A 108,216-nucleotide genomic window follows, 5' to 3' on the forward strand; every position below is an offset into this window, starting at 1 on the left:
ATCACTTCATACTTATCGGGACCAAATTCTAGTCGCCATACTATAATTCTGTCTCATTACCAATCATACCAATGTCAGTCTTTAGCCTAAAACACCCTCACTGCCAACCACCATCACCAATTTATGTGTCATCTGTAAACTGTCTACATTAAAACTCATAAGCCGCACTCTCAGACTTTGGCGGTGCTAACTGACAGATGTTTCAAAACTTGTGTAATTCCTATTAATATCAACAGCAACAAAAACAAAACTTGTTTAGATGCTACCAAGTTCAAGTTCATGTTTGCTTTAATTGTGCACCACACATTAAGGTACAGTGGAATTTGGGTCATACAGCCATACTAAGTGAAAAGAAACACAATACACACATAGAATAAATTTAACAAAACATCCACCACAGTGGAATCAAAAACATTCTTCACTGTGAGGAAGGTGATAAAGTTCAGCCACTCCCATGGTCGGGGCCTTTAAACCCTCCACAGTCGCCGCTACAGACAGTCCGATGTTCAGGCTCTCCTGCGGCCTGGAGTTCCCGAGTCGGCCGCTTCTTACCGGAGACCGCGGCTTCACTGAGTTAAAAGTCCACAGGCCCCGCAGTCAGAGCACTTCTTCTGGCGATCCTCGGCAAAGGATGTTAAAGTCTGATGTTAAAGTCTGTGCCTCGCCTGCGGTTTGAAGCTCCAGAGGGGTCTCCAGGAAAGGCCGCACCACTCCAGTTGTTAGGCCGTGGTGGGGCGGGGGGGGGGGGGGGGGGGCGGAGATGAGAACTGAGAAGGTCGCATCTCGTCGAGGTAAGTGACTGAAAAAAATTCCCCCCCCTCCCCAATAAAACTAACAAGTAGCATTGAAACACACATTTAAAATTACTTAAAATAATTAAAAAGAGAAGGGACATGACAGACTGCTGGGATTGTTTTATATACAACATGCTAAATAAAATTTCCAGCAAGCCATTTATGTGCCAAGAAAATGTGGGAATCAGGACACCAATGTGTTTAAAGGATTATAGGGAATGACGTCTCATAAGTTTAAGAAGAGTGCGGGAACTGAGGCTATGGTGAGTTTAATGAAAACACAAAAAATTGGCTCTGAAAATCTAAAGGAAGTGCCGGAACCAAGTCTTCGATGGGTTTAAAGGGAGCCTGTGAAACAAGGCCCAGCTGAGTTCAAACAGAGTTCAGTTATTTCTGAACAATTGATAATGAATTATCAGAAATTTATCTTATTTATGCCTCCTATATTTATATCCAAATTACCAAATAAAACAAAAAGTTAGGGTTGCACCACCGATCCACTGGTAAATCACTCGTAATCGGCTTCCAGTCAGAAAACAACCTCCACCCTCACCCTCTGCATCCTATTACAGCCAACTTAGATCCACAAGGGACCAATTGCAAGGTTTCGAAGGAAGAAAGGTAATGCTAACCTTGCTGATAATTTTGTTTTGCAACTGATTTATCTTTGTAAAGTTATGATGTTATGAACGGTGAAATAAAAATGATATATATAAATGTCGGGCTAGGGTTAGGATTAGGGTTAGGGTCAGGCATTTTCCTCTCAGTGGAAGATGCCTTAGCCTTCCTCTAGCCTGGCACTGGTCAGTCCCACTATGGCCGTGACCCCAACTCTACACATTGGCTGTCGGTGAGGTTCAATAAACTGGGGAATGCACAGGAACTGCCCTCACCCATTAATTAGGCAGGTTCAGGAGCCGGTGAAACCCAGGACCTCTGCGGCAGTCCCGTATTCAATGTCCCCATATACAGCCAAATATTATAGAGCACAAGGGGGCGCTGTTACTTTTTATAATTAGCTTAAATTATTAGTGTGCAACATTTTGCATGACGAGTTATGAATCCTTATCATTATGTTTTATCTAAATCTGTGCCAAATTTCAAGTAGATATCAGACAGGGGTCACAAAAAGTTAAAATCTGGAGCCCTTTTGGCACCTCGGCCCATGATGTTGGGCAGAGGGAAGGGGACATAGACTAAAAACTGAGTTGAAACAAGGAATGATGTTTGCAGATGGGCCTGTAGGTTGAAAGCAGGTGGGAAAATAGCATAGAAGAAGATATTGAGGGATCTAACAACAAAGTCAAGGATTTAAAAATGTGGCATGGTGAAGAGAAAAACCAATGTGTCAGGAAATTTAGAACACTGAAAATGGAAAAGAAATATGTGAAATTGAATAGATGACAAGAGATCCATTGGGGGCAGAGCTAGATTAGTGTGGCAGATACGTGATAGAACATGATGGAGTCCGTGACAGGGAAACAAGGGTATAGGCTTTTCAACCTTGTGAATCATTATGCTATTCAATTTGATTATGATGTATATGTGGTCTAATTTCAATAACGTTCCTTTTTTCATATTTTTCAGCACCCATCACATTAAACATAGAAAAAGTACTGGGCAGGAACGGACCCTTTGTCCCACAATTCTGGCTGAACATGATGCCAAGCTAAATTAATCTCCTCTGCCTTCAGATGATCCAATCCCTCCATTCCCTGCACGTCCATATGCCTGTCTAAAAGCCTATCAATGCCACTATCCTATTTGCCTCTACTACCACTCCTGGCAGCATGTCCAGGCACTCATCACCCTCTGTGTAAAACACTTGCCTTGCAGATCTCCTTTAACTTTGCCCATTTTTTATTGAAGCTAAGATAGACACAAAAAAGCTGGAGTAACTCAGCGGGACAGGCTGCATCGCTGGAGAGAAGGAGATGGGTGACGTTTCGGGCCGAGACCTTCTTCAGACTCGACCCAAAACGTCACCCATTCCTTCTCTCCAGCTTTTTGTGTCTATCTTCTCTTTAAACCAGCATCTGCAGTTCCTTCCTACACATCATGTTAAAGCCTAGGTCCTCTAGCCTTTGACATTTCCATCCTGGGAAAACAGAAGGATAAAGGTGCAGACTACTTTCTAAATGGGAGTGGATTCAGAGTCAGTCATGCATAGGGACGTGGGAGTGCGTGGTGCGGATCCCCAAAAGGTTAATCTGTAGGTTGAGTCCGCAGTGAGGAAGGCAAATGCAATGCTAACATTCATGTTGAGGGGACGAAAATATAATACCAGCGATGTAATGCTGGGGATTTATAAGGCGCTGGTGAGGCCACCTTGGAATATTGTGAGCAGTTTTGGGGCCACACATTTAGTTTACTTTAGTTTATTACTGTCACATGTAGCAAGGTACAATGAAAAACTTTTGTTTGTGTGCTATCCAGTCAAAGAAAGAGATACATGAATAGAATCAAGCGAGGGTATTGAGGAAGGATGTGCTGGCATTGGAGAGGTCCAATAGGTTTACCAGAATGGTCCGAGGATGATTGGATTAATGTATAAGGAGAGTTTCGAAGGTTCTGGGCCTACACTAGCTTCAAGTTTAGAAGGATGAGGGGGCGGATATCATTGAAACCCACCAGATAATGAAAGGCCGAGGTAGAGTGGACGTGAAAAGGATGCTTTCAGTAATGGGAGGAGTCCAGAACAGAGAGGCACCAGCCTCACAATAAAGGTCACACATACCTTTAGAATGGTGGTGAATCTGTGGAATTAATTGCCACAGACAGCTGAGGAGGCCAAGACATTGGGTATTTGTAACATTGCTTGGACACACTAGAGGCAGGAAACATGTTCCCGATGTTGGGGGAGTCCAGAACCAGGGGCCACAGTTTTAAGACTAAGGAGGGTAAGCCATTTAGAACGGAGACGAGGAAACACTTTTTCTCAAGAGAGTGGCGAGTCTGTGGAATTCTCTGCTCAGAGGGCGGTGGATGCAGGTTTCTGGATGCTTTCAAGAGAGAGCTAGATAGGGCTCCTAAAAATAGTGGAGGTCAGGGAATATGGGGAGAAGGCAGGAATGGGGTACTGATTGGGGATGATCAGCCATGATCACATTGAATGGCGGTGCTGGCTCGAAGGGCCAAATGGCATGCTCCTGCACCTATTGAGATTGATAGGTAAGGACGCACAGGTTATGGGGACGTAGGCAGGAGAATGAGGTTGAGAGGGGAAAATGGAAACATTTCGTGGTTGAATGGCAGAGTAGACCAAGTTGTGTTGAGACGACCTAATGGGGCTTTTTCACGGGGCGAGTTGACGCAAGATGTCACCAGAGTGAAGTGGTCGTGGTCCAGCACGAGTCTCGCACGATTATAACGGGGGGTAGATAAAGAGTTCCCACGGTACTCGGCATTTCTGTTATTTTGTGCGAGTGACTTGTCCGTCTCCCGAGCTTTCCCGTTAAATCTTGAATGAACATCGTGAACTACACGTGACACAAATGATGTAACTTTTTTTTCACACACTATAAATATCCTCCCTTGGTTGAATTGGCTCATTTGGATACATGTTTTACTGTGTATGTGGGAGACACAGATGGACTGAGCACAGTACCTCGGTCTTACTGTGTGTGGGAGAGGGGGGAAGAAAGAGACGTACACTCACAGAGGCAGAGCTCTCCAGCCTGTGTAAGAGGGAGGGAGAGAGAGAGAGAGGCACACACAAGGTGGATGTGAAATCTCACCTGCCTGTTTCAGTGACAGACACCCGCCGCCAGTAAATGAAGACACCCCCATCTGTCTCCCCCTCCTCTCCCTCGACTCCCCCCCCTTCCCCCCAACTCCAGTCCCGTCCCGACCCCCCTGGGAAACTGAATAGAGCAACAATATAGATATAGAAACTGAAACAATATAGAAACTGAATAGAGCAACATGGCAAAAACATCTCTGACACGCTTTACCCCCTTTCTTTGAGATTTTCTGGGAGCCATCTCTGCAAGTGTTCCTGTTAAAAAGATTATCCAACAATGACAATTAGGTGGGACGTCCTCGAAGGACACATGTTCCCTTGTCGATATTGAGACCACCTTTTTTTACTCACCTTCTGTCCCCTCTGTCCAGCTTCCGGGTATACCGTTCGCAGGAGTTCCCACACGCTATATCTCTAAAATCTGAAGTTAGGTAATGTCTAAAGGAACTGCAGACGCTGGTTAATGCTGGTTAATACGCACAGAAGGACACAAAATGTTGGTGTAACTCAGCAGGTAAGTCAGATCTGGGAAGAAAAACATAAAAAGCTGGAGTAAGTCAGCGGGTCAGGCAGCATCCTGGAGAAAAGAATAGGTGGCGATTCGAATCGCAACCCTTCTTCAGACAGCCTAATCGAATTGAGTCTGAAGATGTGTCTCGTCCCGAAACATCAGCTATTTTTCTCCAGAGATGCTGCTTGACTCGCTGAGTTACTCCAGCTTTTTGTGTCTGTCTTCGGTTTAAACCAGCATGTGCAGTTCACTCCTTACACGGGTCTCTGTACAACATTGATTGGTAGCGTTCCGGACCCTGCTTCGGAAAGGCATCGATCGCTAGTCGGCGAGGACTCCGACCTGTATCTCTCAAAGAAGTACATGTGAAAAATTTCTCACGGACCATAAAAATGCGTAACCTTTCAGTAAAGTCCCTTTTAAAGATTATAGTTATTTTCTTGAATCTCATTAACATAACTCATGAATAAGTTAATGTCCATATGCGGATGCAAATCTTTATTTTATTTATTTTTAAATTCAATCCCACAGAAGACAATTTTTACTCACCCTCTGTCCCCTCTGTCCAGCTTCCGGGTTCACCGTTCGCAGGAGTTCCCACGGTACCCGCAAAGAGTTATTACGGATTATCGCACTGGCCACTACGTGCATATAATGTTGCAATGCTCAACCACAAGTGTACAAGTCACTCTTGGAGAATTCAACTTCTTGAATTTTCTCCCGAGTGACCAAGATACACGATTACCTGCCGTTAGCGCTACGGTGGTCCACGGTGGTCCACGAATGCCGTACTGTTATCGCACGAGTTCCCACGATGTTAAACTCTGGTTAACTCTTGCGTCAAGTCGCCCCGTGAAAAGGCCGCTTCACTCTGCTCCTATATCTTGCTGTCTTATGGTTCTGCCTTTCTACCCTGCCTTTCATCATTTTATATTCTTTTATCAGATCTCCTCTCAATCTCCTGCATTCCAGAGTAAACAATCCCAAGGTTGTCTAGCTGTTCCTTGTAATTAATACCATCAACCCTGACATTCAACCTCCCAAAATGAAACACCACTTGTTTCAGATTAAACTCCATCTACCATTTCTCCGCCACCTATATTCTATTATGTACTTGGACTTGATCTCACCATCTCCATCACAGGAGATAGGATTATCGACTAACGTCTATTATTAACCTACTGACTCCCACAACTATCTACACTACAATTCATCCCATCCTGCCTCCTGCAAAGACTCAATCCTCTACTACCAATTCCTCCGTCTATGCCGCATCTGCGCCCAAGATGAGGTGTTCCACACCAGGTCATCCGAGATGTCCTCATTCTTTAGGGCACGGGGGTTTCCCTCTTCTATCATAGATGAGGCCCTCACATGTGTCTCCTCGGTATCCCGCAGCTCCATTTTTGTTTTTCCCTGTCGGGTCTCCATTGTCGTTGGGGCCTAGCACCGTGGAGCGGCCTCCAGCCGGAATGACCTGGGGGATCCAGTCGCGGAGCCTGCGGACTTACCATCATGGGGCTGGCCGGCCTCGGAGCGTGGGGAGCAGTGGTGGCTCGCTGCTGCTGCCCGACCCCGGCGCTCGGAGGCTCCAGCTGCAGCCGCAGGGCCGGTGGACTGGGACATCGAGCGCTCGCGGGACCGGGTGAGAGAGCGCTTTCCAGAGCTCCCGCAACGCAACTTCTCCAGCCCGTGTCGCGGGGTTGGAACGACCCGGAGCGGGGTGGTACATCGCCCGGCGCGGCCTAAAATGGTCGTGGGACTTACTATCGTCCGCCTGGGGCTTCAACATCGGGAGAAAAATGGAGAGCAGGGGAGAGAAGTGACTTTGCCTTCCATAATGCTACCATCCATTCTTTCAATGCAAAGGAAGGGTCTCGACCAAAAATGTTAACTGTCCATTTCCCTCCACAGAAGCTGCCTGCCCTGATGAGTTCCTCCCACCGATTGTTTCTTCCTCTGCTCTTGGCTCTGTGGGCCAGACCCTTGGATGACTGGGACACTGAAGGTCAGGTAGAAACAGAATTGTGATTCAATATTCAAGAGAGTTTATTGTCATGTGTCCCTGATAGGACAATGAAATTCTTGATTTGCTTCAGCACAACAGAACATAGTAGGCATTGACTACAAAACAAATCGGTGAGTCCATATACCATTATATAAATATATACACGCATGAATAAATAAACTGATTAAGTGCAAATAACAGATAATGAGATAATGGGCTAATAATGTTCAGAGTTTTGTCCGAGCCCTGGTCGTTGCAGTCTTCAGGCTCCTGTACCTTCTAGCTGAAGGTAGCAGGGAGATGAGTGTGTGGCCAGGATGATACTGTTAGCCTTTTTGAGGCAGCGACTGCGATAGATCCCCTCGATGGAAGGGAGGTCAGAGTCGATGATGGACTGGGCTGTGTTTACTATTTTTTGTAGTCTTTTCCACTCCAGGGCGCTCAAATTGCCGAACCAAGCCACGATGCAACCGGTCAGTATGCTCTCTACTGTGCACCTGTAGAAGTTAGAGAGAGTCCTCCTTGACAAACCGACTCTCCATAATCTTCTCAAGAAGTAGAGGCGCTGATGTGCTTTCTTAATAATTGCATCAGTGTTCTCGGACCAGGAAAGATCTTCAGAGATGTGCACGCCCAGGAATTTGAAGCTCTTGACCCTTTCAACCATCGACCCATTGATATAAACGGGGCTGTGGGTCCCCATCCTACTCCTTCCAAAGTCCACAATCAGTTCCTTGGTTTTGCTGGTGTTGAGGGCCAGGTTATTGTGCTGGCACCATAAGGACAGTTGCTCGATCTCTCTTCTATACTCTGACTCATCCCCATCAGTGATACGTCCCACAACAGAGGTGTCGTCAACGAACTTGATGATAGTGTTTGCACTATGACCAGCTACGCAGTCATGAGTATAGAGTGAGTACAGTATAGAATACCATCCCAGCTAATGGAGGCTCGGGTAGGCACATCGGTGTTCTCCCTATCAAAGCGTGCGTAAAACCCATTGAGCTCGTCAGGGAGTGATGCTACGCCGACATTGAAGCTGCCTCCTGGATTGCATTCAGGCCCCGCCACAGCTGCCACACATCTGTCTCATCCACCAGTTTGGAGCATAGGTCCCTTTTGGCCTTTTTGATGGCATTACCAAGGTCATATCTGGACTTCTTGTAGACCACTGTATCATCAGACATGAATGCCCGGTGTCTGGTCTTCAGAAGAGTGCGGATCTCAAAGTTCATCCAAGGTTTCTGATTGGGAAACACTCGGAAGGATTTTGTAGGGATGCAGTCCTCCACACTTTTCTTTATGAAGTCTGTAACGACTGTGGCATATTCGTTCAAGTCCGTTGCCGAGTCCTTAAACATTGCCCAGTCTACAGACTCCAAACAATCCTGGGGTTGTTCCTCAAATGTCTGGTGTTTGTTGACCATGGCCTGCAGCTCCTTCAGTGCTGGGGTGGGATGTAGACCGCGGTCAGGATGATGGAGGTAGAAGGGACAGCACTTCACCGCCAGATGTTCGAGGTGTGGAGAGCAGGAGTTGGACAGGACTGCCACGTCTGAGCACCACGCAGAGTTGACCATGAGGCAGACGCCCCCTCCTCTCCCTTTCCCAGATGCCAGGGTACGGTCCATACGGTGGATGGAGAACCCTTCAGGCTGGACCGCTGAGTCTGGGGAGCTGGGGGTGAGCCATGTCTCTGTGAAACAGAACACAGAGCATTCCCTCAGCTCCCTTTGATAAAGCAGCCTTGCCCTAGTCCTCCACTTTGTTTTCAAGGGACGGTACATTGGCCAGTAGGATAGAAGGGAGAGGGGGCCGAAGTCCCCTGCGCTTCAGTCTGACCTGAAGTCCTGCGTATGAGTATATCAGTAAATTCTTGAATCTCCAAACTCTTTCCCCCACAATCTATTCTTTAGGTTGCAGATTTTCTTTTGCACTTCAGTCTGTAAATATCTTACAGCGCCTCATTTTTCCATGAAGAGCGGTCGAACTTCCCTATGCGTGTGACCTATTAGCTATCGCAATTGCAGATCATTCTTGTTAAACCAGGCTTGGTTTTCAAGTGATAACATTGGTGTTTCAACATTTAGTTGAGACCCAGCGACAACAGGGTAGATCAGCCCATCTGCCATCATTACCTGTCATCACCTGGCTGATATGAACATCCTTATGTCTTCTCAATTGGATGCTTGCATTACGGCTGCTGCCCTGAGGTCTTGTGCACATCTCTCTGATGAAGTAGACATTGGTTATTAGCAGACCCTCTCATGGATGAACTGAGGCCCTGGTCAATTTCAATTTTAGAGGCCCTTAAAAATCAAGATCCCTTAGCAGCAGACAGGAATGAGGCTTCTGAATGGCACCTGATAGGGCCTGGCTATTAGGATCAATCATAGTCTTATTGAATTGCAAAGCACGCCTGAGGGGTCAACCAAACAACTCAGGAAACTCCTATTACCTATGTTCTTACATTCCATTCCCTTATTATCAATCAAGCCTATCCAGGAATTGTGTCATTTCTGAAATAGGCCAAGAGAATCAGTCACATCAGACCAAGAGAATCGGTTATACGGTTGGGATGGAGCAAAGTTCTTCTTGGTCTCATGTGGAGTTTCCTGAGTTGGGCAATATGTGCTGATGGCTGTCATGTGTGCTTGTACCATGTTAGTGATGTATTCATCAAACACGGGATTCCAGACTGGCTTGTTTTTGACAATAAAGCATATTCCATGAAGATGGCATTCTTTTTCCACATTGCCCTCCAAAGGAACCCAGCTCCGTGAAGAGATCTTTCTGCAAAAATAGGGACATCCTGTGGCCGTGATGTATAAAGCAGCCATGGGTTGCATGTGAAGAAGAAATAAAAAATGCCGGCGACAGTCAGCATGTCAAACAGTATCTGTGGAGAGAGAAAAATAGATAATGTTCTAATAAAGGTTACATCGAGAGGAATGAGTATCAACAGGATTTTAAATTCTTATTTTAGGTAATTGTAACCATCAGAATAGCCCCAGCGCTAACCTGCAACTTCATATTTGTCTTTTCAATTTCATACCATTGCGGGGCCTCACCCCACCTCATGTAACTCTCTCTGCCTCTGGTTCGTTTGAGTATTCCTGATTTACATTGTTTTGCCTTCGGCAACCAAGTATTCAGCTGTCTCGTCTCTGGCTCCTGAAATTCAATCAAGAGTTATTCACAATTGGGTCACACTTTTTGTGAGTGCAGTGGAAATAAAAAGCTAAAATATACAACTCTGACAATGAGGAAAATATTGCATGTGTTAAGCGTGCATGACTACATCAACTGGTTACCAAAGGTCTGTGTGTGTGTATATATATATAGAAACATAGAAACATAGAAATTAGGTGCAGGAGTAGGCCATTCGGCCCTTCGAGCCTGCACCGCCATTCAATATGATCATGGCTGATCATCCAACTCAGTATCCTGTACCTGCCTTCTCTCCATACCCTCTGATCCCCTTAGCCACAAGGGCCACATCTAACTCCCTCTTAAATATAGCCAATGAACTGGCCTCGACTACCCTCTGTGGCAGAGAGTTCCAGAGATTCACCACTCTCTGTGTGAATAAAGTTCTTCTCATCTCGGTTCTAAAGGATTTCCCCCTTATCCTTAAGCTGTAACCCCTTGTCCTGGACTTCCCCAACATCGGGAGCAATCTTCCTGCATCTAGCCTGTCCAACCCCTTAAGAATTTTATAAGTTTCTATAAGATCCCCTCTCAATCTCCTAAATTCTAGAGAGTATAAACCAAGTATATCCAGACTTTCTTCATAAGACAGTCCTGACATCCCAGGAATCAGTCTGGTGAACCTTCTCTGCACTCCCTCTATGGCAATAATGTCCTTCCTCAGATTTGGGGACCAAAACTGTATGCAATACTCCAGGTGTGGTCTCACCAAGACCCTGTACAACTGCAGTAGAACCTCCCTGCTCCTATACTCAAATCCTTTTGCTATGAAAGCTAACATACCATTCACTTTCTTCACTGCCTGCTGCACCTGCATGCCTACTTTCAATGACTGGTGTACCATGACACCCAGGTCTCGCTGCATCTCCCCTTTTCCTAGTCGGCCACCATTTAGATAATAGTCTGCTTTCCTGTTTTTGCCACCAAAATGGATAACCTCACATTTATCCACATTATACTGCATCTGCCAAACATTTGCCCACTCACCCAGCCTATCCAAGTCACCTTGCAGTCTCCTAGCATCCTCCGCACAGCTAGCACTGCCCCCCAGCTTAGCGTCATCCACAATATATATATATATATATATATATATATATATATATATAATATAACAAAGAATAGGGAATAACGGGTCCCTTTCAGAATGGCAGGTAGTGACTAGTGAGGTACTGCGAGGCTCGATGCTGGGACCACAGCTATTTACAATATATTATTAATGATTTGGATGAAGGGATTACAAGTAACATTAGCAAATTTGCAGATGGCACAAAGCTGGGTGGCAGTGTGAACTGTAGGAGGATGCTATGAGAATCCAGAGTGACTTGGACAGGTTGGGGGAGTGGGCAGATGCATGGCAGATGCAATTTAATGTGGATAAATGTGAGGTTATCGACTTTGCTAGCAAAAACAGGAAGGAAGATTATTATCTAAATGGTGTCAAGTTGGGAAATTGGGATGTACAACAGGATCTGCGAGGGTCCTTGTTCATCAGTCAATGAAAGTAAGCATGCAGGTAAGGCAGGCAGTGAAGAATGTGAAAGGCATGTTGGCCTTCATAACAAGAGGAGTTGAGTATAGGAGCAAAGGGGTCCTTCTGCAGGTGTACAGGGCCCTAGTGAGGCCACACCTGGAGTATTGTGTGCAGTTTTGGTCTCCAAATTTGAGGAAGGACATTCTTGCTATTGAGGGAGTGCAGCATAGGTTCACAAGGTTAATTCCCAGGATGGCAGGACTGTCATATGATGAGAGAATGGAGCAGCTGGGATGGTATACTCTGCAATTTAGGATGAGAGGGGATCTTATTGAAACATATAAGATTATTAAGGGTTTGGACACACTAGAGGCAGGAAACGTGTTCCTGATGTTGAGGGAGTCCAGAACCAGGGGCCACAGTTTAAGAATAAGGGGTAAGCCATTTAGAACGGAGATGAGGAAACACTTTTTCACACAGAGAATTGTGAGTATGTGGAATTCTCTGCCTCAGAGGGCGGTGGAGGCCAGTTCTCTGGTTACTTTCAAGAGAGAGCTAGATAGGGCTCTTAAAGATAGCGGATATGGAGAGAATATCACAGTCCTCATCCGCTGAGGCAGCCCCGAGGATTTTTCCGATCGATGAAAAATAAAAAAGTTATGAGTGTTTAAAAAATCTTGAGATCAGCTGATTGGTCCTCTCGCCTGTCAATCACCATGATGAATGTAACACCCCATTCCGGGGGAGGGGAAGGACTGTAAAACTCCAGATGCCTGGACGCGAGTCAGTCACTCTGGAAGATAGTGAGGGAGAGTCCACAACTGTGATTCTGTGAATCAACTGAACTGTGAGTCTGCAATGTACTTGCAATAAATAATTTGTTAGCCCTTAATGACAATGCAGTGAGCTGTTTGGCAATTTGGTGGCCTGCACTCTGCCCGAAATGCTATGAAATTGAGTTTGGTGGCCTGCACTCTGCCTGAAATACTATGAAACTGTGTTTGGTGGCCTGCACTCTGCCTGAAATGCTATGCAACTGAATTTGGTGGCCTGCACTCTGCCTGAAATACAGGTGCACAACCTTTTATCCGAAAACCGAAAGCTCCGAAAACCGGACATTTTTTCCAGGATGTCGTCTGCACACCAAAGCTCGCGTTTAGTGGCAAACTTGACCCGAAACGACCCACGGCAACCCAGGTCTGTACTACTGTAGCGGCTGCCTCCTCCCCGGAGACTGGGGAGACACTTAAACATTTGTAAATCATTGCTTAAATGTTAGTCAGTTAGTTTGGAGGGCTTTTATGTGAAGGAGAGGGGGGGGGGGGGTCGAAAGGGGAAACTTTAATTCTTAGTCTCCTACCTGGTCGGAGAGGGGGTAGCGGGCAATGCCTTACCGGGTCGCCGTGCAGTAAGCGCCGGAGCGCTGTGGCCGCCGACTCCCAACATCGCGGAGCTGGGGCTGCGGGGAGGTAGGAAGGGAGGGAGAGGGGGAGAGGGGAGAGGGGGACGAGGGGGAGAGGGGGAGAGGGGGAGAGGGGGAGAGGGGGAGAGGGGGAGAGGGGGAGAGGGGGAGAGGGGGAGAGGGAGAGGGGGAGAGGGGGAGAGAGGCACTGTAAGTCAGCAAATCTTAGTCTATCGCTGCGCCACCATGCTGATCAATTCACTTGATGCTAAGGAAGTTGTATGTCAGCCCTCTGCAGACTTTAAAACCCAATGAGATGTTCCTTCTCCGTTTGGCACATCAAGTCCTCTCCCTCATTCAATCATATCTGGATTGGCATGGCTTAGAACATCAGAACAACCCTCTGCCACTGCCATTGATTTCTCAGGGACTACAAAGGAAAAATGTACCCCAGTAATCCCTCTGTGTGCTTTATATCTGTCTGCTAAGGTGTTCAGATTTGTCAAATATTTAATTGCATTCCAACAATGGAGTCTTTAGGTTTATAGAGTTAAGCGTGAAATTGATAAAGCAGAAGTATTTTCGTGCCAGGAACAAACTACACACACTTTGACTATAGACAACTCTCATTTGGCAAATGTCAAAAATATTCTGCTGCTTTTTAAGTATTTTTCCCCAACATGGCAGTGTGGCTCAGTGATAGAGTTGCTGCCTCACAGCGCCGGTGACCCAGGTGCTGTCTGTACAGAGTTTGTATGTTCTCCTCGTGACCCGCGTGGGTTTTCTACGGGTGCTCCGGTTTCCTCCCACACTCGAAAGACGTGCAGGTTTGTAGGTTAATTGGCTTTGGTAAAAAGTCCCCAGTGTGTAGGATAGTGCGGGTGTAGAGGTGAATACTGGTCGGCGTGGACTCGGTGGGCCAAAGGGCCCGTTGCCACACTGTATCTCGAAATGAAAACACTTGAGATTTAAGCTCAGTCTGAAGAAGGGTTTCGGCCCGAAACGTCGCCTATTTCCTTCGCTCCATAGATGCTGCTGCACCCGCTGAGTTTCCCCAGCAATTTTGTGTGCCACTTGAGATTTAATATTGTTTGTGCTGGAGTAACTCAGCGGGTTGAGCAGCATCTCTGGAGAACATGAGTGGGTGACGTTTTGGTTCAGGACCCGTCTTCAGGACCAGACGTCAACGAGTGCTGGACTCACCATGACGTGGAAACATAGAAAATAGGTGCAGGAGTAGGCCATTTGGCCCTTTGAGACAGCACCGCCTTTCAATATGATTTTGGCTAATCATCCAAAATCAATACCCCAATCCTGCTCTCTCCCCATATCCCTTGATTCTGTTAGCCCAAAGAGCCACATCCAACACTCACTTGAAAATATCCAGTGAATTGGCCACCACTGCCTTCTGTGGCAGAGAATTCTACAGATTTTCTGCGTGAAAATGTTTTCCCTCTTCTGAGTCCTAAATGGCCTAACCCGTTATTATTAAACTGTGACCCCTGGTTCTGGACTCCCCCAACATCGTTCCTGCATCTAGCCTTAACTCCTTTCAGAATGTTATATGTTTTCATAAGATGCCCTCTCATCCTTCTCATTTCCAGCTAATTCAATCCCAGTCGACCCATTCTTTCATCATACGTAAGTCCCGTCACCCTGGATATTGACCTGGTGAACTTACGCTGCACTCCCTCAATAGTAAGAATGTCCTTCTGCAAATTAGGAAAGGTACAGGAGTGTGAAAACGCACACCTCCAGATTCAGGGACAGTTTCTTCCCAGCTGTTATCAGGCAACTAAATCATCCTACCACAACCAGAGAGCAGTTCTGAACTACTATCTACCTCATTGGTGACCCTCGGACTATCCTTGCTGGCTTTACCTTGCACTAAACGTTATTCCCTTACCATGTATCTATACATTGTAAATGGCTCGATTGTAATCATGCATTGTCTTTCTGCTAACTGTTTTTAACACGCGACAAAAAGCATTTCTCTGTACACGTGACAATAAACTCAATTGAACTGAGTTCCTTGTATCTAACACTTGAGTCCAGTTGGTTATAACCACTGTGACCTGTGGTCATATGGTGAAGTGGTTTATTCCCTTCTGGGCCGGCCTTCCATTCATAAGATCGCAAGTTTGTAAACCATCATAATCAGAGGTGACCTCATAATGTGCCTGGCCGGTGACATCACATTGAACTGCATCCGTAACCATGAGAGACTGCATCCGTAACCATGGGCTCCATTCCATCCATCAACTTGAAGTGGGTTCACAGTTTGCGAGATATTGAACAGATCAGAGCTTTAAAATTCACTCTACGTATTTAGAAACAATGGAACCTGTATCAAAAATGCCGGTGGAAATTGCCAAGCAGGATGATAAAAGGAGATCTAAGGTAGATTTGAATCCGTTAATAGACCAAGATAAAAGCTGGAGTGACTCAGCGGGTCTTATTCTTAAACTGCGACCACCTGGTTCTGGACCCCCTACATTGAGAACATAGGGCTCTACTGCCACCTCTGAGCTTTTCTTTATGGGAGAGAATCCTATCCATCCAGTGACAATCCTGTCTCCAGTCTTCAACATCACCCACCTTCCCCCCCACCCCCCCGCCTCTCCCCCTACCCAGCCTTCTACCTTCTCTGGACCTTTTTATATCCACTGTTGGTGCAACAACTGTCTTGGCTTCTCTACTCCACTGGCCCACTCAAACCGGAACGGTCCTGACCTGAAACGACAAATGTTAGGGAGCATCTCTGGAGAACATCTCTGGAGAAGGATATTGAATTATGTGATGTAAGGGAAACAAGTAGAATAACTATGGAAACTATGAGATTCAAAGGAAGTACTGACACTTTAAAAAAATATTAAAGTGAATAAGTCTTGAGGGAAGTTAGTGTAGAAATAGCAGGGGCTATGACAGAAATATTTCAAATGTCATTAGAAACGGGAATAATGCTGGAGGATTGGCGTACTGCGCATGTTGTTCCATTGTTTAAAAAGGGTTCTGAGAGTAAACCTAGCAATTATAGACCTGTTAGTTTGACGTCAGTGGTGGGCAAATTAATGAAAAGTATACTTAGAGATAATATATATATAAGCATCTGGATCAACAGGATCTGATTAGGAACAGTCAACATGGATTTGTGCCTGGAAGGTCATGTTTGACTAATCTTGAATGTTTTGAAAAGGTTACTCGGAAAAATGATGAGGGTAAAGCAGTGGATGTTGTCTATATGGACTTCAGTAAGGCCTTTAACAAGGTTCCTCATGGAAGGTTGGTTAAGAAGGTTCAATTGTTGGGTATTAATGGTGGAGTAGCAAAATGGATTCAACAGTGGCTGAATGGGAGATGCCAGAGAGTAATGGTGGATGGCTGTTTGTCAGGTTGGAGGCCAGTGACTAGTGGGGTGCCTCAGGGATCTGTGTTGGGTCCACTGTTGTTTATCATGTACATTAATGATCTGGATGATGGTGTGGTAAATTGGTTTAGTAAGTTTGCAGATGATACTAAGATAGGTGGTGTTGTGGATAATGAAGTAGATTTTCAAAGTCTACAGAGAGATTTAGGCCGGCTGTGTGGGCTAAAAGACGACAGATGGAGTTTAATGCTGATAAGTGTGAGGTGCTACATCTTGGCAGGATAAATCAAAATAGGATGTACATAGTAAATGGTAGCGAATTGAGGAATGCAGTTGAACAGAGGGATCTAGGGATAACTGTGCATAGTTCCCTGAAGGTGGAATCTCATGTAGACAGGGTGGTAAAGAAAGCTTTTGGTGTGCTGGCCTTCATAAATCAGAGCATTGAGTATAGAAGCTGGAATGTAATGTTAAAATTGTACAAGGCATTGGTGAGGCCAATTCTGGAGTATGGTGTACAATTTTGGTTGGCTAATTATAGGGAGGATGTCAACAAAATAGAGAGAGTAAAGAGGAGGTTTACTGGAATGTTGCCTGGGTTTCAGCAACTAAGTTACAGAGAAAGGTCGAACAAAGGTCTTTATTTTTTGGTGCGCAGAAGGTTAAGGGGGGACTTGATAGAGGTCTTTAAAATGATGAGAGGGATAAGACAGAGTTGACGTGGACAAGCTTTTCCCATTGAGAGTAGGGAAGATTCAAACAAGAGGACATGACTTGAGAATTAAGGAACAGAAGTTTAGAGGTAACATGAGGGGGAACTTCTTTACTCAGAGAGTGGTAGCTGTGTGGTATGAGCTTCCAGTGGAAGTGGTGGAGGCAGGTTCAATTTTATCATTTAAAAATAAATTGGATAGGCATGTGGATGGGAAAGGAATGGAGGGTTATGGTCTGAGTGCAGGTAGATGGGACTAGGGGAAAATAAGTGTTCGTCACGGACTAGAAGGGCCAAGATGGCCTGTTTCCGTGCTGTAATTGTTATATGGTTATAACATGGATAGATGACATTTCACGGAGTGCTGGAGAAACTTAGCGGGTCAGGCAGCATCTGTGGAGAACATGGGTAGGTGACGTTTCACAGAGTACTGGAGTAACTCAGCGTGTCAGGCAGCATCTGTGAAGAATATGGATAGATGACGTTTCACAGATTGCTGGAGTAGCTCAGTGGGTCAGGCAGCATCTGTGTAGAACATGGATAGGTGACGTTTCACAGGACAATGAAGCTAGTTAGAGAATGGTGGCCGATTAGGAAAAGGGGAGATGCAATGAGACCTGGGTGTCATGGTGTCATTGAAAGTAGGAATGCAGGTGCAGCAGGTAGTGAAGAAAGCAAATGGTATGTTAGCATTCATAGCAAAAGGATTTGAGTATAAGAGCTGGGAGGTTCTATTGCAGTTGTACAGGGTCTTGGTGAGACCACACATGGAGTATTATGTACAGTTTTGGTCTCCTAATCTGAGGAAAGACATTCTTGCCATAGAGGGAGTACAGAGAAGGTTCACCAGACTGATTCCTGGGATGGCAGGACTTTCATATGAAGAAAGACTGGATAGACTCGGCTTGTACACACTAGAATTCAGAAGTTTAAGGTGGGATCTTATAGAAACTTACAAAATTCTTAAGAGGTTGGACAGGCTAGATGCAGGAATATTATTCCTGATATTGGGGAAGTGCAGAACTAGGGGTCACAGTTTAAGGATAAGAGGGAAGTTTTTTAGGACCGAGATGAGAAAATCATTTTTTACACAGAGAGTGGTGAATCTGTGGAATTCTCTGCCACAGAAGGTAGTTGAGGCCTGTTCATTGGCTATGTTTAAGAGGGAGTTAGATGTGGCCCTTGTGGCTAAAGGGATCAGGGGGTATGGTGAGAAGGCAGGGATGGGATACTGAGTTGGATGATCAACCATGATCATATCGAATTGCAGTGCAGGCTCGATGGGCCGAATGGCCTACTACTGCACCTATTTTCTATGTTTCTAACTAGGGTTGGGGATGGTGGAGAGAGAGGGAAGGCAAGGGTTACTTGTAGTTGGAGAAATCAATATTCATATCGCTGTTGTAATCTGCCTGTCCCGCTGAGTTCCTCCAGCATTTGTGTCTATCTTCAGTGTCATACTGCATCTGCTGTTCCTGCACATTTTGTCTTGCCCACGTTGACCAAGATGCTCCATCTACACTAGGTCCTCCTGCCTGCATTTGCTCCACATCTCTCCATACCTATCCTATCTATGTACCTGTCAAGAGTCAAGTGTATTTTATTGTCATATGTCACAAACTGAACTATTAAATGCTGACTTACGATACGATAGAACTTTATCTAAATGCTGGAGTAACTTAGCGGGACAGGTGGCATCTCTGGATAGGAGGAATGGGTGATGTTTCATGCCTATCTTCAGTGTAAACCAGCATCTGCAGTCCTTATATCACCCTCTCTATCTCTCGTTTGCCTCACCCCTGACTCTCAGTCTGAAGATGGGCCTTAACCCGTAACATCACCTACTCCAGCATTTTGTGACTATCTTAAATGTAGAGCAAGATGGGGGCAAATGGCTGGAAGAGAGACAAGAATAAGATGCAATGTCAAATTCCCATCTACAGGGGATCAGTTCTTCTCATTATGGTGGTGTTTAGTTTGTGCCCAGTCTGTATTGGAGAATTTTATGCTTATTATTGTCATGTGTACTGAGATAAAGTGAAAAGCTTTGTTTTCAAAGGTTTGAAAGGTCTTTTATTGTCACCTGTACCAATTAAGGTACAGTGATATTCGAATTACCAATTCGCCGTACAAAAAAAGTAACAAGACACAAAACTACATAAAAGTTAACATAAACATCCACCACAGCGGATTCCTCACTGTGATGGAAGGCAATAAAGTCTAACCTTCCCTCATTTTTCTCCTGCAGTCGGGACAGTTGGTCGATGTGTCGGGGCGATCCAAGCCCCCGTGCCGAGGCAGTAGTATGGTGAAGCGTCTGAGGCTGTGAGTAGAATAAAATAACACTGCATCTGGTTAACCCAGAGAACACGGTCCCTCATTGATGTGTGGGAAGGACCAGAATTGCAGATGCTGGTTTGAACCAAAGATAGACACAAAATCTGGAATATCTCAGTGGGTCAGGCAGCATCTGTGAAGAAAAGGAATGGGTGACGTTTAGGGTCGAGACCCTTCTTCAGACTGAGAGTCAGGGGTGAGGGAAATGAGAGATATGGAAGACATTTGAAAGCAGATGATGATCAAGGAATAGTAGATTGGTTCATTCGAAGGTAGATACAAAATGCTGGAGTAACTCAGCGGGACAGACAGCATCTCTGGAGACAAGGTATGGGTGACATTTCGGGTCGGGACCCTTCTGCAGACTAGAATGGTTCATTGTTGGCAGGGGAGAAGATGACAACAAGGCATACAATCAGTAAAATTAATCAGGACAGTGTAATCAAACCCGAAACGTCACCTGCCCCTTTTCTCCAGGGATGCTGTCAGTCATACTGAGTTCCTCCAGCCTTTTGTGTTTATCTTCGGTTTTTCATTGATCTTTGACATTGCCCTCCATGGTGAATAGAGCCTTTTGTTATACAGGCCTTGTTTTCTCAGGACCGTATAATGCTGGGGAGGTCAGTATCCGCAATGGACCGGGCAGTGTCCACTACCTTTTATAATCTCCTTCTTACCTGGGCTTTCGAGTTGCCAAACCTGGCCGTGATGAAACCAGTCAAAGATGCTGCCATGTGCAGGTCCACCACCGATTTTCCGGCACCCTTGGTTCCAGAGCCTTTCTGGATTATCCTTTTTGCCGGTCAAAAAGAGGTCATGGTCTCGAGGGGAGTTCAATGGTACTGGAGCCATCCACCTAGGCCACTGGTAGGCTGAGATATCGGCTCACAAAGTTGGCCGTGTAATTGGGCAATTGGAACAGATCTGCCGGCTCTGGCCGCAGGGGGCAAATTCATCCCACCTATCGGCACAGAAGTCCCGGTGAGGTTAAGATAAGCCGCCTCACCCGGCCTGGGTACCACATTTTCAGGGGGAGTTCTGGGGGCATTTCAAGAGTGCACTTGTAATTTTGTCTGGACCACCAGTTGCCGCAGAATCTGTGGTGGACCTGTACATTGTGTGTGTTTGCGTATGCGCACTGCTTGATGTTAGTGTTTGAGGTATTTTTCCCGGGGTTGGGATGATTAGCCACTCATGGATTCAGTCAACACTGGATAACTATCTCTCCTGCCTAGAGTCACACAACATGCAAGCAGGTAATTCGGCTCAACTTACTCAAACTGACCAACATGTCCCATCTACACTAGTCCCACCTGCCTGTGTTTGGCCCATAACCTTCCTAAACCGTTCCTATCCATGTACCCGTCCATTATGCTTCACATATGATCCCTGATAGAGGAAAGATCTTGTCAATCTGGAGGAGAGGGTGCAGAGAAGTTTTACGAAATGTTGCCAGGACTCGAAGGCCTGAGCTATAGGGAGAGGTTGGGCAGGCTAGGACTTTATTCCTTGGAGTGCAGGAGGCTGATCTTATAGAAGTGTATCAGATCATGAAAGGAATAGATTGGGTAAATGCACAGTCTTTTACCCAGAATTGAGGAAATCGAGAACCAGAGAACATAGGCTTAAGGTGTGGGGGGAGAGATTTAATAGGAAACTGAGGGGCCACTTTTTTACACAGAGGATAGAAGGTGTATGGAGCGAGCTGTCAGAGGGGGTAGTGGACTATAACAATATTTAAAACACATTTGGATGGATAGGGCAGGTTTAGAGGGATATGTACCAAATACAGGCAGGTGGGACACGTGTAGCAGGGACATGTTGGTCGGTGTGGGCAAGTTGAGTTGAGAAGCCTGTTTCCACACTGTATCTCTCTTTGAGCAGGTACTTTGAGTTATAAATTCACCGCTACTATCGAACTATCCATGTGAAACCACTGCCTTACTATTTTATGCTATTTCCGTACATCACACAGAGGGGAAATAATGCAGAGCTCAGGCAAGCGATGAAGTAATCAATTATTCCTACTCCTCAGCACGCCCAGTGTAATAATTAATTAATAGATGCTCTGTTCCATTATGTGGCCATTTAGAATGCGCAAGGCATTTTTGGCTGCAATCTTTCGAGATTTACTTTGGTAGTCTGAAGAAGGGTCACCCGAAACATCACCCATTCCTTCTCTCCAGAGATGCTGCCTGAGTTACTCCAGCATTTTGTATCTATTTACGATGGATGTTGCCAGGACTTGAGGGCCTGAGCCATAGGGAGAGGTTGCGCAGGTTTGGTGTGCAGGAGGGTGAGGGCTGACCTTAGAGAGGTGTACAAGACCATGAGGGGAATAGATAAAGTGAACGCAGTTATGCTGGGTTTGGGAATCAAGAACCAGAGGACATAGGTTGAAGGTGAGATGGGAAAGATTTAATTTCAGTCCCGAAACATCACCTGCCCCTTTTCTCCAGAGATGCTGTCTGTCCCGCTGAGTTCCTCCAGCCTTTTGTGTTTATCTTTGGTTTTTCATTGATCTTTGACATTTCCCTCCATGGTGAGCAGAGCCTTTTGGTTCCAGAGCCTTTCTGGATTATCATCCAAGACTTTACTGGAGAACCTACCTGATCTCCCGGTTGCTCAACATTTAATTCTCCTCCCATTCCCACACTGACCTTTCTGTCCTTGGCCTCCTCCATTGTCAGAGTGGGGCCCAGCGCAACCTGGAGGTACGGTTTGGATGATCAAACTGAAATTAGCTTCCTTGATGTTGTTGCCAGGAGATCTGTTTGAAGAAGATTAAATAATTTAGTGGGTTTAGCGTGAGCTTTGGCTGCAGCTCACTGCATTGGTCATAATTAGCAATGTTGGATACACGTAAACATGTATGATTCCTGAGGCCTGACATTAGGGTGGTTGGAGGTATCCAGTTGTCTGTTTCGCAATTACTGCTAGTCAGAGGGTGGTGATTGTGTGGAATTCTTTGCCACAGAAGGCTGTGGAGGACGTCAATGGATATTTCAAAGGCAGAGATAGATAGATTTTTGTTTAAGAAAGAAACTGCAGATGCTGGAAAAATCGAAGGTGGACAAAAATGCTGGATGAACTGAGCGTGTGAGGCAGCATTTATGGAGAGAAGGAATAGGCAACGTTTCGGGTCGAGACCCTTCTTCAGATTGACAGAGATAGATAGATTTTTGATTAGCGTGGATGTCAGGGGTTATGTGGAGAATGCAGGAGAACGGGGATAGGAGGGAGAGATAGATCAGCCATGATTGAATGGCGGAGTAGACTTGATGGGCCGAATGGCCTAATTCGGCTCCTATCACGTATGAACTTATGAACAGCACCTCTAATTTTGCCTGGGCAGCTTACAGTGGTATGAACATTGACTTCTCTAACTTTAAGTAGCCCTTGCTTTCTCTCTCTCTCCATCCCTCCCCCTTTCCAGTTCCCTCATTAGTCTTACTGTCTCTGACTACATTTTATCTCTGTGCCCACTCTCATCATCACTCTGAAGAAGGGTCTCAACATGAAACGTCACCCATTCCTTCTCTCAGAGATGCTGCCCGTCCCGCTGAGTTACTCCAGCATTTTGTGTCTTATCTTCAATTTAAAAGACATTTTGACAGGTCTGGAAATAGGAAAGGTTGAGAGGAATATGGGCCAAATGCAAGCAGGTGGGACTAGAGTTTGTACGTTCTCTCTGTGACTGTGTGTGTTTTCCCCGGGTGCTCCGATTTCCCCCCTCATTCCAAAGACATGCAGGTGTGTAGATTAATTCTAAAAATTGCCCCCAGTGAGTAGGGTAGACATAGTGTATGGGTGATCGCTGGTTGGCGCGTACTTGGTCAGCCTAATGGCCCGTTTCCATGCTATATCTCTAAAGTAAGCTTAGAAGGGATGACAGTACATCATTTCACCATGTTGAGCAATACTCTCTGTATCATGGACATCACCACAATCTCATTTACTTATCCATCATATGTTAACACCTCAGGTAACATTGACCCCTCGCTCATAAGTCACAGGAGCAGAATTAGGCCATTCGGCCCTTCAAGTCTACTCCACCATTCAATTATGGCTGATCTATCTTTCCCTCTCAACCCCATTCTCCTGACTTCTACCCATAACCCCTGACACTCGTTCTAATCAAGAATCTATCCTTAAAAATATCCAATGACTTGGCCTCCACAGCTGCATGTGGCAATACATTCCATAGATTCACCACCCTCTGACTAAGGACATTCCTCATCTCCTTCTTAAAGGAATGTCCTTTAGTACTGAGGCTCTGGTCTTAGACCAGGGGTTGCCAACCTTTTTCATCCCATTTACCCTGGCAACTTTAATGGCACATTACAATATTATTTCACTTATTTATGAACAACTAATGATGAACAGATACCAGTATACCAGAACCAAGCATAATCAGTCAATGAGAAAAAATATGTACAAATCCAGAATCAATAAATGTGCCCCCTGGGTAGGTGAAATGTACCCTCTGGGGGGTAAGTTTACCCCAGGCTGGGAACCCTTGTCTGAGACTCTCCCATGAGTGGAAACATCCTATCCACATCCATACTGTCCAAACCTTTCACTATTTGGTGCATTTCAATGAACTCCAGCGAGTATAGGCCCACTGCCTTCATAAATGATCATCATAGATTAACCCGCCCATTCCTAGGATCATTCTCATAAACCTCCTCTGGACCCTCTCCATAGCCAGCACATCCTTCCTCAGATATGGTGCACAAAATTGCTCACAATACTCCAAATGTGGCCTGACCAGCGCCTCAGCATTGCATCCCTGTTTTTGTATTCTATCCCTCTTTAAATAAATGCTACTATTGCGTTTGCCTTCTTTATCACTGATTTGTCTTGCTGATTATTTTTTGGGGAATCCTGCACCAGAATCCCAAGTCCTTTTGCACCCCCGATTTCTGGATTCTCACCCCACTTAGAAATTAGTCTACGCCTTTTTTCCCCATTCATCTTTCTCTCAAACTATGTTTTATACCATCCATTGAACTCCAGTTTTTAAACATCTGTTCATTATTCATTCTGCCATAATTTGTTTCTGGCATCCTTATCCATCTCAATTAGCTCCCATCCCCCACATATGCTGAATCCTCCTTAGTTTAGTTTTAGAGCTACAGCATGGAAACTGGCCCTTTGGCCCACCGAGTCCACGCTGACCAACGATCACCCACACGCTAGTTCTATGTTATTCTACACGCTCTTGGACAATTCAAGGAATTCAATTTACATTAGAGCAGCTGCCTCACAGCGCCAGAGACCCGGGTCAGTTTAGTTTATTGTCACGTTTACCGAGGTACAGAGAAAAGTTTTTTGTTGGATTGTGCTTCCTACTCGCAGGCTCTTTGCAGACATGGCCACTGACATGACCAACGACACCTCCGCAGCCACAGCCGCAGACACCGCTGCCGACACCGCCGCCGACACCGCCGCCGACTCCGCCGCCAACACCTACACCGCCGCTCCAGGTACTGACACTACCGCCGCCACCGGCACTGATAACACCTCCGCAAACACCGGCGTCGACACCACCTCCGCAAACACCGGCGTCGACATCACCTCCGCAATCACCGGCGCCGACACCACCTCCGCAAACACCGGCGTCGACACCACCTCCGCAAACACCGGCGCCGACACTGTCGCCGACACATCCGGCGCCGACACTGTCGCCGACACCACCGGAGCCGACACCACCATCGACATGGCCGCCGACATGGCCGTCAACACCGCCGCAGACACGGCCGACGCCACCAGCGCAGATACCGCCACAGACACCACCACAGACACCGCCGCCGATATGACCACCATTAGGGGCACAGACACCGCCGCCGATGAAACCGCCAATGACACCGCAGACACCGCCGCCGATGAAACCGCCAATGACACCGCTGCAGACATGCCTGATGACATGACTGACGATATGCCTGTGGAGCTGCAAAGAAAGGTAATGGAGACCCTCTGCCTCATGCACAGCATGGTGGCGCAGCGGTAGCATCGGTGCTACCAATATCCTGGCGGGGAGATTTGCAAAGGTTACTGGGGAGACATTAAACTAGAACGGTTGGGGGGAGGGACTCAAATAGAGAAAGCTGTAAGGGGAAAGAAGAAAAAGTTAATAATCAGAAAATAAGAGGTGGTGGGTTTCTTAAATGTGTGAGCAGAGAGACAGAGGGGTGCTAAATGATGGCAGAAGCAATAGGTAGCAAGGTGAAAAATAAAAGTGTCAGACAGACAAATCCAGGGCAAAAATCAAAATTGTATAAGGAGTAAGAGTGTTGTAAAAAACAAGCCTGAAGGCTTTGTGTCTCAATGCAAGGAGCATTTTTAATAAGGTGGATGAGTTGAATGTGCAGATGGCTATTAATGACTATGATATAGTTGGGATCACGGAGACATGGCTCCAGGGTGACCAAGGCTGGGAGCTGAACATCCAGGGATATTCAATATTCAGGAGGGATAGACAGAAAGGAAAAGGAGGTGGGGTAGCGTTGCTGGTTAGAGAGCAGATTAACGCAATAAAAAGGAAGGACATTAGCTTGGAGGATGTGGAATCAATATGGGTAGAGCTGCGAAACACTAAGGGGCAGTATACGCTAGTGGGGAGTTGTGTACAGGCCACCTAACAGTAGTAGTGGAGTTGGGGATGGTATCAAACAGGAAATTAGAAATGCGTGCGACATAGGTAAAACAGTTATAATGGGTGACTTCAATTTACATATAGATTGGGTGAATCAAATTGGCAGGGGTGCTGAGGAAGAGGATTTCTTGGAATATATGTGGGATAGCTTTCTAAACCAACATGTAGAGAAACCAACAAGAGAGCAGGCTATTTTAGACTGGGTATTGAGTAATGATGAAGCGTTAGTTAGCAGTCTTGTTGTGCGTGGCCCCTTAGGCAAGAGTGACCATAATATGTGTTGAGTTCTTCATTAGGATGGAGAGTGACATTGTTAATCCAGAAACAAGGGTTCTGAACTTAAATGGTAATTTTGACGGTATGAGACGTGAATTGGCCAAGATTGACTGGCAATTAATTATTAAAAGGTTGACGGCGGATATGCAATGGAAGACATTTAAAGACTGCATGGATAAACTACAATTGTTCATCCCAGTTTGGCAAAAGAATAAATCAGGGAAGGTAGTGCATCCATGGATAACAAAGGAAATCTGGGATAGTATCAAAACAAAAGATGAAGCATACAAATTAGCCATAAAAAGCAGCCTACCAGAGGATTGGGAGAAATTCAGAGTCCAGCAGAGGAGGACAAAGGGCTTAATTGGGAAAGGGGAAATAGATTATTTACCAAAACTGGCAGGGAACATAAAAACTGCAAATGTTTTTATAGATATGTGAAGAGAAAAAGATTAGGTAAATCAAATGTAGGTCCCTTGCACTCAGAAACAGGTGAATTGATCATGGGGAACAAGGACATGGCAGACCAATTGAATAACTACTTTGGTTCTGTTTTCACCAGGGAAGACTTAAATAATCTGCCGGAAATAGCAGGGGACCGGGGGTCAAATGAGATAGAGGAACTGAGTGAAATCCAGGTTTTTCTGGGAAGTGGTGTTAGATAAATTGAATGGATTAAAGGCCGAGAAAACCCCAGGACCAGACAGGCTGCATCCCAGATTACTTAAGGAGGTAGCCCCAGAAATAGTGGATGCATTAGTGATAATTTTTCAAAGCTCTTTAGATTCTGGAGCAGTTCCTGAGGATTGGAGGGTAGATAATGTAACCCCACTTTTAAAAGGGGAGGGAGAGAGAAAACGGGGAATTACAGACCAGTTAGTCTAACATCGGTAGTAGGGAAACTGCTAGAGTCAGTTATTAAAGATGGGATAGCAGCACATTTGAAAAGTGGTGAAATCATTGGACAAAGTCAGGAAAGGTAAATCATGTCTGACGAATCTTTTACAATTTTTTGAGGATGTAACTAGTAGAGTGGATAAGGGAGAACCAGTGGATGTGTTATATCCGGACTTTCAGAAGGCTTTCGACAAGGTCCCACATAAGAGATTAGTATACAAAATTAAAGCACACGGTATTGGGGGTTCAGTATTGATGTGGATAGAGAACTGGCTGGCAGGAAAGCAGACTATTATCTAAATGGTGGCAGATTAGGAAAAGGGGAGATGCAGCGAGACCTGGGTGTCATGGTACACCAGTCATTGAAAGTAGGCATGCAGGTGCAGCAGGCAGTGAAGAAAGCAAATGGTATGTTAGCTTTCATAGCAAAAGGATTTGAGTATAGGAGCAGGGAGGTTCTACTGCAGTTGTACAGGGTCTTGGTGAGACCACACCTGGAGTATTGTGTACAGTTTTGGTCTCCTAATCTGAGGAAATACATTATTGCCATAGAGGGAGTACATAGAAGGTTCACCAGACTGATTCCTGGGATGGCAGGACTTTCATATGAAGAAAGACTGGATAGACTCGGCTTGTACTCGCTAGAATTTAAAAGGTTGAGGGGATCTTATAAAAACGTACAAAATTCTTAAGGGGTTGGACAGGCTAGATGCAGGAAGATTGTTCCCGATGTTGGGAAAGTCCAGAACAAGGGTTCACAGTTTAAGGATAAGGGGGGAAATCCTTTAGGACCGAGATGAGGAAAACATTTTTCACACAGAGAGTGGTGAATCTGTGGAATTCTCTGCCACAGAAGGTAGTTGAGGCCACAGTTCATTGGCTATATTTAAGAGGGAGTTAGATGGAAGGGGTATGGAGCTAAAGGGCTCAAGGGGTATGGAGAGAAGGCAGGTACATGATACTGAGTTGGATGGTCAGCCATGATCACAATGAATGGCGGTGCAGGCTCGAAGGGCCGAATGACCTCTACTCCTGCACCTAATGTCTATGTTTCTATGTTGAAAAATACACCGTGACCTTGCTGAAGCCTCGAGTACGCGGGGACTACTCTCGAGCATGAAGGAGACTTACAAAGACCTCCTAGGACCTCGTGTCGACCATGCTGCGAGTATGAGTTGAGGGCAAATTCTTCTAAACTAGCCAATTAGGTCCTCGCAGTGGGACAGCCCCTTAAGTCGGATTTTATTCCAGCCAAGATTCCGCTGGACTCATTCCCAGAAAATATACTAATAGGGGCGGAGCCCTCTTGTGATGACTGTAAGGACAGTCTTACACAGACACAACAGGTTGGAGGGAGAGGTGTGGAGAGGAGAGAAGAGGGGGGAGAGAAGATGGGAGGGGGAGAGGAGAGGAGGGGAGAGGAGAGGAGAGAAGAGGGGGGCGAGAAGATGGGAGGGAGGAGGGGAGGGGGAGGAGAGTAAAGGAGAGGAGAGGCAGGGAGAGGAGTGGAGAGGTGTGAAGAGCGGGGAGGAGGGGAGAGGAGGGGTGGAGAGGAGAGGAGGGGAGAGGACTGAAAGAGAGAGGGGAGAGAAGAGCGGGAGGGGAAGGGCGGGACGAGAGGGGAGGGGAGGAGAATGGAGAGGAGGGGAGGAGATGAGAGGGGAAGAAATGAGAGGAGTGAGGAGTAGGTGAGGGGACGAAGGGAGAGGCAAGCGGATGAGGGTGGGAGAGGTGATGAGAGTAGAGGAGAGGCGATTAAAGGAGAGTAGAGGAGAGGAGAGGACAATATCTCACCTCCACTATATTACAATTATCTTTGGTGCTGGATTTGAGGGGTGGGGAGAGAGAGGGAGCGGGAGGGGGAGAGGGGAGAGTGGAGGGGATTGGACAGCGCAGGAGAGGAGAGGCGAGGATTAAAGTGGGGGTAGTCCTAGCCAAAGATCATAGAGCGGAGATATTTGCTCCCGGCTTTCTCCTCCCCTTCCCAGCTCTCCCACTGCCCACTGTCTTCACTTCTTCCTTTCTTCAGTCTGAAGAAAGGTCTCGACCGGAAACGTCACCCATTCCTTCGCTCCATAGATGCTGCATCACGCACCGAGTTTCTCCTGCATTTTTGTCTCCCTTCGATTTGTCCAGCATCTGCAGTTCTTTCTTAAACAATCAGCCATGATTGAATGGCGTAGTGGAAGCGATGGGCCGAATGGCCTAATGCTGCTCCTGTGACTTATGAACAGCTTTTTGCAGCGGAGAGACTATACACGATTACAATCGAGCCATTCACGGTGTACAGATACATACATGTACATATATGGAATTGATTGTAGACTTTAGGAGAGCTCCCCCTCCCCTCACACCACTCACCATCAACAACACCACATCTGTGGAGTCTTTTAAGTTCCTGGGAACCATCATCTCCAAGGACCTTAAGTGGGGGGCTACCATCGACTCCACAGCCAAACAGGCACAATAGAGGATGTACTTCCAGCGGCAGCTGAGGAAGCACAATCTGCCACAGGTAATGATGGTCCAATTCTACACGACCATCGTAGAGTCTGTTCTCATCTTCTCCATCATGGTCTGGTTTGACTCAGCCACCAAGCACGACACCTGGAGGCTGCAGCGAATCATCTGATCAGCAGAGAAGGTTATTGGCTGCAACCTTCCCTCCATTGATGAACTGTACACTGCAAGGGCCAGGAAGCGAGCGGGTAAGACCATCTCTGACCCCTCTCACCCTGGCCGCAAACTCTTTGAATCACTTCCCTCTGGAAGGCGACTCTAGACTGTCAAAGCAGTTTTTATCCACGAGTAGTTGCTCCACTCAACAGCCAAAAATCTGTAGCCTCCCATTGATCTGGTATTTTGTTGGTTCACATGCTTGCTCAATGGTGTTTAACATTAACGTTTTATTATTATTAATGTTTAGTGTTTTCTGAGTCATTCGTAACTGTCACAGTATGTCATGTTGTTACTTCTGGGTGGAGCACCAAGGCATATTCCTTGTATGTGAATATTTGGCCAATAAACTTACTTACTTACTTCGTAAGAAATGTGTCCCAGGCCTCCTCCTTTGCCAGATTGAGGCTGTACACAACATGGAGGAACAACTCATTACCCAATGATGAAAACATTGCATTCTCTGAGTTAAGGAAACTTCTACATATGCTCTCCCCCCCCCCCCCCCCCCCCCAGTTCACAATATGTGCCCCAGATTCTCACCATCCCTAGCAATTAATCAGCCTTTCAGTTAGATATAGCTCCAAGCTAACAGAATCAAGGGATATGGGGAGAAGGCAGGAACGGGGTACTGATTGGGGATGATCAGCCACGATCATATTGAATGGCGGTGCTGGCTTGAAGAGCCAAATAGCCTTCTCCTGCACCTATTTTCGATGTTTCTGTATGAGGGGTCCTCCTTGCCTGAGGTAATCTGATTTGTTCTGGTCCTTTCTTGTTTCCAATCCACCTCCTCCCACCCACAATCAGTCCGAAGAAGGGTCCTGATCTGAAACGTTCCCTATCCACGTTCTCCAGAGATGCTGCCTGACCCGCTGAGTTACTCCAGCACTCTGTGAAACGTCACCTATCCATGTTCTCCAGCGATGCTGGCTCACCTGCTGAGTTACTCCAGCACTTTGTGTCTATCATTAAGTACGTTTGGTACGGCAGACCCTGGTTCGATCCTGACTACGGGTGCTGTCTGTACGGAGTTCCTATGTTCTCCCCATGATCACGTGGGTTTTCTCCGGGTGCTCCGGTTTCCTCCCACATCCCAAAGACATGCAGGTTTGTAGGTTAATTGGCTTCTGTACATTGTCCCTAGTGTGTAGGATGATCATTGGTCGGCGTGGACTCGGTGAAACGAAGGACCTGTTTCCACGTTGTATCACCCAACTAAACTAATTATTTGGCTTTGCAAAGCTTGAAGATGTAAGAGGAAATAAGGTGGTGAAATCTTCAAAGTCTAAACGTTTTAATGCATCTGAGAACCAAGTGAGAATAGAATGTGAACACAGGGAATGTTGATGTTGGAATCTTGAGCAAAACACAAAGTGCTGGAGTAACTCAGCAGGTCAGGCAGCATCTGTGGAAGGAATGGGCAGGCAAAGTTATTAGAATGGGTATCCAAAGATGTACAGATTATTAGCTTCTGTAAATTGGCCCTAGTGTGTAGGATAGTACTAGTGTACAGGTGATCGCTGGTCGGCATGGACTCGGTGGGCCGAAGGGCCCGTTTCCACGCTGTATCTCTAGAAGCAAAACTCAAAGGTATGTAGCATGACTTTTGCAACGTTTTGCATCAGCCATTTTTGATCATTACAGTTCATCGGGATTAAACATTGTTTGGCTAGCAGTTTAGAAGCATAATTAGATGACAATATAGGAAGAGTTTAAAGACCATACATGAGAAGTTGCACATTCCACCACTAATCATGTTTAAAATAACATATTCGTCAAAATGCTCAACTGATTTCTGGACTGCATTGTGAGTTGTGAATCTCACTTCTCCAATTCATATGGGTCATTAGACTATTTTATGGGAAACATCTGTCTAACCAGAACCAGCAAGGAAAACAGCTGGATTCATAGCAATGGGCAGCCAGAAATCCTTGCACTCTAATGTAAATCCTACTGAGAATCCTGTAACAGAGAACGCCACTATGTGTAATTGGAAAGCTCATTCAGGTACAACACCAAGGATTTACAGTTGGATACATTCAGGGATGGCGCAGCGGTAGAGTTTCTACCTCACAGCGCTAGAGACCCAGGTTCGATTCTGACTACGGGTCCTGTTGGTACAGAGTTTGTACGTTCGGCCCGTGACTGAGTGAGCTTTCTCCGGGGCCTCTGGTTTCCTCCCACTGTCCAAAGATGTACAAGTTTGTAGCTTAATTGGCTTCGGTAAAATGGTAAATTGTCCCTAGTCTGTGGGCTAGTATTAGTGTGTGAGTAATCGCTGGTCGGCACGGACTCAGTGGGCTGAAGGGCCTGTTTCTTCACTGTACCTCTAAACTAAACTTTCTGGAATTGTGCCCAAATGTCCAATATATTTTGGAAGTCGACCTTTGAAACATGACAGATGTTTTACAGATGGCAACAGACTTGAGTCCGAAGAAGGGTCTGGACCCAAATGTCGCCTATAACCATATAACCATATAACACAGCACGGAAACAGGCCATCTCAGCCCTACATGTCCGTGCCAAACAATTATTTTCCCCTAGTCCTATCTGCCTGCACTCAGACCATAACCCTTCTCATCCATATACCTATCCAATTTATTTTAAATGATTACATCGAACCTGCCTCCACCATTTCCACTGGAAGCTCATTCCACACAGCTACCACTCTTCTGAGTAAAGAAGTTCCCCCTCATGTTACCCCTAAACTTCTGTCCCTTAATTCTGAAGTCATGTCCTCTTGTTTGAATCTTCCCTACTCTCAATGGGAAAAGCTTGTCCACATCAACTCTGTCTATCCCTCTCATCATTTTAAAGACCTCTATCAAGTCCCCCCTTAATCTTTGGCGCTCCAGAGAATAAAGACCTAACTTGTTCAACCTTTCTCTGTAACTTAGTTGTTGAAACCCAGGCAACATTCTAGTAAATCTCCTCTGTACTCTCTCTATTTTGTTGACATCCTTCCTATAATTGGGCGACGAAAATTGTACACCAGAATTGGTCTCACCAATGCCTTGTACAATTTTAACATTACATCCCAACTTCTATACGCAATGCTCTGATTTATAAAGGCTAGCATACCAAAAGCTTTCTTTACCACCCTATCTATATGAGATTCCACCTTCAGGGAACTATGCACAGTTATTCCTAGATCCCTCTGTTCAACTGCATTCCTCAATTCACTACCATTTACCATGTACGTCCTATTTTGATTTGTCCTGCCAAGATGTAGCACCTCACACTTATCAGCATTAAACTACATCTGCCATCTTTCAGCCCACTCTTCCAAATTGTCTAAATCTCTCTAGACTTTGAAAATCTACTTCATTATCCACAACACCACCTATCTTAGTATCATCTGTATACTTACTAATCCAATTTACCACACCTTCATCCAGATCATTGAAGTATATGACAAACAACAGTGGACCCAGCACAGATCCCTGAGGCACCCCACTAGTCACCTGCCTCCAACCTGACAAACAGCCATTCACCATTACTCTCTGGCATCTCCCATTCAGCCACTGTTGAATCCATGTCACCTGTTCTTTTTCTCCAGAGAAGTTGTCCGACCCGCTGTTTTTTGTGACTATCTTCAATGCAAACCAGCATCTGTAGTTCCTTCCTACGTCATTTAAATGTTACTGAATCAAATGTCGGTACAAAATGGGGAAAGGAGGTGAATGGGGGGGGCATATAGGGGCTGGTAGGGTGGAAGGTGAGGACAAGGGGGATTCTGTCCTTGTTACGAGTAGGGGATGGGGAGTGAGAGCAGGGCTGCCGGATGTAGAGGAGACCCTGGTGAGAGCCTCATCTATAATCGAAGAGGGGAACCCCCGTTCCCTAAAGAATGAGGACATCTCCGATGCCCTGGTCTGGATCACCTCAACCTGGGTGCAGATGTGGTGCAGACGGAGGAATTGGAAGTGGGGGCAGAATGGGTAGAAGGGAGAAAGTGAAAACAAAGAACTGCTGATGTTGGACAAAAAATGCGGGAGTAACTCAGCAGGTCAGACAGCATCTCTGGATAGAAGGAATGGGTGACGTTTTGGGTCGGGACCCTTCTTCAGACTACTCCACTGCAGATGCTGGTCTACACAAAATACTTGGGTGGACAGTATCTCTGTAGAACATGGATAGGCAATGTTTTGGGTCAGAAATAATGTTAATTGCATCCATATAACCATATAACCATATAACAATTACAACATGGAAACAGGCCATCTCAGCCGTTCTAGTCCGTGCCGAACACTTATTCTCCCCTAATCCCATCTACCTGCACTCAGACCATAACCCTCCGTTCCTTTCCAGTCCATATACCTATCTAATTTATTTTTAAATGATAAAATCGAACCTGCTCCACCACTTCCACTGGAAGCTCATTCCACACAGCTACCACTCTCTGAGTAAAGAGATTCCCTCTCATGTTACCCCAAAACTTTTGTCCCTTAATTCTCAAATCATGTCCTCTTGTTTGAATCTTCCCTACTCTCAATGGGAAAAGCGTATCCACGTCAACCCTGTCTATCCCTCTCATCATTTTAAAGTCCCCCCTTAACCTTCTGTGCTCCAGAGAATAAAGACCTATCTTATTCAACCCTTCTCTGTTACTTAGGTGCTGAAAGCCAGGCAACATTCTAGTAAATCTCCTCTGTACTCTCTCTATTTTGTTGACATCCTTCCTATAATTAGGCGACCAAAATTGTACACCATATTCCAGAATTGGCCTCACCAATGCCTTGTACAATTTTAACATTACATCTCAACTTCTATACTCAATGCTCTGATTTATAAAGGCCAGCACACCAAAACTTTTCTTTACTTCCCTATCTACATGAGACTCCACCTTAAGGGAACTATGCACAGTTATTCCTAGATCCCTCTGTTCAACTGCATTCCTCAATTTGCTACCATTTACCATGTACGTCCTATTTTGATTTGTCCTGCCAAAATGTAGCACCTCACACAATTTGAGCCGCCTTTCCTCGACACCCTTCGTCTCCCTCTGAGACGCAGGGAGGCGTGTCCTGTATGGGCTCCTCCTCCAAACCCTGCACTTCCTTGCCCTGGTCCACCGTCCAGACACCAAGTGGCGGTCGGTGTTGCCTTCCGGTCGCGAGGGGGTCCCTCTACGCAGGGATTCTCCTCCTCTACATTGGGGACCTGGGGTGGAGGGTATTGCACCGATTTCCCTGCAACCTGTTTCTCTCGCGGTTCCCAGACTCACCAGCCGCCTGCCACTTTTGCGGGCTGGAAGAGTCTGTGTACCACATGTACATGGAGTGTGTGAGGCTGCAGCCACTGTTTCAATACCTAAAGGGACTGCTCCTTGCCTTCTGGCTGCATTCTTCACCCACCATCCACACCTTTGGACACCCTGTGCGTAGGGGAGAGGGTAGGGCTGAAGATGTCCTGGTTGGGAAGCTCCTAGGCCTGGTCAAGCTGGCCATCCGCGAGTCACGGCGCCAGACAGCGGAGGGCTCTACCCGAGCCGGCTGCCTGCCCCTTTTCCAGGGATACGTCCGTGCCCGGGTGCGGATGGAAAGGGAATATGCCCTGTCTACGGGCACCCTGAGGGAGTACCAGGACCGCTGGGCTCCGCAGGGCATTGAATGTATCCTCAATAAGGATTGTAACATAGTTGTATAGTAGTTTATTATGGATACATGTTTGTATTGTATTATGGTGGTGGGTTCTGGCTTGTTTTATTGTAGTGTGTTACGACTCCCGAATGCAAGTACTTCAGAGCCGCGTAACACAAGTCAAAAACCAGGTTCAGGTTCAAAAACAGTTTTAATTATTCATTGGAACACAAAACCCAAACCTGATTTAAACAACCCAGTCAGGGATATGGATAAACCGACAAACAATTTAACAATGCTCCAACCAGCCACACAATGGGGCGTCGAACCGGAGATTCCAAAACCTGCCCAAAGAGATACAACCCTGAAACCAAAATACACGAAAACTCTAAGGTCAGCCCTTATCCGTCCCAATTCAATATCTGTTAACAAGGAATGGTGAAAATACACAAAGTTCTATGCCATGTGGTCAGGCTTCCTCGGCCCACACCAGCAGTCTGCTCATCAGTCAGGGTCTACGACGAAGAGAGAATCCTGGGAAGCTCTCGGTATTTATACTTCAGATGAGTCACCCGTCACCTGACGCAGCTGGGCCAATCGGGTACAGGAGCCTTTAACCCCTCGATTCCAGACTCACAGCCACGAGGCCTGTGCTTGGGAGAGAAACAGAGAGGTAAGTACATAGCATTCACCAGGGGGGGGGAGCGCCTAACACCCCCACCCAAAGATACTGAATAAGTTTCTGAAAATGAACAAAAAAAACACCACCAAATTTCAGCAACTATTCAGTAGCAGACATCACTGGCGCGACAATGCATCAGCCAATACATTATCTTTGCCACGGATATGTCTGATCTCCAAGTTGTAATCTTGCAGCTGCAAACTCCAGCTCATTAACCGCCGGTTCTTATTCCGCATATTACTTCCCCAGATTGATCGTCAGGTTTGCCTCCGCTAGACGATGAAATACCTCCTTCAGATGACCGATGTGTTCGAACCACGACCTGGAGCACACAACCAAATCATCAAGGTATGCCTCACAGAAGGACAAACCAGACAATACAATGTTCACCAACCGTTGGAAGGTCGCCGGCGCATTGCGCATCCCAAATGCCATTACCGTGTACTGAAGAAAGTCATCAGGCGTAACGAACGCAGAGATCTCCCTCGCCCGCCTAGTCAAAGGGACTTGCCAATAGCCTTTTAACAAGTCCAACTTAGACACAAAAGATGCACTTCCCACACGATCCACGCAATCCTCCATCCGTGGAAGAGGATAGCAATCCGGCTTAGTTACACTATTTAATTTCCGATAGTCCGTGCAAAACCTGTCCTCCCCATTAGCCTTCGTCGCCAGTAGACACGGAGAACTCCACGGGCTACAACTAGGTTCAGCAATGCCATGCCGCCGCATATAGTCAACCTGACTTCTTAGACGATTACGCTTGTCAGGGTTGACCCGATACGGATGCTGTTTAATTGGCGTAGCACCGGCCACGTCAATGTCATGCTGCAGCACAGACGTCTGAGAAGGCACATCCGAGAACAGTGACACATTTGACTTCACCAAAGCAAGCAGGTCACCCTGCTGACTTCCAGTCAAATGAGCCAACCGCAAGGGAAGCGTCTCCAAAGCCTCAGAGTTACACAGCTTTCCCTGCGTCACTGCCACAGACAACCGTGCCTCCCCCACATCACCACCCGTGTCAGGGGGCAGCACCACTGCAGCCAAAACAGGCTTAGAAGGACGTAGCTCCGACCCATCAACCTCCACAGGCTCCTGCTCATGGTACTGTTTCATCATGTTAACATGACAGAGCTGAGTCTTACGCCTCCGATCAGGGGTACCAATAACGTAATCCCTCTCACCAACCTTCTTAACCACCTGATAGGGACCGCTATACCGAGCCTGCAGACTGGAACCAGGAATAGGCAACAACACCAGGACCTTGTCACCTGGAGAAAAATTCCTACTAGAAGCCTTCCTGTCGAACCAGTCCTTCATCCTAGACTGAGCAGAGGCAAGATTACCCATTGCCAGTTCGCATGCCCTCCTCAGTCTAGAGCGAAATGTATAGACGTGGTCTAAAATACTACGTTTTGTATCCTCCTGCAACCATTTCTCCTTCAGGACCCTCAACGGACCACGTGCAGTATGCGCGAACACCAGGTCAGCAGGACTGAACCCTAAAGACTCCTGCACGACCTCACGCACCGCAAACATAACTAGATGAACCCCCTCATCCCAGTCTTTTTCAAACTCCAGGCAGTAAGTCCTCAACATAGATTTCAAAGTCTGGTGAAACCTCTCGAGAGCTCCCTGGCTCTCAGGATGATACGCAATGGAGTAACAATGCTTAATATCTAACAACTTCATTACCTGACCAAAAACCTTCGACATGAAGTTGGTACCTTGGTCACTCTGCACAACCTTGGGCAAACCGAACAACGAAAAAAACTTAGTGAGAGACTTCACAATGGTAGGGGCAGTAATTCTACGCAAAGGGACCACCTCCGGAAAGCGGGTAGTCGCACACATAATTGTTAATAAAAACTTGTTGCCCACCCTTGTCCGAGGTAGAGGGCCCACACAATCAACTAGAATCCGCTCAAACGGCTCACCGACCACAGGGATTGGATATAAAGGCGCAGGAACAATCGATTGGTTCGGCTTTCCTGCCACCTGGCAAATGTGACAACACCTGCAGTGCTGTTTCACGTCCTTTTTCAACCCTGGCCAAAAAAAATTCCGTAAGATGCGGTCATACGTCTTATTGACCCCCAAATGTCCACCCAGAGGACCATCATGAGCCAAACAGAGTATCTCGTCCCTATACCGACGAGGCATCACAATCTGATCAACCACGCTCCAATCATCATGCCCAGATATATCCAAGGGAGACCACTTTCGCATCAGTAAGCCATCCCTTAGAAAATACCCCTTTGCTGTGGAATCCATATCCCCCTCAGGCACTGCGCAGTCGCACAGATCAGATAAACCTGGATCACTCTTTTGCTCCTCAACCAGCCGGTCACGTGACAGTGACACCGGCACATTTCCAGACACTATCCCATCTTGAGATGGAGAAACACCCTTCACAACACAGGATCTATCATCCTGATCCCCAAAAATGCTCTCACTCAGGTCCACCACATCCTCAAACTTCGCCTGGCTCTTAGCCATAGCCCTCGTGACAGCACAAGCTGCGAAGACCTTTGGATGCTGCATAGCCAATCTATCAGGACTCTGCACCATCGGAACAGCCGTCACCTCAGGAGTGACTAAAACTCTACCTCCTGCCAAGTCATTCCCCAAAATCACAGAAACTCCCCCAACGGGAAAACACGGCCGTAACCCAACAGTTACCCGGCCTGAAACCAACTCGGACTCGAGACGCACGGTATGCAAAGGCACTACCATGTCATCCATCCCGAATCCTACCACTGGGACACTTGACCCAACCGATGATTCCCCAGAAAACGGCAGTACACCATCCAATATAAAGGACTGAGTAGCACCAGTATCACGCAAGATGGATACTGGAACTCTATCACCCCCATCCTCTAGAGAAACAAAACCATTCATGATGAACGCAGAATAATTCCTACACTCATCAGACTCAGGCACCTCAGGTACGACAGGTGCCTTCTGTGCACCCACCAAAGCCACAGGCTTTGCATTTTTCTGCTTCAGAACGGGACACGACTTTAACATGTGCCCTCTCCTTCTACAATAGTAGCACACAGGACCTTCATTAGTCCTCACATTTCCGTCAACCTTATCAGCTCGGACCTCCCCCTGTATCAACGTGCTGCCACTTGCAGGCACAGAAACAGCTTTGACACTGCCACCGGCGACACCACCACGATCAACCGGCCGTGCACCAAAACTATAGGATCGCCCAACAAAATCCGATTTATGAGTCAATACATACTCATCTGCCAACACCGCAGCCTTAGACACCTCATTCACCTTCTGCTCATTAAGGTAAGTAGTAACCCTCTCAGGGAGACAGTTCTTAAAGTCTTCCATAATCATCAAGGCCCGCAGTAGCTCAAAATCCTTCACTCCTTGAGAAGCGCACCACCTGTCAAAAAGTGCCTCCTTCTCCCTAGCAAACTCCACATAAGTCTGACTATCAAACTTCCTAAAGTGCCGGAATTTCTGCCGGTACGCCTCTGGAACTAATTCATAAGCCCTTAATACTGTAGACTTCACACACTCATAGTCCAGACTGCTTTCAACAGATAAAGACGAGTACACCTCCCGTGCTTTACCCACAAGGACACACTGCAATAGCAAGGTCCACACGTCCCTAGGCCACTTCAAGGACAAAGCCACCCGTTCAAACACTGTGAAATACTTGTCCACATCCTCCTCACGAAACGGGGGAACCAGGCGGATGTTCTTGCTCATATCAAACTCCCGTTCCCTAGAAGAAACCCGGGAATTATCTATTTCTTTTTTCCGCAGCTGAAATTCAGCCCTTTTGGTTTCCTCCTCAAGCTCAAGCCGTTTCATTTCAAGAACATGCATGAGCTCTTTCTCTTTTAACAAAGAGGCAATTCTCTGTGACTCAAGCTCCATCTCCTTCAGTTTAATGACGGCCTCCATGTTCTGAACTGGCTGAACAGAAGGTGGGGGACTGTCTGCACCACCAGGCAAAACTCCACCCTCCACCAACGCAGCCCACAACTCCGATTTAATGGAGTGTTTCTTTGAATGCTTGTCAATAGTCACGGCATAGTTCTCAGCCAGCAAAATCAAATGCTCTTTCGTACATCTATCAAACAACTCCCGACTAGGAGCCTCAACAAATTCTTTCACCTTAAATTCCATTTCTAATGTAGCCCCAAACCACCAGTTAAAACTTGGGCACTAATGCTACCACAAACAGGGAAGAAAAAATTCCCTCACAACACACAGACTTCCTCAGTCCAGAAGCCTACCAAAAAACCCCCCTAAAAAACGTCTAGGGTCCTCAAAACTCCGGACGAGCCCCCATTTTGTTACGACTCCCGAATGCAAGTACTTCAGAGCCGCGTAACACAAGTCAAAAACCAGGTTCAGGTTCAAAAACAGTTTTAATTATTCATTGGAACACAAAACCCAAACCTGATTTATACAACCCAGTCAGGGATATGGATAAACCGACAAACAATTTAACAATGCTCCAGCCAGCCACACAATGGGCCGTCGAACCGGTGATTCCAAAACCTGCCCAAAGAGATACAACCCTGAAACCAAAATACACGAAAACTCTAAGGTCAGCCCTTATCCGCCCAATTCAATATCTGTTAACAAGGAATGGTGAGAATACACAAAGTTCTATGCCATGTGGTCAGGCTTCCTCGGCCCACACCAGCAGTCTGCTCATCAGTCAGGGTCGACGAAGAAGAGAATCCTGGGAAGCTCTGGTATTTATACTTCAGATGAGTCACCCGTCACCTGACGCAGCTTGGCCAATCGGGTACAGGAGCCTTTAACCCCTCGATTCCAGACTCACAGCCACGAGGCCTGTGCTTGGGAGAGAAACAGAGAGGTAAGTACATAGCATTCACCAGGGGGGGAGCGCCTAACATAGTGTAAATATTATTTTTAATAATTGAATAAATTTTTTGAAGAAAAAAAAAAAGATGTAGCCTCACACTTATCAGCATTAAACTCCATCTGCCATCTTTCAGCCCACTCTTCCAAATAGCCTAAATCTCTCTGTAGACTTTGAAAATCTACTTAATTATCCACAACACCACCTATTTTAGTATCATCTGTATACTTAATAATCCAATTTACCACTCCATCATCCAGATCATTGATGTACATGATAAACAACAGTGGACCCAACACAGATCCCTGAGACACCCCACTAGTCACCGGCCTCCAACCTGACAAACAGCCATCCACCATTACTCTCTGGCATCTCCCATTCTGTCATTGTTGAATCCATCTTGCTACTCCATCATTAATACCCAACAATAGAACCTTCTTAACCAACCTTCCATGAGGAACCTTGTCAAAGCCCTTACTGAAGTCCATATAGCCAACATCTACGGCTTTACCCTCATCAATTTCCCGAGTAACCTCTTCAAAAAATTCAAGAAGATTAGTCAAACATGACCTTCCAGGCACAAATCCATGTTGACTGTTCCTAATCAGACCCTGTTTATCCAGATAATTATATATATTATCTCTAAATATCCTTTCCATTAATTTGCCTACCACTGACGTCAAACTAACATGTCTATAATTGTTAGGTTTACTCTTAGAACCCTTTTTAAACAATGGAACAACATGCGCAGTATGCCAATCCTCCAGCACCATTCAAGATGATTAGTCCAACATGACCTTCCAGGCACAAATCCACGTTGACTTTGTTATCACTTGTTCCCCAGCCAACAATGGGCCATTATGGGCTCCACCCTTCCTTGGTCATCTATTGCTGGCCCTGATTTGTTCTATACTGGTCCGTGTGTTTAAGAGAGTTAGATTTAGCACTTAGGGCTAATGGAATCAAGGGATATGGGGAGAAAGCAGGAACAGGGTACTGATTCTGGATGATCAGCCATGATCATATTAAATGGCGGTGCTGGTTCAAAGGGTCGAATGGCCTACTCCTGCACCTTTTTTCTATGTTTCTAGTCTATTCTTACCTCTAGTTCCCTCCCCTCTATTTTCAGTCTGAAGGAGAGTCCCGACCCGAAACGTCACCCACGTTAGAGCAGCTGCCTTACAGCGCCAGAGACCCAGGTTCGATCCACACTGTGGGTGCAGTCTGTACGGAGTTTTACGTTCTCCCCGTAACCTTCATGGGATTTCTCCAGGTGTTCCGGGTTCCTCCCACACGCCAAAGATGCTCGGGTTTAATTGGCTTCGGTAAAAATGATAAATTACCCCAAATTGGTAAAGCTGCATCAGTCTTCAGACGAATGAAGCCAATATGGTCTAGTGGTGGGATATCCAAGATGCTAAAAGTCAAACTCTTCCAGTCCGCAGTCCTCCCTACAGCCCTCTGTGTGAGCCAGTGAGACATGGAAAATCAATGTGAAAATGAAAAACAAATTAGATGCAACCCAACAACGCAGATGGGATGATCCTGAAGACTAGCTACAGAGATCACATCACAAACGAGGAAATCTACTGGGAAACTGCAACAAAGCCCCTCAGCCAGGACATGGAGGGACACAGGATGAAATCTGCAGGATGTACTCAGAATGTCACCAGAACGTGCATCTGAGATAGCAATGACATGGCAAGCTGACGGAAGAAGGAAAAGAGGCGACCAAAACTAACATGAGGTGAACATTCTGGTGTGATTTGGAAGCCCAGGACGCTAACCTATCGAGGGTGGAAGACGTCGCACATAACCGAACAGAATGGCCAAAGCTTGCTGCCTAATTCACTCAACAGTGTGGGAGGAACTAAGTCTAAGTAAGTAAGTGTGTGTAGGATAGCGTTAGTATGTGGGGGTCGCTGATCGGCATGGACTCAGTGGGCTGAAGGGGCCGGTTTCCGTGCTGTATCTCTAAACTAAACAAAATTACCCAGCTTTTTTCTCCAGATATGTTGCCTGGCCCATTGAGTTACTCCAGCACTTTGTGTCTATCTCCATAATGTTATTGAAGGGAGTTACCATAAATAGTGTATGAACAGCTTATTGGGAAATCGGGCTTGTGCTTGGATCAGTGATGTGTAAGAGATGGCAGTACTGCCAATACCTAATCCATACCATGGAAATAAACTCAGAACAACAAATAAACAACACGCAGAGAGCAGTGGTTAAGGTCAGAGCAGTAAAATAACAGCCACCAAAGCCTAGAGCATTAAATCTCTCAAAACTTTATTTCAAAAAACAAATTGTTGCACTGAAATTCATTAATAATTGCTATTTTCTTAAAAACTAATTAAAAACAAGGAATATTGAAAACTATTTACAAAAATATACATACAGAAGTTTTCACTGACACCGCAGGCAATTTGTGTTTAACATCTGTGTCCAATATGGTGGTTCGGGGCAGTCCGTGTCTGATGAACATATTAGTTACTGGTGTTTCAGCTAAAGTCGAACGGATGACGTAAGTGAGAGAAAAAAAGAGTAGGAACTCCAGATCTTTGTATGTGAGCTTCTTCAAACACTTGCTCACTGGAGATCATAGGCACATGGTTACGAGAGAGAAAGAGAGAGAGAGAGAGAGATAGACGGAGACGGAGACGGAGAAAGACAGAGACGGAGAGAGAGAGTGTGACAGTGAGAGAGTGAGTGTGAGTGAGTGTGTGAGTGAATGAGAGTGTGAGTGAGTGTGAGGGAGTGAGAGTGTGAGTGTGAGCGCGTGTGAGTGCGCGAGTAGAAGACTGAGTGAGAGAGTGTGAGTGAGAGAGAAGAGTGTGTGAGAGTGTGAGTGAGTGAGAGTGTCTGAGAGTGTGAGAGTGAGAGTAGATGAGTGAGTGAGGGAGTGAATGTAGTGGCAGTTTGGCTTAATTTTGTGTGTGATAAATTATGGAATTTGCCTTTAAATGTTGTCTGCCTGTAATTATGTGGGTGGGATATATTATGTAGTTGGAGGCGTGTTTGCTGCTGGGATTTTTGGAAGAAGCTTGTAGTTTATTTAGTTCGGAGGAAGCATGGTGGGACGGTACAGCTTTCGACCAATGGTCAGAGCTTTCCAACACCAAACACATTATCTAATGTTTCGGAGCCACATGCTGGAGTTTGACCAAGGGTAAAATGTACTTATCAAGAAGAAGTTTGGATGAATATCTGACTGTTTTACTTTGACAATATAGAAACTATTAATCAAGAGAGTGTGTGTTGATGATTTATCTTTCTACGACTTTGAATGTCTCGTGGAGAGCTCCCATTGATAAAACAACGTTATCTCCTCACCCCGTATCTTCTCCTGGTGAGCAGTTGCTTGAACAATATAATAATCTGCCATTATTATCGAGTTGAAAGCTAACTTACAGTCAGGAGGTGGGAGAAGAGGGACAAACAATTGGCCTCGCCAGTAGAAAATAGATCTCGCCAGCCAGGTTTACTCCTGCAGCCTTTTCCATTACAGGTTATCGCCACATGGCAGTGGAGCAGCGGCGGGCTGTGGGAGAGGAGAGGAGAGAGTCTCCTCTATCTGGCCGGGGAGACTCAGGGGCCGGGGAGCGGCGACAGCAGATTGCCATATAGCTACAGAGTTTGTGAATGCCTGTGGACATCATGGCTGAAGGTAGTGACTGGGGAGGTGATTCGGTGCCTCTACATCAAAGGAACAAAAAGAAACCACTGTTCCATCTACAAGTTCAGAGGCAACTACAACACTTCAAGCACCACATCAGTTCCCACATCAACGACAATAGAAACAACTACAGGCAGCACAAGTAACTATATAATAATCTGCCATTATTATCGAGTTGAAAGCTACCTTACAGTCAGGAGGTGGGAGAAGAGGGACAAAAGATTGGCCTGGATCTCTGGAGGGAGATTACGCACGAAAATTTGTACCAGATGAGGAACTGAAGACTGGTTCTTTGGAAGAGGAACTGAAGAAAATAGATCTCGCCAGCCAGGTTTACTCCTTCAGCCTTTTCCATTACAGGTTATCGCCACATGGCAGTGGAGCAGCGGCGGGCTGTGGGAGAGGAGAGGTGAGAGGGAGACTCAGGGCCCGGGGAGCGCCGACAGCAGATTGCCATCGAGCTACAGTGTTTGTGAACGCCTGTGGACATCATGGCTGAAGGTGGTGACTGGGGAGGTGATTCGGTGGCCTCTACATCAAAGGAACAAAAAGAAACCACTGTTCCATCTACAAGTTCAGAGGCAACTACAACACATCAAGCTCCACATCAGTTCCCACCTCAACGACAATAGAAACAACTACAGGCAGCACAAGTAACTATATAATAATCTGCCATTATTATCGAGTTGAAAGCTACCTTACAGTCAGGAGGTGGGAGAAGAGGGACAAAAGATTGGCCTGGATCTCTGGAGGGAGATTACGCACGAAAATTTGTACCAGATGAGGAACTGAAGACTGGTTCCTTGGAAGAGGAACTGAGGAAAATAGATCTCGCCAGCCAGGTTTACTCCTGCAGCCTTTTCCATTACAGGTTATCACCACATGGCAGTGGAGCAGCGGCAGGCTGTGGGAGAGGAGAGGAGAGAGTCTCCTCTATCTGGCCGGGGAGACTCAGGGTCCGGGGAGCGGCGACAGCAGATTGCCATCGAGCTACAGAGTTTGTGAATGCCTGTGGACATCATGGCTGAAGGTGGTGACTGGGGAGGTGATTCGGTGGCCTCTACATCAAAGGAACAAAAAGAAACCACTGTTCCATCTACAAGTTCAGAGGCAACTACAACACTTCAAGCACCACATCAGTTCCCACATCAAAGACAATAGAAACAACTACAGGCAGCACAAGTAACTATATAATAATCTGCCATTATTATCGAGTTGAAAGCTAACTTACAGTCAGGAGGTGGGAGAAGAGGGACAAACAATTGACCTGGATCTCTGGAGGGAGATGACGCACGAAAATTTGTACCAGATGAGGAACTGAAGATTGGTTCCTTGGAAGAGGAACTGAAGAAAATAGATCTCGCCAGCCAGGTTTACTCCTGCAGCCTTTTCCATTACAGGTTATCGCCACATGGCAGTGGAGCAGCGGCGGGCTGTGGGAGAGGAGAGGAGAGAGTCTCCTCTATCTGGCCGGGGAAACTCAGGGTCCGCGGAGCGGCGACAGCAGATTGCCATCGAGCTACAGAGTTTGTGAACGCCTGTGGACATCATGGCTGAAGGTGGTGACTGGGGAGGCTATTCGGTGGCCTCTACATCAAAGGAACAAAAATAAACCACTGTTCCATCTACAAGTTCAGAGGCAACTACAACACTTCAAGCACCACATCAGTTCCCACATCAACGACAATAGAAACAACTACAGGCAGCACAAGTAACTATATAATAATCTGCCATTATTATCGAGTTGAAAGCTACCTTACAGTCAGGAGGTGGGAGAAGAGGGACAAAAGATTGGCCTGGATCTCTGGAGGGAGATTACGCACGAAAATTTGTACCAGATGAGGAACTGAAGACTGGTTCCTTGGAAGAGGAACTGAAGAAAATAGATCTCGCCAGCCAGGTTTACTCCTGCAGCCTTTTCCATTACAGGTTATCGCCACATGGCAGTGGAGCAGCGGCGGGCTGTGGGAGAGGAGAGGAGAGAGTCTCCTCTATCCGGCCGGGGAGACTCAGGGCCCGGGGAGCGGCGACAGCAGATTGCCATCGAGCTACAGAGTTTGTGAACGCCTGTGGACATCATGGCTGAAGGTGGTGACTGGGGAGGTGATTCGGTGGCCTCTACATCAAAGGAACAAAAAGAAACCACTGTTCCATCTACAAGTTCAGAGGCAACTACAACACTTCAAGCACCACATCAGTTCCCACATCAACGACAATAGAAACAACTACAGGCAGCACAAGTAACTATATAATAATCTGCCATTATTATCGAGTTGAGAGCTACCTTACAGTCAGGAGGTGGGAGAAGAGGGACAAAAGATTGGCCTGGATCTGTGGAAGGAGATTACGCACGAAAATTTGTACCAGATGAGGAACTGAAGACTGGTTCCTTGGAAGAGGAACTGAAGAAAATAGATCTCGCCAGCCAGGTTTACTCCTGCAGCCTTTTCCATTACAGGTTATCGCCACATGGCAGTGGAGCAGCGGCGGGCTGTGGGAGAGGAGAGGAGAGAGTCTCCTCTATCTGGCCGGGGAGACTCAGGGCCCGGGGAGCGGCGACAGCAGATTGCCATCGATCTACAGAGTTTGTGAACGCCTGTGGACATCATGGCTGAAGGTGGTGACTGGGGAGGTGATTCGGTGGCCTCTACATCAAAGGAACAAAAAGAAACCACTGTTCCATCTACAAGTTCAGAGGCAACTACAACACTTCAAGCACCACATCAGTTCCCACATCAACGATAAGACCAATAACCAAGGGATGCTTGTTTCTAGAAGGCAAAGGTGAAGATGGAAGAATCGCTGAAGAAGTCTTAATGCGGATATATAATGGACCTGCCAATGGAGTGGAGACAATGGAGGGATGAGTTTGAGCTCGAGGTTGATTTGAGCATGGCAGGGAAGGATGATAAGATAAAGAGGAAATGCTCATGTAAATAGTTGGACCACAAGGGAGAGAGCTCTACCAAACGATAAAACCGCGAGGGACACGGACATCGGATGGCAACGTATAAGAAGTGACGCTAGTACAGGCTCTTGATGCTTTTGAACAGCATTGTTAACCCATGAGGAACGAGACCTTCGACAGGTATTGATTCTTTACAAGGAGCCAAGAAAGAGGGGAGACATTTGTTCTAAACAGAACTGAAGCTCTTGGCAGCTCATTGCAATTTCAGAGAGTTGAAGGATTCACTGATAAGTGATAGAATAATATGAGGCATAAGAGATGACATGCTGCATGAGAGATTTCTCCGAGAAACCTCACTAGTGACGGGCGAGTGAGTGACGGGCGAGTGAGTGACGGGCGAGTGAGTGACGGGCGAGTGAGTGACGGGCGAGTGAGTGAGGGGCGAGTGAGTGAGGGGCGAGTGAGTGAGGGGCGAGTGAGTGAGGGGCGAGTGAGTGAGGGGCGAGTGAGTGAGGGGCGAGTGAGGGGCGAGTGAGTGGGTGAGTGAGGGGCGAGTGAGTGGGTGAGTGAGAGTGAGTGAGTGGGTGTGGGTGAGTGAGAGAGTGGGTAAGATAGTGGGAGAGTGAGTGGCTGAGTGCTTTAGTGTGAGTGTGAGTGTGAGAATTATGCAGAACATACCAACATTATCCCAGAATAAAAGGACAGAAAAGTTATAAATGCCACCTTCCAGATAGTTGAGACTGCCCCTCCATGACACAGATCACAATGTAAACACAAAATAAACTTCTATACGAAGCTGACCAGAATATCGAGACCACAATTTAGATATCCCAGTTGGCCGATCCGTTTCCGACTTGACTGGGGTTCTCCTTTTTCTTCAGGATAACGTTGTGAACGTTGGCAGCGGGGCCCACTGCGTAGTATATATTGGTGTTGTCAGGAATGACCACCGCTGGGGACAGAAGAGAGAAAAAACAATCAGTACATTTCCAAACGTAGACTGGGCGACCGTTTTACTGAACATGAGGCCTACGAGGCCCACATGATCGCCCGCCTGACAAACATTTCAATGGTCCTTTGTTGTCACGTGTACCGAGGTACAGTGACATTTGGTTTATTATATAGTCACACCAAAAAAGCAACAAGATACAAAACTACTTAAAAATTAAACATAAACAGCCACACAGCGGCTTGTGAGAATCCCCAGGCCACACAGCATAAGTGGAGATCCACAGCCATCAGTTTAATGTTCGAGCCACACACACACACGCTCCTTCACCATTCACCAAACACCGAGATCACTGCACACACGGCATTCCCTCCGAGTCCTCACCAGTGCAGGCAGCACCACCATCTTGTTCTTATCAGCCGCCTCACATTCCCCACTGTGATAGAAGGCATATAACTTATACCTTCATCCCTGCTTTGAACACCCCTTCAGAATTAAAGGATGTTATGTTAGGAAGGAGATGAGGAGACATTTCTTTAGTCAGAGGGTGGTGAATCTGTGGAATTCTTTGCCACTGAAGGCTGTTGAGGTCAAGTCAATGAACAAGGCAGAGATAGACTCTTGATTAGTTCAGGCATCAGGGGTTATGGGGAAAAGGCAGAGGAATGGGTTTAGGAGGGAGAGGTAGATCAACCATGATTGAATGGCGGAGTACGATTTGATGGGCCGAATGGTCATCCTATTCCTGATCCACACTGAGCTTTCTGTCCTGGGTCTCCTACACTGCCAGAGTGAGGCCAAACACAAGATGGAGGAACAGCACCTCATATTTCACTTGGGCAACTTGTACATAGCTTCGTGTTAGTTACAGTTTAGTTCATTGCCACATGTACCGAGGCACAGCATCAAGCTTTTTGTTGCATGCTAACAAGACAGCAGAAATACAATACATGATGATCCATTTACCGTGTATAGATACACGATAAGGGAATAATGGCCGTGCAAGGTAAAGCAAGCAAAGTCCGATCAAGGATAGTCCGAGGGTCACCAATGAGGTAGATAGTTCAGGACTGCTCTATGAACATTGAATTGTCTAATTTTAACTAACTTCATCTTACACCCACTCCCCCTCCACCCTTGCCCCCCCCCCCCCCCCCCCTTGCTCCTCCCTAGTCATTTTACCACAGTTCTCCACATTGTTTCTCTTGAGATCACACCTTCAACTAGCCAACAATGGACCTACCAGGCACCGCCCCATCCGAGCTCATTTGTGGCCGACCCTGATGGCTCCTGATTTTCTCACCTCCAGCTCTTCACCTCTTCCTTCCCCCCACCCCACCTACATTCAGTCTGAAGAAGGGTCCCGGCCCGAAATGTTACCCATCCATTTTCTCCAGAGATGTTGCCTGACCCGCTGGATTACTCCAGAACTTTGTGTCTATCTTTGATATTAAACCAGCATCTGCAGTTCTTTGTTTTTACGTTTATTTACATTGCAGTCTTGCTTTGTGAATAGAAAGCGACATTTCCAGTGAATAAGTTTGTAAATTATAGGAGCAGAATTAGGCCATTCGGCCCATCAGGTTTACTCTGCCCTTCAATAATCACTAATCTATCTTACCATCTCAACCCCACTCTCCTGCCTTCTCCTCATAACCTCTGACACCTGCACTAATCAAGAATCTGGCAATCTCAGTTTAAAAAATATCCATTGACTTGGCCTTTTCAGTCATCTGTGGCAATGAATTCCACAGATTCACCACCCTCTGGCAAAAGAAAATCCTCCTCATTTCCTTTATAAAGGTATGTACTGTAGGAGTTATAGAATTCTAAATGATTCAGAGTGGGGCTTAGTTGCAATACCGTCTCAAATCTTGCAGCATACTACAAAAGGGTTTACATCACTTGGATTTACACTCAATAATATTATAATAGAAGCATAGAAAATAGGTGCAGGAGTAGGCCATTCGGCCCTTCGAGCCTGCACCGCCATTCAATATGATCATGGCTGATCATCCAACTCAGTATCCTGTACCTGCCTTCTCTCCATACGCCCTGATCCCTTTAGCCACAAGTGCCACATCTAACTCACTCTTAAATATAGCCAATGAAATGACCTCAACTACCTTCTGTGGCAGAGAGTTCCAGAGACTCACCACTCTCTGCATGAAAACTGTTTTTCTCATCTCGGTCCTAAAAGATTTCCCCTTTATCCTCAAACTGTGACCCCTTGTTCTGGACTTCCCCAACATTGGGAACAATCTTCCTACATCTAGCCTGTCCAACCCCCTAAGAATTTTGTAAGTTTCTATTAGATCCCCCCTCAATCTTCTAAATTCTAGCGAGTACAAGCCGAGTCTATCCAGTCTTTCTTCATATGAAAGTCCTGACATCCCAGGAATCAGTCTGGTGAACCTTCTATGTACTCCCTCTAAGGCAAGAATGTCCTTCCTCAGATTTGGAGACCAAAACTGTACACAATACTCCAGGTGTGGTCTCACCAATACCCTGTACAACTGCAGTAGAACCTTCCTGCTCCTATATTCAAATCCTTTTGCCATGAATGTTAACATACCATTGGCTTTTTTCACTGCCTGCTGCACCTGCATGCCTACTTTCAATTGTTTAATTGGTCTCTGTAAATTTTCACTAATTGTTTAATTGGTCTCTGTAAATTGCCCCTAGTGAGTAGGGAGTGGATGACAGCACAGCCATTCAGACAGTAGACCAGACATTTTGATTGAAATACAACAAACACTATTCAGAATTCAAATGATGGGGCTTACAGTCATATTTTTATGGGTACCAGCACACATTGGCATTAGAGGAAACAAAATGGCAGATAAGGTAGCAAAAGAGGTAACAAAAAGAAGTAAGATTGATTTAAGTATTAACATAGGTAAAACTGAAATCAAAGACATTATTAAGCAAAGACTGAAGGAAAGATGGCAAAAGCAATGGGAGGAAGAGCGGAAAGGACGGTGGTTCTACAGAGTCCAGAGGAAAGTGGGAGAAATGAGATGTGCAGGAAAAAATAGAAAAGAGGAGACAGTAATTTCAAGAATCAGATTTGGACACACTGGTCTGAACAGTACACTTTTTATAATAGGCAAGCATAATACAGGCAGATGTGAATACTGTGGGCAAGAAGAGACAATAGAGTATGTCATTATACATTGTGAGAGGTATGAGGAAGAAAGAAGACAAATGAGTGAACAATTCAGAAAAGAAAAAGTACAATTTGATTTAATAGATATTTTACAAAAAAATTCATACAAGTGCTATCAAATCCTAATGCTTTTTCTCAGGGTAACCAATTTGTTCAGAAAGATATAGGTTATTAGTATATGTAATAATGTTATTTGATCCACACTCCATACCAGTTGGTGGCGGCAATGCACTAAAAAGTTGTTTGCCAACCGCCAAAAAACACTACATAGAAGAAGAAGAAGAAGAAGAAGAAGAAGAAGAAGAAGAAGAAGAAGAAGAAGAAGAAGAAGAAGAAGAAGAAGAAGAAGCAGAAGAAGAAGAAGCAGAAGAAGAAGAAGAAGAAGGGAGTGGATGACAAAGTGGGATAACATGGAACTAGTGTGGACAGGTAGATCGATGGTCAGCGTGGACTTGGTGTGCTGAAAGGCCTGTTTCTGTGCACAGCACAGAGGCTCAGCAGGCAGAGCCACTGCCTCAGAGTGCCAGAGACCCGGGTTCCATCCTGACCACCTTTTCACCCCATGACCGCATGCGTTTCCTCCGGGTGCTCCGATTCCTTCATATCCCATCTACAATTGTAGGTTAATGGGCCTCTGTAAAAATGGTCACTATTGTGTATGGTGTGGGAGAGAAAGTGGGATCACATAGGATGGTCGGCGTGGACTCAATGGGCCAGTGGTTTCTATGCTGTATCTCTAAAGAAAACTATCACAATGTTTAAAAACAGCTAGGCGAATAGCATTGGTTTAGAGGGCCATGGGCCAAACGCAGGCAGGTGGGACTAGTGTAGATGTGGCATGTTGGTCGGCATGGGCGTGTAGGGCCAAAGTGCCTGCTTCCACGCATTGGAAGGCATGGACAGGCGACGTTTTGTGTTGGGGCCCTTCTTCAGACTCAACCCGAACTGGAAGTGGGTTCCATATCCAATATGAAAGGTTTCAACCTGAAATGTCACCTGCCCATTCCCTCCACAGATAATTTAGTTTCATTTTGTTCAGTATTTTAGTAGTCACACGCATGGAAAAACAGTCTCTTCGGCCCATCGAGTCCATGTGGACCTGCGATCACCTGTACACTAGCACTATCCTACACACCAGAGACAAATATTTTATGGAAGCCAATTAACCTACAAACCTTCATGTCTTTGGAGGGTGGGAGGAAACCGGAGCACCCGGAGAAAACTCCTGCGGTCATAGGAGAACGTACAAATTCCGTACAGACAGCACCTGGAGTCAGGATGGAAATGGGGTCTCTAATGCTGTAAGGCAGCAACTCTACCGCTGTGCCACCTTATAACCATATAATCAGATAACAATTACAGCACGGAAACAGGCCATCTCGGCCCTTCTAGTCCATGCCGAACGCTTATTCTCCCCTAGTCCCATCTACCTGCACTCACACCATAACCCTCCGTTCCTTTCCCGTCCATATAACTATCCAATTTATTTTTAAATGATAACATCGAACCTGCCTCCACCAATTCCACTGGAAGCTCATTCCACACAGCTACCACTCTCTGAGTAAAGAAGTTCCCCCTCATGTTACCCCTAAACTTCTGTCCCTTAATTCTCAAGTCATGTCCTCTTGTTTGAAACTTCCCTACTATCAATGGGAAAAGCTTATCCACGTCAACTCTGTCTATCCCTCTCATCATTTTAAAGACCTCTATCAAGTCCCCCCTTAACCTTCTGTGCTCCAAAGAATAAAGACCTAACTTGTTCAACCTTTCTCTGTAACTTAATATGTTGAACATAGTGCTTAATATAATAACCTTGATATGCTGAGCTCCTCCAACACATTGAGTTTAGGAAGAATATTGTACATATTCCAGCATCAAGGAACCTATGTTTTATTCCTCACCTCTGTCTTTGGAGACGATCAGGACAAGATGATAATCCTGCCAGTCGCCATCCAGATTGTGTTTAGCCATGGCTCGCTGTATGACGGCTGGGGATCTCTCTTCGTCGGTCACCTGGAGAGGAAGGGAAAAAGTATTTACTTCAGATGCTAGGTGTATTGAGTGGGGTGGCACTGAGGTTCTACTGAAAGGAATTTAACAACCTCTTACCAGAAAACAAACAAGTGTTAGAAAAATGCACCGCTTCAATCCGCATCGTCTTGGATCTGTCATTTTCACACCTCACCCTGTCATATCTGCACACTCCATCTCCCCTGCCTCTCAGTTTGAAGAAGGGTCTCGACACGAAACGTCACCCATTCCTTCTCTCCTCAGATGCTGTCTGACCCGCTGAGTTACTCCAGTATTTTGTGTGTATCTTAGAAAAATGCTACCCCATTATTTGACCAGTCGTTTGCAATCCTCAGGCCTGCGGTCAGTTAAGTTTAGAGATACAGAATGGAAACAGGCCCTTCAGACCATCGAGTTCACACCATACATTGAATACCCTTTCACACCAGTCCTCAACGACCTCCTCACCTCTGCTGACACTGGTTCCCTCAACATCCTCATCCTCCTCGACCTGAGTGCAGCCTTCGATACAGTGAACCATAAAATCCTGCTTACCAGACTTGGGGACCTTGGTATTGAAGGTTCTGCACTCAGCTGGCTCTGTTCCTACCTTTCCAACAGATCCCACTTCATCTCTCTCCATAAACCCACCTCTGCTACAGCCACAGTCACTCAAGGCGTTCCCCAAGGCTCCGTACTCGGCCCCCTCCTCTTCATCATCTACATCCTCCCCCTTGGTCACATACTCCGCCACTTCAACCTGGACTTCCACTGTTACGCCGATGACACCCAGATCTACCTCGGCACCAAATCCCCCCACAACGCCCCCCCCCCCCCCCCCTCTCCCATATCAACTCCTGTTTGTCAGCTATAAAAACCTGGATGCAACATAACTTCCTCAAACTCAACAGCAATAAAACAGAATTCCTCCTCATAGCCTCCAAATCCACACTCAGCAAAATCAATAACCCCACTCTCACCATCGACGTCACCACTGTCTCCCCAGGCCCGCAACCTTGGCGTGATCTTTGATTCCACCCTCTCTCTTGAACCTCACATCCGCCATGTCACTAAAACCTCCTTCTTTCATCTCCGCAACATCGCCAAAATCAGACCCTCTCTCACACCTCCCGCTGCTGAAAGACTGATCCATGCCTTCATCTCCTCCCGTCTGGACTACTGCAACTCACTGCAGTAGGCAAAGGTCTCGTTAATTTTAAATTATTGACATTTAGATTGATTTTTCTGATGCCTTCACACCATGTTTGGCAAAGGATCATCTTTTGAACAAATAATTAACCCTACTTGATATTAGGATCTATATTCTCTCCTCCCATTTCAAACTACAGGGAGTCCAAGGCAATGAAAGATAAGAGTGTCCCCAATCACATTCCAGGAGTCATATACAGAGCATCTTTCAAACCATTATACCCTTAGCACCATGCACCACAGAAACAGGCCTTTCAACCCAACTTACCCAAACCAGCCAAGATGCCCATTTTCTACGCCAGTCCTACCTGCCCACGTTTGCCCCATACCCCTTGAAACATTTTCTACCCATCTACCTGTTCAGTTGACTTTTAAATATTGTGTAGTTCCTGCCACAACTACCTCCTCTGGCAGCTCGCACCCAAAACCTAACACCCCTCAGATTCCTATTAAATCTTCCCCCTCTCACCTTAAACCCATGTCCTCTGGTCTTGATTCCCCTCCCGGGATAAAACACCCTCTGCATTCACTCTTTCTATTCCCCTCATGATTTTATACACCTCGATATGATCACCTCAGCCTTTTGTACCACTACACCCACCTGTATGAAAAAGCTGCCCCTCAGGTCCCTATTACAGGTCCCACACAGAGAGTGGTGAATCTGTGGAATTCTCTGCCACAGAAGGTAGTTGAGGCCAGTTCATTGGCTATATTTAAGAGGGAGTTAGATATGGCCCTTGTGGCTACAGGGATCAGGGGGTATGGAGAGAAGGCAGGTTTAGGATACTGAGTTGGATGATCAGCCATGATCATATTGAATGGCGGTGCAGGCTCAAAGGGCCGAATGGCCTACTCCTGCACCTATTTTCTATGTCTCTATGTTTCTAAATCTTTCCCCTCTCACATTGAGGTGGGTGTATGGAACGAGCTGCCAGAGGAGGAAGTTGAAGCATTGACTATCGCAATGTTTAAGAAGCAATTGGACAGGTACATGGATATGACAAGTTTGGAGGGATATGGGCCAAATGCAGGCAGGTGGGACACGTGGCCGGTGTGGGCAAGATGGGCCAAAGGGCCACACTGCATCACTCTATATCCTCTGACTCTTGCCCCTTATGAGAGAAACCAGAATCTCATTAAATTTTGCGTCTGTTGTAGACTTTGAACTGAACAGCACAGAAACAAGCTCCTGTGTTTTCAACTTTTCACATTTCCAAATGTTTTATTCAGAAGTCACAAATATATTGCAGCAATGGTAGATGTGCTGCCATACAGCGCCGGAGACCCGGGTTCCATCCTGACTGTGGCTGCTGTCTGTGGGGAATTTGTATGTTCTCCCCGTGACCGCATGGGATTTTCTTCAGGTGCTCATACGGTCATAGAAGCAGAGTTAGGCCATTCGGCCAATCGAGCTTAATCTGCCACTCAATCATGGCAGATCTTTATCTCCCTCCTAACCCCATATTCCTGCCTTCTCCCCATAACCCCTGACTAACACCAGTGCCCTGGTTTCCTCCCACACTTCAAAGATATATGGGATTGTAGATTAATTGGCTTCAGTTAATTGTCCCCAGCATGCAGGAACTAGTGCATCCTATCCAATCGTTGGTCGGCATGGAATCAGTGGGCCGAAGGGCCTGTTTCCATGCTGTGTTTCTGCTATAAAGTAGTATCTGAGCCATGGAAGAATGCCATGCACCTACCAATATTCTTTTGGACACCTTTCCACGGCCGTTTTTGAGGCGGACCCGAATGATGACATTTTCCATGGACCGAGGAAGTGATGGTGTGGAGCTGTGGGAACTCCCCGAGATGGTGCCTTTGTTGTCATTCAGGCAGAAAGGCCAGCAAAAAATGTTGCGGAGAAATGATCTTAGTCGGGAGGCCTTGCCCATCGATTGGAATGATTCGTTCCGCTGGAAAACAAAACAGTAAGGATGGGAATTTAGATATTTCTAATCCAACTTTTCAGTTCTATCCTCAAGCCAGGCTGCTCCCATTCTCTATATAGGATGTGGTGATCTTATAGACGTGTATAAAATCATGAGATTAGTTGCTGCCTCACAGACCCAGAGACCAGGGTTCGATCCTGACCTCAGGAGCTGTCCATGCGGAGTTTGCACATTCGCCCTGTGAACACGTGGGTTTCCTCCAGTTTCAAGAGTCATAATTGTTTTATGGTCATATCCCATTTCCTCTCACATCCCAAAGATGTGCACGGTTATTGGTTATTTAGCTTCTGTAAATTGTCGTTAGTGTGTAGCAAAGAACTAATGAATGGGGTGATCGCTGGTCGGCACAGACTCAGTGGGTCGAAGGGACTGTTTGTCTAACGTAAACTAAACTAAATATTGGTGTGATGCACTAGCAACATGCAAAGCTTCACTTGTAATGTATTGCTTCTGCATGACACAACAACTGCTTAAAAAGCAGCCAAGTCTTATTTGAGTGACTTTACAGATACAGTGCGGAAACAGGCTCTTCAGCCGACTGAGTCCACACCGACCAGCGATCCCCACACACTATCCTACACACCAGGGACAATTTATAACTTGCAGAAGCCAAGTAATCTACAAGCGTACACGTCTTTAGAGTGTGAAGGGAAGCTGGAGCACCCGGGGAAAACTCATGTGTCACAGGGTGAACGTAAATTCCGTACAGGCAGCACCCGTGGTCAGGTTCGAACATGGGTCTCTGGCGCTGTAAGGCAGCAACTCTACCACTGCGCCACAAAGTGCTGGAATAAGTCAGCTCACTCCATAGATCTCAGCTTCACTTTATCCTTCGCAGGATCCACACGCTCAATCAAAGCTCCTCCACTTACCTGACCTCCACTAAGGATCACAAACCTGCCTTTCTCCAGACCAGGCCCCCAGTGACTGCGAAGTTACTCCAGCACTTTGTCTTTTTATATAAATGAGCATCTGCAATTCCTTGCGTCCACCCCTCATTAGAACACATAAGACGGACGTGCGCAGCACAAAACGTTTTACGAGGAAAAGGTTCTAACTTTTTGTAAACAAAATGTTTTACCAGAAAGTTGCCTGGATTCGAGGGCTTCAGTTACAAAGTGAGGTTGGATAGACCTGCATTGTTTTTTCTGCAATGTCAGAGGTTGAGAGGAGACCAGTTATCTATCTATATTACTAAAAGTCTGTTCTTGATCGGTTTTGGCCATCTGTGTTGCGATTTCCGAGAGTACGCCGCCACCTACGGCCATCATTTATGGCCACCTTGCTCAGAGCCCCCCTCCGCCGCATGTGTGCCGAGGATTTTTCCCGTCGATGAAAAATGTCAGAGATATTAATGTTTTTACAAAATTCCCCATTCTCTCATCTGCCCCTGCTGGCGGCAGGGGGAGGGACTATAAAACCAGGAAGTGGTGTGCCTCACAGTCTCTTCAAGATGGAGGAAGGCAGAGGGTCACGTTTCTCTGAGCTGTGAATAACACTGAACACATGTCTACTCAAATGTAAGTACCCTTAGTGGTGCTAAAATGCTTGCAGAATGTGTCTATAGGTTCTTAAGCTTGCAAAAAAGTCTCTATTGGATCTAAAGCTTGCAGGAAAATGTCTATTGGTTCTGAAGCTTGCAAAAAGTATCTATTGGTTCTAAAGCTTGCAAAAAATGTCTATTCGTTCTAAAGCTTGCAAAAAGTGTCTCTATAGGTTCTAAAGCGTCCAAAAAATGCCTATTGGTTCTAAACCTCGTGTGAAAAATGTTTTTATTATCTCGGTCCTAAAAGATTTCCCCTTTATCCTTAAACTGTGACTCCTTGTTCTGGACTTCCCCAACATCGAGAACAATCTTCCTGCATCTAGCCTGTCCAACCCGTAATTTTGTACGTTTCTATAAGATCCCCCCCCCCCCCTCAATCTTCTAAATTCTCTGTACTCCCTCTATGGCAAGAATGTCCTTGCTCAGATTAGGAGACCAAAACTGTACACAATACTCCAGGTGTAGTCTCACCAAGTCCCTGCACAACTGCAGTAGAACCTCCCTGCTCCTATACTCAAATCCTTTTGCTATAAATGCTAACATACCATTCACTTTCTTCACGGCCTGCTGCACCTGCATGCCTACTTTCAATGACTGGTGTACCATGACACCCAGGTCTCATTGCATCTCCCCTTTTCCTAATCGGCCACCATTCAGATAATAGTCTACTTTCCTGTTTTTGCCACCAAAGTGGATAACTTCACATTTATCCACATTATACTGCATCTGCCATGCATTTGCCCACTCACCCAGCCTATCCAAGTCACCTTGCAGCCTCCTAGCATCCTCCTCACAGCTAACACTGCCCCCAGCTTCGTGTCATCTGCAAACTTGGAGATGTTGCATTCAATTCCCTCGTCCTAATCATTAATATATTTTGTAAATAGCTGGGGTCCCAGCACTGAGCCTTGCGGTACCCCACTAGTCACTGCCTGCCATTCAGAAAAGGACCCGTTTACTCCTACTCTTTGCTTCCTGTCTGCCAGCCAGTTCTCTATCCACATCAATACTGAACCCCCAATGCCGTGTGCTTTAAGTTTGTATACTAATCTCTTATGTGGGACCTTGTCGAAAGCCTTCTGGAAGTCCAGATACACCACATCCACTGTTTCACCCCTATCCACGCTACTAGTTACATCCTCGAAAAATTCTATAAGATTCGTCAGACATGATTTACCTTTCGTAAATCCATGCTGACTTTGTCCAATGATTTCACCACTTTCCAAATGTGCTGCTATCCCATCTTTAATAACTGACTCTAGCAGTTTCCCCACTACCGATGTTAGACTAACTGGTCTGTAATTCCCCGTTTTCTCTCTCCCTCCCTTCTTAAAAAGTGGGGTTATGTTTGCTACCCGCCAATCCTCAGGAACTGCTCCAGAATCTAAAGAGTTTTGAAAGATTATCACTAATGCATCCACTATTTCTGGAGCTACTTCCTTAAGTACTCTGGGATGCAGCCTATCTGGCCCTGGGGATTTATCGGCCTTTAATCCATTCAAATTACCTAACACCACTTCCCGACTAACCTGGATTTCACTCAATTCCTCCAACTCCTTTGACCCGCGGTCCCCTGCTATTTCCGGCAGATTATTTATGTCTTCCTTAGTGAAGACGGAACCAAAGTAGTTATAACCAATAGTTATTCAATTGGTCCGCCATATCCTTGTTCCCCATGATCAACTCACCTGTTTCTGACTGCAAGGGACCTACATTTGTTTTAACTAATCTCTTTCTCTTCACATATCTATAAAAACTTTTGCAGTCAGTTTTTATGTTCCCTGCCAGTTTTCTTTCATAATCTATTTTTCCTTTCCTAATTAAGCCCTTTGTCCTCCTCTGCTGGTCTCTGAATTTCTCCCAGTCCTCTGGTATGCTGCTTTTTCTGGCTAATTTGTACGCATCATCCTTTGCTTTGATACTATCCCTGATTTCCCTTGTTATCCACGGATGCACTACCTTCCCTGATATATTCTTTTGCCAAACTGGGATGAACAATTTTTGTAGTTCATCCATGCAGTCTTTAAATGTCTTCCATTGCATATCCACCGTCAACCCTTTTAAAATTAATTGCCATTGTGTGAATATGTGTGTGTGTGTGAATATGTGTGTGTGTGTGGATATATGTGTGTGTGAATATATATATGTGTGCATATATGAATGTGTGTGTGAATATATATGTAAGTGTGTGTGTGTGAATATATATGTGTCTGTGAATATATATAGGTATGTGTGCGTGAATGTGTATGTATATGTGTGTGTGTGTGAATATGGGGTTGCACGTAAGATCACAAGGTCATATGACTTGACACACGGAGCCGCTCTATCCATCTGAAGACATCCGTCACTTCCAGTACATGTAAATTTAAGTGCAAGAATGCAAGAATGCAAGAATCGCGTACTTTCCTATCTGTTAAAAACCGCCAAAATGTTGAATATGTGCTCTGAAAAAAATTGTGGAAGTTGGGGTAAGTGTGAGAGACATGTACCCAACATTAGAATTCCAAACGTGAAATGAAATGAAGGTATAGAGAAGCGAGAATTGAAGGGAGAACAGCAGCTAAAGTGCTTGGTTGGCTGTGCAGATATCGTAATTGAAAATATCGGAATTATCGTGTTTGCTCACTGCATTTCATTAACAGTAAGGCATTATTCGTGTTTTTTCTTGATTCCTTTGGTATCTAAAAATTCTCAGAAGTGATAAATCTGGCTGTAAATTTTTCTTCAGATGCGTTTTCATTTTGTACGTAAAAACCTACTTGAGAAACATGGGTGTTTTAAAAAAAAATAAATAAATAAAAATACAGCAAGATTTATCACTTCTGATACTTTTTAGATGCCAAAGGAATCAAGAAAGAACACAAATAATGCTTTAGTGTTGATGAAATGCAGTGAGCAAACGGCCAATGTTCGCTAAGCACTCTCCCTGGAAGATGGAGTTGGAAACAATGGTAAGTGCCTACCTGCAGTACATCGCGTGTAATCCATTTGGTGTAGCGTAGCAACAGTACGGGTCATGGGTCGTGACCCGACTGCCGTGAAACCTCCCTATGTGTGTGCGTGTGAATATATGTGTGTGTGTGAATATATATGTGTGTGTGAATATGTGTGCGTATGTGTGTGTGAATATGTGTGTGTGTACATGTGTGTCTGAATATGTGTGTGAGTAAATATGTGCGTGTGTATATGTGCGTGTGTGTATGTGTGGGTGTGTATGTGTGTGAGTAAATATGTGTGTGTGTGTGTGTGTGTGAATATGTGCGTGTGTATGTGTACATGTGTGTCTGAGTGAATATGTTAATGTGTGCATGATTATGTGTGTGTGTGTGTGAATATGAGTGTGAGTGTGTGTGCATATGTGTGTGAGTGCATGTGAATATATATTTGTGTGTGTGAAATAATATAGTATTTCGTAGTTCAGAGCTTATTTGTTATGTTTAATAGAGTGATGGTTGTCAGGAAGAAGCTGTTCCTCAATGTAGATGTTACAGTTTTCAGTTTACAAAAGTCGGATGTGACTCCAGAAGTCGGGCATCAGTCAGTCCAAAGGCCATGAGTTAACCCCAAGCAGTGGCGTAGGGTGGGTTTTGAGCGCCCGGGGCAGTTTAAAGTATTGCGCCTCCTCATTAGCGGGGGGGTCGGGGGGGGGGGGAAGGGAAGGGGAAAGAACACGTTTTTGGTCTCTTCCTTCGGGGGATGTGACTTCTTTTGTCGTATCCCCCGTCTCCGCCTGCGCCGAGGCCTAATGGCGGAGCTGGCGGCCTCGGAGCTGGGGCAGCGGCAGCGGTGACCAGAACTCGGAGCTGGGCAGCGGCAGCGGCGGCCTGGCCTCGGAGCTGGGACAGCTGTGGTTTGTACTCACAGCTCCAGGTAACTCCTCCTCGCTCCAACGGATCCCTGGGCCTCCTAATTTTATTTTATTTTTTTATCCAACAATTTTTTTTCGCCCCTAAAAATTTAGTGCCCGGGGCAACCGCCCCTCTGGCCCCCCCCCCCCCCCCCCCCCCCACGCTACGCCACTGTTCATTCGAAAATACTTTTTTGACCGAGTCAAGGTTCCCAATTTCAGCTGCTGTGCAAAAACAATGTTATAATTAGCTCTCAATAGACAATAGGTGCAGGAGAAGGCCATTTGGCCCCTCGAGCCAGCACCGCCATTCAATGTGATCATGGCTGATCATCCCCAATCAGTACCCCGTTCCTGCCTTCTCCCCATATCCCCTGACTCCGCTATTTTTAAGAGCCCTATCTAGCTCTCTCTTGAAAGCATCCAGAGAACCTGTCTCCACCGCCCTCTGACGCAGAGAATTCCAGACTCACCACTCTCTGTGAGAAAAAGTGTTTCCTCGTCTCCGTTCTAAATGGCTTACTTCTTATTCTTAAACTGTGGCCCCTGGTTCTGGACTCCCCCAACATCGGGAACATGTTTCCTGCCTCTAGCGTGTCCAAGCCCTTAACAATCTTATATGTTTCAAAGATATCCTCTCATCCTTCTAAACTCCAGAGTGTACAAGCCCAGCTGCTCCATTCTCTCAGCATATGATAGTCCCGCCATCCCGGGAATTAACCTTGTAAACCTATGCTGCACTCCCTCAATAGCAAGAATATCCTTCCTCAAATTAGGGGACCAAAACTGCACACAATATTCCAGGTGTGGTCTCACTAGGGCTCTGTACAACTCCAGAAGGACCTCTTTGCCACTGTATTCGATTCCTCTTGTTATACTGCAGAAGGACCTCTTTGCTCCTATATTCGATTCCTCTTGTAATATATTCCCTTAACATGCAGCCTTTTAACGAACGGAAAATTCCCTGCATATTCCATTCAATCAAATAAAAAGACAACACTTCACATGATGTGTAGGAAAAAACTGCAGATGCTGGTTTAAATCAAAGGTAGACACAAAATGCTGAAGTAACTCAGCGGGACAGGCAGCATCATTGGAGCGAAGAAATGGGTGACGTTTCGGGTCGGGTCGAGACCCTTCTTCAGACTTCACATGATGCTGTATATTGGAGTCATACAAAGATTTGTATACTTCATGGTCTTCCACTGTATACGTTTGAACTAAGTAATAATCTTGCAGTTAATTAAAAGAATCCATCTGACGTCTTCAATTGGTAATTTAATATTGAGGTAGAGGGATCATCCCAATATTTCAGTAAGTTCATCCCGTAGATATTTAAGCTATTCACACCAGTGAAGTTCCCATTCTGTTATGTCAACTGATGTTGATTTCTGACAGGTTCCCTATTCTGCAAGCAGACCCTGGTTTCTGCTCTGAGTACCTGGATATTGTTGAATAACCTGCTGATATTCAATGTCAGTCCTTGCACGTCTGTAGGTTTTCAGAAGACACCTGTCATCCATCAAGCAGTCGACAAATTTGTGAGAGGTATTCAAAAATGTCAAAAATGAACGATACATGATTTATTATAACAATAGTATATAAAAGCAACAACTGACAGAGTAATACATTAAATCAAGCAACTATTAATAGTTGAGATGTAAGAAATTATTACAAAGTATTTATTCATATAAATGTCTAAGATGTGAAAAACATTTTTTAATGCTACACAAAGTTGCAAGATAAATTATTTTTCTTTATAATAATATTTACTCAATCACTTTGGCTCAGTCATTAGATTAGATATGAACTGAATGATGGTACTATGACCATGAATCAGACTCTTTCTCGGGCTCAATATATCTAAGATGGAAAGTGGTATTCAGTTTATACAGTTCTCAAACTGTAAGTGGCTATTAAAGTTAAACTTTATGAACTAACTGAACAACTGACACTTCAACTACATGTGAACTCCCACCATTGTGAAGCATTGTATTTATTGCGGGACGGTTGGTGTTAGGCCGTTAGGATTTTACTCAGTTACCTTTTAAAATGAAAGCAATTATTGGATAGATTCTCCACCAAACTGTTTGCAAAAGGTAATTTGAAGGCATTCTGTTGCTATGTGCTTGCTATCTGGAGAGTAGAAAGAGGACATGAGATAAGTCTGGCCATCAAAGATAAAGGATAACTAATAAGAGATTCTACAGATATATTAGAAACAAAAGTGCAGCAATGGAGAAAAAAGGCTCCCTTAAGGATCAATGTGGTCATCTATTTGTCAAGCCACAGAAGATGGACTATGAATACTTCTCATCCATATTTACTGAGAAGGTCATGGAATAAAGGAATTGATGGAATTGCATTGGACTCATTACAAAAGAGGAAGTGGCAGTAGATTATCTTAAGGTAGATAAATCGCCAGGGCCTGACCAAGTGTTCCCTCGGGCAGTAGGGAAGAAATTGTCAGGGCCCTAGTAGAACTATTATTTTTGCCAAGGGAATGATACCAGAGATCTGGAGGATGGCTAATGTTTTACCTTCTTTAAGACAGGTTGCAAAGACAAGACAGGGAACTACAAGCTAATGAGCCTGCCATCAGTGATGGTTAGGTTATTAGAGGGGATTCTGAAGGACAGGATCTACCCGCATTTGGGCAGGGAAGGACTGATAGGGATGGTCAGCGTGGTTTTGTGCATTGGAACTCATGGTCCACAGATTTATAATTTTTTGAGGAGGTCAACAAGAAGATTGATGAGGGCAAGGTGGTGAACATTGTCAGCATTAACTTTAGCAAAGCTTTTGACAAAGTCCCACATAATATACTGGACCAAAAGGTTAAATCATATGGAATTGAAGGTGAACAAGCCAACTGACCGACAGTGTAGTATTTATACTACTTTGAATGAATGGAGCTTAATTTCAATATCATTTTGCGTTACATTTTGTGTACAAACTTCATTCTAAACAGTTGCTTGTCCATTTGATATGAATTGAGAATTAATTGAACTGCATTGAAAATCTATCCAATAGATTTAACAATTTGATTAAATATTCTACGATGACTGAAATTATCAAATTGTTTTATTTCCTACGTGTACAATTCCAAAATAACATTATTTAGTTCTTTAAAATGTGGGATTGTGTTGGCTACCAGGTACCTAGCGGTATGATTCTGAGACAATACAGGTCCTGTAGTTAAATTAAGTGAAGGATTTGAGGCGCTATACAGCCCAATAAGATGCATTAATTTAAAATAAGGGTTTTTAAAAGCACAATTTCATCTAAATCCGACGTTGATAAATGACAGATTACATCAGTATTTTTAGTTTTGGGCTGAGTGATTGCTAGATTTAGAAATAGCAAAACCTGACTCGCATCTAGATTGTCATCTAAATTAGTTCCAATTTAAGATCCTGTAAAAGAACAGTACATTCTGAATAAAGACAAACAATTTATTTCTGCACAGTCTTATTGCTTTTGCATACATCATGTTGTCTGTTCTTAATGTATCAGAGATGAGTGTTTTTCCTCCTTGATTGAACATTGCAAAGCTGATCTGTCCCTTTCCTATGTGCCAGTTCTTTTTTTAAAACAAGGTTGTTGAACGGTCAGCATGCCATTTGTGATGTTATTGCATTAGCCTGTTCATTGCATGAGAGATTAGCAGAATTAATTAATAACCTGAACAAATTCAATTTTTTTGTTGGAATTATCACATTAAACAGAGGGAAAATAACGAAGCACTGATATCATAGCCCTCTCATGTCATATGTGATCACTGGTGTTCTATCATTGGGGTAGATGGATATATGTGCCTGTAAATGACTGAGGTTGATCTCTTTTCATGCGTGGTTGGGATGAAATACCAGGTCCTTGAAGGTCTCATGGTTGGGGTTGTCTAGATCTCACACTTGCTGGTCAAGTGGTGGTATGAGATCTAATCCAAATGGAATGATGCTACATGTTTAATCAACATCCACAATTTATATAATATTTAAAATGCGGCAAAATGCCAAGGAATTTCACCGAATGAGTCTCAAATAAACGTTGTTATTGAGCCATAAAGATAAGCTGCTATCTTAGAGCAGCTAGTTTCAACCTTCATCAAAGTGCTAAGTTTTAAGGAACTCCTTAATGGGGGAAAGTGAAGTAGGAAGATGGAGAGGCTTAGGGAAATAATTCATGAACTAAGGTCTTTAGGAACTGAAGGCATGACTGTTAGTTGAAACTTCAGGTTTGATAATAATGATAATTAGAAAAGTGGGTAAATCTTAGAAGGATAGCTAAGATTATTGGGGGATTTGAAAACAAGGATAGGAATTTAAAAAACTGAGGCATTGCTTAACCAGGAGTTAATGATGGTTAGCAGCCACTCACAGTGATAGAAAAACTGGACTGGTGAGAGTTATAACACAGACAGCCATGTTTTGTGTGACTTGGTGTTTACATAGAGTGAGATGAGGGAGTCCAGCTGGGAATGTTGGAAAAGAGATCTAGAGTTAATGAAATTCAAAGACTAGAGAGCATAGATTTAAGGTGAGAGGGACACATTTTAAAGGAGATGTTTGGGACAAGTTTATTTTTTACAGAGAGAGTGGTGGTCACCGAGAGCGTGTTGCCAGGAGTAATGGTGGTAGAGGCAGATACAAAAGTGGGGTGTAAGTGGCTTTTAGACGGGCACATGAATATGCAGGAAACGGAGGAATGTGGTTCATGTGCAGGCAGATGAGATTCATTATCTTGGCATCATGTTCAGCACAGACATTGGATCAAATCTCAACAGAGTAGGTGTAGTTGGGCAATTTTACAAAGATAGAAATGGATGATTAAACTTTTACTGTAAATATGTTATCCGAAGCTCATCTCATGATCAAATATAACATGAGGATTGCAAACTATCTGGGGTTTAATCTCAAATAGTTGCTAGGAAATAGATCTGTGGCAGACATCGAGTACAATGGCGATAATTTGTCTAATGTTTAGCTGGATAAATTTCTGATCCTCCAGTCTTCGATGTCAGTCTGTTTCATCATTTAGAGATACTAGATGAATCAAGAGAGGTGGTGCTGAGGTAGACCTGGATGTTGTCAATCTACATGTGGAAATTGATATTGAAGTAGAAATATCACCAAGTGGCAAAGTACCTGCCTTTGGCACTGACCAATGTCATGGTATAAGGATGGGAGAAATACCTGCCCTGACCTAAATCATAAGCTTTAGGTAGGTGGCAGATGAACGTAATGCAATCACAGTGCAGATCAGAATAAACTCTATCTACCCAATACTTAAAGGGATTGTGATCGTCAGCTAAGCCTGACATCCCTAATGTTAGCCAGAAGCCAAACCTGTCAAGGACTATGCATGCATCTTCAAAAATATTCAAAGCAACTAAAAAAACATAGGCACATTTCAAAATAATCAAGAACAATTTTAAACAAAACATTCAAATATCTACAATTGCAATTATAATTGCAAATTTAAAAAAAATGCAAATTACCAAATTCTTACTTAGTTCCCTCATATTTATCCATCTGTATTAAAATAAATGACATGGTATTCCTGAGCCGGTATTTAACCTGGTTCAGGTTCAATTAGTAGATTTGCTAGTGCCAGTGTTGTGTTGATTCACATTCTGTCACTGACCATGGGAAAGCCAACGTCAGACCTCAAGGGAAGAGCAGCTGGTGACTTCTGTCCAGGACTTCTTGATCTTGCAGGAATCACGAACATGGTGACATATAAAAAAAATATATCTGGCATATTGGTAGAGAATTGCTGGCATTCCTCCACAATTTCTAGCTTGCTTTGTTTCACATGATATTGGCAAAACCTGATCCTTTTTGGCATAATACGTATCTGACAACCCTGGGGCTGATGTTGGTGTAGTTTCTGTCCGAATCTGCTGCTGAGTTGCATTATTATAACTGTGGACTGGAAGGTGGTGTAATGAATGTACTGCATCCACTGCCAGTGTTTCAGCCACACAATCTTTGGGCAGTAGATCATGGTCTCATTGGCGTTCAACATTTGTTGCAGTTCTTCTTAAGTGAACAAATAGCATTACTTGAACCAAATTTTTCAGTTTACCGACAAGATAATCACGGTGGAAGCTTTTCGGCGACAAGTTTAATTTGATTGTATTTTCTTTCATGAAACTAATTAAGAATCACAGGAATTCTGAATTGATGTCAGATGACTGAATTAAATCAGTTTAGAGAACACGAAGTAGGATTTCCAATGGTACTTAATCTGGTCAGTGCCAATTGATCAGCATGCATTATTTATCACTGCCACTCTGTTGCCAAGAGAAAACTTGAAGATTGAATAAACATTGGTCTGATTCTTGACATGACATTAAAAGGATCTGCTTGCTCAAGATTTACAGGGATCCAAGTTGTAGATGGTCATTTTCCGATAATCTCTTTTGTCATGGATAACGTATGTTCAAATTCTGGGTTAGATGTCACGAGAGAGTGAGTGTGGCTGGAATTAGTGGCAAATTTTCTCTGACATGATTTTCTGTTAGAAAGAAAAAGAACAAAGTGTTACGTTTCCTCAAATGGAAAGGAGTATTATTAGATTTCAGTAGTTTTTCACATCACAGTAATTTTCTTGGCCATCCGGAATGTAGAATTGAGTAACAGGAGATTCTAAAACTAAGGTTATCATGACACAGGCAACATTCACAGCAACATCTTTCATTTAAATAACTTCATTAATGTAGTTATATTTCCCAATGTGATTAATGATTACAAGCTGATTATTCCATCCCTTTGGATTTTAGATTGAACAATGTTAAAAAGCACTGAAAACTTTATCAATCCATAAATAAGAAAGAGTGGATATGTTTGGTGGTCCATTACCATTTCACAATATAAAGGAGAAAATTATAAAGCACTAGATATTTAAAAAAAAAACAATTTAGTCCAAACAAGCTTTTCTAAACTGCATCAATGGAAGCAATTCAATTATGTAGTAAAAATAAATATTTAGTTCAGTTCTTCATGACCACATTTATTGATCCTGGAGATCTTTTGCAGCAGATTTGCATTTAAGGCAATGGTTGATACCAAGAGATATTAGATCCGTTTGATTTGATTCAGATTCAGATTCAACTTTAATTGTCATTGTCAGTGTACAGTACAGAGACAACGAAATGCAGTTAGCATCTCCCTGGAAGAGCGACATAGAATATGATATCAATAAATAAATCTATTTACATGCATACAGTCATAGTGTTTCTCCTGTGGGAGGAGTGTCCGGGGGGGGTGGGGGGAGGTGATTGGCAGTCACCGAGGTACATTGTTGAGTAGTGTGACAGCCGCGGGGAAGAAGCTGTTCCTGGACCTGCTGGTCTGGCAACGGAGAGACCTGTAGCGCTTCCCGGATGGTAGGAGGGTAAACAGTCCATGGTTGGGGTGAGAGCAGTCCTGCAGATGGTTCCCTTCTTTATAATTTTTTCCTTGTTAATTAGGTCTCTTAAAAAGGTAATCTATGTTTGATATATATCTTACCTTACTTCAGAACTAACCATGGATTAATGCACTCTTCACTTTATCAATCACCTCATCAATAAAATCTTTTAAACATTAATGACTTGATTTGCACTCCATTTCATCTCACCAGATAGCAACTAAACGATGGAGACACAAATGTTCCTCCAGTTGTTTTTTTGCAGCAATTGAACCAGGCAGTAATTTGCTTTTATTGCTATTTGAAGAAAAATAATCAACTATGAAGCTTATTTGAGTCTACACCAATCTAGTGTAATATTGCATATTTTATTGTAAATTATTTTTATATTTCAAGTCAGTGTCGTTGGCACAGATTACTTTTTAAAAGTGATACAGTTCATTTATGTTTCAGCTATAAGATACAAGTCTTCTTTCTCCGTAAGATAATTTACCTGCATATTGCAGGGTATGGAATTGCTCATTAAAAATGGAATGACTGTTTTCTCTGCAATCAACAACCAACTAATTAAACTGGGAATTCCTGTCTTTGAAGCATAGAAACATAGACATAGAAACATAGAAAGTAGGTGCGAGAGTAGACCACCAGGTCCGTCGAGCCCGCACCGCCATTCGCTCATGGCTGAACACTAAACAGACACACTTACCCACAAACAGTAGACACAAGACACAGAACACAAGACACTACCCTCCCCTTTATACCGCTATCACCCCTCTCCACCCCAAGAACCTCGTGATCTCCTGGGGGAGGCAAAAAAACGGATAAAAACCCAGGTCCAATTCGGGAAAAAAATCCGGGAAATTCCTCTCCGACCCCAATCCAGGCGATCGACACTTGTCCAGGAGATCACTCAGGTCTTACTATACTAACCATACCTAGGTCCATATCCCTGCCCTCTCCCCGTAGCCCCTTATCCCCTTGGCAGCTAAAAAAACATCTATTTTAGTCTTAAATATATTTAAAGTTTCTGCTTCCACTGCTCCCTGGGGCAGTGAATTCCATAAATTAACCACCCTCTGGGTGAAGAAGTTCTTCCTCATCTCAGTTTTAAAAGAGCCCCCCCTTATTCTGCAACTATGTCCCCTAGTTCTAGTATGTTGAAAAAGTAAAGATTTGAGCAATTAATTTGCTGTTGAAGAAAATAGATTATTACATTAATGTTAAAAATCAAGGAATATTTAAACTAATTTAACATTTAAAAATACAGCTTCAGTGATAATAATTCTCAAGAGCAATATATTTAAACTTGCTTCCCTTTGATAAATGTTTTCCCTTACATTTTCTGTATTCCCAAGCCTGTCCTATTCTGTTCCTCTGGCAACCGCTACCAAAGTAATTGCCATGATTGTCCCAGTCTCAAATCATTATAACAGGATTAGAGATGAGGATTTCACTTTGTCAATTATGATTTAGTGTTCTGGTTTATATTCTCTCCTATTGCAAATGGGATTTGACAAGCCGGCATGTACCGTCAGGGTAGGCAAGGTAGGCTCTGCCTACCCTGACTAAAATTATAAAATCGATCGATCTCTTAGGTAGGCATAATTCAAAGTCAAAAGTCAAAGTAGCCTTTATTGTCAATCAGACCTTGAACAAAATGTTGTTGCCTTGCAGTCCTACATATAGTAAAAATGACAAAAACACACAATAAACACAAATTAACATCCACCACAGTGAGTTCACCAGGCACCTCCTCACTGTGATGGAAGACAAAAGTCTTAAGTCTTTGTCTCTTCCCTTCTTATTCTCCCTCTGCGTCGAGGCGATCCAGGCTCCCGATGTTGTGATCCCGCTGGGCGATGGTAAGTAATGTCAGTCCCGCGGCTGAATCCGAGCTCCGCGAACGGGCCGGTTCAACTCCGCGGCCCGGGGTGGTCGAAGCTGCCGAAGCTGCCTTTCATCCGTAGTACTTGTAACACGCAAAGGTCTGTGCAGCCCAGGTGCCATCGGCCCTGCTTCAAGCTGTCTATGACAAGGGGAGCTGAAGGTCGCTGAAATTCTGCCTTTGCAGTACTGCACATGTGCAGCAGCCTACTGCGCATACACAGCACAAGTTTCTTGGCGGGTTTGTCAAATATGGATTGCCATTATCTTAAGTGTATCTTTGGAAACAAATAGAGAGGAATTGAGTTTGTGTACAAATGATGTGGTAAGTACATTTCTTGGTGCTATATGTTTTTAAATACCGTATTTCCCGGGATGGGGGGGGGGGGGGGGGAAGAGTTCCTTTTGCAGCGTGTGGGGTGTGGCCCGGGGTAAAGTTGCGGGGAGGGCAGGAGTGTTGAGAAGGAGGTGGTTGGGGATCATGCCAGTAACCCACTTGCGATACTCCGGGCCAGGTTAAAATCTTTTTTCTGATTAGAATGGAACAAACAGATATAACAACAAAGCCTCCTTTCCACTACCTACCAAGAGAGACTGGCCTCCTTAAAAAAGAACAAACTACTTGAGGAACTCAGTAGCAGGCAGGGTCTGTGAAAGCAATAGATCTGTCCATTCCTTCCACAGATGCTGCCTGACCCATTGCTTTTTGCCCAAGATTCCAACAGCTGCATTTTTGCCTCTTCTTCAAATGATGAATAAAGCACACAAAAAAAACAGAATATTATGTGAGGGACTGCTTCAGTGCACATTGAGTTCACATATGCATTAAGAGGATTTAATAATGTCTGCACTGCTTTAGTTCCGTATTACAGAACGCTTCATTGACAACAGAGGAAATATCCAGTGTCTTGGAACCCTGCAGAACTGAGTTATTCCCAAGCTGCTGACAATTAGAGCCACAGGGTAAAAGAGATGGAATATTAAAAATTTAAAGATGTGACCTTGATATGCCAACTCTGAATTTCCCACTGTTAATCGCCTGCTGTAACTTTACAACTTGGAGCACCGCTGATTTTAATGACTGTGCAGTTTCTACTGTTGTACTCCAAATAACACTAGTGCCTGCCAGAATGGTTACTACAGTTCTAATTTTTCCCCCAGTGGTTAAACAACACCCACACAGGGAAATAACGTTGTATTTTACTTTGGAGTCACGTGAGTGACTACGTGAAGAAGCCCACCAGGACGCATGCGTGTATATCGCTTTCACGCTTGCGAAACGACAGGCGGGGTGGAGCGTTCCCCCGCAGTGGTAAGTTTGAAACCGCGACCTGCAGGTAAGTGATTTACTCTGTGGTAGTTTTTGTCCCCGCGCTGTTTTTACACAGGGGGGGAAGTTGGACAAAATAGTGTCCACAAGTGCTGCGAGTAAAGCTGGCTGGGGAGGACCGCGAAGTTGCGGGAGCCAGCAGCAGCTGAAGGCACAAGCCCCGTAAGGGATCAGCTGTGCCGACTTTTGGTCCCGCGCAGGCCAGAACACCACGGCCGGGGCGGGAGACTATTCAGAATGGGGCCGTCGACTTTTGACAAGTCGAAAACGGCAGGAGGCGGGGTGGAACGACGTTCCCCCGTAGCGACAATTTAAACCAGGACCTGCAGGTAAGAGCTGCGGTCTTTTTGTGTTTTCCCATGCTGATTACAGGTGGAGAAACCAACGGGCTGCGACAAAGCTGGTGGGCTAGCAGCGGCCAGCGGCACTTGATAATGGGATCAGCTGTACCCGATGTCGCCTCCGCACCGGCCAGATCCACTCCGCGGCCGGGCGGTAAGGCGAGACAAAAACAAACAAGGTCGTGGACTCATAGGAGTCCGACTTTGAACAACCGCGGGCGGCCAGCGACCGTGAGCGCTGGAGCCGGATGGAGCGGTGAGTGGAGCATTTGCTCCAACGTGACAGACTCCGGGAGATGGAGTCGGGTCACAGTGGGCCCTATGATAAACCCACAGCAGTACCTCTTGAAGGGCTGCACAGTGCTTCTACCTCATCAGAGGGGATCACTGCGGGTCAGTTCTGGGCTGACCTGGAAGAGGGGTCCGCAGAAGGAAAGACAAGTGTGCAAGGGGTGCAGGAACGAAAGAACCTACTGGACATGGTGTCCAATTTCATACAGCCAGACCAGACTGGTAAAAATCTGGAGCCAAAGCTAGCTGCCAGTATAGACTATATGTCTCTAAACCAGTTACAAGAACAGGCTGTACTGGACACCACATCAAGACACCTAGCACCCCTACGCACCCACCAGCAGAACAAGAATGACTGGTGAAAGCTCGAAGGCCCGGTACTCAAAACATGAGTCTTTTTTAGGTCATGGCCCAGGCCGGCCTTCTTGGAAGATGCGCGCACCTCCAACGCCAACCAAACCACATATCCAGACACCAGCGCAACAACAGCAGCGAAGAACCTACAAAAAGAAGTAAACCTGCCACTGGTAACTATGGAGGTAGGTGGGTCTGGTTCCCTACAAAATACAGGGAGCATGGAGGTTGGTGGGAGATTACACTCTTTTCTGAATGCATGGAGCATGTTAACAACCGATACTTACATCTTAAGCAGTATCCAGGGATATACAATAGAGTTTATACACAAGTACAGCCCTCCAGTTCAACATATACCGAACCGAATGTTCATGCTTTCTGATAAAGAAAAATCAGAAGCGCAAGCTGAACTGGAGCGGCTTTACGTAAAAGGTGTAATTGAGCAAACTCAACACGAACCATTAGAATTCGTGTCCAATATATTTACCAAAAACAAAAAAGATGGTGGTTGTCGCATCATCATAGATCTGACAAAATTGAATACATTTGTACAATATATTCACTTCAAAATGGAAACCTTTGTTACTGCTAAACAATTAATTTCCAAATGTTACTTCATGGCCAGCATCGATTTAAAAGATGCTTACTATTCAGTGCCTATACGAGGTGACCATAGATGTTACTTAAAATTCAACTGGATGGGACAACTCTGGCAGTATAAAGCACTGCCAAATGGGTTATCATCAGCCCCCAGGCTGTTCACAAAATTTTGAAACCAGCCCTAGCGTTTCTACGGAAACGAAAACACATGGTCATGGCATATCTAGATGACATACTCATTGTGGGCAAAACTTTGGAATTGGCCAAACAAACCGTAACAGCCACAAAACAGTTATTTGAAAAACTGGGATTTATTACCCATCCAGTTAAATCTAAACTAACGCCTTCCACTACTATGGACTATTTGGGGTTCACCATTGACTCAGTTCACATGTCGGTGACTCTGCCTAAGGGAAAGGCTAGAGATTTAATAGAGGCTTGCAATAACCTCATTGACATCAGCAAACCATCCATCAGATTGGTAGCAAAAGTAATTGGCAAAATGGTGGCTGCCATTCTAGCCACACAATTTGGACCTCTACATTACCAAAACTTACAGAGAGCAAAAATACAAGCACTCAAAATCAATGCAGGTCACTTTGACAGACCTATGAAACTACCAATCAAAGCTAAAATGGAACTAGAATGGTGGATAGATAACATCTGGCTTTGTTCCAATCTAATCATTGTCAGTAACCCTTCCATGGTACTACAAACTGATGCCAGTGCACTTGGGTGGGGAGCCACCAATACCATCACCAGCTGTGGAGGTAGATGGACTGATCAGGAGGCATCATTATTACTCACACTGGGCATAAACTACCTGGAAATGTTGGGTGCATTCCATGGCCTAAAGTCATATTGTACTGGGTCATATCACCAGCATGTTAGACTACAGATAGACAATACCACCGTGGTAGCATACATTAACCACATGGGTGGAAACAAATCGACATCATGTGACAATCTGGCTAATACAATTTGGCAATGGTGTATCCAGAGAGATATTTGGATATCAGCCACTTACCTACCAGGAAGACTAAATTTAGTGGCAGACACCAGGTCACGCAAATTTAATGAAAACACCGAATGGATGTTGAATAAAAAAGTATTTGCTGATATTACAGCAAGATATGGAACACCAGATATCGATCTTTCGCATCCAGACTTAACCACCAATTAGCAAATTATGTTTCATGGGAACCAGACCCTGGGGCAGCGGCGACAGATGCATTTTCGCTGCATTGGGGGAAATTGTTTATTTACGCATTCCCTCCTTTTTGCCTCATCAGTCGGGTATTAAGGAAAATACAACAAGACTCTGCGTCTGGTATTTTGGTAGTACCCGATTGGCCTACTCAACCATGGTTCCCAGTGGTACTAAACATGGTATTAGAACCATGTATCACCATCCCACATAGACCAGATTTATTGCTACATCCTGTAACAAGGGATAGCCACCCATGCCATAACCATTTGAACTTATTAATTTGTAGAGTTTAAAAACACCTCTACCACAACTGGGACTGACGGACCGAACAGTGAACATGATCTCGGCGGTCCAAAGACAGCCAACCAAAAAAAGTATCTGGTCTATATCAGGAAGTGGGAGATGCATTGTCACAAAAACAACATCACCCACAGAGACATGAACATCCCGTCTGTTCTGGAATATCTGGCAGGCCTCCATTATGATGAGGGGCGCAGTTACAGTGCCATCAACTGCGCAAGAAGTGCCCTATCGACTTACCTATGGCAGGGGACAGAGCGTTACTCCGTTGGGACTCACCCACTGGTAACAAAACTTATGAGGGGAATTTTTAATACTAATCCCCCAAGAACCAGGTACTCCCAAATATGGGATGTAAGTATTGTCCTGAAGATACTCAGGAATTGGTCTCCAGCAACAGCTCTGTCCCTATACAGACCGACATTAAAAACAGTCATGCTAATGGCATTGGTCACGGCACAGAGGGTACAGTCACTGCATTAACTAAGACTGGACAACATGACTTCCTCAACTGAAAATATTACGTTTCATATCTATGAATTAGTCTCCTGGAGGGAAACCGCTTTTCAGGGCTCCCGCAACGGCGACTTCTCCCGCCCGAGTTGCGGGGTTGAAGAGCACCTGGAGCGGGGCCTTACATCACCGCCCCACGCGGCTTGGAATGGCCGCGGGACTGCGAGCGCACGCCGGGGGCTCTAACACCAAGACCCGGTGCGCGGCCTTGCATCACCCGGCGTGGCTTTAATGGCCGCGGGACAATCGCCATCGCCCGCCGGGGGCTTTGACTTTGACTTTGACTCTGACATCGGGGGGGAGAGTGCAGTGGAGAGATAAGTTTTTTTGGCCTTCCATCACAGCAATGTGATGGATGTTTATGTAAATTATGTTGTGTCTTGGGTCTATTTGTTTGTAATGTATGGCTGCAGAAACGACATTTCGTTTGGACCTCAAGGGGTCCAAATGACAATAAATTGAATTGTATTGTATTGTATAAAGCAGAACAGACAGGGATCAGCAGGCCTCAATATACAATTTAGGTCATACCCAACAGATGACCGTCTCTGTATAGTAAGACATTTGTCGTTATACATGGAGAAAACAAAAATCATAAGAGGCAATGAGAAGGCACTTCTGGTCAGCCACAAGCAACCACACAAAAGAGTGACGATCCAGACCATCTCAAGATGGCTGAAACAGGTGCTAACACAGGCTGGGGTGGATACTAATATTTTTAAATCTCATTCCACCAGGGCTGCAGCTACATCAGCAGCGATACAGTTGGATGTACCAATGGACCAAATCCTCAAGGCAGCAGGATAGTCAGGGGAAAAAACATTCCAACTATTTTACAACAAACCAGTAATGAAACCTGGAACGTTTGCAGAAACAATTTTAAGTTCTGTAAATTAATTTAAACCCATAAAAAGGGGTTAAAAAATGTTATGATTTCAATGTCGAATTCATGTCCAAATTATGTTAACACAATTCCTCCTACAGTCATCAAGGCAGACGTGATGCATGGACTCGTTTCCATGGCATGAAATCACAGAGCTTTAAAATCTTCACGTAGTCACTCACGTGACTCCGAAGTAAAATAGTAAGATTAAACGAGAACTTACCAGTTTGAAGTTTGATCGGTATTTTATGAGGAGTTACGATGAGGGATTACGTGCCCTCCGCTCCCACCCTTGATCATATACTCAACTGATCTAATCTTACTATGTTTAGTCATTACAGTTATCTGTGATTTCACACCGCTGCTTTGAAGAATGACACGCATGCGTCCTGGCGGGCTTCTTCACGTAATCCCTCATCGTAACTCCTCATAAAATACAGATCAAACTTCAAACTGGTAAGTTCTCGCTTAATCTTACTATTATACCATCATCCAAAGTCATAGTTACCTCCTGCGGTTTTAATGTGAGAGTCATCAATTAATCAAGCTGATTATTTTATTTTTTCATGTGTTCATACAGTCTATGCCTCACGAGAGGACTTTACCCAAGCCATTTCTTGGGGTAACTAAAAACTGGTAAAATCTAGAAAGCATTGACAACATCTGAAAATTAATAAGCCTAGTGTTGGAGAGATATTGAAGCAAAAAGTATTTTATTATCAAGGGCTATTTCCATTCCAAAACTAAAGCCAGTTGTTAGTTGTTGTGAAATTCAGGTCTATAAAGGAATTAAAGGGAAAATAAATATTTGAACAATGTAAAAACTACAGCACTAATCATTTTCTTTTTTTTTGGATTTCACCATAGCTTTGAAATCAACCTCAAAGGGGAGCCATGTTCAGCTTATCCATTATTTTAGCAAAGAGAAAGCCACACACGCAATGTAGAATTTCATGGTAAAAACTACTCACTTACAGAAATATATATCCTGAAGTAGCCCCCATGTTAATTTGCAGTATTATTCTTTTATTGATTAAAAATTCTCCTAAATACATTATAACTTTCTGCTCCCAGTATATAATATGTTTGCAAATCTGACCGTTCAAAGATGATAACTACAATGATAGAGCAATCATCTTGCAATTTATCTTCTTGTTAATTAAGACCTGTGCTTTTGCGATGGCCCCTTCTCATTTTCACAATGGTACATGTTCTCCAACCCAAAATAAAATATTTCCATTGGCTCCAATGTTGCAAATTTAAGAATGTTTATTTCCACCAAGAAAATGCCCAACAAATGAAGAACCTGCAATGCAACAAAACATCCAGAGTGCCACACAAGAGCAGTTGTTATATTTGTTAAATTAGGAGATATTGGTTTTCTTAACCAGGAGCCATTAAAGGTTAGAAGACACAAGGCCATCAGATGAATGGAAGCTGGCATCAACCAACCCAGAAGACGACAAAGAGAATGGCCTAATAATGTAATTATTCTACAATAACGGGGGATCGATGATCAATAATAGGTCATATGCAACAGAAAAGATGCAGCACTGCAAAAGATTTGCTGTGCATTAGCACAAAACAAAAATTAATCCAAGACACCGTTTAACATTATGCAACAGACAGGAGCCCAATGAATGATAATGTTAATATGAGATGCATAGATGGGGTAGACAATCAGAACCTTTTATCCAGGGTGGAAACGTCAAAGGCTAGAGGCCATAGGTTTAAGGTGAGGAACAACATTGAAAGGGGATGTGCAGGACATTTTATTTTTACACACTGAGGGGTGGGTGCCTGGAACGCATTGCCAAAGAAGTTGCCGGAGGAAAAAGCAACAGTGGCATTTAGGAGGCTTTTAAATAGCCACGTGAATGGAGGAATATTTTATCATAGTATTTCATTCTCTCATCTCCCATATTCTAACATCCGTAGCGGGAGCGGTAGAGTTGCTGCCTTACAATGCCGTAGACACAGGTTTGATCCTGACTATGGGGGTTGTCTGTATAGAGTTTTTACGTTCTCCAAACAATAAATATAAATAAACATACCAGAGGCTCCAGCTCCCGCTCATCAATCAGGTCAAACTCAGTCACAAAGTAGTAGAAATGTTTGTAGCACGTATTGACGTGGGCTTCGGCTCCCATCGTGGTAATCCGATCAAAGTGGTGGATGTAAACATGAACAAAGACTCGGAAAAGCCGAGTGAGTATTTTCTTACAGAGTTGCATGAAGTTTCTTGGAAAAGGAACACCTAACAAAAAGGACACAGGAAAATTAAAAATAGTAGGAAAAAGAAACCCTCGTACATATAAGACATCCTCCAAAGTTTTAAGAGTTCTACTTTTATTCCTCCTCTAAGGCAGTAGAATTTTATTTTCAGAATTTCCTTTTGGATTTCGCAGAGACTATCTTATATTGAAGCCTCGCGTTTTGTTCTTTCTCGCAAGTGAAAACATTCTCTCTGAATCCACTCTATCAAAGTCCTTCGTCATTTTGAAGGACAATGGAATCCTTTTTTAAAGCGATAAAAGCTCAAGATTGTTTATCTTTTGCTGATATGTAGACTCATGCATTTCCGGTACAATTCACTGCACCATCTCAGTGCCTCCACATTGTTTTTATAATAAGGCATCGCAAATGACATGCATCAAATGATCTATCCAAGGTTTGATGCAGATTTAGCATGATTTCCTTATATTTCAATTCCCTCTTGAACAAAAATCCTGTTTTATTCTTTGACATATTTATGACCCAACTAATCTGCTTGGCTCCTCAACCTCAACTGGATCCATATTTTCTAGTTACAAGGACCTTTCATGGTCTTCAAAATTGCAAAAGGAAATGCAGTATTATTTGCTACAATTATAGAACAGAAAAAGCATACAGTCTATTCCCAATGGTTCCTCAAAGTTAACATTTAAGGAATAAAATTTGTATTGAACAAACCAAAATAATAAACACAGTTCTCCCACTATTAATTCTGCAATAATAGCTGGACAGCTGCCCTAATGCTAAATTTTGCAGAATTATTTCAAACAGTAGAATGGTAGATTTTATATGGCTGAAAAGGAAGCCTTTCAGCCCATGGACACAAATCAAACTGATCGGTCAAACTTTTGTAATAACACGGAATTGCAGTTGCAGGGATTTATACCAAAGATAGATCAAATTGTTGGAGTAACTCAGTGAGTTAGGCAGCAACCCTGGAGAACATCAATAGGTGAACTGAAAGTCTGAAGAAGGGTCTCGACCCGAAACGTTGCCTTTTTCCGTTGCTCCATAGATGTTGCCTCACCCGCTGAATTTCTCCAGCATTTTTGTCTACCTTGGGTGAACTGAAATGTTGCTCATCCATGTTCTTCAAGGTTGCTGCCTGACCCACTGAGTTACTCCAGTATTTTGTGTTTAGCTTTGTCAAACTATTTGTTGGAAGGTTTCCATGTTCTTTATTTTGTGTTAATTCATTTCAAAATGTTTCCACACAACAGATAATCTGTTTTAGTAAGATTGGTTGAGGAATAACTATTGTCTAGCTCATCAAAGTAACACCCTGGCTTTTTTCAAACCAGCACATGGTATATTTTAAGTCCACCCGAGAAAGTAAACAGAACCCTGGTTCAACATTTCAATTAAATGCACCACCTCCAGGAGTCGAATCTCACCATTGCTCGAGGTTGCCAGATTATGTACTCTGGAGTGGTCCTTTAGCCCACTTGTTATCACTGAATCATGAGTTGTACAAATACATGTGGTAGGAGAGGCATCCTCCAATAGGATAGCCAAGAAGCCAGGAAAGAGAAAATAATAAGAGGAGAAGATTAATCTCTGGGCCTCCTCCATTGTCAATGAGGCCCAGCACAAATTAGAGAAACAGCACCTCATATTTCGCTTGGGTAGCTTGCACCCCAGCAGTATGAACATTGACTTCTCTAACTTCAAGTAGCCCTTGCTTTCCCACTCTCTACATTCCCCCCCTCCCCTTCCCAGTTCGCCCCCAGTCTCACTGTCTCCGACTACATTTTATCTCTGCACCACACACTCCCCTGACATCAGTCTGATGAAGGGTCTCGACCCAAAACGTCACCCATTCCTTCTCTCCAGAGAAGGAGTCCCTGATCTGCTGCCTGTCCCGCTGAGTTACTCCAGCATTTTGTGTCTAACAGAAGATCTAATGAGCCAGGTACCCAAAAACCACACTGGAAAACATTTTAAAAGACACAAAGTTCACAAGTTATAGGAGTAGAATTGGGCCATTCGGCCCATCAAGTCTACTCTGCCATCCAATCATGGTTGATCTCTGCATCCTAATCCCATTTTCCGGCCTTCTCCCCATAACCCTTGATACCGTTGGTGTGCTGGAGTAACTCAGCATCTCTGGAGAACATGGGTGAGATTTTGGGTCGGAACCCTTCTCCTGACTCCACCAGTCTGAATAAGGGTCCTGACCTGAAATGTGACCTACATCAGTCTGAAGAAGGATCCCAACCCAAAAGATCATCTATTCATTTTCTCCAGTGATGCTGCCTGACCCGCCGAGTTACTCTAGCACTTTGTCTTTTTTTTAAACCAGCATCTGTAGTTCTGTGTTTCTCCATTTTATTGGGAGACATCATGTGATTTTAAAATCTGAGCCCATGCCTTCTAACTGCCAGATAAAGTTAACTTATTTTTTTGTTCCTCCCCCCCCCCCCCCCCCCAAAAAAAAAAAGAAACAGGAAATTTGGTTATATTTTTGGAAGATGAAATCTTGAGTAATAACAAAACCCTAAATGCCAATAAATGTAATAATTGTAAATGAGCAGTTAATTCATGTTTTCTAAACAAAATCAAGATTTCTAAGTTTTCTGAGGAATATTAAGACATATGTGGGAGATTGTGCTAATTGCGAGCTGGCACTTCTGTGAGGAACAGGTTGTAGACACAAAAAGCTGGAGTAACTCAGCAGGTCAGGCAACATCTCTGGAGAAAAGGAATAGGTGATGTTACGGGTCGAGACCCTTCTTCAGAGCCAAAATGGCACCTATTCTTTTTCTCCAGACATATTGCCTATTTCGCTGAGTTTCCCAAGCTTTTTGTGTCTATCTTCGGTGTAAACCAGCATCTGCAGTTTCTTCCTATACAGATAGCTGGTTGTAATGTGCAAGGCAGCCTGCTTTTTATACCCACACATGTTGAACTCTTTGGCTCAAGGCTTCGCTTCTACCAAGCACAGTAGAACATGTCACATAGGCAGGGAATAGCAGTAATGATCTATGCTGACATTTCCTTCCTGTATGCTACTGGTAAGTACTCCAGTTCACACAAGCAATGAATAGAAGTGAGATAATGAAGGCTCAGGAAGTTCGACATGACCTTAGCAACTCTCACCAACTTCTCCCACCATCACAGAAAGCATTTTATCGGGATGAATCGCAGAATGGTTTGGGAACAGCTCCATCCAAGACCACAATAATTTGAAGAGAATTGTGGACGCAGTCCAGACCATCACACAAACCAACCTCCCTTCCATTGGCTCATTTTACACTTCACAATGACTTAGCAAGGCCACTAGCATAATCAAGGATGTGTCTCACCCCAGTCACCCCCTTTTCTCCCCTCTCCCATCAGTCAAGAGGTACAGAAGTGTGAAAACACTCTTCCAAATTCAGGGCCAACTTCTTCCCAGTTGTTATTAGGCAACTGAACCACCCTATCAATAACTAGAGAAGGGTCCTGAACTACCATCTATCTCACTGGAGATCCTCAGACCATCTTTAATCGGACTTTACTGGACTTTATCTTGCACTAAACATTATTCCCTTTATTATGAATCTGTACAGTGTGGATGGCTCGATTATAATCATGTATTGTCTTTTTGCTGACTGCTTATCGCACAACAAAAGTTTTTCACTGTACCTCGGTACACGTGACAATAAACTAAACTAAACTGAACATTGTTGGTGCTCTGGCTGGAGGTACATGGTGAATGACTGAGCTCAAGAACCAATCAACTTGTTTATCAAATGAACGGACATGTTCTGTAGAGATTGAAGGAGAAGGTAATATCTTGAGAGTCCACAAGAATTTGATGTGTGAGTTGAAAGAGACTGGGTGAGAGCATATTACTGACAGAGCGAAATTCTCATCACAAGATGATAATTGGCAGGTTTAAAGAGGGATAGAAACTGGAAGATTAATCTGAAATACTCAGGACAAAATGCAAGCTATAAGTTTGTGACAAGAAGGCAAAAGCAGAAGATGATGATGAACAATATCCACTGGTCACTTTAAATCACTTTGCAAAGTGAATGAAACCAAAACCTCACTCAGTCAAAATATTATAAAATCTTCATTCATCTGCTTTGTAAAATAAGCACTTATGCAGAGCTGATGGAGAGCTGTACTTTTACAACTGCTTTTACTCTCAAATTAAATATGCTCTATATTATGAATGTGGATTCAGGTTATTTATTATGCAACTGTTATTCACATGGAAAACAGCATGTGTGTGTTTTAATTAATTCTCAATCAAAGCATGACAGAGATAATCCATTAACACCTTAATTGTCAAGTGGTAATTTTAATGCATACTTTCAAATTAATGGTTTCTGCTTAAATATAAGTGCTTTTTGTTCTTTACATTAGCAAATCTAATATGAGGGAAATTAGAGTAGCATTTGGATTTTTTAAAATAGACCATTCTCTAACATCCATTTCTTTGGTTATACAATCGAGGTTTATGGCAATTAGGCAGGCAAGTTGAGTTGCGGCCAATAATCACAGTAGTACAGGGGTAGGGTTGCTGCCTTACAGCGCCAGAGACCTGGATTCGATCCTGACCACGGGTACTGTATGTACAGAGTTTGTACGTTCTCCCTATGACCACATGGCTTTTCTCCACATGCTCCAGTTTCCTCCCACACTCCAAAGACGTAGAGGTTTATAGGTTATTGGAAATTGGAAATAGTTTCTAGTGTGAAGAATAATGCTAGTGTTTGGGATGATTGCTGGTCAGCTTTCCCACCAATTTGCGAAGGTACTCTCCCACCTCTGGGTCAGAGAACTTGAACCCCATCCAAGCACAGACTTTTGATTTAACAACATCAATCGCAAGTATCAATCAGTCGAACACTCCCACCAGTGAAGGTTGAAGCTTTACCCTGCCCTTCATTGTACTAGTTTTAGAATCCGCACATTTTCCTACTACTGAGCTCAGTTGCTAATATATTGGGCAGGTTGGAATTTCTTCTCTGCAAGTAGTCCAATCAACACTCATTTCCACCTTCAGTGAGCAAAGATCAACTAAGGGCATGGGAATGATGGGTGGTGAAAAGGCAGATTGGGTGGTTATCAATGCAGTGACTATCTATCTATCTATCTATCTATCTATCTATCTATCTATCTATCTATCTATCTATCTATCTATCTATCTATGCTATTACTAAAACTCTCATCTTGACCACTTCCTGTCTGCGTTATTTTAAAATTTGCGCAAAAGCGCTACCATATATTGCTAAGATCACTCGCCACCTTACTCACCGTTCTCCTCTGCTCCAAGAGCACCAAGTTTTGTTCCGATCGGTGGAAGATTACAAAAATTATGAAGGTTTAAAAAAATCGTGAGATCAGCAGATGGGTCTTCTCACCTGTCAGTCACCATGAAGGTAACGCCCCTTCTGGCCCTGCTGGGGAATAAAGCCCCGGAAGCGGGGCTGAATCCACAAGCCATGTGGAGGAGAACGAAGCGCCCACTGTGAGTCCCCATCGCAGCCTCTTCCCCTCTAGTCCCCCTCGCTGGCTTCTGCCCCCTCCCCTGTAATACCGCACACTTCCCCCGTCTTTTCTCCGAGCTCTCTCCCCCCTACCCACACACCCCTCCCCTCGCCCACACCACATGTGAAATACAGAGGATTGGCAAGAACAGAGATCTGAGGACAGACCGAGCAGGTTTTCATTTTCAAATTCTTTACTCTGTCCATTTTCCACCAGTTTGGATTCTGCTGAAATACCATCTTGAAAGTCAAATATTTAATGTCTCCTGGATGGATTACAGGTATTTAAACCAGAAAAAGATGTGTTGTGTATTTCAATAAGTTAAAACCAATTAACGGTCTATCACCAACTCATAGAATGCAATATGAAACAATGTGTTCTGCATCCATTCAATATTACTGCCTGCAGTGATTTCTAAGTTGTCAACAAGATTTATTTTCTTTCATAGCTCGCAAATTCATTACACACTGCCGTTGGAAAAAAAAAGAAGAATATTATTTTCAAGCTGGAGACTTTTACAGATCATTTTCAAGCTGGAGACTTTTACAGATCATTTTCTCATATAGGTTACTTGCTCTCACAACGTTTTATTTTTTTGGATCCCTTATGAAACAAGGATGAAGAGTTATTGAAGAAAGTGAGTGGCTGCACTGTATCCATCAGATACGTAGCACAGTTGTTGTGTGCCAACGACAGCGGGAATGGATAAAGAACCAGTGAAATGTGCACTTCTTAAAGAAACTTCTATCTCTTGCTATCAACTCTATTGACTGTTCCAAGAACTCCACCCATCCAGTTGCAAGGTGTTATCTGTCCTGTTAACAGCACATAGATTATTTCTGGATTGTGCTTCTTGCTGCTGACTGATTGACTTCCCATAATTGCACTGATTAGTATAGATAAGGGAAGTTAATATGTTGTAATTATCCAGGAAGAGACTCAGAAGAGACATGGCCATTCAGCAGTTCAACTCCATGTCATAAATAGGAAGCACTTTCCTTAGATGCAAATCTCCTTGTGGAGGGCTTGCATATAACCATATAACCATATAACAATTACAGCACGGAAAACAGGCCATCTCGGCCCTTCAAGTCCGTGCCAAACGCTTATTTTCCCCTTGTCCCATCTACCTGCACTCAGACCATAAACCTCCATTCCTTTCCCATCCATTTACCTATCCAATTTATTTTTAAATGATAAAATCGAACCTGCCTCCACCACTTCCACTGGAAGCTCATTCCACACAGCTACCACTCTCTGAGTAAAGAATCACCCCCACAGCCCTGAATCTCTCTTGCGTATGGCTGCATATCCATCAAACCCCCTCTCAGCCATTCATACCAGCTTTCAGATTATATAGGAAGGGGAGTGGTGGCAGGAGCTTGGAGATCCACAATGGAATTCAGATGGATAATGGAGGAAGAGGGTGGGAGAGAGGAGAGACCAGGGTATTGGTGAGACCACACCTGGAGTATTGCGTACAGTTTTGGTCTCCAAATCTGAGGAAGGACATTATTGCCATAGAGGGAGTGCAGAGAAGGTTCACCAGACTGATTCCTGGGATGTCAGGACTGTCTTATGAAGAAAGACTGGATAGACTTGGTTTATACTCTCTAGAATTTAGGAGATTGAGAGGGGATCTTATAGAAACTTACAAAATTCTTAAGGGGTTGGACAGGCTAGATGCAGGAAGATTGCTCCCGATGTTGGGGAAGTCCAGGACAAGGGGTCACAGCTTAAGGATAAGGGGGAAATCCTTTAAAACCGAGATGAGAAGAACATTTTTCACACAGAGAGTGGTGAATCTCTGGAACTCCCTGCCACAGAGGGTAGTCGAGGCCAGTTCATTGGCTATATTTAAGAGGGAGTTAGATGTGGCCCTTGTGGCTAAGGGGATCAGAGGGTATGGAGAGAAGGCAGGTACGGGATACTGAGTTGGATGATCAGCCATGATCATATTGAATGGCGGTGCAGGCTCGAAGGGCCGAATGGCCGACTCCTGCACCTAATTTCTATGTTTCTATGTTTCTATGTATTGGAGGAAGTAAGGAGTTTGAAGTGGAAAAGATTGGAGGAAGGTGATGACAGGCTATTAGATTAGAAGAGGTTGGAGATGGGGTAGAGAAATCATGGGATTAAAGAATGGCAACAACAACAACAATCAAGTGAAGTGTGGGCAGGAGATTGGTGGTGGTGGTGCGGGAAAGGAGATCGCAATCGGTATGAGGGGCTAGATTGAGGTACAAAGAACATGTCCTGTTGTCTGCTCACGCCTTGTGCTCAACATCATCTGTGTACCCCAACAACATTCATCAGTGCAGAAGACTGAAGGGAGAGAGAGTTGATGCATATAAAATGCGGAGAGGCCTAAACAGTGATACCTATTAGGAGTAATTCAAGGTCATTAACTGGGAACATACACTAGATTAAAATTTATGGGTTGAAGCATTCTATAAAATGAAGGAAATTCACATATTTACTGGTCATTCATATTGTGGAGTGATCAGAATTTTATGTGTGTCAGCGCCATGTGCATCAGTTCTGCTTCTGCAGTGATGTGTATAGCATGATCTCAATGTGAACAAATAACAGTGTTATGTAATCATTCAGTCCTTGGAAGGTTCCTGTACTAATTTTACCCTGGAATATCCCCATTTCATCATGAGGAAAGTTTCACTTTACTCTTCAATCACAGACTTCACAGGATTCATAACAACAAAGAGGATCTTGGCTCGTCCTGTATGTGGAAAGATGCTCATCAGGCCAACATATTTAAACACTGAAACCGAATCAGAATAAATCTTCAATTGCAAATCTATTTTGTAATAAAGACAATCACATTACTGGAAGCCTGCCTTCAGCTCTGTATCAGGTGGGAATTTGAATGAATGGTGACCTTGCAGTGAGAGAGGAGGCTTTAAACCATATCTGAGGAACCATGGGCACCATATCTGAGGAAGGATGTGCTGGGTCTGGAGATGGGCCAGAGGAGGTTTACAAGAATGATCCCAGGAATAAGTAGATTAACCAATGATGAGCGTTTGTCGGCACTGGGCCTGTACTTACAAGAATGAGGGGGACCTCATTGAAACATACAGAATAGTGAAAAGCTTGGATAGAGTGGATGTGGAGAGGATGTTTCCATTAGTGGGAGAGTCTAGAACTAGAGGTCATAGCCTCAGAATTAAAGGACGTTCTTTTAGGAAGGAAATGAGGAGAAACGTCTTTAGTCAGAGGGTGGTGAATCTGTGGAATTCTTTGCCACAGAAAGCTGTAGAGGCCAAGGCAGTCGATATTTTTAAGGCTGAGATAGACAGATTCTTGATTAGTACAGGTGAGTTTATGGGGAGAAGGCAGGAGAATAGATTTAGGATGGAGAGGTAGATCAGCCATGATTGAATGGTGGAGTAGACTTGATGGGTCGAATGGCCTAATTCTACTCCTATTCCTTATGACCTAAACATTCACCAGAATGGGTATTGTTCAAAATCAGATCCAAAGGGTCCAATGGGATAGTATTTTACTATTAGGCGAGATTAGGTCGTGGATCAGACCTCCTTCCGCTGAACTTTTGTTTTAAAGGTACAGCATGGAAACTGGATTTCTACAGCCCATCGAGTCCATGCCAATCATCGATTCTAGTTCTATGTTATCCCACTTTGTCTTTCGCTCCCTACGCAGCAGGGGCAATTTACAGATGCCAATGAACCTACAAACCCACATGTCTTTGGGATGTCCCATCTGCATTCAATAAAATCATAGCTTCTGTGGACACTAATAATTTATATCTGAGAAAAAAAGATAGGCTTGGATCATCCCTCAAATCGTGCATTGGTTACTTCCCTACCCTTTAGGACTTTTTAAAATTGAAGTTGTATGATTAGATTAATACGAGGTATATTAATTTGTTTTGGAAAAGGAAAGGAATTAGATATGGCCACATAACAGCAGCTGTGAGTCAGTAGCAGTAAAGAGCAAATAGTTAAGTGTAGTTCGCCAGTTAATAAATCCTTCATAAGGGATAAGAATAAATTTGCAGAAGCAGAGTGAGAAGTTCTTGATCTTTCGCAGAGGAAGACCAGCTATAAAAGCGAAGAGAGAAACTTATGTTGGGTGTTAGCTTTGAACATCCTGAAATGTGCACCCTTGATCAATTCTCACATAGCAAGGAATTAAAATCCAACAAAATATGCCAAGCAAAACAAGGGCCATTCGGGATATCTAGATGACCTCCGAAGGAAAAATGTTCAGTTTGTATCATCACAGAATTCTCCTAATTTATTAAAATTGCACGGAGAAAATTAGAATTTAAAAATCCATTTGGGTTTAAGAGTTGGATTGTATTTAATTCCTTGCTGAATTCTGGAACATCTGGAACAAAATTACAGATGCCATTTTCAGTCACACAAAAAAATGCTTCAAATCTCTGTGACAGTCACTAATGTTGATTGGCATGGCTTTATTAATCTACTTACGAGAGGAAATGTTCATGGTTGTCATGCAATAATGGAATGAGGCACTGAAAATGAATTCTGCCAAGCTCCTGGAATTCTATCACTTACAGTATCACACCGGAAAGCACGTGCTACTTGAAACTAAATTCTCTCTCAGAGGAATGCCATTTTGTTTGCAAGCTACATAAATAAGAAAGATGTGCATCTACATAACACCATTCACAATGCAGAACATTACTGAGCATTTTATCATCATATTTTGGTTTAACAGCCACTGTTTTACGGAAACTGGATTGGGCACAATTCAGAGAACGTATAATAGTGCAGCACTGAATGGTACAGGAGTGGTACAGGTTTGTGCCAAACATGATGCTTAGCTGTGTAGGAAAGAAGTGCAGATGCTGGTTTAAATTAAAGATAGATACAAAGTGCTGGAGTAACTCAGTGGGACAGGCAGCGCCTCTGGAGAGAAGGAATGGGTGACGTTTCGGGTCGAGACCTTTCTTCAGACCTATGATGCGTAGCATGATGCCAGCTGAACTGATCTTATCTCATTAGACACCACTATCGTATCTGCCTCCACTACCACCTAATGGCCTAATGTCCACAATGGCCTAATTCTGCTCCTATAGCTTTTGAATTTTGAACTTCCTATCCACATTGACTTTCTTTGGTTATTTACTGTCTCTTCAAGTCTTTCCAATAACTTGTCCACCAATGATGCCAGACCATTGCTTTGGCCATTTTTTTTAAGCAGAAGATTTATTATTTTCTTAATTATGTTCTCAAACCTTTTTAGTTGGCTGATTGTTGTTTGGTGATCCTCCTAGGATTAAACATAGATGATTTTTCAATTGTTTCTCTGTTAAACTGCCATGAATTTAATCAACAGTTGGAAATCATTTTAAGTGATAAGATTTTTAGCTATTAAAAATCTGTCTATAGAAATAAAATCTGATATAGCTCAATTCTACATACTCAACATCTGGGACTCCGTCTCTTCTTCTCAAAAAACAGATCTGCTAACATTTTCCTCAAAGAATTCTGTTCCAGCAAGCATATTTGTGGTCCCTAAAACAATGAGGTACCAAGGTCTAAGCGGAAGCTCAGAGGGGATAGAGCCTTTTCTGTTGCTGCTCCGGCACTTTGGAACACCTTGCCGTTGCACATCAGACAGGCCCCCTCACTGTCCATCTTCAAATCCTCCCTAAAAACTCATTTTTATTCTCTGGCTTTCGACACTGGCTGAGACATTGCTCCTGTTCTTAGTGCTTTTAATGTCTTTTAATTTTTACTGTTTTTAGTCCTTCGTTTTACGGTTTTTAATGGTTTTTAATGGTTTGTAATAACCGTAAATGCTGTTCTCATGTACAGCACTTTGTGGCAACTGTGGTTGTTTAAAGCGCTTTATAAATAAAGTATATTATTATTATTATTATTTCCTATCATCAAACTCTAGATTGTTTTTCTAAATCCATCACCAAGTAAATTGCATTGTTTGACTTCTGCATATACTGAAGATTTTAAGCCATGCGATAATGATGGAAATTGATCAAATCCCCATGTATTAACAATGCCATTTTCCAGATAACAATTTTCTCACATGCAACCTTTTTCTACGATTCTACGGAAACCAGCTGCTTAATTCTGCTGTACTGGCATTTCTATGTTATTTTCTCTAGCCTTGGCTGTTAGCCAGTACAGAAATTTGCTTTAGGGCTGCTCCTGGCTGTGCGACATCAGCTTGTCAAAGGTCAGTATTAAAATAAATCTAGGAATACTTACACAGCAGAATAAAGTCAGATCACCAATTATCCTCCCTGCATCTAGCTTACTTTGCAGCAATTCTTTCTAACGAGTGAAAAGAAAACTGCTGGGAGAACTTTGTGGGTTGAGCAGCATCTACAAAGGCAAAGGGATGGTCAAGGCTTCAGGACAAGACCGTACATCAGGTCTCCACATGAAATATCGACATGTTGCCTCCACAAATGCTGCTTGACTCACTGAGTTTGTCTGGCTGTTTGATTTTTGCCTCCAGATTGCAGCATCTGCAGTCTCCTTTATAACTAGTGCTCTGGTCGCAAAGTTACACCCACAGTTTTATACACAAAAAAAGTTAAGATGTTCTACTGGAATATAAGAGGCAAGTCTAGCAGTGGTGGAGGTTTTGCATTATTTCATCTGATCTGGTTTGTAGTTGCTCAGTTTAGATCTAGACATTAAGTAAAGAACAAGCAAAGGCAATTCGGGTAACACGTTCTTTCACCTAAGGAACAAATGCATAGAATGATTTACTAGAAGCATCTGAACAACCATAAGTAAAGCTTCCATTCTGTCCAAAGAATGACGGGCTTCAAATGGTACACTGGTAGAGTTACTACCTTACAACGCCAGAGACCGGGGTTCGATCCTGACTATGGGTGCTGTCAATATGGAGATTGCACATTCTCCCTGTGACCGCGTGGGTTTTCTTCATGTGCTCTGGTTTCCTCCCACATTCCAAACGCTTGCAGGTTTGTTGGTTAATTAGCTTCTATAAATTGCCACTAGTGTGTAGGATGCGAAACTGGGATAACATAGAGCTAGTGATCATTGGTCAACACGAGTTCAATGGGCTGAAGGGCCTGTTTTCACGTTGTATCTCTAAAAAACATGCCCAACATGACAGTTGGACAGCCAAACTGCTTCCAGGTATAAGCCCATTAATATCTTCTCTTCAAGATGGAGATATCAAACAGATGTCCGTAACAGCTTGCTGGTCTGCTGAGGACAATCATCTGGGTTCTGCAAGAGTTTATAGGGACCTAAGGTCAAGCAAATGCCAGGGAACAAGTATAGTTTGGTATCAGACTAAAACCTTTTGGGGGGAATATGTTTCTTTTGGCCACAATTTTGTTTTTAGTCATAGTCAGAGTCATATAATGTGGAAACAGGCCCTTTGGCCCAACTTGCCCAAGCCATGCCCCATCTACACTTGTCTGACCTGCCCTCATTTGGTCCATATCCCTCTAAACCTATCCTATCCATGTACCTGTTTTAATGTTTCTTAAACGTCGCAATAGTACCTGCCTCAACTACCTCCTCTGGCAGCTCGTTCCATGCACCCACCACCCTTTGAGTAAAAAAGTTACCACTCAGGTTCCTATTTAATCTTTCCCTCCTCACCTTAAACCTATGTCCTCTGGTTCTCGATTCCCCCTGCTCTGTGCATTTACCCTATCTATTCCTCTCATGATTTTATACACCCTTTTTTCTGGATAACAATGCAGCCTTTTAAAAATGTACATTTTGGGAAGAGGCTACCAGTCATCCCTTAAGGATTTCTGGTGCGTTTTTTCATGCTCTCCACATGCTTCACCATTTCTCCTTGAAAGAAGTGATTTGGGTTGCCTGGTAAATGTGCTGCCCCAATTTAATCCCAGATTTACTTCAAGACTGCCTGAAAGTGGATTGATATCCAAAATTGGTGTGCAATATTCCAAAGTACCCTCATGTGTGAATTCTTAAAAGTTATAATTATTATTTTTTAATTATAAATGGTTGAAATATGTGCCACTGCTTCAGTAAGAATTATTATAAAAAGTAATTAATACTCAAGGACTAAAAGTATAGGCACACCAGAAAGTTAAGGGACAAATCCCCCAATGTGGAATTCCACAGCTTTAGATGTTTTCATGCATTTTAAACCACATCAGTAATAAAATATTCAGATTTATTTAACTTGGGCTGCTTAATAGAAGACCAGAAACAACTTTCTGACATTATGCTATGCTGCTTGAGCCTCAAAAAAGTTAATAAGCAAAATAAAACTCACCAACAGTTGCCAGAATTTGCAATACTTTATCTGTGCCTATAGATTGATTTTTGATTGAACTATAGGCAACCAACAACCAAATCTTAGGTCAATGTACATCCTTTGATGTTGCAAATTCCGACGACGAATATTTACATTCAGAACTTATCTGATTCTGCCAATATTAATTTAAAGCTCATCACTACCTTCAACGTATTCAACCTTTTAGTTTTTACTGTCAGAAATCTTACCAACTCTGGTGGGGAAGTTCATCTCATCATTGATCAGGGTCTCAATCCAGTCCATGAGCAAATGCATATATTGTGGAGCAGTCACTTTGGTTGGCCGCTTATACTTGTGTTCGTCCTGCCACCTGTATTCATATTTCAGCCCTCCTGACATGATGGGACAGCTCCTTGCTGTGCAAAAGTCACAAATAGTACCATAGATGAGGTTGATTCGATTGAAGAAGTCTACAGTGTTCACTGCAATCCAATCGTTGAGGTTTTCCCCTGCAGGAAGTTGGACTACCGTCTTGAGATCAACCCCAGATTTAAGTGAAGCCTGAGCTTTCTTATACAACTCAAACCGTTGGGTTCCTGGCTCGAACCTCTTCCGGGGTCGAAATGTCCTATCTTTATTGAAGACTTGTTTCAGGCAAAGAGCCATCTTCAACGAGGTGTAAAAAGGAATGTTTCTCTCTTAAAAACAATTCAACATAGAAGCAATTTACTTGTCCTGATAATGTTGACAGGTAGATGCATAGATGGCCCACTCAGTTCATTCTCCACAGTTGATGTGGCAAACTGAATTTTCTGTAAGAAAGTGAAAATTATATTTGTCAATTGGAGTTTTTTTATTATAGTAACCAACTAAATGTCAATCCACCTTACATTAAAGTTCCTTTTATATAATGATTGTTGCTAATAGTGCAATTCTTTGTTAAAATAATTAATATAAACTGAAAACTAAAGGGTAAAAAATCACACAGATACAAGAAGATCAGCAGTCGAAGGAGGATAATATATAGACCATATAGACCAACCAGGAACACTCAAGGAAGCCAAATAATTGAGGGAAATAAAAATAAAACCCCAAATTCTTCAGCATTTAAAACATGAGAAAAGCAAGTAAACACACTGAATGTACCAAGGCCCATTGGACTTCAAATTAGCTAAGGACATGGAAACGCTGTTAAAGGGGTTTCAACCTGAAACATTAACTTGGTTTCTCTTTCCGCAATCATTGCTTAACCTGCTGAGAGTTCCCAGCAATTTTGTTTTTATTTCAGATCTCCAACATCAACAGTTGTAGGATTTTCAATTCAATTAGGCATTACAACTTTTTGGAACGAGTCCCATGAGAGCATGCAAAATCCAATCCCATTTCCTTCATGAAAATGAAAAATGTGTATCCTTTAGTTTGCTTTTACATTGAACTTACCAGTCAACACCCCACCCTACTTTTCATCCTGCAAATCACAGTCATAATTACCGCAAAAGATGAGCTAGTTACTTTACAATCAATACATCACCTGCTTAGCCTGTAAACAACCTAGCTGAATCAGAGCCAACCACCCTTTGGTTTTTACGCAGGGAGGGGGAGGTAGCTTAATTTTCCATTCCATTGAATATTTACAAAGCCAGAATATTGGCCAGGAACTGGCACAATGATAATAATCAAATAACTCTAACAAGAGAATCCAGTTGTGCCTCAGATGAATGTGATTTAACAATTTCAAGGGAGAACCTTTTTCAATATAAACAAGAATTGTTGGCTTCAACTCATCTCAAAGCTGCTTTGAACAAATAAAACCAATTTAATCTTACACATATACAGGAGAACTGCATCAAGGATCCTGGACTGGGCCCGAATCCAGGCCACAGGTGTAAAAGCAGAGCAGGCCAATTCACTCCATTTTTTAAACAAAAATAAGCACCTGCCTATCTTCTAAGTGCAACATATTCTCCATGACATAAAGCACAGTATGAACATGCACAAGGTAAAACCAATTTGAAAATCAGAAATATTTTCCTAATTGGTTGGAGAACTAATCATTATCCTAATTCGTTGGAGAACACTCCCTTTGCATGAACTGGAGTTACACAGGAATGAGGGGATTGAGGTTTATGTTGCAAACCCAAAGGAACTGATCACAAGACTGTCAAAAAGACACACCCCAAAAAAGGAAATAGCTACCCAAGAATGATCCTCAGCATTGTGTGTTTAATTTAATTTAGTTCAGTTTAGTTTAGAGATACAGCGCGGAAACGACCCAACGAGTCCGCACCGACCAGCAATTTGCAGAAACTAGCACTATCCAACACATTAGGGGCAATTTACAATTCTTACCTAAGCCAAATTAACCTATAAACCAGTACGTTTTTGGAGTGTGGGAGGAAACCAGAGCACCAGGAGAAAACCCACGTGGCCAAGGAGAGAACGTACAAACTTCGTAAAGACAGTACCCGTAGTCAGGATTGAACCTGGTTCTCTGGTGCAGTGAGGCAGAAACTTTACTGATGCGTCCCTTGCTGTCCCTAAAATAGTTTAAGGTGTCTTAAAATAGTTTACTTCCAGAATAGAAAACAATTACGACCACTTCTGGGTTGAATGGTGCCCATCCAGAATTGCGGCAATGACTTTCATTCAACAGTATGATTACTTCATTCAGCGACAGGTTGAATTAATTCCTTGGTTATTCCCAGTACAATATATTCAGCACAGCTCTGTGCCAGCAGAAAGGCTATCAATTCAGCCTGCTCTACATTAGTTTCTTGGCACTTTGTTCATTGGTTTCTCCGAGTTCCAGTGTTCATAGCATGACTCCATTCTCATTATTATCAGTTTGGTCTGCTCTGATCCACATAGAGCTTACTTACTGGCTGGGATGGAGTCTCAGAAGGCTCTTCTCAAGGCATCAAAATCAACTTTAAAAAAGTATTTTTAACCCTCAGGGCCATCATGATTTTGAGTTATAAATCAATGAAATGTAAAATATAAACCTACACATCTGCTTTAAATGAACACATAGAGTTTGGAAAACTCTCTGTACAACACCTAATAGATTTAAACCTAACAGAATAAAGAATCCGGACCTAAAAAGTCACCAATCCATGTACTCCAGAGTTGCTGCCTGACTGCTGAATTACTCCAGCACTTAGTGTTCTTTTTTGTAAATCAGCAATTGCAGTTCCTTGTTTCTAAAATAAACCAACTTGTTTTTGTGGTCTGTGTTTGATGTTTGAGCATTCTTAGGAGGACTATTGTGTGAATTATATATTTACGTATAGTCTTTCTGGTACATTAACTGTCAATAGACTATGACCTAACAGATTGGTTGAATAGGAGAAATATTTGTTTTAACTGTTCCATTTCATTAACAATGTTAAATTGAGTGATTTGATCTTCCCTCAAACATTAATCAAAATCAACAAGGACTGAAGAAGAGTCTCGACCCGAAACATCATCCATTCCTTCTCTCCAGAGACGCTGAGTTACTCCTGCATTTTGTGTCTATCTTCAAATGACATCACGCACTCCAGACGGCTGTGCAGAGGCATGATGACGCACCGTCGCGCGTCAGTCACTACCAGCCTGTCGCGTAAATGACGGCCCAAGTGGGACAGGGCCTTTAGTGAGCACAATGGTATTTTCATATCAGAGGCACACGTGATAGAAATATAGAAAATAGGTGCAGGAGTAGGCCATTCGGCCCTTCGAGTATCCCATATCCTGCTTTTCCGAGCATTGTAGGGAAATTTGGACTAACATTAGGTACTCGTGAGATATCGTGATCTTACAAAATTCAGTGCCAATCTTCAAGACTTACTAAGTAAATTATTAGTACATCTTTAGTATTCCTTTCCACCCTCACACCAGACCAATTCCCCTGCAAAGCTTCCTAACCCCAGGTACTCCTGACCCTCACCTGCGTGAGCCACTGAGCTCACCAGCTTTGCAGCTACTACCAAGCACCACATTGTGCATGCCAGCCTGTGCCTGAGCTTGCCCTAAGCCAAGGCCATACCCACCCCCCGACTTTCATACATACAGGCCTGATCTCCTGAACCCGGCCTTGCAAGAGAAGGCGTATTGGAAGGAGAAGCAGATGCTAGTATTGGAAGGAGAAGCAGATGTAGCATTTTGTGTCTATCTTGGAAGAGAAGGATCAGGCAGTACGTTTTCAAGTGTGAAAACCTGCAATACTGGGTCCCTTGCAACCTACGCAGCTCAATTTGACGCAGTCAGTCAATAACCCAACATAGTAATCATTACAATATACATCAATGATTTAGATGAAGGGATTCAAAGTAACATTAGCAAATTTGCAGATGACACAAAGCTGAGTGGCAGCGTGAACTGTGAGGAGGATGCTATGAGAATGCAGGGTGACTTGGACAGGTTGCGTGAGTGGGAAGTTGCATGGCAGATGCAGTTCAATGTGGATAAATGTGAGGTTATCCACTTTGATTGCAAAAACAGGAAAATTGTGCCAAGTTGGGAAAAGGGGAAGTACAATGGGATCTGGCGGTCCTTGTTCATCAGTCAATGAAAGTAAGCATGCAGGTACAGCAGGCAGTGAAATAAGCAAATGGCATGTTGGCCTTCATAACAAGAGGAGTTGAGTATAGGTGCAAATAGCAGTTGCAGTTGTATAGGGCCCTAGTGAGACCACACCTGGAGTATTGTGTGCAGTTTTGGTCCCCTAATTTGTGGAAGGACATTCTTGCTATTGAGGTAGTGCAGCGTATGTTTACAAGGTTAATTCCCGAGATGGCAGGACTGTCATATGCTGAGAGAATGGAGCAGCTGGGCTTGTTTACTCTGGAGTTTAGAAGGATGAGAGGATATCTTATTGAAACATATAAGATTATTAAGGGTTTGGACATGCTAGGCAGGAAACATGTTCCCGATGTTGGGGGAGTCCAGAACCAGGGGCCACTGTTTAAGAATAAGGGGTAAGCCATTTAAAACGGAGACGAGGAAACACAGAGAGTTGTGAGTCTTTGGAATTCTCTGCCTCAGAGGGCGGTGAAGGCCAGTTCTCTGGATACTTTCAAGAGAGAGCTAGATAGGGCTCTACAAAATAGCGGAGTCAGGGGATATGGGGAGAAGGCAGGAACGGGGTACTAATTGGGGATGATCAGCCATGATCACATTGAATGGCGGTGCTGGCCCGAAGGGCCAAATGGCCTACTCCTGCACCTATTGTCTATTGTCCCACTGTTCCCATGTCATTCCAGACAATCCTTTAGGGTGCAGTGAAATTCCTTGGCAAGAAACTTGTTAAATATTTTAAAAACATTTGTAATATAATCACAGTACCTAGCTGTAATGGAAGGTCAGGGATTGTTTTATGTGAAACTACGTCCTATCTATTCAATTTCCCCCTGTGTGTTTTGTCTATGAGTTGCCCTTGGGAGGAAAGCCAATTTTAATAGTTTGTGTTATCCTGGAAAAATGTTCCACAATTTAAAAATAAACCCGAATTATACAGTATTCTGCTTGGCATTGTTTAAATCCGATTATAATTTTCCCCCTATTCTCTTTGCTTGAAAAAAAAATGTCGTTAAAATTCCACTGCAGTCAGGAACTTACTGAAACAGCTGCCTTTGCATTCAGTCTTTACATTCCACAAGTCACTGGACAGTTGATTCCCAGCAGCTGACATTCAGCGAACAGCAATCTGCAGAGCAATTGTTGGGAAAGGAACACAAGTTATTTGTTAAAGTTTATTTTTGAAATGAAAGAGAGAATGAAAGCTCACCATGAGATGTTTCTGAAAAGAATTGTAACTTTTTAAACTCACCCTCAAAGGAGTATTGTTTTCTCTGCTGCACACGGATCTTCGCAGTTGCTGTAGGAATCTGCAGATGTGAGGGATTTACATTGTTAAGAAGTCGATTTAACACAGCCACACAGTTTGGTGCTTTCCCCCTCTGCAGCCTCTACTATTTTACACGGTGCCGGGACAAGAGAGGATTACATATGAACTGGCTTGGTTACTCTCCTGTTTTCCTGTCTATGATGTCACATCCTGAGACAGCCCCCTCTTCACATCTGTTGATCTTTTTTTCATGAACTTTCTTTTCTTTGAAATAAACATTTCTTTAAAAGGATTGTTTCCTGGTTTTGCACATTTCCGTCGAAAGGAAATGAATGTCAAAGAATTAGGAGGAATGGTGTTGTTTCATTAAGTATGTCAGTCTAAGTATTTTATATTTGAAATAACAACTGTTCTTAAAATGTTCTTAAAAGTTCTTAAAAGTTATTTACATCCACTTTAAATGCAATGTGTCAGAACAGGCATGTCAGAGCAATGGTGGGTAAAGAACCACACCCATTGCAAGTTTAGTTTTCTCATTTGTTGCACAGAATAGTCAGCACTTGGAACCTCATACATAATCAGACGCTAAACAGATCAATCTGTCAGAAACTACAGTGGCAAATGGAACACTTTAGTTTAGTTTAGAGATACAGCATGGAAACAGACCCTTCAGTCCACTGACACCACACCGACCTTCGATAACGCATTCAGACTAGTTCTGTTATTACACTAAGGAGAATTTTAGAGGAATTTTACTAAATTAATAGACACATAGACACATAGAATTGGGACACATTAAGGGGGATTTATTTATTTATTTATTTATTTAGAAGTAAAGAAACAGATCCTTCCGTCCACTGAGTCTGCACTGACCTTCAATCATGCATTCAGGCTAGTTCTATGTAATCATACTTTAAGGGAACTTTCTTTACAGAGACCAGTTAACTGACAAACCTACACTTCTTTAGGATGTGGGAGGAAACCGGAGCACCCAGAGGAAACGGAGGTCACAGTGAGAATGTGCAAACTCCTCACGGACAGCACCCAAAGTCAGGATTGAACCCGGATCTCTGGCACTGTGTGGCAGCGGCTTTACCAGTCGCGCCAATGTGCAGCCTCTACTAGCGGCTTTACTCTTACCAGTTGCGCCACTGAGCGATCCCTAAGTGACTGTTTCTTTCCCTCCAAATGTCCATAGCAGATTTTGCCCTTGTACGCTTCATCAATTAGATCATATTGACTGAATACTGTTTCTAATGCAATCACGCAAATTTTTTTCTAAGACAATTGTGTCTACTTTGCTATTCAAATGATAGATTTAAATAACATGTAAAATGTCTAAAAATATCTATTTTGCAATAATAACTGGCCCCGAAACCATTGAAGATCACTTGTGGAACTGACAGTCACTTTGGGATCTCTGCCAATGAAAAGCGTAATGAGGAACTTATAAAACTTTGAGTGTCATTTAGCTCTTCTCCACTAGCTGCACTGTTCTGGAGTATTTTCCTTCTCAAGGGAAATCATTTGATGATTAAAAAAAATTGTCAGGCACTTATAAACTAATCTCATTGTAAAACACTCCAAAATATATACTTTGTTTGGCAAGGTCTGGATGATTTCGTAATGGTGTAAAGTGCCAAATTTATTGCTTACTAAATTGCTAGGGCAAATAGAGAGAATCTCGTTTCTTTAGCTTTAGTTTTAGTTTAAGAAAAATAGTGTGGATGATAATGCTTTTTGGCCCACTGAGTATGTTTTGAGCATCGATCACCCATTCTATCCTACACACGGGGCAATTCGCAGAAGCCAATTAACCCACAAACCTGCACGTCTTCTGGGATGTGGGAGAAAATTGGAGCACCCGGAGAAAACCAACGGCGTCACAAAGAGAACGTACCGACTCCGTACAGTCAGGATCGAAACCTATACATTGTCAGTCCAGAATAATGGGGGCAGGAAATAATCTCCAACTCCATTTCCAAAATGCGATGAAAGTTTAATCAAGGAATGATACAATTAGCCCATCGTGTTCTGCCAGGTGTTTGAAAGAGCTATTTAATCAGTCTGAGTCCGAGCCTGGTAACCTTTTCCCATTCATTATTTATCCAATTACAATTTGAAAGTTAATATTGAATCTGTTTCTGTGAACTTTCAGGCAATTCATTACATAAATATCCTTCCCTTTTGTTGATCTCATTTCTTTTGTTATCATCTTAGAATTCTGCCTTCCTGTACCAAATCTGCAAACTCATAAAGTGAGCCAACACTAAGCCATTTCAGGCTGCATCCTTTAGTGCATAAACTTTAAATGGTATGCAGGCAGCATCTTAAAACCAAGTGTATATGCGTTAATTAGAGCATGATCTCTGGACCGGAAAGGGGGAATAAACACGATGATGTTGCCTTTCAGCCCCCCCCCCTGATCCAAAGTTTGCTTTGATCGTTTTCACAAATTTCGGGAGATTTTCGAACAAATTAAAGAGTTTCCATATATGGTGAGATATGGCCATAAATCCACTTGGAACATTTGCTAAGGCATCCTTCCTTGTTAGATTAGTTTGTTGTCATACACGCCAGGGTGCAATGCAATTCCTTGTTCTCATGAAGCTCACAAACCAAAAGTATGCGAACAGTAATGATAATCACAACAATAAATACAACAAGTAAATGGGAGAAAATAGAATAGTCAGGATGAAAGGTAATCTTAATGATTCTGCCGGCCTTCCTGAGACTATATACCATGAAAGTGGACTGGATAGAAGGATGTGACAAGCCTCTGATGGACTGGGCTGTGTTCACCACTTTTCACAGGGTCAGACAGTCTAGACCAGAGCAATTGCCATACCAAGTTGAGACAGCTCCCATCAGAATACTTCCTATAGAGGATCTGTAGAAGTCTGAGGGTACGTTCCGAATCCTCTCAGACGCCTAAGGAAGTAAATAAAATCAAGGGCATCCTTGATCACGACATCAGTGTGAAGGGACCAAGTTGGGTCGCTGGTGACATGGATGCCTAAGAAGTTGAAGCCACCAACCATCTCTGCAGCACCTCTGCTGATGAGGACAGTGTTGTGTTCACCCACTGACTTCCTTAGATCAGCAATTAATTTACTCTTCTTGCTGACATTAAGGGTTAAGTTACTGTCCTGACACAAGCCCTGGAGGGTCAGCATTGTTGAGGTACTAGTCTCATTAATTTTCTTCATTACTTTGTCAAAGAACCCAATCTGGGTAGTCAAACATGGTTTACCTGAATGCTGTACAAGGCTGGAACAAGAACAACATTTCAGAGGCACCTGGGTAGGTACATAAATGAGAAAGGCATAGAGGATATGAAATTAATGCAGGCAAGTGGGATTAGTATATATAGGCATAATGTCTAGCATAGGCGAGTTGGGCCAAGGGATTCGTTTCCATGCTGTACTATGGCTTTATTCCTTTTCCATTTATAAATTTTAATTTTCACCTGCTGAGTAACAGAGATAGAAAGAGACAGATAGAGGCAGACAGACCGTTTGTCAGGGGATATAGTTAACAGAAATTAATGGCAACAAGCAAACACTGAAGAAGGGTCCCAACCCAAAACATCACCTAACTTTGTTTTCCAGAGAAGCTGCCTGACCCACTGAAGTACTCCGGCACTTTGTGTCTTTTTTTTGTAAACCAGCACCTGCAGCTCCTTGTTTCCAAGCAATCACTATTTTTGATGTATTTGTATTATATCCTGTATTGATATCACAGAGGCACTAATATTTCATTGATACTAAAAGCAATATTTAGTAATTGAACACATCTGTTTCAAAAGAGGCTGCTATTGATTACATGGAAATTGTGATGTTTACACTCACTGGACATAATTGGTCCCTGAAACTAATTGCCGAATCCATACAGACAGATTACAATGAAATTATAGCAAGAACAGTCACAGTGTTCAACGTGAATATACTGTAGATATCTATTTATTCAGTACATTCAGACATCAGCTGTGACATGACAATGATTTGTTCTGGGATGCTTGTCCAAATGTACAGGGAACATTGAAGGTCACATTGAGACCAATGAGATGTAGAAACAAGGAACTGTGGATGAAATGAAAGGTTGAGGTAACAGGAAACCACATCAATACCTTTTAAAAACACTTCAAAACTGTAAGCCAGGAAACACTGAGGAGATAAGGATATGGGGAACAATAGATGAATGCACTGCATGTGACTGTGCAATGTAACGGGTGACAATGTATGAAAATCAATGGAAAGCAAAGACTGTTTCTGTACACATGCTAGTTGAGGATGTGCTTGGGTATGGTAATACTGCACTGGACTGTATGTAAGAACAATAATTTCACTATGGCCAAACAATGTTTATGAATCAAGATACCCAGCATAAATGTGATATAGAAGCAACAAGAAGGGCCTCCTGTTTCAAAGTTATGCTTAAGGCGTCAGAAAGTTGCAGGCAGCTTCATGTTCCCTTTCCGCACCAAAATTGCCATTGTCACATCTGATGTGCTGTCACACCTTATTAATGAATTCAATATGTTTGAAACATATTCTGATTCTTGAGGAGATCCTTCCGCATGATCTTCCCTGCGTATATGCTAACATTGAAATCTAACCAAGGCTTCCCATTCCCATACTGACCTTTCTGTCCTGGGCCTCATCCACTGTCAGAATGAGGCCACACACAAATTGGAGGAGCAGCACCTCATATTTTGCTTCGGCAACTAACAACTCAGCAATATGAATATTTATTTCTCTAATTTCAAGTTACTCCTGCATTCCTTTCCCTCCCCCCATCTCTCTCCCAACCCCCCCCCCCCCCCCCATCCCCACATACCCCAACCCCTCACACCCCACACCCTCACTGTAGTCAACCTACTAGTTTCACTGTTCGCATCCTTGTATCACTATCGTTAGCACATCTTCCCCAGCCAGCATTGGGCCATTATGGACTCCGCCCTTCCAGAGGTCATCTGTTGTCGGCTTTGTTTTGTTGTGCCCTTATCCATCTTTCTATCTGAGAAGGGTTCCATCACTTAATCCTTTTCTTCAGAGATGCTGCCCGACCCCCTGAGTTGCGCCAGCATGTTGTGTCTATCTTCTAATAAAGGCTGCTCCAGTCTCTGAGTAACTCTTCACCCACAGCTCATCAAACACTTACAACCTAATTCCTATTCCAAAATGCGTACTATACAGATCTAAGATCTCAGTTGACATTCCTGATATTATTTTTAGAATAGATGGCTTAAAAATGCTCTGATTGCGGCATAGCAAGCAGAAAGAATGGCAAAGGTGGCGTTTGGTACGCCAGCCTTCATCGGTCGGGGGTTATAAGAGTTAAAAAGGATGTGGGGGCTTTGAGAGGGAGCAGAAGCGTTTTATCAGAATGCTAAATAATGAAACAAAGTGTTGACATAACTCAGTGGGTCAGGCAGCACCTCCAGAGAACATGGATAGGTGATATTACACGCGGGGCCCAGAGGATGGTGGGTGCCTGAAATGCGCTGCCACAAGTGGTGGTAGCGGCAGATATGATGGTGGCATTTCAGAGGTCCCAACCTGTAACAACACCATGGTCTCCAGCGATGCTGCCCAACTCACTGAGTTACTCCACTTTGTGCCTATTTTTAAAACCGGAATCTGAAGTTCCTTGGTTCTACTTTTATCAGAATGCTACCTAGTTTAGAAGGCATTAGCTGTGAGGAAAGGCTGAACAAACTTGGATTGTTTTCTCTGGAGCATCGGAGGCTGAGGGGAGACCTGATAGCAGTATATAAAATTATGAGAGGCATAGATAGGGTATACATTCAGAACCTTTTTCCAGGGTGAAAATGCTAAAGACTAGAGATCATATCTTTAAGGTTATAGAGGCAAAATTTGAGGGATTTGTCATAGTCATAGCGTGATATCGTGTGGAAACAGGCCCTTCAGCCCAACTTACCACACCGGCCAACATGTCCCAGCTACGCTAGTCCCACCTGCCTGCATTTGGTTCATATCCCTCCAAACCTGTCCTATCCATGTACCTGTCTAACTGTTTCTTAAACATTGGGATAGTCCCAGCCTCAACTACCTCCTCTGACAGCTTGTTCCACACACTCACCACCCTTTGTGTGAAAAAGCTATCCCTCAGATTCCCATTACATTTTTTTCTCCTTCATCTTAAACTTATGTCCTCAGGTCCTTAATTCCCCTACTCTGGGTAAGAGACTCTGTGTATCTACCCGATCTATTTATCTCATGATTTTATACACTTCTGAATTTGTGTAGGGAAAGTTTTTTTACACAGAGGATGGTGAGTGTCTAGAATGCTCTGCCAGGGCTAGCGCTAGAGGCAGATACAATGGTGGCATTTCAGACGCACATAGATTAGCAGGAATTAAAGGGATATGGATCGTCTGTGGGGAAGGAGATTAGTTTAACCTGACATCATGTTTGGCATGGACATCATGGTCTGAAGATCCAGTTCCTGTGCTGTTCAATGTTAAAATGTTTAGACCACATCCTTTGCTTTTCTTGGTGGAATTGTCATGAAGAATGCTTTAGACTTTACTTTAGAGATACAGTGTGGAAACAGGTCCTTCGGCCCACTGAATCTGCACTGACCAGCGATTCCCCTGTGCAACAACACTAACCTACACACACTGAGGACAATTTTACAACTTGCTGAAGCCAATAAACCTATAAATCTGCACGTCCTTGTTGTGTGGGAGGAAACCAGAGCTCCCGGAGGTAACTCATGCGGCCACGGGGCAAACGTAAAAAATCCGTACAGACAGCATCATGGTCAGATTGAAATCCGGGTGGCTGGCGCTGTAAGACAGCAACCGTACCGTAACACCACTGTGCTGCCCTAATAATCATTTGTTGCTTTAACAATACAGACACCCTCCTCACTAAAAGCCTCACTGCAAATTCTTCATTTTTTATTCTTCTTCGCGGTGCACCTGCTTCTGTCAAACCCTCAACAATGACGAGGCGTCAAGGGCCGGAATTAATACAAATATAATGAAATACTTGTTTCCGCAGTAGCTTGAGCACAGTTCTGGGGTAATTTGAGACTAATTATAGCTTGCATTACGCTGTGACCGGATGTTCAGATGGATTGTTTCATTGATTTAAAATTGCTTATCATGAATGCTTCCCGCTGCAATGTGTTTCCTTCCTGTGCTGGGTCTGGTTTGAGAATTACACATTTACCAATTCACAGCTCTTTTGAACCTTTGAATGAATTCACAATCAAATTGGAAAATCTTTCCTGAGGATATATGAATTATGCAGTGACCCTGGCATCTAAGCTAAACTATTAACTGCAGACTTGTTAAATTCAAATAATCATTCAAATTACAAATTTATTTTTGCCAATATTTTTGCTAACTCATTGCATGCTAATGTGGTAAATGTGAAACTAACTATATCAACATGGATAAAAATGGGGGGAAAATGCTGATGTAAGTCTTACAGCAGTACAGCAAATACCTGTTTTCATATAGCACCTGTAACGTTGTGAAGTGACCCACATGCTCCACAGCTTAATTAGACAAGTTTTCCCCCAAAGCCACAGAAAGCACATGTGATTAAATATGTCAAAGAAAAAGGTTATAAGATGATACTGAGAAGAATGGGGCAGCACAACAGCACAGCTGGTAGAGGTACTGCCTCACAGCAGCAGAGACCCGGGTTCGATCCTGACCTCAGATGCTGTCTGTGTGGCGTTTGCATAGTTTCCTCCGGGTGCTCCGGTTTTCTCCCATATCCCAAAGGTGTGCAGGGTTATACGCCTCTGCAAATTGCCCCGTGTGAGGGGAGTGGACGCGAAAGTCGGATAACATGGAACTAGTTTGAAACGGTGGTTGATGATTGGCATGGACTCGGTGGGCCAAAGGGCCGGTTTCCATGCTGTATTTCTGAAGTAAACTCTCTAAACTAATTTCCGATGCTTAAGGGTTAGCTACTCGAAGACATTGTCACTGAAGATATGGCTGTAGTAATAGGCAATAGACAAGAGGCCATCTGTGGAATAATGTAAAATTTACGGAAGACTGGAGGCCTGGAGAATGTTAGCGGAAGTGGGGATAAGACCATGAAAATATATTAACATATATATGACAAACTTATACGTACTTCAAACAAGGAACTGCAGATGCTGGTTTACACCAAAGATAGACACAATATGCTGGAGTAACTCAGCAGGTCAGGCAGCAGCATTTTTGGAGAAAATGGACAGGTGACGTTTTGGGTCAGGACCCTTTTTCAGTAGTTAATGCAGTGGCATTTCTGTGCTCATTATAAATTACAGAGTACATGGGATGTCAGGTCATGTGGGACAGAGTGTTGAAGGTTGACAGAAAATGGAAAATGCAAAGACAAGAGGAGTTTTGGAATTATCAGTTATTTAGTTATAATTTAAGATATCTCTTTTATCATCCAACAAATGGTCTACCCAATCTAAAGGACATTGAAATGCCTTTGAATTGCCCAGTTGCAAGAAAACAACTTGGTAATAGCAAGCACAACACAATTAATTTTAGGTAAGATGAAAACAAGATCAGCCCAATAAAAAACAAAATGATAAAGTAAATAAATAGTTGATGTTAAGGCTGGCACAAGGGAAAATAAATTGAAAATATTTCCTGATGAACAAAGAACTAAAACAGCAATTGGATATAAAATTTGATTGACCACAGAAGACAGAGGATAGTGTGGAGACTGCTTCTTTGACTGGAGGTCTGTGGCCAGTGTTGTTCTGTGTGTGTGTGTGTAAGGGTCAGCACTGCGACCTTAGTTGCTTATGAT

The 108,216-nt window shown here is 43.9% G+C and overlaps 1 protein-coding gene and 1 long non-coding RNA gene across 2 annotated transcripts; one reads left to right on the plus strand and one right to left on the minus strand.

The window, feature by feature from the left end:
- The first annotated feature begins 37,302 nt into the window (after positions 1-37,302).
- LOC116977915 lies at positions 37,303-45,527 on the plus strand. The gene is made up of 3 exons (XR_004413324.1): positions 37,303-37,326; positions 45,155-45,158; positions 45,424-45,527. It is a non-coding gene; the product is annotated as an uncharacterized LOC116977915 (long non-coding RNA).
- An 18,495-nt stretch (positions 45,528-64,022) lies between these two features.
- On the minus strand, positions 64,023-99,622 carry mob3c (MOB kinase activator 3C). Its single transcript, XM_033028795.1, has 5 exons — positions 99,401-99,622; positions 99,190-99,277; positions 93,840-94,403; positions 79,638-79,840; positions 64,023-68,983 (listed from the first exon to the last, which is right to left on the minus strand). Exons 3-5 carry the CDS (start codon positions 94,255-94,257, stop codon positions 68,954-68,956), a joined length of 651 nt encoding a protein of 216 aa, XP_032884686.1. The 5' UTR covers positions 94,258-94,403; positions 99,190-99,277; positions 99,401-99,622; the 3' UTR covers positions 64,023-68,953.
- Between the last annotated feature and the right edge of the window lie 8,594 nt (positions 99,623-108,216).

The sequence above is a fragment of the Amblyraja radiata genome, chromosome 10, assembly GCF_010909765.2.
Source record: "Amblyraja radiata isolate CabotCenter1 chromosome 10, sAmbRad1.1.pri, whole genome shotgun sequence".
NCBI classification, from domain to species: domain Eukaryota; kingdom Metazoa; phylum Chordata; class Chondrichthyes; order Rajiformes; family Rajidae; genus Amblyraja; species Amblyraja radiata.

Bases quoted from the DNA above. Each gene is read 5' to 3' on its own strand.
- mob3c (XM_033028795.1), bottom strand. From the start codon at position 94,257: ATGGCTCTTTGCCTGAAACAAGTCTTCAATAAAGATAGGACATTTCGA. The intron at 79,841-93,839 runs GTAAGATTTCTG...CCTTTTTGTTAG, and splicing joins GAACTTCCCCACCAGAGTTG to GTGTTCCTTTTCCAAGAAAC. The intron at 68,984-79,637 runs GTATGTTTATTT...TCTTTCTAACAG, and splicing joins AGCGGGAGCTGGAGCCTCTG to AAAATCATGTCAGAGAAAAT.